We start from the raw sequence: 144,179 nt of genomic DNA, 5'->3' as shown, positions 1-144,179 counted from the left end.
TCAGCAGAGGCTTAAGATCACACGTTCTGAAATGGCTGCTGATGGCTTGTTAACCTTAGAAAGTCATTTAGAGTCACTTCTTTCCCCCTCTCTGACCCTCTTCTTCCTCCTCCCCACAGACACCCTTTAAAGGGGATATCTAGTTGACAACCTATAACTATGAAACCAGCTTGGGAGCAGGCCTAAGTTAAAACCTAAGCTGGCCAAAGGTCAAACTTCAATTCATAATATGACCTTGAATTAGACTCTCACTCCTTGAGGACCTCAGTGTCTTTGTTTCAAACATGAAGATTTGGGGGGAAAAAAATGAAGATTTGGTTTACACGGTCCCTAAAATCCCTACAGCTGCGGGTGGAGGGTATATTTTGCCTAAGTATGCCCTAATGGCTATATCTCAGGGACGTTCACAAACACTAAACCCACTCAGAAGCCATTCTGGAATCTTACCTCTTCATACACAGTGCAATTCAAGGCAGGACTGTGGTTCTTCTTCTTGGATACAGACTAGAAATTCAGAGGACCAACAACGCTTAAGTTCCAGAGAAAAGATGTCATATGCCAAAGTACAGCCAAGGCTCAGAAGCCCCTTAAGCTTTCTTCAATCAGAAAGTGAAAAGAATCTATCCCAGGAGTTAACAGTGCTGCTTATGGTCTCCAGGGAAGCACAATTGCATTCTGACCTATGATATAATGTTCCTGAGCCAAAGATGAATGTATCCCATACCCACATACCACTAAAATCCAAACACACATTCCTAATGTACACACACACACACACACACACACACACACACACACACAATCCCTCAGGCTATCTAAATGGACATATCACCTCAAACCATGTATCTCTCCAACACACCCCCAAATATAAGCAATTCGGACACATACATAAATGTCAGCCCTAGCACATGACCTGAAGGCAGTGGTTTGTGAATCATTGGACGTACTTTCGATAACATGTAGAATTTTTTTAATATTGTATAATAAGTCATGTAAACATGCTACCTGTGAACACTTATATGTCCTCATATTGCAGCATTGGAAGAAAGTGAATGGAAAGTTAGCAAACTTCCCCCAAGTTCCTTTAAACACCCAATCACAGACCTGCATACATTCCATGGTGTTATGGAATTCCAACTGCCCATCCACTCTAGACAGCTATGGCTCCATACCATGGTTCCAGCCACAGAGAATGCACTCTTCCCATCCTCTCCCACACCAGTTAAAAGGACAAGCACGAGCCTCGGGTCCCAAGTCTGCAGTGCCAGGTCCACACAAAAGCTATGAGCTGAACTTGGATCAGCATTTGAGTGGACCGTGACGGCTGCCTCTGTCCAGGAACCTCCACCTGTGGGTGACTGACCATAAAGGTCAGCCCAGTATCCTTCTAGTGTAGTCACACTAGCTCCGGGCCGCAACCCCTTACTCACCCCTGCCTCACACGCCTCTCCTGCATCATTCATCATAACCTCAGCTAGCCTACTAAGGATTAAGGGTCTGTCTGCACAAAATGCCTCTTTTCTGTCCCTATACATCACTAATCACAAAAAGTCTAACGAAGTCCTATAGTCCATTGTTCTTTGACTCTTAGAACTATTTTTTTGCTCCAGACAGAATTAGAAAGGCATTTCTCCTCATTGGCCCCTTACATGTTGTTACAGTCATTTAATAGAAGCTGCACGGCTGCTCAGGGTGGAGGACAACTCATTGGGACACACATGCACACATACTGTACACACACACACACACACACACACACATACACACACAGGCAGACCCGAGTATACACACACTAAGTACACCCCCGCATCAATAGCGCCCCCCTGCCAGAGGAAGAGACTCACCTTCCTGGAAAACTGGACTACTGAATATAATGTATTTGCAGAGTCTTGTGATGTAGAAGGAGACTAATGGAAGAGAAATAAACATATTTGAGGAACAATGACCCAGTATTTCTTAAGATTGTCATTTCCATTCTTCTGCCTCAAACCTTAGCCCAGATAGAAGCTCTGAATGTCACTAACAAGAAGCCTGGACCAGCGGGGAGGTCAGGACCAGAATGCTAGTCCAACCCTCTTGGTAATAACTGCTAGCTACTATCTGTTGAGCACTTATTTCACACATGCATTCTCCTTTAGTCCTTATATCACTCCTATAAGATAGAAATGACCAGAATGTGTCTCCTGTTATTGATGAGGTTACAAAAATGTAAAAAGCCCCAGTACGATATATTATATACGGTAGAAGCAGAATTCAAACCCAAGATTCTCCAGGGCTTCCTTAACAAATCAATGCCCCTCTTTGGTAACATGCCTTCCTTCTCTGGACCAGATGTGTCCTCCAGGGCAGGGAACGCTCTTCCTGTTAAGCTATTCTGCAGGACTGGGGGAGATGGCTCGGTGAGTAAGGCGCTCACCATGCACGATCAGAAACTTCCTCACTGTCCACCACGAGGTATTTTCCCTTGGCCGAGAACTCCTGCCTTGGTCATCAATCAAGTCACTTTAGCTGTCAATATTAGAGTATGCCTTTCCGGTTCATGGGGAAATTCCTGTATTCTCGGGATAGTAGAGGCGTGGCAGGGGAGGTAGGATGGAAATTTGGAAATCATTATGGCCTTGAGCTCATCAGACAACGTCAGCAGGTTGCCATGTAAATTCAAAGAAAATAGAGAGCTGGGCATGGTGGTGCAAGCCTTTAATCCCAGGCAGAGGTAGGAGGATTGCCATGAGTTCAAGGTCACCCTGAAGCTACATAGTGAATTCCAGGTCAGCCTAGGCTAGAATGAGACCCTACCTCGAAAAACCAAACAAAAAAAAAAAAAAAGAAGAAGAAGAAGAAAGAAAGAAACCAGACATTATTGTAAAGTCTAAATGAGATTTAAAAAAAAAGAAGAAGCCAGTACACATCTATTATTTTCATAAAAATAGTTATAATGGACAGCAGGAATAAATAGGACAAGGGCCCTGATTAAATAGAATGAGAGAGAAAACAACAAAAGTTGTAAAAAAAAATTTTAAGTGGGGGGAGGTTGGTTAAAGTCTTTTTTTGGGGGGGTTCAAAGTAGGGTCTAGCTCTAGCCCAGGCTGACCTGGAATTCACTATGGAGTCTCAGGGTGGCCTCAAACTCACGGTGATCCTCCTACCTCTGCCTCCTGAGTGCTGAGATTAAAGGCATGCGCCACCACGCCCAGCCTAAAGTCCATTTTTGAACTGGAGAAATGGCTCAGCAATTTAAGGCACTTGCTTGAAAATCCCAACAGCCCTGCTTCAATTCCCCAGTGCCCATGAAAATCCAGATGCACAAAAGGGTTCACGCATCTGGAGTTTGTTTGCAGTGACAAGAGGCCCTGGTGCACCCAAGCCCATTCTCACTCTCTCTCTCCTTGCAAATAAATTTAAAAAAAAAAAATTGCAGGATTTTTTGAGGTAGGGTCTCACTCTAACTCAGGCCAACCTGGAATTCACTATGTAGTCTCAGGGTGGCTTCAAACTCACGGTGATCCTCCTACCTCTGCCTCCCGAGTGCTGGGATTAAAGGCGTGCACCACCACACCCGGAGAATTAAAACACTTTTTAGAAAATATTGTTCTCAGCTGGAGAGATGGCTTGGCAGTTAAGGTGCTGGCCTGAAAAGCCTAAGAATGCTGGTTTGTATCTCCAGGTCCCATGTAACCAGATGCCAGTGACGCAAGTGTCCAATGTCACACATGAGCACAAGGGGACGCACATATCTGAAGTTCGTTCACAGTGGCTGAAAGGCTCTAGTGCACCCATTCTCTCTCTCTAAAAGAAAATAATAAAATACTGTTCTACAATCCGACCCACACCTTCTGGCAGGTGTGGAAGGAGGAGCTGCGAGGACACTGCAGAGACACACTCATCTTGTCAAACAACTTGAACTGAACCTGAGGCTAAGCTGTCCTTTGGCCCCATGGAGCACCAACATTTCATTCTGCTATTCCAGGATGGAAATTCGGGGTGAGACCTTTGGAAGCCCTGCACACTGGAATGAGTAGATTAGAGAGGCTACAGGGTACCTGGCACTGGATCATGGAGTAGATAGTGCTTGTCTCTCCGGGGGGTGACTGCTCCTGCGTCTGCTCCTGCGTCTGCTCCTGCGTCTACAAAAGCAGTAAAGGGACATGGTCAACCGGTGTAGACAACAGCTCTGTCTAGGCTCCCCCATGAGGAAGAAGATGGGAAGAGTGAGGAGAGCCTCATCACTGGAGAGCCAGAATGAAGAGAGATAGGAAAAAGAATAATTGACAGAGGAATAGTTAGTATCAGCAGCATGGAGCCATTCAGTGTCACAGGATCCAGACAGCCCAAGGGATTCCTTGTCCCTTCCCCTCCTTTGGTGCTTTAGAACCCCCTCTTTGCCTTTACTGGCTTTTGGAGCAAATTTGCCAGCATAGCCACTGATAATAGGCAGAGCACTAGGTAAGTTTGTGATCTGAATCTTTTTCCTCAGGGCCCTGAAATTCACAGGATCTAGACATCTTAAAGACTTAGCAATTTTAGGGCTGGAGAGATGGCTTAGCAGTTAAGCGCTTGCCTGTGAAGCCTAAGGACCTCGGTTCGAGGCTCGGTTCCCCAGGTCCCACGTTAGCCAGATGCACAAGGGGGCGCACGCGTCTGGAGTTCGTTTGCAGAGGCTGGAAGCCCTGGCGCGCCCATTCTCTCTCTCTCCCTCTATCTGTCTTTCTCTCTGTGTCTGTCGCTCTCAAATAAATAAATAAATAAAAATACTAAAAAAAAAAAAAAAAAAGACTTAGCAATTTTAAAACCCCTCCCTACTTTTTATTTACTTATTTATTTGCAAGCAGAGAGAGAGAGAATGAGAATGGGCACACCAGGGTCTGTAGCAACTGCAGATGAACTCCAGATGCATGCGCCACTTTGTGCACGTGGCTTACGTGGGTACTGGGGAATCGAACTCAGGTCATTAGGCTTTGCAGGCAAGTGCCTTAACTACTGAGCAATCTGTCCAGCTCTCAAGCCCCTCTCAAGATCTAGCCTTCATAACCAGCTTGCCCTTGGCCTCAAACCAGCTCCAGAGCGTTATCGTGCTAGGGGGAGCTCTGGGCCCAAGGCCAAGGCTAGGGAACACATGGCCCTTCCTGCCTTCCCTGCCTGCTCATGCCTGTTCCACGGGTGATTTGGGATGGCAGTACGACACGGTGCATGTCCTAGAGACCACAGGGCCAGTCAGGGCACTGATAGTGGCCAAAGAGGCCAGAGGGCTCATTAGACAAAGTGGAAGCTGAACTTCCCAGAAGCAAGAAGAAGCAGAGAAATGTTCCCCATCTTGGCAGCTGGAAGGTCTTGGACATCCACAATGAAAAAGAAGTTGTGGCTTTTCTCTTCTGTCCATATATGTGTGAATTGACTCCAAAACTGTCAGAGCTGGGTCCCAAAGTGAGACCACATGAAACTTGAGATGTAGGCATTCATCCAGAACCTGGCGACAGTGGACAGACCAGATGGCTAAGGCCAGGCAGGGAGGAACCCTAAGCTAGAAGGAGGCCAGCAACTTGAGGCCTCTTCTACATGTGCTCATTTGGAGGGGAAATGGGTATTTTTTGCAGGCATTTGGGCATCAGCGAGTATAGGTAGATGCATGTGCTTTCAAACCTGATAATAGTGAGAGACATGGTCTCCTTTTTAATTTTCTTTTTTTTTTTAATTTATTTATTTGTAAGCAGAGAGAGAGAGAAGTGGCACACCAGGGCCTCCTGCCACTGCAAAGGAACTCCAGGTGCATGTGCCACTCTGTGCATCGGGCTTTATGTGGGAACTAGGGAACTGAGCCCGGGTCTTTAGGCTTTACAAGCAAGTACCTAAAGCACTGAGCCATCTCTCCAGCCCTCCTTTTAGATTTTCGCTCCCCAGTATTTCACTGCAGAGACAAGGAAATGGGCTAGAAGAGCTCCCCTCATTTCCATGAAGGAAATAAACCTGAGGGAAGCTGTCTGTTCTGTGACCAGAGTGGAAGAGCTGCGTAGATCTTCTCCAACCAGGCCGCAGGCACAGGAGTGGAGAGGGTCCTTCCTGCCCAGTTCCACCACCCTCCCACCAGCTCTGTCTGACCCATCTGGACCTTCCCCCTGGCCCTGTCACCACATCCTGCCTTAGCCAGCAGCACAGTATAAAGGCCTCTGCAGACCCTTTGCAGTTTCTTCCTCTTCTATACCCCTGGGGGACAGGAAGAGCTGGCTCCTGTCCTGAAGAGAAGTAGGGAAAGAAGTGGCCCGAGGAAGAAAGAGCCCTCCGGCTTATTGGCTCTGTACCAGACTGATTGCCCTCTCCAGTACCTCAGCCAGACTTGGGACTCTCCTTCCCAACTGGCTATGAACGCAGATCACCAAGACAGCTCCTAAACAATTATGCTTTGGCCATTCTTGCTGTGCAGCCTGGTTAACTGATGAAGGGAGCTGCGAAGGTAAGGTCTTAGAGAGAATATGGCCAGAAGTAGTGTGCTCAGGAAGGTTCTGTTCCTCCTGGCCCTCAGCCTGCTGGTGAGACCTGACAGAAGTGGGGATGTCATGATGAGACTTTGGCAGATGCTCTCCTCGCTGCTGGTTTCTGTTGTGTTCCAACCCTCTGTACCGGTGCAGGTCAACACCAGCCCCCCCAGCACCCCCCTTTGCACTTCTCTGTTCCATTGGATTGCCCCTTCTCCTCTTGGGCCAGAACTATGAAACTGACAGGGAAAGAGATAAAAGAGGGCTGAGAATCACTTTGAGAGGACAACTGTCCAGTTCTCTTTGTCCCCCCCGTGACCTAGAATGCCCTACTTGATTCTTCCTCATTTGTATGTTCTTGACATCTTCATATACTGTCATGATTTCCTTGGGGCTGGTCTCTGTGAAAGAAAGAAAACCAAGAACAGAGCTTCAGAAACCTTCACAGGGTCTCCTGCCCAGGCTTCCACTTCACAGAACCTAGTCTACCGCAGACAGCCAAGATCCTAAACCATGACCCTAGAAAGCCAGCAGATTAGCGCTGATCCCAGGATACACAGAGAACTCAGTAAAGCAGCCACCGCTACCCGCCTCCAAGCTGGGAGATTCGCAACCAAACCCAGTGCCTGTGGGCACATCCACAGCTCGGGACCACTCTGGGACTCCCCTGCAGCCACCACAGCAGCAGAAGAAAAGACCCTGAGGTCACCGGTTGTCCTCCGCCGCCCATGCATCTATATAGCCCAGCCCTCCTCCAGTAGAGGAGCCCAGCATACTGGGCCAAGCCTCTGGTCCCGATGCCTCAGGCAACAGCACCCTTCAGGACCCTTCCACTTACGTGACCGCTTCCTCTTCCTCCACATGCAGAAGCAAGCGAGGGTGCCGAGAAACAATATGAGTAGAATTATGATGGACACGAGAAAGGGCAGAAATCTGGATTCTGAGAGATATAAAAGGGAGGAGGACTGAGCCCTTTCTTTCCCTCTTCCTGCCTCCCAGAGGCTCACTCAAGGCCCATTCTCCTTCCTAGTGGCTGATCTCACATCTTACGAATTTCCCAGTGTTGTCCCTCTGCTTAGTTAGGTCACTTTTCCTGAGTGATGCCAACATTGTAGATACTAATATCTGATAGAGATGATCCAGCTTAGAAATTCCAGAAGATCTGTGCTGCTAATTTAACTCTCTGACCCTCAATTTTCTTGCCTATAAAAAGGTACATAGGGCCGGGTGTACTGGTGCACGCCTTTAATCCCAGCACTAGGGAGGCAGAGGTCGGAGGATCACCATGAGTTCAAGGCCATCCTGAGACTCCCTAGTGAATTCCAGGTCAGCCCGGGCTAGAGTGAGACCCTACCTCGACAACAACAACAAAAGGTATATAGGTAATGTTATCTACTAATGGGGCTAATTCTATGATCTGGTATATGTAAAGCATCTTGCCCAGTAACTGTCATATCTATCTATTGCTTTTAATTCACTGGATACCTATGTGCCAGGCAAGTTTTCCATTATATCTTTGTGGTGGTTTGAATGTAACCTGCCCCCCATAGACTCATGGACTTGAATGATTAATCCCCAGTTGGTGGAGGTGTTTGGGAAATTTTTGGAACTTGTAGGAGGGGGAGCCTTGCTTGAGGAAGTATGTCACTGAGGGCAGGCCTTGAAGTGTGACAGCCCAGAACCCCTTGCTTTTGCTACTTCTTCCCTACTGATGTGACAATGGGACTGTGGCTGCCTGCTCCTGCCATACTCTCCTGGGAAACACATACACCCTGATGTATATATAATACATCAAGCAAGAGGAGGAGGAGGAACATAGTGTCACAGGCGCCAACCAACTTGCTCTTTTTGTTTGTTTGTTTGTTTGTTTGTTAGTTTTGTTTTGTTTTTCAAGGGTCTCACTCTAGCCCAGGCTGACCTGGAACGCACTACTTAGTCTCAGGGTGGCCTCAAACTCATGGTGATCCTCCTACCTCTGCCTCCCGAGTGCTGGGATTAAAGGCGTGCACCACCACGCCCGGCTCTAACTAGCTCTTTACAAACATTGCCTCACTTAATCTTAACAGCAGTCCTGTGAGGTACTTATTTTATCACTTCCATTTCAACCCCCCCCAAAAAAAAAAATGAAACTCACAAGTTAATGAATTTGCCTGAACTCCCAGAACTAGTAGGTGAATGATGAAGCCATACTTGACATAATCCAAAACCCAGTGGTCTTGTCACTACACATTGTCTCGCTCCTGTTTCCTTTCTTTTGTTTTTTTTTTTTTTCTTTTGTTTTTCCAAAAGTACTCAGTTTTGTGGCCCCAGTCTTGCTGTAAGATTCTGCAGGACAGAGCCTGCCTACACAGGCTGGGTTTGGTTTTACTGTAATTCCCATGCTGATGGCACATTAAGTCTTGTCTAATTTCACACTGATACCAACTTGACTCAGGTCACTCTCAGGATTAGGTAATACATACTGAACTTTCCTAGGTACCTTGTCATTTTCCTGATCTTCCCCCTGATCCAGGGTGTCGCTGCCTCCCAGAAAGCTCCCTGGCCTGAGGTTATAAGCTATGTCACTCAGAAAGAATCAGGTCTCCAACAGTCTCTCATCCGAAGAAAAAAATGGTCAGAGCCATTACAGAACTCACCAAAGAAGCAGGCATGCCCTATGTGGAGGAAAATCTTGCATCTCCAGTAGAAGAGTAAAATACAATTCTCCCTAGACTAAGACATGCCTGTATTTATAGATGCTCTGTGCAGAGGCCAGGCCTCTGTGGAGGAAGAGCCATGGGCACAGGGCAGGGGCAAGGGAGCCAGGTGATCTCACACCCGAGTCTCTCTTGCATGAGTCTGGTCGTGAGGTCCAGCACCACAGCCCCTGCTACAGCCCAAAGGGCTCCACTTACTCAGAGAGACACTCAGACAGGCCTGGGTGAGGCTGAGGGTGTGGCTCGCCCAGCTGACAGCGTTGCTAACATTGCAGGTGTACACGCGCAGGCCGCTGGCATCTGTCCGCCCCTCCAGGTAGGTAAAGTTCCTCTGCGTCGAGATCAACTTGCTCCCTCTGTACCAAGTGTAGGTCACATTGTCATCTCTGGTGACCAAGCAGGACAGAGACACTTCACATTTCCCTTCCTCCAGGGCCTTCCCCTGCCCATCCAGGCGGGGCTTCTCAACATGATCTGCAAGCAGAGATTCTGGTCAGAAAGGTTCAGGAAATACAAGTTCAATAGTAATCCGAGGGACAGAAGAAGCAGAGCTGGAAACTCACCAAATATAGAAACCTCGAAGTTTATAGTGCAAACTTTTCCAAAACTGTTGGTGAACTCCACGACATAGAAACCACTGTCCTGTGGTGTTGCTGCCTTGATGTGAAAAGCTAAATTGTTGGCTCTACTCAATGCCAAGGATGAATTTTTCTCACCCAAAGAATTTGAACTCAGGCATTCATAATGTGCTGGATGTGAAGACCGTCGCTTTTTCCATAGAACAGATTCGCTCCCTGTGGGTGGGTTAGTAGGCCACAGATGGAGAGGTTTTCCGGAGAGGCCAACCACGATTTCAGTGTTATCTAGGCATTCTAAGAAAGAAAACCCAGGCTGAAAGGAGCTAAGAGTGTGAGGCTGAGCAATGTGAGAGGTTGCATCTGACTTCTCTTAAGCTCATAAGATGAGAGCAAGTGTAACGAGCCCTGAGCCTATGAAAAACTTAAAGTGAACTTCCTCTGTCTACCTCGACTTCTCCCCAAGCTCTGTCCTCTTGTCTAAAGGAAACATAGACCAATAATAATAGCTAGACTACTTACTATGGAACAAACAGGTTTCAAACATGCTTGAAGTACTTAGTTTCACAAGAACCTGATGAGGGTCTTACCTTCAATTTTATAGGTAAGGAGACCCACTCAGGAGGCAGAGGTGGGAGGATAGCCATGAGTTCAAGGCTACCCTGAGACTCCATAGTGAATTCCAGGTCAGCCTGGGCTACAGTGAGACCCTACCTCTAAAAGCCCAAAAAAAAAAAATTAGAGTTTAAAATACATTTGATTTGGCTTTAGTCTCTTTCTCTCTTGCCCTCTCCATCTGTCTATCTATCTATCTTCCTTCCTTTCTTTCTCTCTCCCTCCATATCTAAGTCAAGGTTTCAGTACATTGACCAAGTAACTGGAATGATATACATGTGTCCCCATACTCAGCTTGTAGGGAATGAATTTTTAACCACATCATTATGAACACCAGGTATGATATGACTCCTTCCATCGTAGTTTAATGTGAAGTGTCCCTTGCAAAAGACTCTTGTGCTGAAGGCGTGGCCCCAGGTGGTGGCACTATTGAGAAGTAGCTGGATAATGAGGGCACTAACTTCATCAGTGGGCTATTAAGAGGTGGGGCCAACAATAAATACTTTTAAAACTATTCAACATCCATAACTATCAGGTAAGATAGCATCCTACCCCAATCAGACTGGCTATCATCAAGAAAACCCAACAAGGGGCTGGAGAAATGGCTTAGCAGTTAAGGCATTTGCCTTCAAAGCCTAAGGACCTCAGTTCGATTCCCCAGGACCCATGTAAGCCAGATGCACAGGGGGATGCACGCATTTGAAGTTTGTGTGCAGTGGCCGGAGACTCTGGCATGCTCATTTTCATTTTCTTGCTTCCTCCCCCACCCCAAATAAATTAATTACTTAAATATCTAGACTGAAAAAAAAAAAAAAGAAAGAAAGAAAACCCAACAAATTCTGGCAAGAATGTAAGAAAAGAGGAACTTTTAAAAAATATATAATGCAGGGCTGGAGAGATGGCTTAGTGGTTAAGCGCTTGCCTGTGAAGCCTATGGACCCCGGTTCGAGGCTCGGTTCCCCAGGTCCCACGTTAGCCAGATGCACAAGGGGGCGCATGCGTCTGGAGTTCGTTTGCAGAGGCTGGAAGCCCTGGCGCGCCCATTCTCTCTCTCTCCCTCTATCTGTCTTTCTCTCTGTGTCTGTCTCTCTCAAATAAATAAATAAAAAATGAACAAAAAATATTAAAAAAAGAAAAAAAAAAATATATATATATATATAATGCAGCCAGGCGTGGTGGCACATGCCTTTAATCCCAGCACTTGGGAGACAGAGGTAGGAGGATCACCGTGAGTTCGAGGCCACCCTGAGACTCCATAGTGAATTCCAGGTCATGTGAGACCCTACCTCAAAAAAAAAAAAAAAAGAGAGAAAGGAAGAAGGAAAGAAAGAGAAGGAATTCTACTGAACTCCTTATACAAAGCCAGCATCACCAAGATACCAAACCCAGACAAAGACAGAAAAAAGATAATTACAGAGAAATCTCCCTCCTGAACATAGATGCAAAAATTCTCAATAAAATATTGGCAAACAGAATACAAGAATATATCAGAAAGATTATTCACCCTGACCAAGTAGGCTTTATTCCAGAGATGCAGGGATCATTCAACATACACAAATCGATAAATGTAATACATTATATTAATGGACTGAAGTACAAAAATCACCTGAACATCTCAATAGAAGCAGAAAAGGCATGTGTGGTGGTTTGATTCAAGTGACCCCCATAAACTTAGGTATTCTGAATGCTAGGTTCCCAGTTTATGGAGATTTGGGAATTGACACCTTCTGGAGGGAGTGTATTGTTGGGGGGAGTATATTACGGGTGTTATAGCCAGCTTCCCCTTGCCAGTGTTTGGCACACTCTCCTGTTGCTATGGTCCACCTTATGTTGGCCAGGGGTTAATGTCCATATTCTGCTCATGCCATCGTTTCCCTGCCACTATGGAGCTTCCCCTCGAGTCTGTAAGCCAAAATAGATCCTCTTTTTCCCACCAAGTGCTCTTGGTTGGGTGATTTCTACCAGCAATGTGAACCTGACTGCAACAGCATTTGACAAAATCCTCATCCTTCCCTGGTAAAAGTTCTACAGAAACTGGAATAGAAGGAACATATCTCAATATAATAAAGGCTATTTATGACAAACTTACAACCAACATAATACTAAATGGGGAAAAACTTTAAGCTTTTCCACTAAATTCAGGAATAAGACAAGTGTGTCCACTGTGCCCACTTTTATTAAATATAATATTGGAAGTCTTGGCTATAGCAATAAGGCAAGAGATACTCATAAAAGGGATACAAATTGGGAATGAAGAGATCAAATTATCATTAGTTGCAGATGATATGATTCTATACATAAAGGACCCTAAAGTCTCTACCAGCAAACTGTTAGAGCTGATAATCACTTTTAGCAATGTGGCAGGATACAAAATATACACACAGAAATCAGCAGCTTTCCTATATACTAACAACAAGCAGGCAGAGGATGAAATCAGGGAATCTCTTCCATTCACAGTTGCCTCAAAAAAATAAATAAGTACCTTAGAATAAACTTAATCAAGGAAGAGAAGGATCTCTATAATGAGAACTTTAAAACACTGAAGCAAGAAATTGCAGAAGACTCAAGGAAATGGAAAGACATCCCATGTTCTTGGAATGGAAAAATGAATATTGTGAAAATGTCAATCTTACCAAAAGCAATTTATACATTTAATGCAATCCCTATTAAAATTCCAAAGGCATTTTTTCACAGAAATAGAAAAAAAAACCTAAAATTCATTTGGAAGCACAAAAAAACCTCAAATAGCCAAAACAATTTTAAGCAACAAAAATATGGCTGGTGGTATCACCATACCTGATTGTAAGCTATATTACAAAGCCATAGTAACAAAAACAGCATAGTGTGGGCACAAAGATGGACATGTAGTCAGTGGAACAGAATAGAGGACCCAGATGTTAATCCAGGCAGCTACAGCCATCTGATTTTTTTTAATATTTTATTTTTATTGATTTGACAGAAAGAAGTAGAGGAGAAGGAGAGACAGAACGGGCACACCAGAGCCTCCAGCCACTGAAAATGAACACCAGACACATATGCCCCCTTATATACCTGGTTAACATGGATCCTGGGGAATCGAACCTGGGTCCTTTGGCTTTTCAGGCAAACACCTTAACCACTAAGCCATCCCTCCAGCCCCAGCCATCTGATTTTTGACAAAACTGCCAAAACTATTCATTGGATAAAAGACAGCCTCTTCAACAAGTAATGCTGGGAAAACTGGATATCTATGTGTAGAAGGATGAAAATAGATCCTTGTCTTTGTCCATGCACAAGAATCAAGTCCAAATGGATCAGGGATCTTAATATCAGACCTGAAACTCTGAAATTGCTAAAGGAAAAAGTAAGGGAAACCCTTCAACATATTGGCATAGGCAATGACCTTCTGAATATAACCCCAATTGCTCAGGAAGTAAAACCACTTATCAACCACTGGGATCTCATGAAATTACAAAGCTTTTGTACAGCAAAGGACGCTGTGAATAGAGCAAAGAGACAACCTACAGAATGAGAGGAAATCTTTGCCAACTATACATCTGACAGGATTAATATCCAAAATACACAAAGAACTAAAAAAACAGCCTGGTGTGGTGTTGCCCGCCTTTAATCCCAGCATTCAGGAGGCAGAGGTAGGAGGATCACAGTGAGTTCGAGGCCACCCTGAGACTACATAGTTAATTCCAGATCAGCCTGGACCAGAATGAGACTCTACCTTGAAAAAAAAATGGGGGGCTATGGGACTAAGAAGAGAATTCTCAAAGGAAGAAATACAGATGGCATATAAACATCTAAAAAAGTGTTCAACATCCTTAGCTATCAGGGAAATGCAAAACTATTTTGAGATTCCATCTCCTGTCAGAATGGTTACCGTCAAGAAAATAAATGACAATAAATGTTGGTGAGGATGCAGAAAAAGGGGAACCCTTCTACACTGTTGGTGGGAATGTAATCTGGTACAGCCATTGTGAAAATCAGTGTGGAGGTTCTTGAGACAGCTAAAAATATATTTACCATATGATCCAGCTACAGAATTCCTAGGTATATATCCTAATGACTCTTCTTTGTACCTTAGAGATACTTGCACAACCATGTTTATTGCTGCTCTATTCACAATAGCTAGGAAATGGAACCAGCCTAGATGTCCCTCAACAGATGAACTGATAATAAAGATGCGGTACATTTACACAATGGAGTTCTATTCAGTGGTAAAGAAAAATGAAATTTGCAGGGAAATGGATGGATCTGAAAATGATTATACTAAGTGAAGTAACTCAGGCCCAGAAAGCCAAACATCACATGTTCTCTCTCATATGTGGATCCTAGCTATAAATGTATAGACTTGTGTGTGAGCTGGAACCAAAAACCAGTAGCAGAGGCCAGTAAGCTAGAAAAAGGCTATAAATGAGGGAGGAGAGGGAAGGGCTTAAGGGGATGGTATCGTATATATGTAAGAACAGATTACAGGGAGGGGAAAGGCCTAAGAGTAGCCGGGGGAAGAGATTTTGTTAGAAGGGTGGAGGTGAGGGTCAATCAAAATTCAAGATATTCTGAATAACACATATGAAAACCTACTTTTTTGAATAATGGCACATCCAGAAGCCATAGATTGTTACTAGAACATTTTCATTGCCAGGGATGGGATACCTTCCAGTGAGTTGTTGGCCAGGGAGGTCCCTGTTGCCTCCAAAAAATTACAGACTATTGCCAAGACCCTTGGTTTCTTTTTTTTTTAAATTTTTTGCTTATTTATTTATTTATTTATTTGAGAGCGACAGACATAGAGAGAAAGACAGATGGAGGGGGAGAGAGAGAGAATGGGCGCACCAGGGCTTCCAGCCACTGCAAATGAACTCCAGACGCGTGCACCCCCTTGTGCATCTGGCTAACGTGGGACCTGGGGAACCGAGCCTCGAACCAGGGTCCTTAGGCTTCACAGGCAAGCGCTTAACCACTAAGCCATCTCTCCAGCCCGAAGACCCTTGGTTTCTTATGAGAAACAGATGGTAAGACCCTACCACTGAAGATCTCACATGTCCCGGTGGCAAGGTCACTGAGAAATCAAGCTGGTGCTGAGCAGAAAACCTTCTCCCTGTAGACCAGCCAACTAAAAGCTAGAAAACAACTTCACAACATGTAGCCCTATGGGAGACAGACGTCATCAGCAGTGAAAACAGTGGGCACCAGAAGCCTCAAGTTTGGCCAGACAGGCCAAATGACTGAACAAGTGCAATAGTGGCATGTCTGCTCTAGGGGAAACCAACTGCTATCTAATTGGACAGGAGGCCCAGTCTATGGGAGGGAATACATGCCTGGTACTGAAAACCTAATAAAAACCCTATGGCAGGGGAGGTCATGAGCTTTATGGGTATAAAGCCTGCTCTTGTCTGGCTAAATGTATATGTTATTCTCACCAAAGTGCCCTGAAAACACTGCACTTAATGTTCACTTGGGAGGCAGAGGGAGTAGGATCACCATGAGTTCAAGATCACTCTGAGACTACCTAGTGAATTCCAGGTCAGCCTGGACTAGAGTAAAATCCTACCTTTGGGGGAATAAAAAGGAAGAGAGGGAGTGAGAAAGAGAGGGAGGGAGGAAGGGAGGGAGGGAGGGAGGGAAAGAAAAGGAGAGGAAAGTGGGGGGAGGAAAAGATATAGGCGGGAAAGGGAAAGGAGAGGAGAAGGGGGATAAAAAGGAAAAAAGGAACTAGGAAGATTTCCCAAGTATCATTTGGGTCTTCAAATGGGAGGGAGATGAGTTAAGAGTGGAAAACTAGAGCTGGCAGGAACAGAGTAATGAAAGCATCATGCCCTCTCCACGGGGCTGTTTGTGAGAGAAGACACAGTAGATTGGCACTGGCGTTAGGGAGTATGGGAAGGGTTGGAAGACTCCTGTTGTCGTCAACTCCACGTTGCTGAAATGAACATCCAAATCAGACACAGTTTATGGGAGGAAGGGATTTATTTCAAGCTTACAGATCCAGGGACAGTTCCATCAGTGGCAGAAGAGGCTGGCTCCCATTCCTAAATCTAAGCAGAGAGACACCACCAAACAGCCAGCACCACAAACCAGCACAGCTAGAGTTCAAAACCTCTCTGCACACTTTAGGCTGAAATTCAGATCCACCCCCAAACACACCTTAGGGCTGGACCCCAGGATCCACTCCCAGTTATACTTTTTCCATCCAGGTGGCTAGAAATCCAAGTTACAAGCTTTAATAAAACACCTGAGTCATGGCCTGGCTTGGTGGTGCACACCTTTAATCCCAGCAACTCAGGAGGCTAAGGTAGGAGGATCGCTGTGAGTTTGAGGCCAACCTGAGACTACATAGTGAATTCTAGGTCAGCCTGTGCTAGAGTGAGCCTTACCTAAAAAAAAAAAAAAAAAAAAAAAGCTGAGTCTATGAGAAACATACTCAATTTAAACAACCACAGCACCCTAACCCAAGCTTTCATTTTCAAAGAGAAGGAAGGCCTGGAAGACATGGTAGTAGGTCAGAGTCACTTTAGGGGGAATGAAGATGCTATGGGCCTGAAACAAGAATTCCAGAACTTTGAGAGCCCAGCTGGGCTTAGAGGCTATGAATCTTTTCCTCTCTGTTACTGGATGTTCTCTCATAGCCCCCACGCAATCCAATGAAGGAAGGAGAAAGACAATTGAGTGTACTTTCTGAATGGGCTGGAAAGGTCTAAGGTGTGGTGGACACAGTGGAGAGGCAAGAACTGTGATTGATTCAGAGAGGCCTTGGTTCTTGTCCCAGAAGTGCACATGCCAAAAGAGGAAACAAGAAATGCCAATACAAAAAGATAACAAGAGAGGGAGAGAAGAGAGAAAATAACCAAGTCCCCACACGCTTAAAGTGAGCAGTGACAAGGCAGCAGAGGAGTTGGGGTGCTCAGAGAGAGAGCCACAGCAGATTCCGGTGGTCAGAGAAGGCCACAGCCTCTGTGGCTGCTTCTGCTCAAAGCCGTGGGTGTTCTTTTCCTGTGGTTTAGAGCGGATGAGGCAGAGCAGTAAGTCTGCAGAGGAAGGGCAGGAGCCAGCTTGCGAACTCTGCCACAGCCTCAGGAAGAAGTGGACAGCAAGGACAGAGGATGGTCAAGGGGACCATCTGAGCAACACCCAGCCCGGTGCCTTCCAGAGGAGTGGCAGCCTCGCAGCCCAGAGGGGACCAGCATTTGCTCAGCTTCCTCCAACCTGGACCTACTAGTCAGAGGAAGGGAGAGGCCAGAGCCCCTATGGAGATGGGCAGGGAAGAACTGGAGGGAGAGCGTAATTTTCACCAACCGACCAAAGAAGGCTGAGGTTTCCCTGAGCTTGGGTTTGTGTTACATACCCAGCTTCGGAAAGCAAACAAGACAGGTGGTCAGTGCTGAGAACTACGGGAACAGAGCCAAGATCTGCAGAGTATCAGAGCAGGGCCAGCACTAGTCAAGACAAACTCACCATGCACGCTTTGAATCCCAGCACTTGGGAGGCTGAGGAAGGAGGATCACCATGAGTTCGAGGCCAGCCTGGGGCTACACATTCAGTTCCGTATCAGCCTGGGCTAGAGTTAGACTCCACCTTTAAAAAAATCCTTTCAACTTAGCTCCACATACTGGCCACAATAACTCCATGCCTCAGACTAGCCAATTCCTTCCCAACTATCAAAGGCTTAACCCATGCGTACTCCTCAGCTCTCTGAGTTAGCTCTCTCTAAACAACCGCTGTGTTTGCCTGCACGTCTTTGCCCAGACCTTGGGTTTTCCTTCAGGATGCATCCTCTGCCTGGGTTGCTACTTCAGCCCCAGTTGCTGATCTCTTGTCTTCAAGGCCACTTCCCTGGAGTCCCCAACCAAGGGAGCCTCCATCTTCTCAGCTCCCTTTTGCTCCCAGTGTATCTTGCCTGTCAGTGACACTGAGCCACCTTCCCTCAAAGTTACTGTGGCATTCACCTATTCACATGTCTGAAACTGACTTCCGTATTCTCGTGGAGTTGTGCCTGTGTATGTGTATGTGCGTGTGCCTGGGCAATGGCACACGTGAAGGTCAGAGGATAACGTCAAGGTGCCCGTGCCCCAACTTCTTTGAGATGGGGTCTCTTGCCACTGTAAACAAACTTCCGGACTGCAACTTAAGTGGCCGGCAAGCTTTCAGATTCGCCTGGCTCAACTGCATCCAGCTTTACATGGGTGTGAAGGAATTAAACCCTGGGCCGGCAGCCTTTGCAAGGAGGTATGCTGAACCATGACCCAAGCTCCTGTCTAAAATATTCTTTTCTAAAAAATACATTTAGCTTTTGTTATGGATGGAGGGAATGCCAAATAAATAAAAAGAAAATGAAATTATATATATGTATGTATGTATATATGTAAATAAGATATACATATAACTTACTTACTTATTTGTTTGTGTGCATAGGCATGCCAAGGTGAAGTATTCTTTTTTCTTTTTAAATATTCTTGAGGATAGAATCAGCATGCTGCCCCACAAAATCTTGCATGGTTTTCAGAACACAGTAAGGGTTGCATGACTCTGTTTAATTAATTCATTGCATAACACCTCTCACTTAGCTCTCCAAAGTGGGTCTAACGTTGGGATTTTGTACATAATATCAGAGACACCACAGAGGTGTGGATCCTTAGGTGTGACCACTCAGCTCACAGACTCCATATCACTGCAATTTCATTGCCCAGTTGAAGCCCACAGAGTAAGAAAGAAGCTTCCCTTGCTGGGCGTGGTGGCGCGTGTGTTTAATCCCAGCACGCAGGACGCAGACATAGGAGGATCGCTGTGAGTTTGAGGCTACCCTGAGACTGTGTAGTGAGTTCCAGGTCAGCCTGGAATACAGTGAGACTCTGTCTCAAGAAAGAAAGAAAGAAAGAAAGAAAGAGAGAGAGAGAGAGAGAGAGAGAGAGAGAGAGAGAGAGAGAGAAAGAAAGAAAGAAAGAAAGAAAGAAAGAAAGAAAGAAAGAAAGAAAGAAAGAAAGAAAGAGGAAAGGAAAGGAAAGGAAAGGAAAGGAAAGGAAAGGAAAGGAAAGGAAAGGAAAGGAAAGGAAAGGAAAGGAAAGGAAAGGAAAGGAAAGGAAAGGAAAGGAAAGGAAAGGAAAGGAAAGGAAAAGAAAAACAAACAGAAACCAGCTTCAATGAAGCAACATGGAACTCCCATGCATTGCTTGGCTCAACCACTTCAGAAAACAGAATCTACCCTGGAAATATACCCAATAGGTATGTAAAACAGGCTTATAGCCCATTGTCAAAATAGCAACAAAAAAGTTTGAAACAGCTCAGATGCTCATCAGTAAAATAAAAACTAAATTATGATATAGGTATGAGATAAAGTGCTGCATAGCCATAGCCATGGAAGTGATCGGTTACAGGCAGTAATATACAAACCTCATAAGATACTGAGCAAAAGAAGGCAGGAGTGCATACTATGTGATTCCACTTAGATTGAGGTGAAACTAACCTATGAGTTACAATGCTACTTATGTTTGTGGAAGAGGGAGGGGCAATGATCTGGAGTGAGCATGGGGTGCTTTCGAGGTAGTTACAATCACTCACTAAGATGAGCATTTGCAATTTGTTCACATTTCTGTACGCCTACCATGTTTCAATAAGAATTGCTTTTAGCTGGGCATGGTGGTGCATGCCTTTAATCCCAGCACTCAGGAGGCTGAGGTAGGAGGATTGTTGTGAGTTCAAGGCCACCCTAAGACTCCATAGTGAACTCCAGGTCAGCCTGGGCTAGAGCAAGACCCTACCTCACAAAACCAACAAACAAAAAAAAGTGGTGGGGTGGTTGTTCTTGTTTTTTGTTATTCTTGTTTTATTTAGGTTTGGTTTGTTTTTTGGGGGGCGGGTTGGTTGTTGTTTTGTTTTGTTTTTGGTGGTAGTAATATTTTGAAGTCGGACTTCACTTCTAGTCCAGGCTAACTTGGAATTCACTGTGTAGTCCCAGGCTGGCCATGAATTCACTGTGATCCTCTTACCTCTACCTCCTGAGTTTTGGGATTAAAGGCATGCACCATCACAGCCCTGCCCAGCTAAAAGAATTGTTTTTAAAGACAATTGCATGCCTACCTCTAGAGTGATTTCAGCAGAACTGGATTCCCTTTGGGTCCTCTGAGCCCAAATCTTGCTCCTGTGTCTAACTCCTCCTACACTCACACCCTCCTAGAGGAGATGCCATGAGGAAGAGATCAGTGAAAATGACTCCCTGAGCCTCCCTGGATCCCCACAGAGCGGTAACAACCAGACCCAGCTCCCCAAGATGCAAGAGTCGCAACACAATCCACATAAGCCACTGCAACCCTTAGAGATAATTAGTGCGACATTGCTGCGTCCTTCTGGTCCAGCAGGTCTCCCCAAACACATATGCCGTGGCTTTTTCCTCACTGATCTCAATATCTAGCCTAGTGCCTGGTACAGAGCTGCTTACCCCAGCTTCCGAGGAGGGGGGATGGAGACAGAGAGGAAGTGTTACTGTGGAAATAAATATGCCTTAAGTCCCAGAACTCAGGAGTCTGAGCTACTGAGTTCAAAGCCAGCCTAGGCTGCTGAGTGAGTTCCATCCAAATCCGACCCTGCCTTAAAAAAAAAAAATGCAGGGAGGAGGGCTGGAGAGATATGCCAACCATTAATGTATTGCTTGCAAAGCCTAAAGACCTGAGTTCAATTCCCCAGTACCCATGTGAAGCCAGGTGTACAAAGTGGTGCATACATATGGAGCTCGTTTTCACAGTGGCTGGAGGCCCTGGCGCACCCATTCTGTCTCTCATCTCTCTCTCTCCCTTTGCTTGCAAATAAATACATTTTTAATATTTTATTTATTTATTTATTTATTTGAGAGAGAGAGGAAGAATGGGCACACCAGGGCCTACAGCCACTGCAAAGGAACTCCAGACACATGCCCTATCTTTTGCATCTGGCTTACATGGATCCTGGGAAATCAAGCTGAGGTCCTTTGGCTTTGCAGGCAAGCGAATTCATTAACCACTAAGTCATCTCTCCAGCCCTAAAAACATTTTCAAGTGAATGTAGTGTGTGTGTGTGTGTGTGTGTGTGTGTGCACACGCACGCATGTGCATGTGTTGAGAGGCTACTTAAGCCAGATGTTGTTCTAGACTTGACAATACAGTAGTGAGCAAAAGATTAAAGGCCTAGTCTTAGTGGGCTAAAGAGGAGTCTAGAGTGAAAAATAAATAAACTAAAATAACTGATAAGCAATGTGATAGATAAGACTGAGATGAGGAACGTGGGGAGATTTCCAGTAGAATGAGATCAGGGTTGCAAGGTGGAGTGCCGGCCTTTTCAGTGAGGAAAGCACTGAGGAGAATGTGGGTTTGAGGGATGCCATGGACAGGTTGAAAGAGCAAGCTCAGGACCAAGGATGGAGCTGCACCTCAGGGAGGGAGAAGAGAGGCATGTTGATGCCACATCCCAGCGAACACATCATCCAGATCCGCAGAAGTCTGTCCTTTACTTACGGGGAGTCAAAGTCTCCCCCATCCCTCCTCTTGCTCCCTAGATCCTAAGTGACCATGTAGATGACCTAATCAGAGGCTCTGGGTTCTGATCTCACAGATGGGCACAACCTTGAGCCCATGCCAGTCCCCACCAGACACCAGGGCAGGGCTCCTTACCTTGTCCCCCGTGCCCCTGGAGGAGCAGGGTTGCCAGCAGGACAGCTTGCCCCAACATCCCCACAGAACAGAGGGCCGCAGTTGGGTCCCTGTCCCCTTCAGGCGCTCAAGCTGTTGACAGGCTCAGCAGTCAGTCAACAGGGACTTGGTGGGACAGAATGGGAGAAGCAAAACTGCTCTGCTGCCTGTCCAGCCACAGTTTCCTCAACCCGGGGCTGTTCACTTCTGCTGTGAGCTGATAAGAAAGCCTCAGACCCTGGGCCGGCTCTGACAGTCCCCACAAGCTAAGCCAGTCGACGACGCTGTCTCAAGCAGGCAGGCGTATGCTCAGAGTTCACAGTGACTCTCAAGGGAAAAAAAAAAAAAAGGTTAGATTTCATGAGCCCAGGGAGTGTCAGACGGCTGTGAAGCTAACATTGCCAGGATGATCTCTCCCACAGAAATAACTTCGGTCTTTTTCAATATTGAATAATGAAAGCTATTACTGCACTAATGGTAAGGCATTCCTAGGGTATATTCTGGACCAGACAATCCTTATCTACTGTTAAGGTAACTGACTAAACCTTACTGATCCAGGGCTTCAATGTGGCGCTAAGTGAGGAGCTAGCAACCCAAACTTCACCTCCCTAAAAGCAGGAACCCTAATATGTGGCCACAGAATCCAGATCCAGACAAAAAAGTCCCACATCACATAGGCTTATGCTCCCCCCCTCCCAAAGGGCTTAGAAACAACTCTCTTCCTCTACTGGGTGGTTTGCTTTCTTGCTCCAAACCCACCACTGTCTTGGCTGGTGTTACATAAAACTTGGGCCCAAGAATTTGTGTGTCTCAGTCCCCTATTGTGAACCCCAAACCTAACCAAAAAAAAAAAAAAATAGCTTCAAAATTTTATCTACCCCAGCCTAGATGTAACATTCAGAGAATAGATGCCCAAGAAACATCCAGATCCCCTCCAACCTACTAGCAATGTAGCAACACCTACAAGTGGAGTGAACAGCCATCGCCCCAAACTGCCCAGCAACAACACACACAGGGGATGAGAAAGGAAGAGGTTTGGGGAGAGTGTGGGCTGAGAAGCAAAACCTTAGATAGGTGGGTGGGTGCTAAGGTTAAAGGAAAGCAGTATATGGTAACTTGAATTTTGTGGGTGCTAGAAAAACCTAATAAGGCAGTCAATTTATTTATTTATTTATTTATTTATTTATTTATTGAGACAGGATCTAACTCTCTCTCAGGCTGACCTGGAACTCACTCTATAGCGCAGGCAGGCTTTGAACTCACTGTGATCAGCGTATCTCAGCCTTCCAAGGGCTGGTGCACCACCACACCCAGCTAGCGTATTATACTTTTTTTTGTAAGAGTGCTTTTGCTCCAAATTCCCTCCTTGCCTCTCTTCCTTCTCTTTCTTCCTTCCAGAAAGGATGAGAAGTCCCATGTGCTGCCTACTCCCGTGAACACTTGGAGTCCATCCAGGCGGTTTTGGGTCCCTTTGGAGGTGTGGGGACAATGGCATTCCACCTCCCACAACACTTGCGTTCAAGACCATACCAGAGTTCATGACTTTTTTTTTTTCTGTTTTTGCTTTAGCAACAGATACTTTCAGTTCCCTCCAAATCCACCCTTCTCTTTTTCTTCCCTCTCCCCCCCCCCTCCCCCCCCCCCCCCCCCCCCCCCCCCCCGCCAAGTAGAGAATTTACTCAAGCCAAGGCTGACCTGAATTTCACTATGTAGACTCAGAGTGGCCTTAAACTCACAGCGACCCTCCTTCCTCTGTCTGGGGTTAAAAGCATGTGCCACCATGTCCAGCCACCCTTCTTTTGTTTTTTCTGTCTTTGTGAGATTTTTTTTTTTTAATTTTTATTTATTTATTTGAGAGCGACAGACACAGAGAGAAAGACAGATAGAGGGAGAGAGAGAGAATGGGCGCGCCAGGGCTTCCAGCCTCTGCAAACGAACTCCAGACGCGTGCGCCCCCTTGTGCATCTGGCTAACGTGGGACCTGGGGAACCGAGCCTCGAACCGGGGTCCTTAGGCTTCACAGGCAAGCGCTTAACTGCTAAGCCATCTCTCCAGCCCCCTTGTGAGATTTTTAAAAAGTGCCCTGCCTCTCTTTCCTCCCTCCCCACAGCTATGACATGCAGCATCCCTTTGTGCCCAGGTCTGTGATTTCCATTAAAGAAACTGACGAACCTGCTGCCCAGGGCCTAATGAGACTTCCTCCCAACCACCACCTGCGGCCCCAGCTACAGACTGCTTTCCTTGCTTCACTTCCCCACTTAGGCTTGGGCAGCAGTGCTCAATTCCCCCTCACCTCACGTAACAGACGTCCCATCCAGAGCCCCTTCCTCACAGCTCCCACAAGCTAAACTGCTCCACTCTGTCTCAAGCAGGCGCATGCTCAGAGGTCACAGTGACTCACCGAAAAGGTTAGATTTTGCAAGTCCGGGTAGTGTCAGCCAGCTGTGAAGTTAACATTGCCAGGACGACCTCCCACAGAAATAACTTCAGTCTTTTTCAGTATTTAGTAATGAAAGCTATTACTGCACTAATGGTAAGGCATTTCTAGTGTATGTCCAGGACCTGCCTAAGCCTTACTGTCCCAAGGCTTCAATGTAGCCCTGGGTGAAAAGTGGCAACCCAAACTTCACCTCCCTAAAAGCACAGGCACTCCAGGGAACCCTAATGAGTGGCCACAAAATCCAGACTCAGAAAAGGAACTCCCACATCGCACAGGCCTGCGTCACAATCCTCCCAATGCAAGGTTGCCTGCCTCCTCCCCTGTGAGTCCTCTATTCCTGGGAAAGTTTCTAGTCAGACTGTCTGAAGCTGAGACCTCTGGCTGCAAATGGAAACAGCTCTGGTGTTCTGGACAGAGCAATGGATTTGGAGTCAATGACGGACTCAACCACCAGCTCAGCAACTTCAAACTTGTGTGATGGGCTGGAGAGTTGGCTCAGCAGCTAAAACGTTTGCCTGCAAAACCTAATGACCTGAGTGTGACTCCCCAGTGTCCAGATGCACAGTGGTGCATACATCCGGAGTTCTTTTGCAATGGCTGGAGGCCCTAGTGTGCACATGTGATCTGTCTCTCTTCTATTTAAAAAAAAAAAAAAAAAAGCCGGGCGTGGTGGCGCACGCCTTTAATCCCAGCACTCGGAAGGCAGAGGTGGGAGGATTGCTGTGAGTTCGAGGGTACCTGAGACTTCATAGTGAATTCCAGGTCAGCCTGAGCTAGAGTGAGACCCTACCTCAAAAAAAAAAAAAAAAAAACAGCCTGGCATGGTGGCGCATGCCCTTAACCCCAGCACCCGGGAGGCTGAGGTAGGAGGATCACTGTGAGTTCAAGGCCACCATGAGAAAAAAGTTGTAAGCTAGAGAAATGGCTCAACAGTTAAGGCATTTGCCTTCAAAGCCTAAGGACCTGAGTTCAATTCCCCAGTACCTACATGGATCCAGATACATAAAGTGGTACATGCATCTGGAGTCTGTTTGCAAGGGCTGTCCATTTTCCCTCTCTCTGTCTCTCTCTCTCTTTCTCTCTCTCTCTCTCTCTCTCTCCCTCCCTCCCTCCCTCTCTCTTGCTCTCGCTCTCACTCTCTCACTCTCTCGCTCTCCTTGCAAATAAACAAATATTTTTAAATGTGTCTTTAAAAAAAAACTTCTGGGGCTAGAGAGATGGTTTAGCGGTTAAGCGCTTGCCTGTGAAGCCTAAGGACCCCGGTTCGAGGCTCGGTTCCCCAGGTCCCACGTTAGCCAGATGCACAAGGGGGCGCACGCGTCTGGAGTTCGTTTGCAGAGGCTGGAAGCCCTGGCGCGCCCATTCCCTCTCTCTCCCTCTATCTGTCTTTCTCTCTGTGTCTGTCACTCTCAAATAAAAAAATAAATTAAAAAAAAAAAAAAAAAAAACTTCTGTGATGCTGAACAAATTTCCTTCTGAGTCCTCAAAATCAACCATGCTTGGCTCCCTTTCTTTGGAAGATAGTTTTCAGAGTCAAATTAGCAAGTATCCCTGAGAATATACACATAAAACCCTAGTGTGCATATGCATGAAAATGTCAATGAAACCCATTACTTTGTATGCAAATTTTAAAATTAAAAGCAATAAAAAAAACTGATGCAATAGTCTGGGCATTTATCCCACATTACTCATATCCTGAAACCTAGTCATCAATGTGATGACATGAGAAAGTGAGCTCTTGGGCTGCTTTCTCATTGAACCTGGTCCCAGCACAAGGGTGAAGGAGACAGACATGGAGAACACTCAACTCCTACCAATTCATATATCCAGAGACACAGAGTCTCCCAAGACCTCATCACTGAAATAGACCTAAAATGAACCCAACATGGCTCAGGGAAATTCACAGAACAGGGAGCAGAAAGATTGTTAGAGCCATAAGTTGGGTCATATGTACAGAGACGTTGCCTCTCCCCCATAACTGATGGTCTCCCCCACAATGCAACACCCACAATCCTCATGGGGGGATGATAGGGAGAAGGCTAATGATGGTACCATCATGGCTGTATACACACTATATACATAACTAATAAAAGAAAATTTTAAGAAAGAAAGCAAGCTCTTGGGGCTGGAGTGATGGCCTAGTGGTGAAGGCAATGCCTGTGAAACCTTAGGACCCAGGTTCCATTCTCCAGATCCCGCATAAGCCAGATACACATGGTGGCACATGCAACTGGAGTTTGTTTGCAATGGATAGAGGCCCTGGTGGGCCCATTCTCTCCCTCTCTCTCTCTCTCTCTCTCTCTCTCTCTCTCTCTCTCTCTCTCTCTTTCTCTCTCCCTCCCTCCCTCCCTCCCTCTGCCTGTCTCTAATAAATAAATACATAAAAATAAATCTTTTAAATTTTTTTTTATTAGTTATGGACATACTTAGTATGTAAACATCTGTTGGTACCATCCTTTCCCTCATCCCTGCCCCTTTTCTGAAGGAGCCCCCCTCACTGGGGATGCAGGTCATCCCCATGGGGATTGTGGGTTGTTCATTGTGGATACAGCAGTCAGTTGTTGAGGAGAAGCAATGCCTCTGGGCATGACATCCCAACTTTTGGCTCTAACAATGTTTCCACCCCCTCGTCTGCAAAATTCCCTGAGCCATGTTGGATGTGTTTAAAATCTATTTCAGTGATGGGCTCTTAGGAGTCACTGGATCTCTGGTTTGGTAAGTGTTGAGTATCCTCAGTGTCTATCTCAATCACCCTTGTGCTGATGCCAGTTCACTTAGAAAGCAGCACTCTTGTTCATCTCCCCAGTTCCTCTATGGTTGCAATCTCCTACTCTCATCTGCAAAAGAGAAGCAGACTCTCCAACAGAGAATGAAGTCAGCACAGGTTTAATAGAATAAGCGTTATTAGTATAGAGAGAATTTACTGGGTGTAGTCCCTCTTATAGCCCAAGATTAGTGGGAGCTTGATATTGGAGAGCAGAATCATGATTTTGGTATGATGCTGACTTGTTTCCCAGTTCCAGATATGGGTTATTTTCCACTGAGCCAATCCAAAAGCAGTTGGTTACCCACCATGGCTATGTGCCACTACTGCACTTGTGAAGCCCTCAAGAAGACAGTTAGTCATGGGGAAGATAGAACCTCAGAACTGGAAGACAAGACAGAAGAAACTGTTCTCAAGTCCAAAAACTTGAATAAGTTCAAAAAATTTTGTGAACAGAACATGAGGGAATTGTGGGAGACCCTTAAACAACCCAACATTCAGATCATGGGTATACTAAAAGGGGAAGAAATTCAAACCAAAGGCATGGAAAGCTTATTCAACAAAATTATCAAAAAAAAAAAACTTTCCCACCCTCTCATAAGAGAGTCCAATCAAGATACAAAAAGCTAACCGGGCATGGTGACACACGCCTTTAATCCCAGCACTCAGGAAGCAGAGGTAGTAGGATCACATGAGTTCGAGGCTACCCTGAGACTACATAGTAAATTCCAGGTCAGCCTGGACTAGAGTGAGACCCTACCTCGAAAAAAAAAAAAAAAGATACAAGAAGCTAACCAGTGGGGCTGGAGAGATGGCTTAGCGGTTAAGGCACATGCCTACAAAGTCTAAGGACCCAGGTTTGATTCTCCATGTCTCATGTAAGCCAGATGCACATAATGGCACATGCGTCTGGAGTTTGTTTGCAGTGGCTAGAGGCCCTAGTATACCTATTCTCACTCTATCCCTGTCTCTCTCTCCCTTTCTCTCTGTCTCTAATAAATAAAAATAAATCTGAAAAAAAAAATTTTAAGAAGCTAGAGGCTAGAGACATGGCTTAGCAGTTAAGGCATTTGCCTGCCAAAGGATCCCAGTTTGATTTTCCAGGGCCCAAATAAGCCAGATGCACAAGGGGGTCCATGCACCTGGAGTTTGTTTGCAGTGGTTAGAGGCCCTGGCACGCCCATTCATTCTCTCTCTCTCTCATTCATAAATAAATAAATAAATAAATAAATAAATAAAATATTTTTTAAAGGAAGAAGCCAACAGAACTCCAAACACACTGCACCAAAGGAGAAACTCTCTAAGATATTATCATTAAGACTCTAAACAACACAAAAAGAGGGAGTCCTAAAAGCAGCAAGAGAGAAACAACACATTACATATAAAGGTAACTCCATCAGAATTACCTCAAATTCCTCAATGGAATCCCAAAAAGCCAGAAGGGCAGGATGAAACACTGCAAAGTCTAAAAATAAATCTTTTAAAAAAGAAAAAGCAAGAAAGTAAGCTCCTGGGGAGATGAACAAGTTGAGGACAGAGCCTTCTTGGATAGGATCAGTGCCCTCAAAAACAGTCCTAGGAATCTTGCTCATCCCTTCTACCACATGAGGACACAAAAGAGCCTTCTCCAGAGGCTGACCATGTTATCACCCTAATCTTGTACTTTCCTCAATAAATATGATAATTTAATAATTTTTTAAAAATATTTTTAAAAAGAAGCAGCTCCAACAGATGATTGGGCTTCTGCGTGAGAATGAAAATACTTAGTAGCAGAGGCCAGTTAGTTAAAAAGGAGACATAAAGGGAAGAGAAAGGAAGGGAGGAGGATACTTAATAGGTTGATATTGTATATATGTAATTACAATGATTGTAATGGGGAGGTAATATGATGGAGAATGGAATTTCAAATGGGAAAGTGTGGGGGTGGGGAGGGAGGGAATTACCATGGGATATATTTTATAATCATGGAAAATGTTAATAAAAATTTAAACAATAATAAAATAAAATAAATATATTAAAAAAATTAAAAAACAAAAAACAAAGAAAAAAAAAAAAAGAAGCAGCTCCAAAAGTGGAGATAATTGAGGCTATCTCCCTAACACTAGCAACATGGTATTTAAAAAACTAGCCAAGCATAGTGGCACATACCCATCCTTAATCCCAGCACTTGGGAGGCCAAAGAAGAAGGATCCCAGTGAGTTCAAGGCCACTCTGAGACTATTGAATTCCAGGTCAGCCTAGGCTACAGCAAGACCCCACCTTGAAAAAAATTTTAAAAAGGAAAGAAAGGAAAAAAACTGGGATTGAGTTCTACTTATTGGAATCAGATATTTCCACACCAAAACAAAAAAAAAAAAGAATGAGGGCTAGAGAGATGGCTCAGTGGCTAAGGTGTTTGCCTGCAAAGCCTAAGGACCCAAGATTAATTCCCCAGTACCCATATAAGCCAGATGTACAAGGTGGTACATGTGTCTGGAATTTGCAATGGCTAGAGGCCCTGGTGTACCCATTCTCTTTCTCTGTTTCATTCTCTGTACCTCTCTCTCAAATAAATAAATATTAAAAAATAAAATGAATGAAGCTGGGCGTGGTGGTGCACACCTTTAATCCCAACACATGGGAGGCAGAGGTAGGAGGATTGCCATGAGTTCAAGGCCACCCTGAGATTGCATTGTGAATTCCAGGTCAGCCTGGGCTAGAGGGAGACCCTACCTCAAAAAAAAACAAAAGTAAAAAAAAAAAAAAAAACATAAGACATGAAGCCAGGAGTGGTGGTGCATGTCTTTAATCCTAGCACTAGGGAGGCAGAGGTGGGAGGATTGCCATGAGTTCAAGGACACCCTGAGAATAGAGTGAATTCCAGGTCAGCCTAGACTAGAGTGAAACCCCACCTCAAAAAGCAAAAATAAAATAAAATAAAAATAAGAGGGGCTGGAGAGATTCCTTAGTGGCTAAGATGCTTGAAAAACCAAAGCAAAACAAAATTAAAAAAAAAAAAAAAAGAATTAAAGACCTTGTCAGGCGAGGTGGCGCACACCTTTAATCCCAGCGCTGGGGAGGCAGAGGTAGGAGGATCACCATGAGTTTGGGGCCACCATAAGTCTACATAATGAATTTCAGGTCAGCCTGAGCTAGAGTGAGACCCTACCTTGAAAAAAAAATAAAATAAAAGATCTTGCCAAAATATCAAGGAAAGCATAATCAATGAAATGTGTATACAGTTTAAAGATTATTAAATATGCATTTTTCTTGTACTTTTCTGTATTCTATTATATATTATATTCTACAAGCCAGGATCTAATTTAGTAATGAATTATATTCTGATGCATTTAATAGTACATTATTTATTTATGTTAGAGAGAGAGAGTGCCAGGGGCTCAGCCACTGCAATTAAACTGCAGACACTTGCATCACCCAGTGCACATGTGCGGCCTTGTGTTTTCATCACCTTCGCGTGTCTGGCTAAGGGGGGATCTGGAAAGTGATCAAACTTGGGTCCTTAGGTTTCACAGGCAAGGTCCTTAACCATTAAGCCATCTCTCCAGCCCTCTGATGCTTTAAAAGGAAAAGAAAAAATGCCAAGTGTGGTGGAGCATGTCTTTAATCCCAGTACTCAGGAGGCAAGGTAGGAGAATCACTGTGAGTTCGAGGCCATCTTGAGACTACATAGTGATTTCCTGCTCAGCCTGAGCTAAGGTAAAACCCTACCGCAGAAAAACAATTTTTTTCTTTTATTTTTTTTGGGGGGGTTGAGGTGGGTCTTATTCTAGCCCAGGCTGACCTGGAATTCACTATGCAGTCTCAGGGTGGCCTCAGACTCACTGTGATCCTCCTACCTCTGCCTCCCTCATGCTGGGATTAAAGGCGTGTTCCACTAAAAAATATTTTTATTTATTTACTTATGTGAGAGAGATAGAGTATGGATAAACTAGTGTCTCTTGCCACTGCAAAAAAATTAAAAAAAAAAAAAACACTCCAGACACATTTGCCACTCTGTGTATCTGGCTTTACATGGGTATTGGGGAATCAAATCCAGGTGGACAATGTTTGCGAGCAATTGCCTTTAAGCACTGGACCATCTCTCCAGCCCTTATTCTAAGGCCATGATGTTTGACATATCAATATATCAACGTGTTTTACAAAAGAAAATGACTTTTGTGTGCCTTGGTACCTACTTTGCAAATTATATCTAGGTTATGGTAAGGTCTCACTCTAGCTCAGGCTGACCTGGAATTCCCTGTGTAGTCTCAGGGTGGCCTTGGACTCATGGAAATCCTCTTACCTTTGCTTCTTGAGTGCTGGGATTAAAGGCATGGGTCACCACGCCCAGCTTCAATGATAATTTGTATAAGCTAATATTCTTTTTAATTTTTCCACTGTTATTCACCAATACTCCTAGAAACAAGTATATATGACCAAACTTCAGTATCATGATCAGATGAAAAGAATCAAGTTAAGCCATCATTCTAAAGACATGGATATTCACAGTCCAAAACTTGACCATAAATGAACTTTTTTTACATGACAAAACATCATTATGGAAGATTTTATTCTCTTTCATGTTTTTGCTTGTTTTTCATGGAGAATCCACAACAGTGCTGGCAGATTCCCTGGTTCTCTGTGCTGCTAAGTGTACCTCACAGGCTGTGTCTCCACACCCCACACAAGACCACAAAAGATAAAGAGACTAGATCTGACTTCCTGATCCTCTAAGAGTTCCTCTTTCTCTTCCCCTATCCTTTCCCTTTCTTCTGCCTCCCTACATGAATAATATGAAGTGTTAAGGGCTGAGAATTAATTGAATATGTAATATATTGCTTGGTAGAAACATAATTTTTTGGAAATAAATTTAAACTTCTGATAAAGTCAAATATTCATAAATCTAATAACCCAAAAATTTGACTTCTAGTTATATACAAGAATTTTTTATTTTTTTATTTTTATTTTATTAGAGAGAATGAGAGAGATAGAGAGAAAATTGGCATGCCAGGGCCTCAGCCACTGAAATCAAACTCCAGATGTTTGCGCCACCTAGTATGCATGTGCAACCTTGCGCTTGTGTCTCCTTTGTGCATCTGGCTTACATGGGATCTGGAGAGAGACCAAAAATGGGTATCTAAGCTGGGCATGGTGGCACATGCCTTTAATCCCAGCACTCGGAAGACAGAGGTAGGAGGAGCACTGTGAGTTCAAGGCCACCCTGAGACTATATAGTGAATTCCAGGTCAGCCTAAACTGGATTGAAACCTTACCTTGAAAAAACAAAACCAAAAAAAAAAAAAAAAAAAAGGTTCTTAGGGTTGGAGAGATGGCTTAGCACTTAGGTGCTTGCCTGTGAAGCCTAAGTAATCCAGTTCAAGGTTCAACTCCCAAGTACCCATGTAAGCCAGATGTACAAAGTGGCACATGCATCTGGAGTTCGTTTGCAGTGGCTGGAAGCTCTGGTGCCCCCATTCTCTCTTTCTCTATCTTTCTCTCTGTCTCTCTCCCTTTCTCTCTCTGTCTGTCCCTCTCAAATAAATAAAATAGAAATAAACAAAAATTTCTTTTAAAACATGGGTCCTTAGCATGCTAGAAAAATTTCAGTGCCTAGGATAGGATATCTTCCAGTGAGTTGTTGACCAGGGAGGTCCTTGATGCCCTAAAAATATTACAGGCTATTGCCAAGGCTCTTGGTTTCCCACCACGAATAGATGATAAGACCCTATTGCTGAAGACTCCATATGCCTGGGCTGCAAGGTCACCAAGAAATCAAACAGGCTGAGCTGTAAACCTTCTCCTGGTAGACCAGCTGACAGAAAGCTGGGAAAAGCTGCACTGCATGCAGCCCTATGGGAAACAGAAGCTATCAGTGGTGAAAGCAATGGGCACTGCAAGCCTCAAGTTTGGCCAGGCCAAATGAGCCAACAGGTGCCATAGTGGAACATCTGCCATGGGGGAACCAACTGCTCTCTAACTGGACTGGAGACTGGCTCTATGGGAGAGAATACATGCCTAATACTGAAAACCTAATCAAAAGCCTTTGGTGGGAGAGGTCATGAGCATTAGGAGTGTAATGCTTGCTCTTGTCTAGCTAAATGCATACATTTTGCTCAACAAATTTCCTTGTAAGCACTTTACTTAATATTCAAACCCATATTTTAATGCTACTCTCATTTTTTGTTATAGGAGCTTTTCAGATGGCAGTGACCCCTGGGGTGACCCAAACTGCACTGTAGTGCTGAGAAGATGCGACAGAGGAATGTTCAGCAGTAAAACATCTCTATCACACCTTCCAAGGCTCAGAGTCCATTGTGGAAGAGGTAGCAGAAAGAATGTAAGAGCCAAAGGAAGGTAGGACTGTTTACAATGCAATTGACCAGACAGAAACTGGCCCTGATATCCATGACCTCGCAGTGCCTAGCACTAACTTCACAAGACCCTCATGATAGGAGAAAAGATGAAGACATCAAAATAAAAGAGAAACTAATGGAGAGAGGGAGGCGATATGATGAACTATAGATCTGTGAAGGGGAAAGTGGGGGAGGAGAGGTAATTATCATGGTTGATTGTCTGTAAGCATGGAAGCTGTCAATAAAAAGGAGGGAAAAGCCAGGCATGGTGGCGCACACCTTTAATCCCAGCATTTGGGAGGCAGATGTAGGAGGATTGCCATGGGTTCAAGGCCACCCTGAGACTACAGAGTGCATTCCAGGTCAGCTTGAGCTAGAGTGAGACCCTACCTCCCAAAAAAGGGAAGGAGGGAATGGATCCTTAGGCTTTGCAGCCAAGCACCTTAACCAAGAAGCAATCACTCCAGCTCATATACAAGAAATTTTAAACATATTCATACATAAAAACACATATAACAATGTTTATGGTAGCATTGTTCTTAAGTTAAAAAAAAAAAATACCAGGGCTAGAGAGATGGCTGAGTGGTTAAGACATTTGCCTACAAAGCTAAAGAACCATGATACCAGAGGCTGGAATATAGCCCAGTCAATACAGTGCTTGCCTACATTACAAGAAGCCCTAGGTTCCATGTCCAGCAACACATAAAACCTGGCTTGGTAGTACACATCTATAATGCAAGTTAAAAAAAAAGTGTGGTAATTTGAATGTGTATCCCCCACACACATAGACTCAGATGTTTTATTAATGCTTATTTCCAGAAAAGCTGACAGCAAAATAAAAGAGAGACTGACTGGAAGGGGAGGGGATATGATGGAGAGTGGAGTATCTAAGGGGAAAGTGGGGGGAGGGATTATTGACTATAATTATGGAAGTTGTCAATAAAAAATTATTTACAAAAAGTGCTTGAGCCAGGCGTGGTGGCACATGTCTTTCATCCCAGAATTTGGGGAGCGGAGGTTCACTGTGAGTTTGAGGAAAGCCTGGGACTACAGAAAGAGTTCCAGGGCAGCCTGGGCTAGAGTGAGACTCTGCCTCAAAATAAAACAAAACAAAAATAAATAATTCAACTTTAAAATTAAAATATTTTGGAGTAAATACTATCCTTGATATCCTTTTTTGAGTGTGCTATAATCCCACCACTTGGGAGGCTGAGGAGCAGAACTGCTTAAGGCTGGCCTGGGCTACATACTAGCCAGTATAGTAAGGGGGCCTGGGGTCTAAGCAGAGCCAGCAATCTTCTCTGGTGAGGTTAGTGGTAGAATTGAGGAAATTAAAGATGAAATTGAGTAACCCAAATAAAATGGCCAAATCACGGGCCCCGGGGGTGGGGAGGCATGATTAACCAGGGGTGACAGGGTCCGTGGGGGAGAAGGTACCTGGAACTAAGACCGGTGCTGCAGGTTCTAGAATGGGCAAAGCCGGAGCTGCTGGCCCTATAGCCATGGGGGAGGCCCTGCCAGGGTAGACTGTTTCTGGGTCTGAAAGAGGAAACCCCATCCCCTCCTGACGCATATAACTTTAGGCTCATATTTTTCCAGCTTCCCATCCTCTGCTAGTTTGTCCCTTTTTTGTCATTGAGATGGAGATGGGGTTTCTCTTTCCCTGTGATGTCTGGTTTTTTGCTCTACTGATCTGGATAAGATCTCAATTATTCTTTATCCAGGGGACATTGGTCTCACATCCCCACTTACAGCAAAAGAAACTTTCTGTTCCCCCACAAGTCCCATAGTCATTTCTCCCTAGGCAAACATAAAATTGCACAGTTGCAAGTTTTTGTTCCTGGAAGTCATCTCTGCAGGTTGCCATGGCATTTTGTTGGTCTGCATAGCACCGACAATTTCCACCCTTTGGACTTGGATGTCTCCATATAAAACCGGCCAGGGCACAAAGATCTAGGGGGAAGACGGGAAAAGTGGTACTCACCGGACCAGTTAACGTGAAAGTCTGCACTTCTCTCCCTAGGTCTAGTGGGGAAGTCTCAGGGCCCCAAAGTATCCATTTGTAGTAACAGCTTGGTGCGGGTGTCTGATGTGGTATGAACCCCAAGCAGGGCTATCACAAGGGTCAGGTGGATTTTTTTTTTTTTTTTTTTTTTTGTCTCTAGGGCATGCGGAAGGTGTATAAGGTAAGAGTTTTTGAATCCCCAGTTTGAGTGGGTCTTGCGGGTGGGCGAGAGCTCACCACAGTCTTGTCTCCTCTTCAGTTACAGAGTCGTCTGGGTCCACATGTGGGTCTACAGGCTTTATGTGTGAGTTATGTACCCAGGCTAGGATGCCATCTACCTTAATGACCATTGTAGTGGTCAGGATCACAGTGTAAGATCTCTTCCAGCTGGGTTCAAGAGTCTCCTTCCAATGTCTTTTGACAAGTACTAGATCTCCCAGTGTGAACCTGTGGAGTGTAAGGAGTGGTGTCTTTTCATACATGGCCTGCAGTTGAGGCCAGAGATGTTCTTGAACCTGAAATAAAGCTTGTAAGGAGGAGAGAAATCTCTCATCATCAAACTCAGTTAACATTTCTGCTTTTATATTAGGCAACAAGGGTGGGGGTCTTGTATACATGATTTCAAAAGGAGTCAGCCCCATGGTATAAGGGGGAGTTTTGAACTCAGAAAAGGACAAAGGAAAGGAGAGACACCCAGTCACCACCAGTTTCAAGGGTTAATTTAGTTAGGGTCTCCTTTAGGGTCTGATTCATTCTTTCTACCTGTCCTGAACTCTGGGGACAATACACACAATGGAGTTCCCAATTTGTCCCCACAATTTTATGTTTTCCTGGGATGACCTGTCAATTGCTGATGGTGGGGTGTTGAAGTCACCCACTACCACTGTGTTTGGTGTTATCTGTGACCTTAGTTCTAATACCATTTGTGTGATAAATCTGGGAGCCACCATGTTAGATATATGTTTAGGATTGTAATGTCCTCCTGTTGGAGTGTGTCTTTAATCAATATAAAGTGACCTTCCTTATCTTTCTTAACTAATGTTGGGCTGAAGTCTACCTTGTCAGATATTAGGATAGAAACCCCTGATTGTTTTGTAGGCCCATTTGCTTGAAACACCATTTTCCAACCTTTCACCCTAAGATAGTGTCCATCCTTTGTAGAAAGGTGGGTTTCTTGGAGGCAACAAATTGAAGGATCCTGCTTTTTAACAGTCTGCGAATCTATGTCTTTTGGTTGGGGCATTGAGACCACTGACATTAAGAAATATTATTGAGGACTTCCGGTTAAGATGGCGGCGTAGGTACCACGCCAAAACAGCCTGGGGGGGGAAGACCAAAAAAAACTCAGCAAAATACACACTTTTACTAAAAAGTGAGGTGTATAGGAAGTTGAGGCGGCAGCGGAGAAGTGGAAGAGTTATAGAGCATCCAGAGCCTGCACAGGCGGGAACAGCGGCTCCGGGCCGCTCGACTACCCGCCGCAACCGCGGAGCGGCAGAAAACCGCCGGACTCTCGGCTCGAGCCGCAGGACAAGCCAGGTGCGGGATTTTCCCCTCACACCGCGCTCTCCGCAACTCGGGAAACGTGAGGGGAGAGCGGCAGCGAGCAACGGAGGGGGGAGCAGACCGCGAGGTAAAAGCACGCGTGGAACAGCGATACAACCAGGGCAGCCGCGGCTCCCTCCCCTCACCCACCGCCTGAACCCAGCTCCAGCGAACACAGCAGCGGCCCGGGACCCGGCCACGCCAACTTGGGCTGACGGCGGGACCCAAGCAGGAGCAGAATTCGGCAGCAACTTCAGCGGCTCCAGCACCGGTACCAGTGGCCCCAGCAACAGCGGACCCAGGAGCGACTTCGGGGTGAGCAGCACCAGTGGACACGGCAACGGCAGCTTCAGCAGCGGTGGGGGCTCCGGGGGAGGCAGCTATAACAGCTGCAGAGGCGGCAGCAGCGACTCAGTTTGCCCCGTAGGAAAAGCAAGTGCCCAGCTCCAGAAATCAGAACAGCAGCCCGACGACCCAGGCAGCAACTTGACTGAGACCACAATCACCCAAGGTAACTGGGATTGCACCAGGGAAGGGTCTCACTTGGTCACAAGCTGACTTGGATACCTCAACAGACCAGAAATCTAAACCTCTTTGTTGATAGAGGATCTGGTCATTATAATAACTACTCTTGCATACATACTCGGGGCTGTTTTTGATGGAATGGGTCCAGTGTTTAGCTAAATTTTAGAATCTACCAGTATATTATTCCACTCAGCCTGCTTGAATACTCCTATAGCAGGGAAACTCAACCCCTAAGAACATCTTTGTAGATACTCTGAAAGTCTTAAGAGCCACACCTAATACCTTAAGGTCCTACCCTGAAAATATATTACACCAAATCAATTGATACAGCTAAGAATACACAGCTAGCTAGAAAATCCAAGCATTAACTTAATCCAAGATGCAAAAATATATACATTATAACACAAGAAACACTAAAAAGCAAGACGATATAAATTCACCTAAAAGTATTAATGCATCAGAAATGTCCTCCAGTGAGAAAGAGTTAGAGGAAATGCCTGAGAAAGAGTTCAAAAGAATAATTATAAATATGTTCAAAGAGGTCAAAGAACACATGAAAACAATCAAAGAAGAAATCAAAGAGGAAATCAAAGAGGAAATCAAAGGAATCAAAGAAGAGGCAGGACACCAATTTAATGAAATAAAGAAGGCAATACAAGACATAAATAGAGAAATAGAAATAATAAAGAAAAACCAGTCAGAATTACTAGCAATGAAGAACACAGTTAATGAAATAAAAAACTCTGTAGAAAATCTCACCAGTAGGATGGATGAGGGAGAAGACAGAATATCTAAGCTAGAAGATCAGGTGGCAGACCTAATGCAGTCCAACAAAGAGAAAGACAAACTTATAGAAAAGTATGAGTGGGAATTTCAAGATATTCGGGACACTATGAAAAGATCCAATATAAGAATTCAGGGCATAGTAGAAGGAGAAGAATTCCACTCCAGAGGCATAGTAGGCATCTTCAACAAAATCATAGAGGAAAATTTTCCCCAAATTGGGAAAGAGGTGCCAATACAGATACAGGAAGCCTTTAGAACCCCAGCCAGACAAAACCCAGAAAGAAACTCTCCTCGCCACATTATACTCAAACTTCCAAACACACAAACCAAAGAAAAAATATTGAAAGCAGTTAGAGAGAAAAATCAAGTTACCTACAAAAGCAAGCCCATCAGGATTACAGCAGATTATTCAACACAAACTTTTAAAGCCAGAAGGGCCTGGAGTGATATATTCCAAGTTCTGAAAGATAACAACTGTCAACCAAGGTTACTTTATCCTGCAAAGTTATCCATCCAAATAGATGGAGAAATAAAGACATTCCATGACAAAAGCAGGTTAAAGGAATATCTGAAGACAAAACCAGCTCTACAGAAAATACTTGATAGAATCCTCCATGCTGAACAAAAGGAAAAGCACACATATAAGGAACCTAGAAAAAACCAGCCATACTCAAATACCAGTTAACAGAAGAGAGCACAGGTAGAACAAGTAACACACACACACACACACAAATGGCAAACATAAATACACACCTTTCAATAATATCTCTTAATATCAACGGTCTCAATGCCCCAACGAAAAGACATAGATTTGCAGACTGGGTTAAAAAGCAGGATCCTACAATTTGTTGTCTTCAAGAAACTCACCTTTCTACAAAGGATAGACATTATCTTAGGGTGAAAGGTTGGAAGACGGTGTTTCAAGCAAAAGGGCCTAGAAAACAAGCAGGGGTTGCTATCCTAATATCAGACAGGGTGGACTTTAGTCCGAAGTTAGTCAAAAAAGATAAGGAAGGTCACTTTATATTGATTAAGGGCACACTCCAACAGGAGGACATTACAATCCTAAACATATATGCACCTAACATGGGGGCTCCCAAATTCGTCAAACAAACACTATTAGAACTAAGGTCACAGATAACACCAAACACGGTGGTGGTGGGTGACTTTAACACCCCACTCTCATCAATTGACAGGTCATCCAGGGAAAGAATAAACAGAGAGGCATCTGGACTAAATGAGGTCATAGAAGATATGGACCTAACAGATATATACAGGACATTTCATCCAAAGGCTGCAGAATATACATTCTTTTCAGCAGCACATGGAACATTCTCTAAAATAGACCATATATTAGGACACAAAGCAAATCTTAACAAATTCAGGAAAATTGAAATAATTCCTTGCATTCTATCTGACCACAATGGAATTAAACTACAAATCAGTAGCAAGAAAGGCTACAGAGCATACACAAAATCATGGAAGCTAAACAATACACTACTAAATGATGAGTGGGTCAATGAAGAAATCAAAAAGGAAATCAAAAAATTTAAAGAGTCAAATGATAATGAGAACACAACATACCAAAATCTCTGGGACACAATGAAGGCAGTTCTAAGAGGTAAATTTATAGCCTTAAGTGCCTATATTAAGAAATTAGAAAGGTCGCAAGTAAACGACCTAATGCTTCGCCTTAAAGCCTTGGAAAAAGAAGAACAAGGCAAACCAAAAAGTAGTAGACGGGAAGAAATAATAAAGATTAGGGCAGAAATTAATGAAATAGAAACAAAAAGAACAATCCAAAGAATTAATGAAACAAAGAGTTGGTTCTTTAAAAGGATAAACAAGATTGATAAACCCTTAGCAAATCTGACCAAAAGAAAGAGAGAAGAGACACAAATTAATAAAATCAGAGATGAACAAGGTAACATCACAACAGATTCCAGAGAAATTCAAAAAATTATAGGGACATACTATAAAAGCATATACTCCACAAAGTATGAAAATCTGAAAGAAATGGATGATTTCCTTGATCTATATGACCTACCTAAATTAAATCAAAATGAGATTAATCACTTAAATAGACCTATAACAAGCATGGAGATCCGAGCAGTTATCAATAATCTCCCAACTAAAAAAAGCCCAGGCCCGGATGGATTCACTGCTGAATTTTACCAGACTTTTAGGAAGAGCTAACACCATTGCTTCTTAAGCTTTTCCAGGAAATAGAAAAAGAAGGAATCCTACCAAACTCCTTCTATGAGGCCAGCATCACCCTGATACCAAAACCAGGCAAAGATAGAACAAAAAAAGAAAATTACAGACCAATCTCCCTCATGAACATAGATGCAAAAATTCTCAACAAAATATTGGCAAACAGAATACAAGAGTATATCAAAAAGATCATTCACCCTGACCAAGTAGGCTTTATCCCAGAGATGCAGGGATGGTTCAACATACGCAAATCTATAAATGTAATACATTACATAAATGGGTTGAAGGACAAAAACCACATGATCATCTCATTAGATGCAGAGAAAGCATTTGACAAAATCCAACATCCCTTCATGATAAAAGTCCTACAGAGACTGGGAATAGAAGGAACATATCTCAATATAATAAAGGCTATTTATGACAAGCCTACAGCCAACATATTACTAAATGGGGAAAAACTGGAAGCTTTTCCACTAAAATCAGAAACAAGACAAGGGTGTCCACTGTCTCCACTTCTATTTAATATAGTTTTGGAAGTCTTAGCCATAGCAATAAGGCAAGAGACACACATAAAAGGGATACAAATTGGAAAGGAAGAAATCAAGTTATCACTATTTGCAGATGACATGATTCTATACATAAAGGACCCTAAAGACTCTACTAGCAAGCTGTTAGAGCTAATCAAAACCTACAGCAATGTAGCAGGATACAAAATAAATACACAGAAATCAGTAGCCTTCGTATATGCTAACAACAAACACACAGAGGATGAAATCAGAGAATCACTCCCATTCACAATTGCATCAAAAAAAATAAAATACCTTGGAATAAACCTAACTAAGGAAGTAAAGAATCTATACAATGAGAACTTTAAGACACTCAAGCGAGAAATTGCAGAAGACACTAGAAAGTGGAGAAACATCCCTTGTTCCTGGCTTGGAAGAATCAATATCGTGAAAATGGCAATCTTACCTAAAGCAATCTACACATTTAATGCAATCCCTATCAAAATTCCAAAGGCTTTCTTCATGGAAATAGAAAAAACAATCCAAAAATTCATTTGGAATCATTAAAAAACCCCGAATATCTAAAATAATACTGAGCAACAAAAAAGAGGCTGGTGGTATCACCATACCTGATTTTAACCTATACTACAGAGCCATAGTAACAAAAACAGCATGGTACTGGCACAAAAACAGACATGTAGATCAGTGGAACAGAATAGAGGACCCAGATGTAAGCCCAAGTAGCTATAGCCACCTGATATTCGATAAAAATGCCAAAAATACTCATTGGAAAAGAGACAGCCTCTTCAGCAAATGGTGTTTTGAAAACTGGATAAATATCTGCAGAAGGATGAAAATAGATTCTTCTCTCTCGCCATGCACAAGAATTAAGTCCAAATGGATTAAAGACCTTAACATCAGACCGGAAACTTTGAAACTGCTAGAGGAAAAAGTAGGGGAAACCCTCCAACATATTGGTCTTGGCAAAGACTTTCTAAATACAACCCCAATTGCTCAGGCAATAAAACCACAGATTAACCACTGGGACCTAATGAAATTACAAAGATTTTGCACCGCAAAGGACACAGTGAAAAAAGCAAAGAGGCAACCTACAGAATGGGAAAAAATCTTCGCCAGCTATATATCTGATAAAGGATTAATATCTAGGATATACAAAGAACTCAAAAAGTTAACTAATAAGGAATCAAACAGGCCAATCAAAAAATGGGCTAAGGAGCTAAATAGAGAGTTCTCAAAGGAAGAAATACGAATGGCATATAAGCACCTAAAAAAATGTTCTACGTCACTAGTCATCAGGGAAATGCAGATTAAAACTACATTGAGATTCCATCTCACTCCTGTCAGATTGGCCACCATCATGAAAACAAATGATCATAAATGTTGGCGGGGATGTGGAAAAAAAGGAACCCTTCTGCACTGCTGGTGGGAATGCAATCTGATCCAGCCATTGTGGAAAACAGTGTGGAGGTTCCTAAAGCAGCTAGAGATTGATCTACCATATGACCCAGCTATAGCACTCCTAGGCATATATCCAAAGGACTCATCTCATTTCCTTAGAAGTACATGCTCAACCATGTTTATTGCTGCTCAATTTATAATAGCTGGGAAATGGAACCAGCCTAGATGTCCCTCAACAGATGAGTGGATAATGAAGATGTGGTACATTTATACAATGGAGTTCTACTCAGCGGTAAAGAAAAATGAAGTTATGAAATTTGCAGAAAAATGGATGGACCTGGAAAGTATTATACTAAGTCAGGTAACCCAGGCCCAGAAAGCCAAGCGCCACATGTTCTCCCTCATATGGGGATCCTAGCTACAGATGACTGGGCTTCTGTGTGAGAATGAAAATACTTAGTAGCAGAGGCCAGTAAGTTGAAAAGGAGACATAAAGGGTGGAGAAAGGAAGGGAAGAGGATACTTAATAGGTTGATATTGTATATATGTAATTACAATGATTGTAATGGGGAGGTAATATGATTGAGAATGGAATATCAAACGGGAAAGTGTGGGGGTGGGGAGGGAGGGAATTACCATGGGATATATTTTATAATCATGGAAAATGTTAATAAAAATTTAAAAAAAAAAAAAAATCCAGTGTTACCCAAAAAAAAAAAAAAAGAAATATTATTGAAAGGTGTGTGTTTATTTTTTGCCTTTTTTTTTTTTTTTTGTAGTTCTTCTGGTTTTGCCTTTTCTCTTTTGTGTTAACTAGTATTTGAGTATTGTTTTTTTTTTTTCCAGGTTCCTTATATGTATGCTTTTCTTTCTCATCAGCATGGAGGATTCTTTCAAGTATTTTCTGTAGAGCTCGTTTTGTCTTCAAACACTCCTTGAGCCTGCTTTTGCCGTAGAATGTCCTTATTTCTCTGTCTATTTGAATGGATAGCTTTGCAGGATAAAATAACCTTGGTTGACAGTTGTTATCTTTCAGAACTTGGAATACATCACTCCAAGCCCTTCTGGCTTTTAAAGTTTGTGTTGAGTAATCTGCTGTGATCCTGATGGGCTTACCTTTGTAGGTAACTTGATCTTTCTCTCTAAATGCTTTCAATATTTTTTCTTTGGTTTGTATGTTCGGTAGTTTGATTATAATATGGAGAGTAGAGGATCTTTCCAGGTTTTGTCTGGTTGGTGCTCTAAAGGCTTCCCGTATCTGCATTGGCACCTCTTTCCCAATTTGGGGGAAGTTTTCTTCTGTGATTTTGTTGAAGATGCCTACTATGCCTTTGGAGTAAAATTCTTCTCCTTCTGCTATGCCCTGAATTCTTATGTTTGATCTTTTCATAGTGTCCCCAATATCTTGAAATTCCCATTCATACTTTCCTATTAGTTTGTCTTTCTCTTTGTTGGACTGTATTAGATCTGCCACCTGATCTTCTAGTTTAGATATTCTGTCCTCTCCTTTATCCATTCTACTGGTGAGATATTTGTAGAGTTTTTTATTTCATTAACTGTGTTCTTCATTGCTAGCAATTCTGATTGGTTTTTCTTTATTATTTCTATTTCCTTATTTATGTCTTGCATTGATCTCTTTATTTCATTAAATTGGTGTCCTGGGTCTTCTTTGATTACTTTGATTTCCTCTTTCATTCCTTTGATTTCTTCTTTGACTTCTTTGAACATATTTATAATCATTCTTTTGAAATCTTTCTCAGGCATTTCCTCTAACTCATTCTCACAGGAGGTCATTTCTGATGCATCAATACTTTTTGGTGGAATTATATTGTCTTGATTTTTGGTGTTTCTTGTGTTATAATGTATATATTTTTGCATTTTGAGTTAATTTAATGCTTGGATTTTCTAATTAGCTGCAGTATTATTATATGTATCAATCAATCAATCTGATGTCATCTATCTTCAGGGCAGGAGCTTAAGGTGCCAGGTGTGGCTCTCAAGACTAATTCTTTTTTTTTTTAATTTTTTTTAATTTTTATTTATTTATTTATTTGAGAGCGACAGACACAAAGAGAAAGACAGATAGAGGGAGAGAGAGAGAATGGGCGCGCCAGGGCCTCCAGCCTCTGCAAACCAACTCCAGACGCGTGCGCCCCCTTGTGCATCTGGCTACCGTGGGACCTGGGGAACCGAACCTCGAACCGAGGTCCTTAGGCTTCACAGGCAAGCGCTTAACCACTAAGCCATCTCTCCAGCCCTCAAGACTAATTCTTATACACCTCACTTTTTAGTAAAAGTGTGCATTTTGCTGGGGATTTTTTTTTTTTGGCTTTTTTTTCCCCTAGGCTGCTTTGGTGGGGTTCTTATGCCGCCGTCTTAAGTGGAAGTCTGCCCCCACAATTTTAACTATGGTCTGGGTTACCTATGAGATGAAAGCTGGTCCATTGACCCAAAAAGAACAGGTAAACCACACCTTGGAATGTTGTCATCCAATAGTTTCTTAGCCAAAGTTGTGGCAGTCTCATTTTTGCTTGGAAAAGCCTCAGTTCATCCTGAAAAGGTGTCTATAAATACCAGTACATACTTGTATCATATAAACAAGGTTTTATCTCTGTGATGTCAAGTTCCCAATTTACTCCTGGTCAAGTTCCTCTTTCCCTGATTCTTGACCAAGAAACTCCACTTTTTGCATTTACCAGGTGGCAGGTATGGCATCAGGCTATGGTTCCTACTGCCTTTTGTCTCGACTCAAAGACTTTTAAGTGGGCTGCCTAAGTAAGTCCTCAGTCTTCTGTTGACCTAGATGAGTACCCTGGTGTACCTGTCTAATGAGCTGGCTAGCAAAGTCTGATCCTTCCGTCAGGGGTTTTGTAACATCCTTGTTCCTTATAGGCTACTGTGCAGGTTTGGATCCTCCATAGTTCTGAGTCAGTATAACTTGGTGTCTCCGATAAGGGTGGCATCATACATCGGAGGTAGTTTTGCCAACAGGGTGGTAGCAACCTAGAGGGCTGCCTCTCATGCCACCTTATCAGCCCTGTTATTCCCTTTAGAAATGGGATTCTCCCTTTTCTGGTGACCAGGGCAGTGCATGATTGCTATTTCTTTGGGGAGCCATATAGCTTGCAGGAGGTCCAAAATCTCCTGTTTATTTTTAATGGCTTTTCCCTCTGCTGTCAATAGTTCCCTCTCTTTATAAATGGCCACCATGAACATGTCCCATTGCAAAAGCATAATGGCTATCAGTATAGATATCAAGTCTCTTTCCTTGGTCTAGCTGCAAGGCCTTGGTCAGGGATATCAATTCAGCTTTCTGGGAAGATGTACCTGGAGGGCTTCTGAGCACACAGCTGTATCTTCTGTTGTCAACTGCAGCTCCTGAATAACAGACACCATCTTTAAAGAAGCTGCTACCATCTGTATACCAGGTCAGTTCTACCCCTTTAAGGGGAACATCCTTGAGATCTGGTCTGGTCCCTTGTAAACTGCTCAAGATCTCCAAGCAATCCTGTATGGGACTGTCCAGATCCCAATCAGGTAACAGCATTGCAGGATTTAGGGCCTGACTGGCAGCAAACTGGACCGGTGGGGGGCTGAAAAGAAGAGATTGGTAATGACTCAGTCTGTTATTGGTTACCCACCTGTCAAGGGGCTGTTTCAGCACTCCTTCAATAGTGTGAGGAGTGGCCACTCTCAAGGTTTGGCCCAAAGTTAGTTATCTGAATCTTTGACCAATAAGGCAGTGGCTGCCATTATTTGGAGGCATGGGGGCCATCCCATTGCGACTAGGTCTAATTTCTTTGATAGATAAGCAATCAGCCTCTTCCAAGGGCTGAGAGTTTAAGTCAGTACCCCTTCAGCTATGCCTTTGTTCTCATCAATGTAAAGATGGAAAGGTTTGTGGATGTCTGGCAAAGTTAATGCTGGGGCTTCAAGGAGGGCCTCTTTCAATCAGAGGAAGGCCTTCTCCATTTCTGGGGTCCATTCTAGGTAGCTTTCTTGTTCCCTTGTAGCTTCATAGAGAGGCTTGGCAATTTCTGTGAATCTGGGTATCCAGAGTCTACAAAACCCTACCGACCCCAAGAACTCATGTACCTGTCTCCAGATTCTGGGGTAGGGGGTGTTGAGGATTGTCTCTTTGTGGGCTTGAGACAACAGGTTTTGGCCTCCCTTGAGTATGTACCCAAGGTACGCCACTTCCCTCTGGCAGAGCTGTGCCTTTCTGGCTGAAACTCAGTATCCCATGTGGTCTAATTACCTCAGCAAGGCCTCTGTGGCTGAGTGGCAGACTTCTTCCTCTGAGGCTGCTATGTGAAGTCCTCTACATACTACAAGAGGGTTATTTGGGGATGGGCTTGACAGTACTCACCCAGATCCTCAAGGAGTGCTTCATCAAAAATGGTGGGTGAGTTCTGGAATCCTTGTGACAATCTGGTCCATGTTAATTATCCATTGAATCCACATTCTGGATCATTCCCTTCAAAGGCAAACAGGTTGGCTGGCCAGGGCCAGAAGCAGACTTAAGAATGCATCCTTAAGGTCCAGCACCATGTACACAATGGGTTCAAGTGGCAAAGTGCTTAGCAGAGTGTACAGGTTTGACACCATGGGGTGGATGTCTTCCACCCATTTATTAATTTCCCTCAAATCCTGCACAGGTCAGTAGTCATTGGAGTGAGGCTTCTTTACTGGCAGAAGGGGGGTATTCCAGGTGGACTGACAAAGAACTAATATCCTTTGTTCCCAAAGTCAGTTTATGTGAGGTGTTAAACCTAGTTTGGCCTCTCATGGCATAGGGTATTGGAGGACTTGGATTGGACTGGCATTAGCCCTCAGTTGGGCCACAATTGGAGCTCAATGGTTGGCCAGCCTGGTCTGATTTCTTTCTGCCCATACACCTGGACTCCTTTCCCATAATTCCCTCATATATGGGTTTTCAGGGGTAATTTGGGAAGGTGAGATATAGAGTTTATATTCTTCCTCCAGGGACACAGTCAAAACATGTACAGGACCATTCAGATTGAGAACCTGTACTCCCTTGGGGCTGAAATGGATTTGTGCCCCCATTTTAGTCAAGAGGTCTCACCCCAGGAGTGGATATGGGCACCCAAGGAAGACCATGAACAAATGGGTTACCTGTCCTCTAAGTCCACTTCTCTTCAGGTAGTCCATGAATATTTATTTGTCCCAGTAGCTCCCTGGAGCCATGTCCTGTTAGTGGACAGGGGTCCAATTGGTTGTTTCAGGATAGAATGCTAAGCCCTAGTATCGACCAGGAAGTCCACTGCTTTCCCCTCAAACTTTAAGGTTACTCAGGGCTCATGGAGGGGATGTGAGACCTGACACCCTCAGTCACTGAGTTCTCCTATCTCAAGGATTTTAGAATTTTTTTCCCTTTGTGGTTATGTTGTTGTTGTTGGGTTTTGTTTTTTTGTTTTTTTTGTTTGTTTGTTGTTTTTGACATTCATTTTTCCAAAGTCCCATCTCTTTGCAATAAACACATTGGTCCTTTGGGAGATGGGCTCTATATTATCCTTCCCCACTCAAGTGTAGGGCTGGCTTGCTCCTGTCTTTACCATAAACCATGGTTTTTAATTCCCTTGGGTCAGATTTTCCCGTGGCAGCCAGTAATATTTTGGCTAATCCTCTAGTCTGTTTATCTTCTGGAGTCTAATATTATAAACTTTTTTTGTTATTGCTACAAGTTCTGACATCTGCTTGCCCACAAAATCATCCAGTCATTGGAGTTTTATGCGGATGTGTGGTGCTCCTGGTTAACAAAAGCCATGTTCATGGCAGACTGGTTTTCTCTTGCTTCTGGGTCCAGGGGCATATAGGTCTGGTATGCTTCCAATAGTCTCTCTAAAAATGCCCCTGGCTTTCCATCTTACCTTGTATAACCTGTCCTACCTAAGATAAATTTGTGGGCTTCCTTGCAGCCTCTCAGAGACTACCCATCAGAATCTGTCAGTAGATTGTCAGTCTTTCCTTACCTGCAGGGATTTGGGGATCCCAATCCAGGCGGGTTAAGGGAAAGTCTGCATTCATGTCAGCCTGAACTTGTGAGCTGACCATCAGGCCAAAAACTAGCTTGTGGGCAGCGACTAAAATTCACTCTCTTTCCTCTGTAGTAAAAAGAACCTATAAGAGCTTCTGACATTCATCCCAAGTGGGCTGATGAGTTATCATTTTGGAATCTAGCAAGTCTAGGAGGGTTGAGGGCTGTCAGAAAACTTTGGGTTCTGCATCTTCCAATTATAAAAGTCACTGGTAGAAAAAGAGATATGAGTCATGAACTGTTGGCCATCCGGATCAGGGTGGGGGTGCCAGCTTCCCGTAGAGGTAGTGCAATTGTTGTGGAGTCTGCCTGTCTCATAGTCCAGGCCTGTGTATGAGGAGGACTTGTCATGTTTCCTCCTTCTTCCCCTGGACCCAGATGAGCAGCTACCACTTGCGGTACAGGTTCTGGCACAGGGGCAGGTACATAGGGAGGCAGGTAAAAGCCTTCCTCAGGGGCAGAAGGGGACAGGACCACAAGCTTATGGACCTTCAGTGGTCCTGACTCCTTGACTGACATGATTTCTGGGGCTGGTGGTAAAAAGGGGCTCAACCAAAGAGGGGGAGCTTTCCACTAGATATTGCCAGACCATGATGTATGGAAATGTATACTGGCAACCCAAATCCTCCTGGGATTTTATTACTGTAACTCGCCTAAATCAGGGTAACAAGATGCTTCTAAACATTACTTTCACCTCTCCCGGAAAGGCAGATAGGACATGGCTCAAAGGCCACACTTGGGGGGTCCGTTTTTACATAGATGGGCCAGACCCAGGTTTCCTCCTTTCCATTAAGCTCCAATTATCGACTGACATAAGTCCAATAGGCCCCAACCCAGTTCTACCAGATCAAAAACCTATCCCCCGACTCCCACTTTCCTTGGCTCCACCTCCTAAACCTACCAATGTTATAATTCCCCCTTCTAAAAGACCAACCACTCAACCCTATAAACCCCAGGGAACAGGTGATCGACTTTTTAGTCTAATACAGGGGGCTTATCTCTCTCTAAATGCCTCTAACAGTAATTATGCCCAAGACTGCTGGCTCTGTTTAACTGCTAACCCTCCTTACTATGAAGGTATAGCCTTACCAGGAAATTTTGCCAATTCCACTAACATTCCTACTTGATGTCTTGCTGTTGCGTCCCATAAATTAACTCTTGCAGAAGTAACTGGCCAGGGCTCCTGTATCGGGACCATACCCACTACTCTTCAACATTTATGCAACAAAACTACTCCTGTGTCCCCTGGATCTTACTACTTAGAATCTCCAAATGGAACCTATTGGGCCTGTGATACAGGACTGACTCCTTGCGTTTCTGCTACTGTCCTTAATTCTACTGCTGATTACTGTGTCCTAGTCCAGTTATGGCCACGCATTACCTACCATAGATCAGAATTCATTCTTCAGGTATTTGAAAATAGACCTAGGCGGGAGCCCATATCCCTTACCATCACCCTCCTTTTGGGAGCAGGAGGAATCTTAGCGGGAATAGGAACTGGAACAACTGCCCTGGTACACTCTGAGCAGACCCGAGCCCTACAAGAAGCGATAACCACAGACCTACAGGCCATAGAAAAATCTATTTCTCTCTAGAAACTTCCCTTACTTCCCTTTCAGAGGTAGTATTACAAAATAGAAGAGGCCTAGACTTGTTGTTTCTAAAAGAAGGGGGCCTCTGTGCTGCCCTTAAGGAAGAATGCTGTTTTTATGCTGACCACACGGGCATAGTCCGGGAATCTATGGAAATGCTCAGAGAAAGACTAGCCCAGAGGCAGAGATTGCTAGAGTCACGACAAGGCTGGTTCGAAGGTTGGTTTCATAAATCCCCTTGGTTCACCACCCTCCTATCCACCCTCCTGGGTCCTTTGTTCATTCTTGTACTCCTATTAACCTTTGGTCCATGTATTCTTAACAGGCTGGTACAGTTTATACGGGACAGGCTCTCAGTTATCCAGGCATTCGTCCTCACTAGTCAGTATCAGTCATTAAGCCAAAATGATATAGGATTATAAGTAAAAGATTTTACTTAGTTCCAAGAGAAATGGGAGAATGTAAAACCCATGGAAAAATACCAGGAGCCAAAAACAGCCCCCAGATGCAGACAGGCAAACAATCTTGTGACCATAGCATGACCATTGACCCCGCCTAATGTACTATAGATAACCCTGACAGGATGTTTCCGAGAAGAAAACAAAAAAAGATCCCCACCGACCCCAAGTCTATTGATAAGTAACCAGTTCTGGGACTGTAACCATGCTTCTGCTTCTGTAAACCTGCTTCTGCTCTCCCTAACCCTATAAAAAGAGACCCTTCCCCTTGCCCGGAGCGCTCAGTCTCTCGAAGGACTGGAGTGCCCGCAGGCACCTGCGTGAACAATAAAGCTGCCTCTTGCCTTTGCATCCAGTGGCTTGGTCTTGGTTCTTGGGCGTGGGTCTCCCACCACGGAAGATCCCCCCCCCCCCCCCGGGAATCTTACAATTAATTGCCATGTCCTCCCAACCTTCATGAGCCTCTAGATTGTGTCCGGACACCAGACCAGATTTACCTGTAAAACAAGGAATAGAGCAGAACAAAGACACACAGTACAGAGGGGCGCCCCAACTCACCAATCGGTGGAGAACCAATTGGTCCTGTAGAAATGCTCCACTATTGATGGGGAGGGGGGGCTCTCCAGCAATGCGAAAGGGACATGTTTGGACATGTCTCCAGGAACTGACTCAGCCCCCAGGGCACAAAATGATGGCCATCTTCCCCAGCCATATACCAGGGTCACTGTTGATTAACGGCCCACCCTTTGTTCATGGTTTCAGTGAGAGACCAGATATAACCATTTTAAGTAAAAAAAAAAAAAAAAAGGACCAGGCCTGACTTAGATAGAGAACTAGCTGGCCAGTGTACTGACCTTTTGCTTCTGTAAACTTTGCTTGCTTAATTGCTGCCTTTCCCCCTAAAGTTTCTGAGGAATCTCCACTTCAAGGACATTGCAGAAACACTCCACTGGGGGGGGGGGGTAGCCTCTGACCACCTGCCACCTGCTTAGATAAGAAACTGAGGAATCTCGTGTGGTATGGTGTTCTGTCTCTGGCTTATCTGTCGAATCAGACGACAACGTCAGCAGGATAACATAAAGATTGTTCAGGCACTTATGGCTTTGGATCAAGGAGCATCTCCACAAGTATGGCTGGCTAGCCTGCGTAATGGTTAGTTTCACCCTGTCTTATGTAAGGCCTTTGTACACCAAGTAACCTTGTTGTCATTGCACCTTGGAAGGCTTACATCCCTGCATGAGCAGCCTTTGCACCCCGAAGGGATTTTTCTCATTGCACTCGGGAAGGTGCTTAAGCAAGTTTTTGGTCTTAGGCTCTACCCTCGATCGGACTGGCCATCATGAGGGTTGGTCCTTGATCGGGTATCCTGAGGTTCAAAACAATTTTTTAAAGGGGGAACTGTGGGAAGCCATGCTGGCTTCGTCAGGCTTTGCCATGTCAGCTTGTTTACTGCTTTTGTATCCTAATTGTCTGCGCATGAGCACATGATGTTATTCTAATATTGGTTGCTCACCCATCCCGATTGGGTGATGCAAAATCATCTGATGAGACTTAAGCCAATCAGACGACGCTATACAATCACATGACCATAAGAAACTGAGGAATCTCCACTTCAAGGACAATGGAGATGACGTCATCTGCCTGGAGTGCCCCTAGCTCCTGCCCCCAACTTTGCCCGCTGAAACCCCAAGCCAATCAGAACTGTTTAAATCAACCAATCTTGTATCTATCCCCTACTTCTTTATTCGAACTCCTATATGAACCCCTTCCCCCAAAAGAAAGGGGCTCTTTCTCTCTCACTTCCGCTGTGCTGGACTGTGGGGACGGAGCCCAGGCCTAGGCTTGCAATAAAGAAACCTGTTGCTTTTACATTGTGTCTTGGCTTCTGTGGCAGTTCTCTGGGTGACTAGGGGACTTGGCTCCTGGCCAGGGGTCTTGGCACAACACCAGAAGTCTTGCCTACCTCTCCAGGAAACCAAAACTTAGGCCCTTAGGCCTAGTTAGGATGGCACTTTACTAAAGCCTGTCATGGCATCAGTTTGGTCCCTTCAGTAGGGTCTCACTCTAGCCCAGACTGACCTGGAATTCACTATGTAGTCTCAGGGTCACCTCGAACTCACAGTGATCCTCCTACCTCTGCCTCCCAAGTGCTGGGATTAAAGGCATGTACCACCACGCCCAGCTGAAAGTAAATAAATTTTTGTATGCTCTTTAATTTTGTACACAGCCCAAGCTAACTCTGAGAAAACCAGAGTTTACAACTCCATTATGCAAATAATGGGCAGAGGAAGTGAAAGGCAGGATGGAAAACTTTAAAGTAAACTTGGTAAAGAAATAGCTGGAGCCGGGTGTGGTGGCGCACGCCTTTAATCCCAGCACTCGGGAGGCAGAGGTAGGAGGATCGCTGAGAGTTCGAGCCCACCCTGAGACTACAGAGTGAATTTCAGGTCAGCCTGAGCCAGAGTGAGACCCTACCTTGAAAAACCAAAAAAAAAAAAAAAGAAATAGCTGGTTGCTACAGGTAGGGGACAGCCTGAACTGTATATTCAGGAGTAAATCAAAAATAGGCTAAAGATAGGCTGCGGGTGGCACAAGATATGGGTTGGTTGGGTCAACCTAAACTTTATATCCCGGGAAGAAGATAAACAAAAATAGAGTTTTGATAAAAACCAAAATAAGAAAATAGTTTCCCAAGACAGCCTGACCACCCTCCCCTTTCCCTTCCTTGCTAAAAACCCCATAAAAAAAAAAAAATTAAAAAAAAAAAAAAAACACCCAATAGGGCTCAGGGTCGACTCCTCTGTCTCCTGCATGAGATACGTGTCGACCCCAGAGCTCTGGTTTCCTGAATAAAACCTCATGCTTTTGCAGCAAGTTTGGTCTCCTGTGTGTCTTTGGGTGTGTGATATCTCGAGACTTGAGTGAAGGTCTCCCTCTGGGGGTCTTTCAGAAGGAACCACTTGGATGAGATTTCATAAAGGACTTGTCCACACTCCCCAGATAGTTTGCATAACAAGCTCAGGGTCTTCAGTTAGCAAACAGCTATCTGTTCCAAGCAGCTTGTGGAAGGAAGTAGAAAGCTCTTTAAAGTTTCTCCACCCTTGTGAAAGGAGATGCCATGATTCATGCTTTAAAGGGAGGAAGGAAACTGGGTGTGGTGGTGCACGCCTTTAATCCCAGCACTTGGGAGGCAGAGGTAAGAGGATCACCATGACTTTAAGGCCACCCTGAAACTACAGAGTGAGTTCTAAGTCAGCCTGGGCTAGAGTGAGACCCTACCTTACAAACCACCTCCCCCATACCACCAAAAGAGGCGGAGGAAATAAAAGTCATTGTTGGTCTGGAGGGATGGCTACAAAGCCTAAGGACCCAGGTTTGATTTTCCATGTCCCACATAAGCCAGATGCACACGGTGTTGCATGCATCTGGAGTTCATTCGCAATGACTAGAGGCACTGGAGCACCCATTCTCACTCTCTGTCTCTCTCTCCCTTTCTCCCTGTCTCTAATAAATAAAAATAAATCTAAAAGTCATTATTATGACTTTCTGCATCTTTATTTTCTTTTTTCTTTTTTGATTTTTTCGAGGTAGGGCCCCACTGTAGCCCAGGCTGACCTGGAATTCACATGCACACCTGGAATTCATATGCAGTCTCAGAGTGGCCTCGAACTCATGGCAATCCTCCTATCTCTGCCTCCCAAGTGCTGAGATTAAAGGTGTGTGCCACCACACCTGGCTCTTTTTTCATTTTTTAAAAATTTTAATGTATTTATTTGCATGTGTGTGTATGTATGTGTCCAATACCTCTTGCCACTGCAAATGAACATCAGACATGCCACTTCTTGCAGCTGGCTTACTTGGGTGCTAGGGAATTAAACCCAAGCCAGCAGGCTTTGCAAGCAAGGACCTTTAACCTCTGACTCCACTTCCAAGCCCGCTCAGTTTTATTTTTTCAATAGTTGTGACCAAATTCTGTGTTTTTATCTTTCTCCTCATAGCCAGTAAGGCATCAGTGCCATGAGGTTTGTGGTTTTTTGTTTGTTTGTTTGTTTGTTTTTCACAGAAGCAGCCATTCCTTCCCTTAGCTGCTCAATGGAGCTGAGGTAAGAAAACGGTGCAGATATTCCTATCCTGAGTCACAGTGAGTGTCTCTGAGTGGTAAACAATGTCAGCCAAGTGATATACCAAAATATACAAAAACTATTAAGAGTTAACTGTATCACTAAAAAGATTTTGAAATCCCAATCCCCTCTACTTCAGAACACAGCCCTATTTGGAAAGATAATCTTTTTTTTTTTTTTTTTTTTTTTTTTTTGGTTCTTTTGAGGTAGGGTCTCACTCTGGTCCAGGCTGACTTGGAATTAACTCTGTCATCTCAGGGTGGCCTTGAACTCATGGCAATCCTCCTACCTCTGCCTCCTGAGTGCTGGGATTAAAGGCGTGCACCACCACGCCCAGCTCATTCTTTTTTTTAATATATATTAGTTATTTATTTATTTGAAAGAGAAAGAGGCACAGAGAGGGAGAGATGGGTGTGCCAGGGCCTCCAGCCACTGCAAACAAACTCCAGACGCATGTGCCACCTTGTGCATCTGGCTTTTGTGGGTCCTGGAGAATCAAACCTGGATCCTTTGGCTTTATAGGCAAACACCTTAATCTCTAAGCCATCCCTCCAGCCTGGAAAGATAATCTTTACGATGAGTAAATTGGGATAATCTTATTAAAATGACCTCTAATCCAATATTACTAGTAGCTTTACAAAAAGGGAAAATTTGCATACCAAAACAGACATACATGTGAATATAAATGTGGAAATAAGATGCTACATCTTCAAACCAAGAAATAATGACAGATTGCCAGCAAACTGCTGAAGTTAGGAGAGGCATGGAACTGATTCTTCCCCATAACCCTGAGAAGGGCTCAATCCTGCTGACTTTGATCTCAGACTTCTAGAATTACATAAAACAGCAATGTTTTTATTTTTTAACTTTTTATTAATATTAATGTTTTTATTTACTAGAGAAAGTATGGGCTCATGAGGGCCTCTTGCCACTGCAACCAAACTACAGACACACATTCCACCGTGAGCATTCTGGATTATGTGGGTACTAGAGAATCAAACCTGGGACCTTAGGCTTCATCCATGGTTTTTTTTGTTGTGTTTTGTTTGTTTGTTTGTTTGTTTTTGAGGTAGGTAATGTCATGTGCACCACCACGCCTGTCTCAGGGTTGTATTTTAACAGACCCTATGTATTTGTTGCATCTATGCCACTGTGACCACAATATCTAACCTAAACAAAGGAGAGGATTCTTTTTGTTCACGGTTTCAGAGGGTTTTGGTCCATCATGGCAAGAAAGGCCATGATGCTCAGTTCATGGCAGTGAGAAGTGTGGCAGAGTGTGTTCACATCATAGTGGGCCAGGAAGCACAGAGTGAGACAGGAAATAGGCAAGAATAACGCACCCACTTCCAGTGACCTACTTCCATCAGCTACTGCCCACTGCCCAAGTTTCTGGAATCTTCCAAACTAGTGGCCACCAGCTGGGGGAATACCACATTCAAAGCACGAACATACTCGTTATTTTTCTCATTGCTGTGACAAAATATGTGAAAACCTTGAGAAAGAAGGGGCTGATTTTGGCTCCTAGTGTGAAGCAGCACAGACCACAGTGGTGAGGAAGGCGTGCTGGAGGTGCACAGCGGCATATCCACAGTCAGCGAGCAGGAGCACATGAACGCTGGTGCTCAGCTGCCTTCCTCTTTACTTTTTATTCAGCCTGGGACATTCATCCAGGGGACGGTGCTGCCACATCCCCTGTGGGTCACAGACACCCACTGTGGAACCTCCTAGGTGATTCCAAATCCAGGCAAGTCGAGCATGGAGATTATCCATCCCAATGAACCAGCTGGCATTTCAGATTCAAACCATAACACCCGCCAGATTAGCCTGATGTGCACTTGAGAACCACTGACGTAAGGACCGTAGAAAGTGGGAATCTGGGGCTGGATTGCTTAGTGGTTAAGACACATGCCTGTGAAGCCTAAGGACCCAGGTTTGATCCTCCAGATCCCACATAAGCCAAGTGAGCAAGGTGGAGTATGCATCTGGAGTTCATTTGCAGTGGCTGGAGCCCCTGGTGCACCCATTCTCATTCTCTCTCTCCCTTTTTCTGTCTCTAGTAAATAAATAAATAAAAATAAAATCTTTAAAAAAAAGAAAGTGAGAATCTGGAACTGTTGAATTGAGCACACCTTTATTCAGTGTTCTTTTTTAAATTTTTATTTACTTATTTATTTGAGAGAGACAGAGTACAGATGCATCAGGCCTTTTGCCACTGCAAAAAAACTCCAGACATACATGCCACTTTGTACATCTGGACTTACATGGGTGCTGGGGAATTGAACCTGGGCCAGCAGGCTTTACAAGCAAGCACCTTTAACCAGAGTCATCGCCCCAGCCCATGTTCTTTTTTTCATTGTTTTGGGTTTTTTTTGTGGGTTTTTTTGTTTGTTTGTTTGTTTGATTGATTGGTTGGTTGGTTTTTTGAGGTAGGCTCTTGCTATAGCCCAGGCTGACCTGGAATCTACTACGTAGTCTCAGGGTGGCCTCAAACTCACAGCAATCTTCCTACCTCTGCCTCCCAAGTGCTGGGATTAAAGGCATGTGCCACCATGTCCAGCTCCTGCTCTTTTTTTATTGTGTTAAAATAAACATAATATAAAATTTACCATCAGGCTGGAGAGATGGCTTAGCAGTTAAGGCATGTGCCTACAAACCCTAAGGACCCAGATTCAATTGCCCAATGCCCATGTAAGCCAGATGCACAAGGCAACACATGCATCTGGAGTGCATTTGCAGTAGCTAGAGGCCCTGGCACCCCCATTCTCTCTCTCTCTCTCTCTATCTCTCTCTGCCTCTTTCGCTCCCTCTCTCAAATAAATAGATTTTTTTTTAATCTAAAATCTTCTGTAATCTTAACACTTGGGAGGTAGAGAATGTAGCATCAGGAGTTTAAGGTCATCCTCAGCTGTATAGTGAGTTTGAGGCTAGCCTTGTTACGGGAAACTGAGGCTCACAGAACCTGCACCAGAGACTGAGAGGAAGATCAGGATGAAAGTTTATTTTCACACTAGCGTTGGCCCAGGGGGATCCCTTCCAAAGCTTAGACCGTTCTTCTTAGTGGTTTAGATACCTTACCTTGGACTAGTCTCATTATTATTAAGTTTCAGAGCCCTGAGTCCTGACGTAGTGTCAGAGACCTTAAGTATGATAGGCAAGTTTTACAGAAACAGAAAAATGGTTAGCAGACAGATCCCTGGAGCTGTGCTATGGAGATAAAAAGAAACATAAGATAATTTACAGTAGGGGAAAGATCATGGCTTTGAAACAATTTAAAAAAAAAAAAAAAAAGCCAGGTGTGGTGGTGCACACCTTTAATCCCAGCACTCAGGATGCAGAGGTAGGAGGATTGCCAAGAGTGTGAGGCCACCCTGAGACTACATAGTGAATTCCAGGCCAGCCTGAGCTAGAGTGAGACTCTACCTCAAAAAACTAAATAAATAAATTGCTGGGCATAGGGAGGCACGCCTTTAATCTCAGCACTCAGGAGGCAGAGGTAGTAGGATCACCATGAGTTTGAAGCCATCCTAAAATGACAGAGTGACAGCGGTAAAGAAAAATGAAGTTATGGAATTTGCAGAAAAATGGATGGACCTGGAAAGTATTATACTAAGTCAGGTAACCCAGACCCAGAAAGCCAAGCGCCACATGTTCTCTCTCATATGTGGATCCTAGCTACAGATGACTGGGCTTCTGCGTGAGAATGAAAATACTTAGTAGCAGAGGCCAGTAAGTTAAAAAGGAGACATAAAGGGAAGAGAAAGGAAGGGAGGAGGCTACTTAATAGGTTGATATTGTATATATGTACGTACAATGATTGTAATGGGGAGGTAATATGATGGAGAATGGAATTTCAAATGGGAAAGTGTGGGGGTGGGGAGGGAGGGAATTACCATGGGATATATTTTATAATCATGGAAAATGTTAATAAAAAAAAAAAATGACAGAGTGAATTCCAGGTTAGTCTGAGCTAGACTGAGACCTTACCTTGAAGAATCAAAAACAAAACAATAAATAATTTAAAATCTAATCTTAACCTTTTCTTTTTTTTGCTTTGTTTTTGTTTTTTGTTGTTGTTGTTGTTGTTTTTGGTTGTTGAGGTAGGGTCTCACTCTAGGCTAGACTGACTTGGAATTCACTATGTAGTGTCAGGCTGCCCTTGAACTCACAGCGATCCTCCTACCTCTGCCTCCCAAGTGCTGAGATTAAAGGTGTGCGCCACCACACCCAGTTAATTTTAACCTTTTAGAAGTGTACACCACATGGTTTTAAGGACATTTATATTGTGCAAGCATCATCTCCAGAACTGTTTTTATCTTGTAAAACTGAGACAGGAGGGGAAGTCACAAGTCACAGCTGTGCTCTTGGGGAGCTGTGCCAGAGCAAGTCCTGAACCAGATGCTGAGAAAGCAGTGCTGTTCTGGGCCTTGAGACACCCACAAGGCCAGTAAAGGAATGTAAAATAGGCTTGATTTCACAAGATTCAGAGGCACAATACAAACGGAAACATCAGACAAGCAAGAAAGCATCCATTCACATGGACAGGAACCCCCCCCCCCCCGAAAGTGAAAAACTCAAATGAGGGCTGGATTCGGGTGGTTGAAGTATATTGGAGCTTTCTCAACCCATAAATGAAAGTGTCACAGGCCGATAAATTGTCTTTTGAAAGTCTAGTGGCAACCTGCAGATCTTTTGTGCGGAGGAGGGAACAGGACAAGCTGATCACAGAAGTAGTGATTAACTGCCCTGGCTGACCACAGTGCTCTTGGATGGATGCCCAGGACCTTGGTGGATTCCTGGAGCCCCAGCCCATCCCCAGACACCAGACAGTTTCTCAGCCTTCAAGCCAGCTGTACTGCTTCAAAGTTTCTTAACTATATAATTGCCAGAAGTGGGGAGTTTCTCCCTCAAAACTAAAGCTCTGTAACCCTTAAATAAATAATAAGTCCCAGTCCCAAGCAATCATTCTGCTTCTCTGCTGTATAAATTTGACTATAGGTACTTCAGAAAGTGGAATTATACTTTTTTTTTTTTTTGTCTTTTTCAACTAGGTTATTTGGTTTAGCTTAATGTTCTCAAGATTCATCAATATTGTATCATGTCAGGATTGGCTTTGTTTTAATTTTTTTATTTATAAGCAGAGACAGAGAGCTGAGAGAATGGTACCCCAGGGCCACTAGTCACTGCAAATAAATTACAGACAGTGTGCCACTTTGTGCATCTGGCTTTACATGGCTACTGGGGAATTAAACTGGGATTGTTAGGCTTTGCAGGTAAGCACCTTAACCACTGAGCCATCTTTGCAACCCAGAATTTCCTTTTTAAAGTTAAATAATATTTCACTGTACACATATACCACATTTTGCTTACATTACAATAGTGAAAATTTATGTTGCTTGCACACTTTAGCTATTGTAAATAATACTATGAACATGAAAAAAACAAATATCTCTTCAAGACCCTGCCTTCAATTCTTTTGGTTTTTATCTAGAAGTAAAAATACTTTTGGGCTGGAGAGATGGTTTAGCGGTTAGGCGCTAGCCTGTGAAGCCTATGGACCCCGGTTCGAGGCTCGGTTCCCCAGGTCCCACGTTAGCCAGATGCACAAGGGGGCACACGCGTCTGGAGTTCGTTTGCAGAGGCTGGAAGCCCTGGCGCGCCCATTCTCTCTCTCCCTCTATCTGTTCTTTCTCTCTGTGTCTGTTGCTCTCAAATAAATAAATAAAAATTGAAGAAAAAAAAAAACATTAAAAAATATATACTTTTGTCAACAGTGTATGTTCCCTTTTATTTTCCCACTAACAATGTTAGAACCCAATTTATCCACAACCTGACCAACTATTATTATAGAACCTTTTTCCCTTCAATTTTGTCATTCTTTGCCTCATACATCTTGATTATCTATTATTGTTATAGTCTCTTGCTGTATTGAATCTTATATTTATAGTGTGCTTAATCAGTTGCAAATTTTTAATTTAGCATCTATTTTTGCCTGATATTAGAAGCCACTATTTTCTCTGGATTGCTATTTGCATAGAATATATATTTTCCATGCTTTTTCTCTTATTATTTTTGTCTTTGGATCTAAAGTAAGTCAGCATATGGTTGGATCATTTCATTTTATTCATTCTGCTAGTCTCTTTTGGTTGGAGATTTTAATCCATTTATATCTAAAATAATTACTGATAAAGACACCTGGCTCAAAATTTCTTTATTAGTGAGTAAAATTAAATTGAAATAAAAATTTTTTAACCCTCAAGATACAATATAAGCCGAGTGTGGTGGTGCACACCTTTAATCCCAGCACTCAGGAGGCAGAGGTAAGAGTGAGTTCAAGACCATTCTGAGACTACATAATGAATTCCAAGTTAGCCTGGACTAGAGTGAAACCCTACCTTGAAAAAACATATACAATATAATACTGACTGACATGTATCAAGTAGTTATTGTAAGCCAGATAGTCTGCTAAAGGTAATAGATGCTATTTCATTTAATTTTTATGAAAAACACATGTGAACATTACTATTATTAGTCGATATTTTACAAATAAGAAACTGAGATTTTGATGTATGAAAAACTTACCAAGAGTCAGATGAGGTCTGGAGAAATGGCTCGGCGCTTAAAGTGGTTGTCTACAAAGGCTAATGACCCAGATTTGATTCCCCAGTACCCACATAAAGCCACATGCACAAAGTGGTATATGCATGTGGAGTTTGATTGCAATGGCCAAGACTCTGGCATTTTCATTCTCTCTATCTCTCTTCTGTATCTCTCTGCTTGCATATAAATACATAGAAAAAAATGAGGCAAGCCCAACAGACTGGCCTTATTTTTTATATGAAAGAGCAAGAGAGGGAGAGAGAGAGATCATTGGTGAGCCGACCAAAAGACACCGGACCAAGAGCAGCTTGTGGGGAAGAAACATCTGACTGACAGACTCGAGGGGAAGCTCCACGATAGCAGGGAAAATGATGGCATGAGCAGAGGGTGGCCATCACTTCCTGGACAACATCAGGTGGACAATAGGAACTGGAGAGTGTGCCAAACACTGGCAAGAGGAAGCTGGCTATAACACCCATAAGCCCGCCCCCAACAATACACTGCCTCCAGGAGGCGTTAATTCCCATCAGCTGGGGACCTAGCATTCAGAACACCTAAGTGTACGGGGGACACCTGAATCAAACCACCACACACACCTAAATGAAAACTATCAGCTTATTCTACTGTAGGCAGAACAAGGGTTCCCTTCCTGCCCTGCCTTTGACCACAAACTAGACAGGGCAGCAGCAGTGTAATGACCCCCGTCTAGGGGACATCGGGCTGCAGCAGCGGGAGCCAAGTGCTCATACCTGCCCTGACAGTCAGTTCCCATGCTGCTGTCTAACCAAAGAAAGTACCAGTGGCAGGAAGTGGGATGGCCTAGGTGATGTCTAGCAGAAGATATGCAGGACTCTCTTAGTAACCCCTCGATAGAGTGAACGTCTGAGCCCAGGACAGGGTGGAGAAGGCATAGTTTTACTCTCAAACCTCAAGCCAAGAATGGCAAACCTCACGTCTCACAAGCAATTGCAGCCCCAAAGGCTTGCACAGGAGGTGCCTCAACACAACCCTCACCCTCACTCTGGGCAAATGAATGTTCTAGCCCAAAGTACAGTAGAAGCCTCAGCCCTCGATTTTAGTCCTCAAGGGGACAAGATGTCTATATCTAAACAGAAGCTCTGGTCCCTGAGCCCTAGCATGAGCAAGGTAAGGTCACACTCCCACACACATGTCACACTCAAAACACACTGGCTGCTTGGTGTGGTGGCGCACACCTTTAACCAGCGCTCAGGAGGCAGAAGTAGGAGGATCGCTGTGAGTTCAAGGCCACCTTGAGACTACATAGTGAATTCCAGGCCAGCCTGGGCTAGGGCAAGACCCTATCTCAAAAAGCAAAAATAAATAAATAGAGATGCCACCAAACTAAGGAAAGAGCAAGATCAAAAAGTCTAAAGTTAGCCGGGTGGGGTGGCGCACGCCTTTCATCCCAGCTCTCGGTATGCAGAGGTAGGAGGATTGCCATGAGTTCCAGGCCACCCTGAGATGACAGAGTTAATTCCAGGTCAGCCTGGACCAGAGTGAGACCCTACCTCAAAAAAAAACAAAAACAAACAAACAAAAAAAGTCTAAAGTTATGTCAGGCATGGTGGCACACATCTTTAATCCCAGCACTAGGGAGGCAGAGGTAGGAGGAGCTCCATGAGTTTTATGCCACCCTGAGACTTCATAGTGAATTCCAGGTCAGCCTGGGCTAGAGTGAGACCCTACCTCAAAACACACACACACACACACACACACACACACACACGCCAAACCAACCTTACTCATAAACCCCTTATGTGCAAAGCTTCACATGCTCAGTGTTGCATCCACTGACCCTTACTCCAGGACACAAGGCATTGGTTGCTCTCTCATTGTTAAACACTCTGAGCTGGACAAATCCTGCAATGACTTCTTCTGACAGCAAGAGGCAGACAGCAAGAGTCAATAAGTGAAGCACTTTATTCTGTTAAAAAATGCTTTCTCAGTAACTGAACTTATTTCAAAACTGCTTCCTCCAACACCATAGTTCTCATTCTCTCTCCCTCTCTCCCTCTCTCCCTCTCTCCCTTTCTCCCTCTCTCCCTCTCTCCTTCCCTCCCTCCCTCTCTCTCTCCCTCCCTCCCTCTCTCTCTCTCTCTCTCTCTCTCTCTCTCTCTCTCTCTCTCTCTTCCCCTAGGAGAACATGAAATTAGGTCCATGGAATCATGAAATTAGGTCCATGGAATCATGGCTCTTATCCAACTCCAAATCCCTGCTTGTCATTACACCCATATAAACCAGCTCCAGCCAGCACCCTTGTGTACCTGGTAGAGGCCAAAGAGATTGTGTCCCAGGTGCTAGAAGCCTCAGCAGAGAGCTGTTCCTCCAATCCTGCATGGGAGTGTGGCTGGGCACATGCCGGAGGCCCAAGTCCTGGGCCTGGATGTTGAAGTCGACAAGGTTCTGGAAAGCAGTCAACAATGAGCCTGAGCAGGCCAGGAGGTCCCACGAAGCAAAAGATGAACGAGTCCAGTTCCAGGTGGACACGTGGCCAGCATGTTAGACACCCTCACTTCTAACAGATGATGGTTCCCCATCAACACTCAGGTCCCTAAGAGTCTCACTGAGAGGAAACGGGAGTCTAAGATATGTATTTCCCTCCTGTTCTCCAGCCCTATCTCCACAGGCCACCTTCTGACCTTGCCTCCCGCAAGCTTGGGCTGTATGTAAGTCTACACCCTTCTTGGCTGGCTGCAAAGTGGCACCAACCTTGTAGTCATCACCTGCAGCTGCCTCTGCAGACCCTAAAGTATTGCAGTTGGCCCAGTTGCCATCCACCTCTACTCTGTTGCTTTGTTGACTGGACCAGCGATCGCCCACCATGCACACCCCAGGCAAGTGGTTCTCATGTACACTGGTGACCAGGGTCCAGCTGCCAACCCCAGTGGTCATGTCACAGAAGGTCAGGTAGATGACTCCATTCTTGGTGTGGAGGAAATACAAGGCATCTGTAGAAAGAACCAACCCAAAGCCTCCCTGTCTGTCAGCTCTTGGTCCATCTCAGGATCCCAGTCACAACAGCTCTAGGAAGTACAAACATGGCCTAAACTTCCTGTGTCTCAACACCATGTATCCCTGGGGATACATCCCCTGGGCTCAGAACACCATGAGACTGCAGAAGAACATGGAATGATTTGAACTTACTACAGCATTTCGCATAAAATTCAACATAGGATTACCATATGACCCAGAAATTCCACTCTTGGCATATACCCAAAAGAATTGAAAACAAGAGGGCTGGAAAGATGCCTCAACAGTTAAAAGTGCTTGCTTGAAACACCTGCTGGTGTGGGTTCAATTCCTCAGCGCCCACAAAAATCCAGATGCACTAAGTGGCACATCCTTCTGGAGTTTGTTTACAATGGCAGGAGGCCCTAGTGCACCCATTCTCTCTCTCTCTCTCTCTCTCTCTCTCTCTCTCTCTCTCTCTCAAATAAATTAATTAAACAGGAACTCAGATATTTGCACATTAATGTTCATTTTAGCTTGGTCACAGACCCAAAAAGTAAAAACAGTCCAAGCATTCCTCAACAGACAAGTATATAAACAAAGTGTTGGCTTGTATGTTAGGCAGAATAGCTATATTGCTCATATATTGTGTGTATTAATATATATGATCGATTAAAAAGGAATGAAGGCATAGAGAGATGGCTTAGCAGTTAAGGCACTTGCTGCAAAGCCAAAGAACCCAGGTTTAATTCCCCAGGACCCACATAAGCCAGATGCACAAGGTGCCACATGTGTCTCAAGTTCATTTGCAGTAGCCAAAGGCCCTGGCATGCCCAGAGTTATGAAATGGCATGAATGAGGTAATAAGGAAAACAGCAAAGCTACTAATAGTAACTGACCAAGTGCCATACAAATCAGTCTTTACTAAGAACAAGAATGGGACCCTCGGGCTGGAGAGATGGCTTAGCGGTTAAGCGCTTGCCTGTGAAGCCGAAGGACCCCAGTTCGAGGCTCGGTTCCCCAGGTCCCACGTTAGCCAGATGCACAAGGGGGCACACGTGTCTGGAGTTCGTTTGCAGTGGCTGGAAGCCCTGGCGTGCCCATTCTCTCTCTCTCCCTCCATCTGTCTTTCTCTCTATGTCTGTCGCTCTCAAATAAATAAATAAAAAATGAACAAAAAAAATATTTAAAAAAAAAAAATGGGACCCTCACTTCAGCCTACAGCCCAGCGGCAAGAGCTCAACCCCAAGCAAGTCTGGAAGCCTCAGCTGCAAATAAGGAGGCAGTGGCAGCAGCGGACCCCTCAGAAGACCACCTGATCACCTCCTTCTGTGGCCACCCATGACAACCTGCACCCATAACCAGTGTGCTTTCTTACATCATAAGCGGACCTTCCCAACGTTGCCAGAGATGTTGTCAACAAATAGTTTGGTGCAGGTGTTGTATGGCAAATTTCCTTCACATTGAAAGGTGCAAACAACTATTGCAACTTTATCAAAAGCACACAGCTCACAAGAGACTGTGCGGGTAGGGTCATCAGACCCCCACCTGGGATTTATAATTTTTTTTTGTTTCTTTTTATTCATTTACTTGACAGTGACAGACAGACAGAGAGAGAAAGAGGCAGAGACAGAGAGAGAAAGGGCGCTCCAGACCTCCAGTCACTGCAAACGAACTCCAGACGCGTGCGCCCCCTTGTGCATCTGGCTAACGTGGGTCCTGGGGAACCGAGCCTCGAACCGGGGTCCTTAGGCTTCACAGGCAAGCGCTTAACCACTAAGCCATCTCTCCAGCCCCCATCTGGGCTTTAGATGCCCCCTGTGCCAGCTGTAGACAATAACACACAAGGTCTTGTGATCGTGACCTATGGGAGATGATATAGTGAATAAAAGATCTAGGAACAAAGAACGAGCTCCACTGAGATGGTGTCTGGGATCTCCATGCTCTGTAAGTAAGCTTTCATCCCAAGGCTGAGGGAAGAGCATCCAAGGAGTAATTTTGATACAGGAATTTCCATCAGAGTGGCTGTTTTGGGGGCCCCATGTTCCTATAAGTAACCTCTCTTTATGTTCTGGAAGTGATGCCCCCCCCCCCAATAAAGTCATTGGTTCACTGAACTGGAATTGGTGTAATCATACTGCAGGATAGAAGAAAGTTAGCTTTGTTTAAAAAAAAAAAAAATTTTTTTTTTTTTTGGTTTTCCGAGGTAGGGTTTCACTCTAGCCCAGGCTGACCTGGGACATACTATATAGTCTCAGGCTGGCCTCAAACTCATGGCGATCTTCCTACCTCTGCCTCCTCCTGAGTGCTGGTGTTAAAGGCATGCACCACTACATCTGGCTCTATTTAAAATTTTTATTTATTTGAAAGAGAGGCCGAGAGAGAGAGACAGAGAGAAGAATGGGCATGCCAGGGCTTTCAGCCACTATAGTCAAACTCCAAATGCATGCACCACATTATGCATCTGGCTTACTTGGGTCCTGAGGAATTGAACCTGGGTCCTTTGGCTTCACAGGCAAATGCCTTAACCACTAAGCCATCTCTCCAGCCCAAAGCTAGATTTTTTTGATTTAGGCAGTTTCAATTAGAGATTGAGGCCCAAAGAGAACTAGGAGCTGCAACCCCACATGCCACCTCGCCCTGGCACAAGAAGCGCACTCTTGGAAGAAATAGAACTTGTGTCTGATAGAAACTGATCCACAGTGCCCCCTGCTGACTACTGTCTAGTAGTACACTGCCTAGGTAGGCTGGCCCTGGGGACCACCGGCCAAATCTAGAAACCAAGCAGGTCTTCCCCTTGAGAACGTGAATCTGATGCTATAAAGGCTATAGCCTTCTTTGTAGTCCCTCCCTCTCTTGGCACGACCTCTAGGGTGCGTGTCTCTCTGTGGGACTCTCAGGATCCTCTCTCGTCACTGCTTGGATATACATGAGCAGCTCTTCCTCTCACTCAGCCTGGCTTAGGGACTGTCAAATCAGGACAGCATTTTGGACTAAACAGTGTGACCCATGTGACCCTGCTCATGAGCCAGGCCAGCCCAGGTCTCTTTACACAGACAGTTCTTTGCATCCCTTTCTCTTTGTCTGCATGTATACATGTGTGATATGCATGCATGTACCTATATATATGTTCCTATGTTTGTGGTGAGTGTGTGTGCATGTGCACATTTATTCATGTGCATTTGAAGGCAAGAGGTTAACACTAGGTGTCTTCCTCAATCACTCTTCATCTTCTATTTTATATTTTATTTTTATTTTATTATTTTCTTTTTTATTTATTTTATTATTTTACTTTATTTTATTTTGGGTTTTCGAGGTAGGCACTCACTCTAGTCCAGGCTGACCTGGAATTCACTATGTAGTCTCAGGATGACCTTGAACTCATGGTGATCCTCCTACCTCTGCCTCCCAAGTTCTGGCATTAAAGCCGTGCGCCACCACGCCAGGCTTATTTTTTTATTTTTATATTTATTTATTTTGGTTTTTCAAGGTAGGGTTTCGCTCTAGCCCAGGCTGACCTGGAATTCACTATGTAGTCTCAGGGTGGCCTCGAATTCTCAGCAATCCTCCTACTTCTGCCTCCCGAGTGCTGGGATTAATGGCATGCGTCACCACGCCTGGCCACCATCTTGTTCTCTGAGTTTTGAGTCAGAGACTCTGCTGAACCTGGAGCTCGCAGATTGAGCTAGCTAAACCTCAGGCCCCAGGGGTCATCTTGGCTCTGCCTCACCAGTGCTGCTATCACTACACTAGGCTTTTATGTGTGTCACGGGAATCCAAAAGCAGGTCCTTATGCTTGCTGTGCCATCTACTGAGCCATCTCCCCAGCCCCTTTGGCTCCCTTTGAACTCGCCACTGAAGATGGCATTCCAGATGTAGCTAGCCACATGTAGGTGTCAATTTGCAAGAGGAACTCAAAGAAACCTGAGCCATGGATTGCTATAATGTATCTCCTCTTTGTTGGTATTCCATATTTTCTGTCTCCAAGTGTGCCTGGGGTTTCCAGTTCCAAACCATACAGTTAGCATAGCTAGATCAAGCCATGGCTGCCTCTGCTATGTCCAGCTACAGGTGGGCTGAGTGAGGAGCTCTTTGTGCACCCCAATTAAAATATGAAAAGCCCCACGGTGTCTGGGATGTCCTCTGGGGAGAAGCTTCCAAGGATATGGAGCTGGGAAACAAAACAGAAGAGATCTAAGACACTTGATATCCTTATGATATCATTGATAAACTTTACATTCATAAGGATCAAGTGAAAGAACATATGTCACATTGTCAGTGACAATGGGAACTACCACTATTGGGCTACAGTAGGATACATATTGGTGAGCACTGACCATCAGATCCCTCTGGACTTCAGACACCACAGCCACAGAAGCAAGAAGGGCTGAGAGGCTACACAGTCCCTACTCCTCACCCTGAGCCTCCTCACATCTCCTCACACACAAAGAGGCCCCCAGGGGCCTGGAGAGATGGCTTCGTGGTTAAGGTGTTTGCATGCAAAGACAAAGGACCCAGGCTCGATTCCCCAGGAGCCATGTTAGCCTGATGCACAAGGGGGCACACAGGACTAGAGTTCGTTTTGCAGTCATTCCCTCCCTCCCTCCCTCCCTCTCTCCTTCTCTCTCTCTGTCCCTCTCCCTCTCTCCCTCTTTCTCTGTCAAATAAATAAATATAAAATATCAAGCCGGGTGTGGTGGCGCACACTTTAATCCCAGCACTCGAGAGGCAGTGGGAGGAGGATTGCTGTGAGTTCAAGACCATCCCGAGACTACATAGTGAATTCCAGGTCAGCCTGAGCTAGAGTGAGACCCTACCTCGAAAAAACAAAAATAAAGTAAAATAAAACATCAAGGAGGCCCCAGTCAGACCTCAGCTTCAACCAGAATCCAGGAGGGGCAAGACGTCTGTCTTCAGCAGGCATCCCCCGCTGTCTGGGAAGCATACATTCTACACATCTCGGCAGGACCTGCCCTCTGACCCGGACTTGAGTTCCGCCTATCTCTACTCGCTCCATTGCCCCACGGGAGCTGAGGGAACTCCCGGGAGTGATTGCACCCTCTGGTGGCCACAGAGAAGAACAGCAAGAAGCGACCAGGGAAGAGAAACAGATGAACAGCTTGTTCTTCACTTCTTCTTTTCTTTACTTTTTCTTTTTTTCTTTTTTTTTTCCTTTTTTTTTTTTTTTTTTTGATTGTTTGCTTTTGTTTTTGTTTTTTCGAGGTAGGGTCTCACTCTAGCCCAGGCTGACCTGGAATTCACTAGGGAGTCTCAGGGTGGCCTCAAACTCATGGCGATCCTCCTACCTCTGCCTCCCGAGGGCTGGGATTAAAGGCGTGCACCACCACGCCCGGCTTGTTCTTCACTTCTTGACTGGGAACTTTGCGAACCTAAAAACCTAAAAATGATGGGCTTCTGGGTATTCTAGAACCGCCTGGAATAGCCCCACCCAGAAATATTCAAGAGGCCATGGATTTCCTGCCCTGAAACATTCAGTCCCTAAAACACAGACGACCTGGAGCAAAACCAAAGGATCCAGGTTCTATTCCCCAGGACCCACGTTAGCCAGATGCACAAGGGGGCGCACGCGTCTGGAGTTCGTTTGCAGAGGCTGGAGGCCCTGGCGCGCCCATTCTCATTCATCCTCTCTCTTCCCCACCCCACACCTCTTTCTTTGTCAAATGAATAAATAAAAATAAAATATTACCTGAGCTGTCACCAAAAAATAAAAGGAGCAAAAATAAAATAATACATAAACACACACATCCTTTACCTCGATTTACTTGACAACATTTTGGCCCCACTTGCTTTATCATGTTTATTTACTTTAGCATTCTCTCACTTCCTGAGTCTCTCTCTCTTCACACACACTTTTTTCCTGAATCACTTCAGAATAAATTACATATATTATAGCCCTTTCACCCTAAACTATGTGTTTTCTTCTCTTTTTAATATTTATTTCAGACAGAAAGAAAGAAGTAGATGGAGCGAAAGGGTACATAGCCTCTAGCCACTGCAAATGAACTCCAGACACATGTACCACCTGGTGCATCTGGCTTACCTGGGTACTGGGGAATCAAACCTGGGCCCTCACAGGCAAGCACCTTAACTGCTAAGCTGTCTCTCCAGCCCTGTTTTTTTTTTCTTTTTAATATATTTTATTTATTTATTTATGAAACAGAGAGAAAGAGGCAGAGAGTGAGAGAGAGAAAATGGGCATGCCAGAGGCTCCTGCCATTACGAGTGAACTTCAGACAAATGCACCACTTTGTGCATCTGGCTTCACATGGGTACTGGGGAATTGAACCCAGGCCATCAGGCTTCACAAGCAAGTGCTTTTAACTCTTGAGCCATCTCTCCAGTCATGATTTCTAATAATAGATCTTGCTCATAAATAATCATAATACAAGTATACATCATGAATTCTTAAATATAACTGATCCTTTCCTAGGGTGTGTCACCAGCCAGTGAGTCATGCAGGGTTGGCATTAATGGCACATAAATCCCTCTGGCTTTCATCTCCTCCCATTGTAAGAGTTCTGGTCCCCTTTGAAGTCCATATTCCCCAGGGGATGGCTTGTGTGTGCTAACAAGAATTCTCTATTCTACACATATGCCAGCTGTGGTGGCTAATCTTCACTGCCAACTTGAGAGGATTGGGAATCACCTGTGAGACACACCTCTGGGCATATCTGTGAGGGTGTTTCCACAGAAGTTTCACTGAGGTTACCACCCTGCATGTGGGTGACAGCATCCCATGGGCTGAAGTTTCAGTCTGCATAAAAAGGAGAAAGGATGAGCTGGAGAGATGGCTTAGCGGTTAAGCGCTTGCCTATGAAGCCTAAGGACCCCGGTTCGAGGCTCGGTTCCCCAGGTCCCACGTTAGCCAGATGCACAAGGGGGCGCACGCGTCTGGAGTTCGTTTGCAGAGGCTGGAAGCCCTGGCGTGCCCATTCTCTCTCTCCCTCTATCTGTCTTTCTATCTGTGTCTGTCACTCTCAAATAAATAAATAAATAAAATTTAAAAAAAAAAAAAAAAAAGAGGTTGAGGTAGGAGGATCACCATGAGTTTGAGGCCAGCCTGGAGCTACAGAGTGAGTTCCAGGTCAGCCTGGGCTGGAGTGAGACCTTGAAAAGAAAAAAAGAGAAAGAGAAAAAAAAGAAAAAGGAAGTGAGTGACCTGCATTCATCTCTTGCTACTTTCTGACTACAGGTACAATGCGACCAGCTGACACACCCTCCTACCACAGATACAGTGTGACCATCTAACACACCTTCCAACTACAGGTACAATGTGGCCAGCTGACACACCCTCCCACTAAGATACAATGTGAACAACTGACTAACATTCCTACCACCATGTCTTCCTCTCATGCAAGACTGTATCCTTTCTTAACCCATGAGCTAAAAAAGAAACATTTTCCTTCCTTCATTCTCTTTTGTCAGGTATTTTGTCAACAATGAGAAAAGCACTTGATATACCAACCTACCCTAATGCTTTTCAGTAGTGCCCAGGCTGAACTCATAGCAATCCTCCTACCTCAGCCCCTCCAGTTCTGGGATTAAAAGCCACCAGCAGCTTTAAATGCATTCTTTGTATTTGTATACATTTTTTCAAGGTAGGGTTTCCCCTTATCCCAGGCTGTCTTGGAATTCACTGCATAGTCTCAGGGTAGCCTTGAACTCATGGCAATCCTCCTACCTCTGCCTCCCCAGTGCTGGGATTAATGACATGCGCCACCACACTGGTTTAAGCACATTCTTTCCTTTCCTTTCCTTTCTTTTCTTTTTATCAGCAAGAGAGAGAGAATTGGTGCATCAGGGCTCGGCCACTGAAATCAAATGCCAGCACTTGCACCATCTAGTGGACATGTGTGACACTGTGCCTACCTCACCTTTGTGTGTCTGGCTTATGTGGGATCTGTAGCGAGATGGAACATGGGTCCTCAGGCTTCCACTAAGCCATCTCTCCAGCCCTTAAATATGTTCTTTTAAAACATCAATTCACCTGTTTTTGCACTGATACTATGTTGTTTGGATGAATGTTATACTTTAAGCTGGGCATGGTGGTATGGACCTATGATCTCAGCACTCAGGAGGCTGAGGCAGGACCATTGCAAGCCCAAGGTCAGCCAGAGAACATAGTAGCAGCCTGTCTCCAAAACTTTAGGTATGTAATCACCAGTAAATTACCCATGCTCTGGCAAATAATTCCCCACCCAGGCTCATGAAAGTAGTCATAATTAAACTAGTGGGTCACAAAAAGAACAAAAGGAAAAGATATCTAAGCAAATAGAGAAAGCCAGGCCTGGGGACTCACACATTTAATCCCAACACTCAAAAAACTCAAATTGCCGGGCATGGTGACGCACGCCTTTAATCCCAGCACTCGGGAGGCAGAGGTAGGAGGATCGCCATGAGTTCAAGGCCACCCTGAGACTACAGAGTTAATTCCAGGTCAACCTGGACCAGATTGAGACCCTACCTCGAAAAAAAAAAATGAAACTCAAGTAGAAGCATCACCATAAATCTGAGGCCAGCCTGGGCTGCAGCAGGAGTTCCAGGTTAATCTGGACTAGAGTAAGACCTTGCCTCCACTATATAGTGAGTTACAGGCCAGCTTGGACCACATGAGACCTTGTCTCAAAAATAATAATAATAATAATAATAATAATAATAATGACAAAAAACTTCCTTTTCATCATACCATTCAAAATTAGCTCCTGCAACTTGGGTATGGAGGCTTACACCTGATATTCCAGCACTCAAGAGGTTGGGACAGGAATTTCAGACTCCCCTAAACTATATGGTTCCAGGACAGTCTGGGCTACAGAGTAAGTTTCAGGCCAGCCAAGCCAATCATATGTATATAAATAAAGAAGGCAGGGATGTAACTTGGTAACAGAGCCTAGTATGCCCAAATTCATTCCCCAAATACTGCAAAAAAAAAAAAAAAAAAAAAAAAAATCAACAAACAGAACACATTATATCCTAGGTTTATTTACTTTGACAAAACTGTTGGGCATTGGGCTGTTACTATTCTTTTAATTTTTTTTTAATATTTTATTGATTGATTGATTGCTTGGAGACAGAAAGAGAAATAGATTGGGTGTGCCAGGGCCTCTAGTTACTGCAGGCAAACTCTAGATACATGCATCACCTTGTGCTTTACCTAGGCTTTATCTGGGTCCTGGGGAATCAAACCTGGATCCTTTTGACTTTGCCGTCAAGTGCCCCAACTACTTAGCTATCCCTCCAGCCCTAAATGTGTGTGTGTGTGTTTTCTTTTTTCAAGGAAGTTTTTCACTCTAGCCCAGGCTGCCCTGGAATTTACTATGTAGTCTCAGGGTGGCCTCGAACTCACGGCGATCCTCCTAATCCAGTGCTGAGATTAAAGGCGGGCGATCCCACGCCCACTTTTTTTTTGTTTAAGTATGTCTCACTTTGTAAATCCAGGCTAGCCTCAAATTTATAATCCTTCTGCCGCAGCCTCCTTAGTGCTAACAGGAAAGACTTTGCCACCATACCCAGCTGAACAGATCTTAGAGGGATCAAATGCATGGCTTTGCGCGTAGCAATCAAGTACTCTATCACTGAACGAAAGCCTCAGCCTGTGGACTTTTCTTTTTTTCCCAAACCTTCCTTATTTATATATATGTATTTATTTATTGGTGCTGGAGATGGAACCCAGTGCCCCATGCAGGATCGACAGGTGCTCTGCACTGAGATACTCCCCCAGTCTTTTCGCAATTTAAGAAAAAAAAAATTTTTTTTTTCGAGGTAGGGTCTCACTCTAGCCCAGACTGACCTGGAATTCACTAGGTAGTCTCAGGATGGCCTCGAACTCATGGCAATCCTCCCACCTCTGCCTCCCGAGTGCTGGGATTAAAGGCGTGCGCCACCACGCTCTGCTTTTCGAGAATTTTTTTTTTTTTACTTGAAATGTAAATTATAGCAATAAAAAAAAAAAAAATCTTGCTTTCTCTGCAACCCCTGGCGTGGCACTCCGGCCGCCCGGGGAGAAGAATGACGTCTTCCAGGTGTTTCCGGAAACCCGCGGGCTGCGGCTTCGCGTCATTTACATACCCACAATGCACTGCACGGGGATCGTAAATTAAATAGGTCAGCTCTTTTTTATCTTTTTTAATTTGTTTCTTAAAAAAATATGAGCATACTTTCACAAATATATCTGAGATAAATATAGAAGACACTGCCTATCTTGGATAAATAGTCACCATTGGTGTTCTAGGATTGACAGTCAGCAGAGAACTGTATGTGGGAACGAGCTGGCATACTCTGGTTTCTCTTCAGATCGTATAAATCTTTCGCCTTTTACTAAAGATTTCCGTGGAGAGGAACAACTCTGAGTCTAAACCCAATTTTTTGAGGCCTTGTGAAAACAAGGCTAATACCATATGTTTAAAAATAGATCTTCAGTTCGAGCATGTTTTATTTAGGGTTATCACTGCCTTTTCGTGAAAGCAAGTACTTTGGGGATAAAGTGCGCTTAGATCCGAGGGTTGGGAGCAATGTGTGCTTAGACCTATAATTACGTCCTAGACTAGACCAAGTTTGTACAATGAAGTTTCTGGGTAAGATTCTCCCAAAAAACTTCCAAGACTGCTGTAAAAATTGGTAATATCAGGAAGGTAGATATCTACTTTAAACTTCTTCCTTAAAATTAACCTGCTTTGTTTTGTTTTGTTGCTTTTTCGAGGTAGGCTCTTGCTCTAGCCCAGACTGACCTGGAAAATCACTCACAGGAATCCTACCTCTGCTGGGATTCTTTAATCCACACTTAACTTGATTATCCTTTAAAAGAAATTACATATATATATATTGTTGGGCATGGGTGCATGCCTTTAATCCCAGCACTTGGGAGACAGAGGTAAGAGGATTGCCATGAGTTCGAGGCTACCCTGAGACTAGAGTGAATTACAGGTCAGCCTCAGCTAGAGTGAGACCCCACCTCAAAAAAAAAAAAAAAAAAAAAGAGAGAGAGAGAGAAAGAGAGGCGCAGAGAGGGAGAGAACGGGCACCCAAGGGCCTCCAGCCACTACAAACGAACTCCAGAAGCATGCACCACCTTGTGCATCGGGCTTATGTGGGTCCTAGAGAACTGAACCTGGGTCCTTAGGTTTCAGGAGCAAGCACCTTAACCGCTAAGCCATTTCTCCAGCCCTAAATTGTTATAAAAATGACTTTGAGCCTGACAGTTCAGGTTCAACTCTCTAGCATCCACATGAATCCAGACACAAAGTGGCACATGTCTAGTGTTGATTTGAAGGGGCAAAAGACCCTATTGTGTACCCTACACGATACACACACTACATAAATTAAGATAAAACAAATCCCACTAGTCATGGTGGCACATGCCTTTAATGCTAGCACTTGGGGACCAGAGATAGAAGGATTGCTGTGAGTTCAAGGCCACCCTGAGACTACAGAGGGAATTCCAGGTCAGCATGAGCTAGAGTGAAACCCTACCTTGAAAAGCCAAAAAAAAAAAAAAAAAAGATATAACAAATCTGGGTTAAGGTGCTTGCTTCCTTTCTGTGAAGTAAGGATCTAAAAGGGAACTCCCCAGGCTGCGGGCAGCCCGGGGCCTTGTCTCTGGCTCCACAGCCACTAAGCTCAGGAAGTGTGGATGACTGTACATTTTTTATAGTGCAGCATAACTCAAACTGTTTCCAGAATCATTTAAATTTTTACAACAGTTAAGGTCATATTTGAGGGGCTGAGAATGCAGGTCAGTAGTTAAACACCTGTTTAGCATGTAGCAGTACCTCCATACAATGCTTAGCACCAGAAAGAAAAAAATACATATATATTGCACATTACTTGTTTGGATCCCTTTGTGTACTTCTGTAAATGTTCTTATTATCTTGGCAAAAGCCTTTAGGCATTACACTCACCCCCAAAGAGTATTTTTTTTTTTTATTGGCTACAGCAAAGAGCACCACCCCCAAAAACACCAGGCAGAGATTATTCTTTTTATATGCGCTCCATGCTACACAGCTCTGCACACACGAGTCTAGCAGGATTTGACAAAGGAGGGTATGAATTAAGTGAGACTGCTTGAATGAACTGATGAATGAAACCAAAGTACTTGTTTGACTTCTTAATAATTATGATCAGCAGCCCAAGACTGGATTTTCAAGCTGTAATGAGAGAAAACGCTTATCTTAATAGGATTGCAAAGATTAATGAGCAATGGTGTAGTGAAAGTTTAGCTATAAAGGATTACACAGATCTAATTACTATTCCTGCCACCTTTGGCATGAACAACTACACCACCATTTCCCTAACTGATCTCTCTCTCTTCAACCTCACCCCTATGTCATATAACCTGCTCTCATCAGCAAACTCTTTTTCAAACACCTTTATATTGTTTCTAAATCACACCCCAGGGCAGCCCCCCCTTTGCCAGTTTAGTCACAGAATCTTTAATCACCTGGTTGCAACTTTCCTGTTTTCTGTGACAGATCCTAGAGGAGGTCAAGTCCTACCTTGTAGGGGCACCAGCCATGAGGGAGTCTAAGGTTACAGGCCCAACCAGGTTTGAGCTGAAGTTCCCAGACAAAAGCCACACCTATATTAAAAAAAATTCTACAAGAATGCCAGGCGTTGGAGGCACATGACTTTACTCCCAGCACTCGGGAGGCAGAGATAGGAGGATTACCATGAGTTCAAGGCCACCCTGAGAATACATAGTGAATTCCAACCCAGCCTAAGCTAGAGTGAGAGAGATCCTACCAAAAAAAAATAAATAAATAAAATAGCCAGGTATGGTGGCACACGCCTTTAATCCCAGCACTCAGGAGGCAGAAGTAGGAGGATCACCATGAGTTTGAGACCACCCTGAGTCTACATAGAGAATTCCAGGTCAGCCTGAGAGCTAGAGTAAGACCCTACTTCAGAAAACTTCATTATAGGCGGGTGTGGTGGTGCACGCCTTTAATCCCAGCATTTAGGAGGCACAAGTAGGAGGATTGCTGTGAGTTCGAGGCCACCCTGAGACTACATAGTGAATTCCAGGTCAGCTTGGGCTACAGTGAGACCCTACCTTGAAAAACCAAAAAAACTTCATTATAATAGAAAATTAGAATGTTGAAGATCCAGGCCAAATTATCCTAAGGTATCTTTAGTCCTTAATACTCATTCATTGTCCATCTCTGTATCTGACCTAACATCCTTTCAATGATCAGACAAAACAACCCTTTGGGAGTTAAGGCTCTTGCGTACAAAGCTGAAGGACACAAGTTCGATTCCCCAGGACCCACCTAAGCTAGATGCACAAGGTGGTATATGTGTCTGGAGTTTTTTTGCAGCAGTTGGAGCCCCTGGAATGCCCATTCTCTCTCTCTTTCTCTATATCTTTCTACCTCTTTCTCACTCTCACACTCCCTCTCAAATAAATAAAAATTAAAAAAAAAAAACTTCTGGAATGTATTGACTTAGCTAGCTTCCATCAAATCCAAAAGCTAAGAATGTCAGCAGATAGCATCTAAAACCCAAATAGCTTTCCTCATTTTGCTGTAATCTACCTACCTGACGCTCCCACCATTGTACTTGAAAAATGCCTTGATTTATGACTTTATTTTGCTCTGTGACCATAAAAACTTCATGAACTATTAAAAAAAAACTATAAAAATGTCATGAAACCAGTTCTATGTTGAAACATGTTATTTGGGGCAACCTGAATCCATGTTCCCAGACCATGGTCACTCGTATTTGGCTCCAGAATAAACTCTCTCTTATTCCCTTTGAAGTAAAAGCTGTGATGTGCATCAATAGTATTTAAGGCCAAGTTTACGTAGAGAAGACAGCAGCATCAAGGGGCAGCTCAAATGAGGAAGGAAGCCAGAGGGAGAGTTGCAGAAGCAGTGCCAGTGTTAGGTTCAGGGCCACAGTAACAACACCAGCCACATGTTTTAATGAGAATGGACCAATTAAATCGCGCCACCTCAACAAACTGCCTAATTCCGACGACTGCACAACAGGGCTTTAATGCTTGCTGATGCAGTCCGCGGGGCAGCTCTGTGTGCCTCACTCTCTCGGGTAAGTGTCCCTGTGGAGTAGCTCGCTAAGGAGTATGTCACCATGGATTTGAATCACAGATTCTACAGATCTGGAAGACCACGCAGACCTTTCTTTGTGTTTGCTTAGAAGCGAAATACACCTATTTGTCTCACAACCCATTGTCCAAAACTACACACACACACACACACACACACACACACACACACACACACGTCCTCTTGCAATTAGACTCCAATATGGTGGCTAGAATCCAGAGATGTCACCCACAAGCTCTCCGTTCTCTTTACACACATGTACCATTAAGAAGTGGAAGCTAGGAGCTGGAGAGATGGCTTAGTGGTTAAGAGCTTGCCTGTGAAGCCTAAGGACCCTGGTTCGAGGCTCGAATCCCCAGGACCCACATTAGCCAGATGCACAAGGGGGTGCACATGTCTGGAGTTTGTTTGCAATGGCTGGAGACCCTGGAGAGCCCATTCTCTCTCTATATATATATCTATCTATCTCTATATCTATCTATCTATCTATCTATCTATCTATCTATCTATCTATCTATCTATCTATCTCTATCTGTCTATCTGCCTTGTTCTCTCTCTGTTTGTCATTTTCAAATAAATAAATAAAGTGGAATCTAAGCTGGGCATGGTGGCACATGCCTTTAATCCCAGTACTTGGGAGGCAGAGGTAAGGAGGATCGTTGTGAGTTCAAGGCCACTCTGAGACTACAAAGTGAATTCCAGGTCAGCCTGAGGTAGAGTGAGACCCTACCTCGAAAAAACAAAAAACAAACAAACAAAAAAAAAAAAGATTGAGAGCCAGTTAGTCTGATGTTCCCAAATAACAAGAGACCCCATTTCAAACAAGGTGAAAGGAGAGGATCAACAAACACCCCAGGGTTGTCCTTTTCCCTCCACACACACACACCATGACACATGCCCACCCATGTACACAAAACACTAGGCCATGGGTGACCCCAGGTGACAATGTGATGCTCAGTCAATACTCATCATGTACCTGATGGTTAGGGTGACTCTCCTGGCTCCACTGCCCTAGTGCTTCCTGAGATTACAGGATGCTTGCCACCACGCAAATTTTTAATTAATTTGTGAGCAAAGAGTGAGTGACAGAAAGAGTGCATTGACATGCCCGAGCCTCTTGCCACTACAAATGAACTACAGATACATGTACTGCTTCATGCATCAGGTTTTCATGGGCATTGGAGAACTGAACCCAGAGCAGCAGGCTTTCCAAACAAGTGCCTTTAGCCACTGAGCCATCTCCCCAGCCTTCCTGATGCTTTATTTATTTTGGGTTTTCGAGGTAGGGTTTCACTCTGGTCCAGACTGACCTGCAATTCACTACATATACATAGTCTCATGGCCTCGAACTCACGCGATCCTCCTACCTCTGCCTCCCAAGTGCTGGGATTAAAGGTGTGCACCACCACACCCAGCACATTTTCTTTCTTTCTTTCTTTTTCTTTAATATTTTTATTTATTTATTTGACAGAGAAAGAGAGAGAGAGAATGGGCACTCAGGGCCTCCAGCCACTTCAAACCAACTCCAGACATGTGCACCTAGATGGGTAATGTGAGTCCTGGGGAATTGAACCTGGGTCCTTTGGCTTTGGAGGCCTTAACCACTAAAGCATCCCTCCAGCACCCCCTCCCCCTTCTTTTTGAGGTAGGGTCTCACTCTATCCCAGGCTGACCTGGAATTCATGATGTAGTCTCAGGGTGGCCTTGAACTCATGGTGATACACCTACCTCTGCCTACTGAGTGTTGGGATTAAAGGCATGCACCACCTCACCCAGCTTCATGATGCTTTTTTAAAAAATTTTTTATTGGTCTGTCATGGTGGAAACACCTGCCCTCTAATTGGACTGGAGGCCCCCTCCATGGGAGGGAATACATCCCTGATAATGAAAACTTAAAACAGGGATAGTCATGAGGCCTAGGGTTATAACATCTGCTGCTATCTGGCTAAATGTATATACTATGCTTATCAAACTGCCCAGTAAGCACTTCTCTTAATGTTCATACCCTTATATTAATGCTCCTCTCACTTTTGGTTAGAGAAGCTTCTCTTTTCAGATGGCAGTGACCTTGGGATGACTCAGAAGGCATCATGGTGCTGGGAAGAAGTGACAGGAGTGCTCAGTACTACAGTATCTCTATCACACCTTCCAAGGCTCAGGGTCCATTGCAGAAGAGGTGGCAGAAAGAATGTAAGAGCCAGAGGAAGGGTAGGACTCCTTACAACATGCTCCTCCAGACACAAAATGGCCTGGTTACCCATGACTTCACAGTGCCTGACACTACCTACACAAGACCATCACAATAGGAGGAAAAGATCATGACATCAAAATAAAAGAGAGACTGACTGAGAGGAGGAGGGGATATGATGGAGAATGGAGTTTCAAAGGGAAAGTGGGGGGTAAGGAGGACATACCATGGGATATTGTTTATAATCCTGGAGGTTGTTAATAAATAATAATAATAAATTTAAAATTAGAAAATAAATTATTTTAAAAATTATTTATTGGCAGGTTTTTTTTTCAAGGTAGGGTCTCACTGCAGCCCAGGCTGACATGGAACTCACTCTGTAGCCAATGCTGGCACTGAACTCACAGTGATCTCCTACCTCTGTCTCCCAGGTGCTGGGATTAAAAGAGCGTGCCAACATGCTTGGCTTATTGACAGTTTTGGCAAGTATTGTATTTCTTTTCACCTTCTTCCCATAAGACTATTCTCTTGAGTTGTAAAGCAGGATTTTCTCCTTATGACAAAAATTCTTCTTAGTCTTGTCCAGGCAAGAAAAGCTGCTTCTATCTCCAGCAAAGTTTTGTTTTGTTTTGTTTTGTTTTGTTTTGTTTTGTTTTGTTTTTTGAGGTAGGGTCTCACTCTAGCCCAGGCTGACCTGGAATTCACTATGTAGTCTCAGGGTGGCCTCGAACTCACGGCGATCCTCCTACCTCTGCCTCCTGAGTGCTGGGATTAAAGGCGTGCACCACCACGCCCGGCTTCCAGCAAAGTATATTAACAACCACTGACCAGGCCATTTGTACAAAGGGGTTTCCAAGGATTAACCATGGTATTTGGCCATACTTTTTTGTGAGATTCCCATGAATATATATGTAACTAAAATTGTTTTTCTTGGCAGGAGTGGTGGCACATGCCTTTAATCCCAGCGCTCAGGAGGCAGAGGTAGGAGGATTTCGCCATGTGTTCGAAGCCACCCTGAGACTACATAGTGAATTCCAGGTCAGCCTAGGCTAGAGCAAGACCCTACTTCAAAAAACAAAACAAATAAAAAAGAAATCATTTTTGTCCTGTTAGTCTATTGCTACAGGAGTTATTGAGGGCCAGGATCTGGGCTGTAACAGCCCTAATAAACCCAGATAAGGCACCCATCATTTTTATATAGTTTTTTGTTATTTGAGAGAGTATAGGTGCACCTGAGCCTTTTGCCACTGCAAAAGAACTGCAGATGCATGCATCACCTTTACATGGGTACTGGGGAATCAAACCCAGGCCAGCAGGTTTTGCAAACAAGTCGTTTTCAACTGCTGAGCCACCTCCCCAGGCTCCACCCACCCTTAGTAAGCAATTAAACAAATAATAGTGGAAAGAAAAGAAAGGAAATATATTCAAGGTGACTATATTGGGAAGAAGGACAGAGAGATCCCGTAACCTCCAAAATCTGTCTTCCGGCTGGGCATGGTGGAGCATGACTTTAATCCTAGCACTCAGGAGGCAGAGGTAGGAGGATCACTATGAGTTTGAGGCCACCCTGAGACTACATAATTAATTCCAGGTAGGCCTGGGCCAGAGTGACATCCTACCTCAGAAAAAAAAAAAAAAAAAAAAACTCTGTCTTCTGGTTCCTGACAGGCTTGGGTTTAAGCAGAGGGCCAGAAGCACACATAGCTAAGCAGACCAGTCAAGGTGCACCCAGACCGTCTTCATCTTAGCTCCAGTCTCCTGCAGGGTGGTCAGAAAAGTAACACTGGATGAAATGTTTCCAGAAGATGAGTTCCCCCAGACTCTAGCCTTTTTCTTCCCCTAGCATGAGATCCCTGAGGGGAAATTCCATTCTCTTGGAGTCCCTTGTTTCAAGATGGGGCTCACGTGTCTCTGGAATATCTTCATGCCCGACAGGATTGTTATACTATTTTATTTATTTATTTATTTTGGGTTTGTTTTTTTTTTAAATTTTTTATTTATTTATTTGAGAGTGACAGACACAGAGAGAAAGACAGGCAGAGGGAGAGAGAGAGAATGGGCGCGCCAGGGCTTCCAGCCTCTGCAAACGAACTCCAGACGCGTGCACCCCCTTGTGCATCTGGCTAACGTGGGACCTGGGGAACCAAGCCTCGAACCGGGGTCCTTAGGCTTCACAGGCAAACGCTTAACCGCTAAGCCATCTCTCCAGCCCTATTTTGGGGTTTTTGAGGTAGGGTCTCACTCTAGCCCAGGCTGACCTGGAGTTCACTATGGAGTCTCAGGGTGGCCTTGAGCTCTCAGCAATCCTCCTACCTCTGCCTCCCAAGTACTGGGATTAAAGGTGCGCACCACCATGCCCAGCAAGTTTTCCTTTAAAAAAAATTTTTTTTGTTATTTTTATTTATTTATTTATTTGAGAGTGACAATCAGGGCAGATAGAGGGAGGGAGAAAGAATGGGTGCACCAGGGCCTCCAGTCACTGCAAACAAACTCCAGACAAATGCACCCCCCCCTTGTGCATCTGGCTAATGTCGGTTCTGGAGAATTGAGCCTGGAACCAGGGACCTTAGGCTTCACAGGCAAGTGCTTAATCGCCAAGCCATCTCTCCAGCCCAATTTTCCCTTTAATGAGACATTATCATATTCTCCCATCCTCAAGCCCCTTATCTGGCCACCTCCTCTTTCTTTCTTTCAGGACCCCCTCCCACTCTCCCAGAAGTCTTTTCCTATATTTCCTTAATAAAATTTACTATTGCCCACCCTCACCTCTCTTATCAACATTCCTTAATTTCTCTATTAAAAAAAAAAAAAAAAGGTTTTTTGGTTTTTCAAGATAGGGTATCACTCTAGTCCAAGCTGACCTGGAATTCACTAGGTGGTTTCACAGCGATCCACTTACCTCTGCCTCCCATGTGCTGGGACTAAAGGCATGTGCCACCACTCTGGACTCTATTAAAATTTTGTTATCAGGCTGGAGAGATGGCTTAGCGGTTCTGTACTTGCCTATGAAGCCTAAGGACCCCGGTTCAAGGCTCGATTCCCCAGGACCCACGTTAGCCAGATGCACAAGGAGGCGCACGCGTCTGGAGTTCGTTTGCAGTGGCTGGAGGCCCTGGCACACCTTTTCTCTCTCTCTCTCTCTCTTTCTCTCTGCCTCTTTCTCTGTCTGTCACTCTCAAATAAATAAAAATAAACAAAGAGGGCTGGAGAGATGGCTTAGCGGTTAAGCACTTTCCTGTGAAGCCTAAGGACCCCAGTTCGAGGCTCGATTCCCCAGGACCCAGATGCACAAGGGGGTGCACACATCTGGAGTTCATTTGCAGTAGCTGGAGGCCCTGGCACGCCCATTCTCCCTCTCTCTCTCTTTCCCTCTCTCCCCCTCTTTCTCTCTCTGTCGCTCTCAAATAAATAAATAAAAATATTTAATAAAAATAAACAAAAATATTTTTAATTTTTTTATTAATTTGCATGTGGTGTGCTGGATCTCTTGTTGCAGCAAATAAATGCCTGTTCAGCTTCACATAGGTGGCTTGGGCCAACCGACTTTGCAAGGAAATGCTATTAACTGCTGAGCCATCTCCCAACCCCTTCCTTAATTCCTCTTTGGTACGCAGCAGGAACTGCAGAGTAGCTCTGGTAACGTTGAATTGTCCAGCAACATAGCTACCTGAGTTAAGCCCATCTGAGCTGAGGAAGGCGCCATTACTCTTAAACTCTTCATCAGGACTACAGGCAGGCACCACCACACCTAACTTCCGTCCTCTTTTTAAATAATAGGTATATACCCAAAAATAACGAACATTTTTCATGTTTCTACATGTTCCCCACAATTATAATTTAATAGCTAAATAATATTCCATTGGTCTTGGGGCTCTAACTTAACAATTTGCTTATTGTTGAGAATTTGGCTTCTTTCCAACTTTTTTCCTCTTGGGAATCATGCTACAATGAGCATCTTTCACATATATATGCATATGACCTTTTCCTTTTGTTTAATTATTTCTTTAGGGCTTATTCCCATGAGAGGGATTACTGGACTTCAGGGTGTGAACAATTTTATGACCACTGAAACATGCTGCTCTAATGTGCTCCAAAAAGGGCCATAACCATAGTCCAATGAACTACCTATTCCCCCAAAGCCTTGGTGGTAGAGAAATTTTATTGTTTGAGTTGGGGGGGGGGGTTCTTTTCCTTTCTTTCTTTTTTTCTTTTCTTTTCTTTTTTCTTTCTTTTTTTTTTAAGGTATGTTCTTGCTCTAACCCCAGGCTGACCTCTGTGTAGTCTCAGGGTGGCCTCGAACTCAGAGATCCTCCCAGCCCTGCCTCCTAAGTGCTGGTACTGAAGGTGTGCACAAGAAAGAAAGAAAGAAAGAAAGAAAGAAAGAAAGGAGGGAGGGAGGGAGGGAGGGAGGGAGGGAGGGAGGGAGGGAGGGAGGGAGGGAGGGAGGGAGGGAGGGAGGGAGGGAGGAAGGAAGGAAGGAAGGAAGGAAGGAAGGAAGGAAGGAGGAAGAAAGAAGAAAGAAAGAAGAAAGAACGAAAGAAAGAAAGAAAGAAAGAAAGAAGAAGAAAAAAAGAAAGAAGAAAGAAAGAAAGAAAGAAAGAAAGAAAGAAAGAAAGAAAAGAAAAAATGAAAGCCGGGCGTGGTGGCGCACGCCTTTAATCCCAGCACTCAGGAGGCAGAGGTAGGAGGATCACCGTGAGCTCGAGGCCACCCTGAGACTCCATAGTGAATTCCAGGTCAGCCTGGGCTACAGTGAGACCCTACCTTGAAAGACCACCAAAAAAAAAAAAAAAAGGTGTGCATCAGCTGAGTTTGTGGGGTTTGATTTTTGTTGTTGTTGTTGTTGTTGCTTTGTTGTTTTTCTATAAATTAATAAATATAAAATGGATCCTTGGGGCTGGAGAAATGGCTTAGCGATTAAGGCACTTGCCTAAGAAGCCTAAGGACCCAGGTTCAATTCCTAATACCCAAGTTTGATTCCCCAGTACCCATGTAAAGCCAGATGCACAAGATGGCATATGAGTACAGAGTTCTTTTGCAATGGCTAGAGGCCTTGGCACGTCCATTCTCTCAAATAAGTAAATAAATAAATAAAAATTTTTCAACATTTCTTTAAAATGGATCCTCAATTTAAATGCTGCTTGTAATTCTCTGTCTGCTTTCTTTATTGACTAAATACAAATATTAGTTTTGGTGCCTCTAACCAGGATGATGCTGAACTGCCACATTTGGGAGAATTCAAAGCGCAGCTTTTTTACCAGAAGAAAAGAAGGAAGGAATACCTACACTTGTAGCGGAAAGTTTTGGGTGCCAGGAAGGATCTGACTACAAAACAGGACCCAGAGATCTAAAGAGGGACCCGAGACGGGGTGAGATGGAGCACTGGATAAGACCCTGAAGCCCCCAGTTTGATTCCCCGGCGCTCCAGATCAAAGCCAGGCCCAAGACAATCAGAGGAGAAGCTCTTTATAACTGCTTCCCAGAGGACATTGAGAGAGGTCACTCCTTCATCTCAGCGGCGTTTTCCACGACCCCCTTTCTCCCGCGTGGGCTCGGGACCTCTCCCGGAGCGCCTCCACCACCCCGCCGCACAAAGGTGCGCAAGCGGTCTGGCTGGGATCTCTCCCGGGCCGAGGAGTCACTACTGCGCCCTTGCACGCGCACGCACGCACGCACGCGCCCTCAGCCCCGTGCCCCCCTCCTCTCTCGCTCGGAGAGACGTGGAGGCGCCGGGCCCACGAGGCGCGTGCTTAACTCCCCAAGATCAGGTGCGCCACATCGAAGGAGGCAGGGAGGACCAGCGACCACTAGGTGTCCCCCTCGACCACATCCAAAACGATGCGGGGCGTGGCTAAGACCCCAGCGTTCATTCGTCGCCCTGGGCGACGCCAAGTTTTGTTGATTACAGTGGTCCCATTGACCCCGGTGGAGACTACTTAGGGGATGCAGTCTCCAACCTGAAGCCTCAGGTAGCGAGGTGAGACGAGAGCCCAGGGACACCCGAAGATGCCAACTTCAGAGACTTCACATCTGGATGCCCCATCTGGGAAAGGCCTGGGCTCAAGACCCCTGCCCGGTTCTCCCAGGTCCAAAGACACATCCCAGGAAAGGAGGGTGGGCCTCTGTTGCTCCAGACAAGCATTTGTATTTCAGTATATCGTCCACAGCCTTCTGCTGGGGGTTGTTAGGTACGGAGAAATGGAATTTAAAGGACCATGTACAGCCAGCTGCTTCCCGGGCACCAGTCGGGACGCCGCATAGCTCTGTCAGCTTCCTCTGGTACGGTGGCCGATGACATCCTTTCTGACTGTGGACAATGAGTGCCTCCCAGGTCGGTGACCCGCTTTGAGACACATAAATCCCAACGTGGTGACACCTTCTTGACACAAATTGGTTGATGCGTAGTAACATGGCTAGGTCAGTGGTTGATAACAAACAGCCTTTGATAAAGACAACTGGAGCTTCTCTTGCCCAGACAAGATGGGAGACTTCCTGTGATAAGGAAAAATCCTGTTTCACAACCTCAAGAAAACACTCTGAAGCTAGAAAGCGACACACGCCTGTAATTCCAGCACTTGGAAGGCAGAAGGCAGGAGGATCGGGAGTTCCAGGCTATCCTTAACTGTATGTTAGGTGAGACCTATTCAGCAATCTTTATTATTAGAAATCATTATTATTTATTAGAAAGAAAGAGGCAGAGAGAGAGGAAGAATATGGGCGTACCGGGGACTCTAGCTACTGCAAACAAACTCCAGATGCATGTACCACCTTGTGCATCTGGCTTACATGGGTTCTGGGGGAATTGAAGCAGGTCCCTAGGCTTCCCTGGCAAGTGCCTTAACTGCTAAGCCATCTCTCCAGTCCTTCTTATTTGAGAGAAAGAGGTGGAGTGTGTGTGAGAGAGAGAATGGGTGTGCCAGGGCCTCCAGCTGCTGCAAACTCCAGACACATGCGCCACCTGTTCATATGGCTTATGTGGGTACTGGGGAATCGAACTTGGGTCCTTTGGCTTTGCAGGCAAGCACCTTTAACCACTAAACCATCTCTCCAGCCCAAAATACTTTTCCTTTCTTAGGCTTCTTAGCTAGCTGGGCATTCCACTGCACCACTGCTGTCATCTGTGACAGCATGCAGGTGGTGGTCATCCACATTACACCCCACACACTGTGCAGTGCCCAGGATCTCTGATAGTTCCAGAAAGTTCTCTGGCCAAACACCAGTGGCACATCTGTCAGGCAATGTTGACAATCTCATCGAAAGAAATCTTGCCACTGTGTTGAATGGTTTTTGTTGCTGTTGTTGTTTCTTCCGTCTCCTGGTGGCTTCTTGAGGGTTTTGACCATCAGGGCAGAAGAAGGTACAACTTCAATCTGAGCCTGTTCTGAATGGTCAGTTGCACTGTAATCCTTAGACCCTTCCAGTCATCCGTTGCCTTGGTGATGTGGTCACTAACCTATTTTGGAGACAGACCCAGGGGACGGATCTTGGGGGCCAGGGCAGATGTGGAGCCAGCCTTCCCTCCCGTGCACTTCAGGCCCATGAACGACTTTAATCTCGTTGAGATCAGAACTTGGGCAGCATGGTGGAGGCGGCTGATGAGCCTGGATTTGGGGACACAACCGAAGAAGGTTGTGCCTTAGCCTCCCGTGAGCCAAAAGACAAAAGTAAGCCTGCCCTCCTGAGTTCACTCTAAAGAAACATCCACACACTTGGAGCAACAGGCAGACTTCCAGTGCTGAACCTGTCCACTGTCGTGACCTTGAATTTAACTTTCCTCTCTCATATCCATCTCACTCCTGGGAGCTATGGCTCTCCAGCTTGTTTGCCCTGTTTTCTCTTTCAAACTCTAATAAGATTGTCTTTAGCTTTTGTTTTTCTATGTTTTTAAATTCTTGTATCTACTGCAAAAGGAATCCTGTGTCCCTCCATGACAATTTTATCAGATTCTAGCACAAATTCTAATGTAAAAAAAAATGGCTAATGTAAAAAAAAAGTTTACTAGTTCCTGTGTACATACCAACATTTCTCGCCACTGTCAATCCCCATCCAGCTTTAATTGTTTTAAACATATTTTAGATATATGGGCATATCAGGGTCTGCAATAGAACTCCAGATGCACGTACCACTTTGTGCATCTGGCTTTACGTGGGTACTGGGGAATTAAACACAGGTCATCAGGCTTTGTAGGCAAGTGCCTCAATCACTAAGCCATCTCTCCAGTCCCAGGATTTATTATATTTATTTTATTTTACTTACAAGCAGAGAGAGAGGAGAGAGACAAAGAGAGAATGGGTGCCCCAGGGCCTCTAGTCACTACAAACAAACTCCAGATGCATGTGTCCCCTTGTATAGCTGGCTTACATAGATGCTGGAGAATCGAACCTGGGTCCTTTGGCTTCGCAGGCAAACATCTTAACTGCTAAGCCATCTCTCCAGCCCCAGCTTTATGTTTTAAATATTTTTATTTAGATTTTTTGAAGAGGCGAAGTCTGGATGGTTGTGTGTGTGTGTCTCTGGCCTGCCCAGTCTGCTTCCCGTAGAAGCCCAGAGTAGGAGATTCAGGGTCGAATCTCGTCTCTGTCACTCTGGTTACAAATCACTTGAAATATTTGTTAGTCAACTTTGCTCGAGTGAGATTTTTTTGCTCTTCAGCTACAGTAGGGTCTCACCCAGGCTGACCTTGAATTTTGTAGTCCCAAGCTGGCCTTGAACTCACTGTGATCCTCCTACCTGTACCTCCCAAGGGCTAGGATTAAAGTTTTTCAGCCTTGTGAGGAACCTTGTCTTCAAAGAAAATGGCTAACAATATTACCAACAAGACAGACCCTCACTCTATGAATTCCCGTGTATTCATTGGGAATCTCAACAGTCTTGTGGTCCAGAAGTCTGACATGGAGGCCATCTTCTCAAAGTATGGCAAAACTGTTGGCTGCTCTGTTCGTAAGGACTTTGCCTTTATCCAGTAGGTTAATGAGAGAAGTGCCCAAGCTGATGTAGCAGGAGAGGACGGGAGGATTGCTGGCCAGGTTTTTATTTTTTTAAACTTTTTTTTGGTTTGTTTTATTAATTTATTTGAGAGAAACAGTCAGAGAGAGAAAGAGGCAGAGAGAGAGAGAGAATGGGCGCGCCAGGGCCTCCAGCCACTTCAAACCAACTCCGGATGCGTGCGGCCCCTTGTGCATCTGGCTAACGTGGGACCTGGGGAACTGAGCCTTGAACCGGGGTCCTTAGGCTTCCCACGCAAGTGCTTAACCGCTAAGCCATCAGTCCAGCCCCTGGCCAGGTTTTAATATGAATCTGGCTACAGAGCCAAAAGTGAACTGAGGAAAAGCAGGTGTGAGACGATCATCTGCAGCGGAAAGTGCGGGTCAGTCCCCAACCACCCTTCTCCGTCCCCTCTACTGGGCTCCTCCTTTGACTTGGACTGTGACTTTCTACGTGATAATTATGACAGGATGTATGGCTACCAGCACGTGTTCCTCCTCCTCCTATTGCTCCTGCTGTGGTGCCCTCTAAACAACAGAGTGTGTCCGGAAACACCTCACAAAGGGGCAAAAGTGGCTTTAATTCTAAGAGTGGACAGCAGGGACCTTCTCCTACGTCTGAAAAGTTAAAAGGAGACGACCTTCAAGCCATTAAAGCAACTTACCCAGATAAAACAAAAAGTGGATTCTGTACTGGAAAGCTTGTTCAAAATAGAGAAGGAACAGATCAAACAAGCAGACTTGGCCTTATCAGCCCCAGTGGAGGTAAAGAATGAAAAGACCAAAGAGGAGCAAGCAGACTAGGCACCGCTGTGAAGATGGGACTGAAGGGAAGATGGAGTCTGAGGCAGGTGCAGACGACTCTGCTGAGGAAGGAGACCTTCTGGATGATGACAGTGATCGAGGGCAGGAGCAGCTGGAACTGATCAAAGATGATGAAACAGAGGCTGAGGAAGGAGAGGATGTCAGACAGCGCCAATAGGGAGGACGACTGAAGCACCTAGCAGGCTTTAAGAATCTTAGCGATTGTTTCTTTACCTAGGCGTTTATCCAAGATCAAAATTACAGCAGGGCCACTCCCCTAGAGTCTGCAGCACATTTTCACTGTTCTCCCTTTCCTTGTCCTACCCACGTTCATTCACTCATACTATACTGCCCAATGCCACGTTCCATTTTCACTTCCTTTGACGCTTGAAGTAGTTGTGTTAAGTCTCACCCTGTAATTTTTGCTTTTAATTTTGATACCTCTTTATGACTTAACAATAAAAAATGTATCGTTTTATCAACTGTCTCCAGAATAATCTCTTGCTATGCAGGGAGTACAGTTCTTCCATTCATACATGGTTTAAATAGTTGCTTCCCTGACTGCAAAAGCAATCTCATTAACTTGTAGCATCAGAGCATCTTTGAGTTAGAGGTACCTTCCCCATGTACTCTGGGGAAGAGTATTCAACACATATGTAACAATGTATTTTTTTGAATGGGAATTGGCATGTCAAAGGCATCCTTCAGAAAAATAGTGTAATAATCTTAATATCAGTTTTCTAAAGTTGATACTGTAGATTGTTTTGTGAACATCTTGATGTTTGGGACTTTTTTTTTTGGTTTTCCGAGGCAGGGTCTCACTCTAGCCCAGGCTGACCTGTATCCTCTGGATGGCCTCAAACTCATGGCGAACCTCCTACCTCTGCCTCCCAAGTGCTGGGATTAAAGGCGTGTGCCACCATGCCCGGCTGATATTTAGGACCTTTTTTTTTTCCTCTCAAAATAAACAGTCCTTATTAAACCAGGAAATTGGAAGAAAAAATATTTAAAAGAGATAAGAGAATATGAATATGGCTGTACCAGGGCTTCTTGCCATGCAAACAAACTCCAGACAAATGCACCACTCTGTGCATCTGGCTTTATATGGATGCTGGGGGTGGGGTGGGGGAGGGGGAAGGCTCTGTTGGGCTAGCCTAAAAAAAAAAGGAACAACTTGAGCCAGGCCACAAGTTCTGCAAACAAGTGCCTTTAACCATTGAGCCATCTCCCCAGCTCCTAAATTCTATTGCTTCACCCACCAAAAGAAAAAAAAAAATTGTTTTTTCAACTTAATTTGTATTTGGTTTCACCATTTGGTACATCTCTTTGTAATTTTGTTTTGCTTTGTTTTTCAAGGAGGAGTCTAGCCCAGGCTGACCTGGAACTCACTATGTAATCTCAGGGTGGCCTCAAACTCACTGCGATCCTCCTACCTCTGCATCCCCAGTGCTGCAATTAAAGGCGTGTGCCACCACGCCTGACTCCTCTGTAATTTGTATGTGTTTTCTATTCTCTTGCAGCCAGTTATGACACATATCTTGTTCTATCACATGAGTAAAATAAGGTCTCTAAATTGGGTTCACTTTCACAACTGCTTAAGGTTACTTTTTTTTCAGATTATCTTTTTTTTATTTTTTGTTTTTTTTTTAATTTATTTGAGAGTGACAGACAGAAAAAGAAGCAGAGAGAGAGAAAAAGAGAGAGAATGGGTGCTCCAGGGCCTCCAGCCACTGCAAACAAACTCCAGATGCATGCGCCCTCTTGTGCATCTGGCTAATGTGGGTCCTGGGGAACTGAGCCTTGAACCAGTGTCCTTAGGCTTCACAGGCAAGCGCTTAACCACTAAGCCATCTCTCCAGCCCCAGATTATCTTTTTTTGTTTGTTTCTAAAGGTAGAGTCTCACCCTAGCCAAGGTTGACCTGAAGTGATGGGATTAAAGGTGTGCACCACCATGCCCGGCCAGATTATTTTTTAACATGGTTGGAACAGCCATTCCAATATCAATCTTAACATTCAGGGCCCTCCATGTCTTATACCAATTTTGTATTTTTTTTTATAAGGAAACTCCTAGCAGCTTCTAACAAGTTAAAGCATGTCCCTGGGCTGGCCCCATTTGCTTCCTTAAGTGCCTGGCTGAAAAAGCTCAAGGCTGCCAGGAAAATTTACTGTTTGTTCCAGTCAAAACCTGGTAATAGACATAGGCCCCTAAGCAACCTCATGGAGCAATTACTTGAGAAGGCTGACAGGCAGCAATAAAAACAATTTGGGCTGGGATATGAGTCAGTAGAACACCTGTGCACAGTGTTCTGCTTTGCTCCCTGTTTTCCTTTCTTTCTTTTAGATTTCTATATTTATGTTATGTATTTATTTGAGAGAGAGAGAGGGAGAGAAAGAGACAGACGGAGATAGAGAACGGGCACGCCAGGGCTCTAGTCACTGCAATGAACAAGCTCCAGATGCGTGTACCACCTATGCATCTGGCTTTATGTAAGTAGTGATCAATGGAACCAGGGTCAGTCCCAAAAGAGATTTTATTTGGTTTTTTGCTTTGTTTTTTGTTGTTGATGTTGTTTGTTTTTTCGAGGTTGGGCTTCACACTAGCCCTGGAATTCACCATGTAGTCTCAGGGTGGCCTTGAACTCATGGCTATCCTCCAACCTCTGCCTCTATAGTACACCCAGCTTCCTGGCTTTAGTTTGTTTTGTTTGCTTCTGAGACAGGGTCTCATGCAGCCAAGGTTATAGCTGAGGGGTGTCCTAGAGCTTCTGACCTTGCCTCCACCTCCCAACTACTGGTATTACATGTATGTGCCACAGGCCTGGCATATGTGGCGCCAGGGATAGAACCCAAGGGCTTTGTGCGTGGGTAGGCAAACACCATCAACTGAGCCTCAGTCCTGCTTAGCTGGGAAGAAATGAACACAGAGGAGTGTTCAGCACTGATACATCTCTATCACACCCTCCAAGGCTCCGGGACCATTGAGGAAGAAACGACAGAAAGAATGTGTGAGTGGTCTGAAGAGATGGCTTAGCAGTTAAGGTGCTTGCCAGCAAAGCTAAATGACTCAGATTCAACTCCCCAGTACCCATGTAAAGTCAGATGCACAAGGTGGTGCATGTGTTTGGAGTTTGTTTGCAGTGGCTGAAGGCGTGCCCATTCTCTCTCTCTCTGCCTCTTTCTCTCCCCAGGACCCATGTAAGCCAGATGCTTAATGGGGTGCATGCGTCTAGAGTTCATTTGTAGTGGCTGGAGGCCCTGAACACCCATTCTCTATCTGCCTCTTTCTCTCTCTCAAAGAAATAAATAAAAATTAAAATTAAAAAATTCCATTCACAAAGAAACAAATCCACTCCCATGAGACCAAACCTGCTCCTGAAGACTAGTATTTCCTTCAGAAGCAGAGTCAAGATGCAACCACTTCCTTCTTAAAGGTTCTGTAATCCTCCAGCATCATTATAAACTTCAATGAGTTCAGCTGGGGTCAAACCACGTTAAAACATTCTAGTCTGGGGCTGGAGAGATGCCTTCGAGGTTAAGGTACTTGCCTGCAAAGCTGAAGGACCCAAGTTCGATTCCCCAGGACCCACATAAGCCAGCTGCATGAAGTGGCACATTCATCTGGATTTCATTTGCAATAGCCGAAAGCCCTAGTGCTCTCTCTATTTACCTCTTTCTCTCTCTCTCAAATAAGTAAATAAACCAGGCATGGTGGTGCATGCCTTTAATCCCAGCATCAGTAGACAAAGGTGGGAGGATTGCTGAGATTTTGAGGCCACTCTGAGACTACAGGTCAGTCTGGGCTACAGTGAGACCCTACCTTGAAAAACCAAAATAATAATAATAATAATAATAATAAAATATCAAAATGTTAACATGGGCTGGGGAGATGGCTCAGTGGTTAAACTCATTTGATAGCAAAGCCTGCCACCCTGGGTTCAATTTCCAAGCACCCACATAAAGCCAGTTGCAAAATGTGGTGCATGCATCTGAAGTTCATTTGAAGCATCAGAGACCCTGGAACACCCATATGTACATATATGTGCACTTATGCAAGTACATAAATACAGTTTTTAAATGCTAACATAGAGGCTGGGGAGATAGCTCAGCAGTTGAGTGCTTGCTGCTTATTATGAGGGCCTCTGGGCCAAGTCTGACTCCACAGAACCCATATAAAAAGCTGGGTGGAGCCGGGTATGATGGCACACCCCTTTAAGTCCAGCACTCAGGAGGCAGAGGTAGGAGGATCACTGTGGGTTTGAGGCCACCCTGAGACTATACAGTGAATTCCAGGTTATTCTGAGCTAGAGTGAGACCCTACCTCAAAAAAATATATATATAAAATAAAAAGCTGAGTGGGCTGGAGACATGGCTTACTAGTTAAGGTATTTGCTTGCAAAGCCTAAGGACCCATGTTCGACTCCCCAGATCCCATGTAAGCCAGATGCACAAGGAGACACAAGGACATGCATGCACACAAGTGCACATGCCTAGAGTTTAATTTTAGTGGCTGGATGTCCTGGCATGCCAATTCTTGCTCTCTTCCTCTCTCTCTCAAAAAAAAAAAAAAAAAAAAAAAAGCTGGATGGGCTACACACATCTGTAATGCCAGTCTGCAGGAAGGCAGGCAGACTGGAGAATTGCTGGGGCTTGCAGACAGCAGCTCTGAGAGGACGTGTGACCTTCTCCTCAGGCCTCCACATGCATGTACATGGGGTGCTCACATCTGCACACACATGCACGCCCCACACACATATTGTACAATGTCCACATGTGCAGATATGCAAAACAGTTAACATAGTTCCAAAACTCAAAATTAGACAAAAATGGGAGCTAGAGAGGTGGCTTAGCAGTTAAGGCACTTGCCTGTAAAGCCGAAGGACCCAGGTTCTATTCCTCAGGACACACACACACACACACACACACACACACAGACATACACACACACACACAGCCCACATACGTACACATGCAAAAACAAAGCTGCAATTACAAATGATGTTAAAGTCAAACAGCTTTTTGGATATGTATCTTCATGTTGTTAAAGGTTTATCTTCAGAATAAATACTTAGACATGGGGTGCCAGGTCAAATGTTGAATGAATGCACACTTTGCTAAAATATTGCCAAATTATCCTCTACCAGTTATGTTTTTTGTATTCCCTCCAAAAATATGAGAGTGCTTGTTTCCTCACACTCTTACCAACAGAGTCTATTGTCAGGCTTTTTGAATTCCTGCAAATCAGATAGGTAAGGTAATTTTAAACTCCTTATGGTTAACTATTGCCAGCCAATCCTGCAGGCAGCTAAACATGTCTAGCGCCACCTCGTGGTAGAACATCCAGCTACAGGAAAAGTACCTTTTCTTTTGTCTTTGCATTAGACCTTGTCTCCCCGCCCCCCCACCCTCCTCACACACACAGGTAAGGTCTCACTCTAGCCCAGGCTGACCTGGAATTCACTAATTTAATGTAGTATCAGGGTGGCCTCGAATTCACGGCAATCCTACCTTTGCCTCCTGAGTGCTGGGATTACAGGCATGTGCCACCATGCCCACCTGGACTGTGTGTGTGTGTGTGTGTGTGTGTGTGTGTGTGTGTGTGTGTGTGTGTGCTTTAGAAGCAGGGTCTCATTCTAGCCCAGGTTGACATGAAACTCTCATTCAGTAGCCTAGGCTGGCCTTGAACTCTCAGTGATCCTCCATTCTCAGCTGGGATTTGACATGTGCCACCACACCTGGATAGCACTGAACTTTTACTTAACTACTGAATTTTTGGCCCATTTTTCCCCAAAGGAATACCAAAAAAAAAAAAGAAGCTCTATATCATAACTTAATCTTCCCATTCTGATGAATCATGTGCTATATTCCAAACTTGATGAAATTATAAATAAAGAGACATTTTCAAATTGTACTGGAGTCCAGGGGCTGGAGATGTAGCTCAATTGTGCCTGCCTAGCATGCACACAACCCCAGGTTTGGCATGGTGGTACATGTTTGCTGTTGCAGCATCAGCAGATGGAGACTGGAAGATCAGGAGTTCAAAGTCATTTTCAGCTACATAGTAAAATTGAGGCCATCTTGGGGTAAATTTGAGGTCATTCGAGGATACGTGAACTCTGTCTCAAAAACAAAATGTAATATCATATCAGACATGAAGAAACTTTCATACCAGTGATTATAGAGATAAAGACTGAGCCAGGCATGGTGGCACAAGCCTTTAATCTCTGTACTTGGGAGGCAAAGGTAGGAGGATTGCCATGAGTTTGAGGTCACTCTGAGAATATACAGTGAATTCCAGGTCAGTCTGGGCTAGAGCGAGACCCTATCTTGAAAAAAAAAAGCTGGAGAGATGACTTAGCGGTTAAGACGTTTTCCTGCAAAAACTGAGCTGGGCATGATGGCACAAGCCTTTCATCCCACCAAAGGTAGAAGGTTCGCTGTGAGTTCAAGGCCACCATGACACTACATTGTGAATTCTAGGTCAGCCTGGGCTATAGTGAAGACCTAACTAGAAAACGAAAACAGAAAAGAAAAAAAAAAAAAAAATGTGAAACCTAAGACTGACAGAACCTGTATAGTGAGGCACACCTGTAATCCCAGGATTTGGGAAGTGGGGGCAATAGGATCAGAAGTTCAAGGCTATCCGCAGTTACATAGAAAACTGAGAGCAGGGGCTGGAGAGATGGCTTAGTGGTTAAGGTGCTTGCCTGTGAAGCCTAAGGACCCAGGTTCAATTCCCTAATACCCATGTAAAGTCAGAGGCACAAAGTAGCATATGTATCTGGAGTTCATTTGTAGTGGCTAGAAGCCCTGGCACGCCCATTCTCTCTCCCTCTCTCTCTCTGCTTGCAAATAAATATAAATAAATAAAATATTTAAAGAAAGAGAGAGAAAGAAAGAAAAAAGCAAGCAAGCAAGCTACAAGCAGCCTGGACTGGACTCTATCTCAAACAAATAACTGAAACATAAGAGTACCAAGCTCCCACAAACATTTTCAAGGGAAGAAAAAGCATTCAAGGAAAATAGGTTGGGTCTTCCTCAGGCTACCTGATGAAAGAAAAGAATACGTGGGGTTGGAGAAATGGCTTAGCAGTTAAGGTGCTTGCTTGCAAAGCCAAAGAACCTCAGTTCAATTCCCAGGACCCTCGTAAGCCAGATGCACAAGGGGGCTCACACATCTGGAGTTCGTCTGCAGTGGATGGAGGCCCTGGCGTGCCCAGTCTCGCTCTCCCTCTCTCTGCCTCTTTCTTTCTCTCTCAAATAAATAAATAAAGTTTAAAAACAACAACAAAAAGAATAGGTATTTTATCAGTTTCCTGGAGTGGTCTGAAGTCTGGTAATTGTTAATCATGAGGATGGCATTTTTTAAGAAATACCTAGCTGGGTGTGGTGGTGGCGCATGCCTGTAATCCCAGCACCCAGGAAGCTGGGAAGTTCCAGACTAGTCTTGGCTGCAGTGAGAGATCCTGCCTTGGGAGGCGGGTGGTGGGGGGGGGGGCAGTAAAAATCTCTTATTTCATAATTTAAAGAGATTTTCCCTTGAAAAATACAGGTCAGTGGTGTCCTTGCAAACATCATGACGACATCCTCCTACACTTCTGCACTTGGGTATTTTCTCCTTGTGATGATGGGATAAGGAACCAGGTACATTCCACACATTGCTGACAAGGGAGAAACTCATGGTAAGTAATGGGGGCTGAGTTTCAAATTAAGGGCACATTAACTTAGTCTCTAGTATCCATGAGCGTCGTGGTTGCTATGCCAGATCTTAATCCTTTGGCTTTGCTGGCAAGCGCTTTAAGCCTTAACCGCAAAGCCATCTCTCCAGCCCCCATCCCACTTTTTTTTGTTTGTTTGTTGTTGTTGTTGTTGTTTTTTCCAGGTCGGGTCTAGCTCTAGCCCAGGCTGACCTGGAATTCACTATATAGACATCCTCCTACCTCTGCTTCCTGAGTGCTGGGATTAAAGGAATGTGCCACCATGCCCAGCTCCACCCCACTTGTTGCTTGTGTGAGAGAACACCAGGGCCGCAGCTCCCTTGGTCTATCTGGTGGTCTAGTTTTTGGAGTGGGAGTCTCCTTTTTCTGATTCCGGAGCTTGCAGGGACTAAGCTCTCTGTTCTGCTGTGGAGCTAGGGTTTGAGGCATGGATGGTCACACTGAGCTGGTTTGTGGGATCTGAAAATTTGAACTCTGGCAGTCTCAGACCCTCATGCAAGCACAGGAAGCAACTTAGCCACTGAGCCATAGCCCCTTATATTCATGCTGCTCTCGCTTTGGGTAGAGAGTGTTCTTAGCCCTTGAGGGTCAGGAGATTTTACAGCAAAAGAAATGGAGGGCCAGGTGTGTGGAATACACTGTAATCCCAGCACTGCTGAGGCAGAGGCAGATCACTGCAAGTTCAAGGCCAGCCTACACAGGAAGTTACAAGCCTGCTAGCGTTACATAGTGAGACCCTATCTCAAAACAAATTTTTAAAAAAATGGAGAGGAGGGAGAAGAAAAAGGGAAGGAAAATGAGAAATCTAGGAATGGTGGCGCACCTATAATCCCAGTATTTAGGAGGTAGCTGGCAGTAGGAGGATCAGTTCAAGGTCATATTCAGGTAAGTGAGTCCAAGGTCAGCTCAGACTTGATTTTTTTTTTGGTGGTGTTGTTTCTGAGGTAGGTTTCTCAGGCCGACCTATGGCTTTTAAAATATATATATTTATTTGGGTGTGGGAGATCAAGAGGCAGAGAGAGGTAGAGAGAGAATGGGTATACCAGGGCATCCAGCCACTATAAATGAACTCCAGACACGTGTGCCACCTTGTGCATCTGGCTTATGTGGGTTCTGGGGAATCAAACCTGGGACCTTTGGCTTTGCAGGGAAGAGCCTTAATCGCTAAGCCATCTGTCCAGCCTGGCCTTTTTTTAAATATTTATTTACAAAGAGAGAGAGAGACAGGGAGACAGAGAGAATGGGTTTGCCAGGGCCTAGTGCCTCTACAGATAAACTCCAGAAACATACGCCACTTTGTGCATCTGGCTCTACATAGGTACTAGGAACTCAAATCAAAGCCATCTCCCTGGTACTGTGGCTTGTATTTTTAAAGACCTGGTCTCAAAGAAATAAAGCAATACATAAACAAACCAAAAATTCTAAAACAAAAAAGGAGGGGTGGGGGCTAGGCTAAAAAAAGGGGATATTCATGTTTTCTGAGAATGAGCAATTTATGCTGCTTTCTAGTCATTGCCATGACACTTATCAACTATTATGGTACTAGAGGGCATGGCACTTAACATACAGATCAAAGAATGACCTTAGATGCAGCCAGTGACTAGTGACATTCAGTTAGCCCACTAAAAGAGAAACTTCTGGTCTAGGAGACATCCTATCATCAAAGGCAAACAGGATTAGGGTGGGGAAAATCCAGTTAGTCACCTAGGCAATACTTGATGTAACAGTGTTCTTCAGAGGGCTGGAGGTATGGCTCAGTGAGAGAGCATTTGCCTAACATGGGGCCAGGGAAGGTGGAGTTTGCCACATACATTACTTGCCTTCTTAGGTAAGGACACAGAAACAGAATAGGGAAATATCCTGCTATCAGGATGGCCAAAGTACTGCTGCATTCAGCATAGGGAAATATGGCACTCGGGAGGCAGAGGCTAGGAGGATTGCTGTGAGTTCAAGGACAGCCTGGGACTACATAATGAATTCCAGGTCAACCTGGGCTGGAGTGAGACTCTACTTCAAAAAAAGGGGGCGGAGCTGGGCATGGTGGTGGATGCCTTTAGTCCCAGCACTGGGGAGACAGAGGTAAGAGGATCGTCATGAGTTTGAGGCTACCCTGAGAATACAAGAGTGAATTCCAGGTCAGCCTGCAATAGAGTGAAACCCTACCAAAAAAAGGAAGCTTATTATTAGGACCTTGGTGTGGCCTGTCCTCTGGTCCAAGATCCTGTCTGTTCATGATAGGATGAATTTAGAGAAGAATATACATGACAAGCCTGCATGGGCAATGACCAAAGGGCTCACTGTGGAGAAAAACACTTATAAAGAACAGGCAATGGCCAAGGGTTACACCAGCCTTTACTCCTTTATGAGGTGAATATTTTCTTTTTGCTTAATTTTATTTATGTATTTGAGAGCAACAGAGAGAAAGAGAGAGAGAGAGAGAATGGGCACATCAGGGCCTCCAGCCACTGCAAACGAACTCCAGAGGCATGCACCACCTTGTGCATCGGCTTACATGGGTCCTGGGGAATCAAGCCTCGAACCAGGATCCTTCACAGGCAAGCACTTAACTGCTAAGCCATGTCTCCAGCCCCCATGAATACTTTCTTCTTATATATATATATTTTTTATTTATTTATTTTATTTATTTTTTTTTGAGGTAGGGTCTCACTCTAGGTCAGACTGACCTGGAACTCACTACGTAGTTTCAGGGTGGACTTGAACTCACAGCCATCCTCCTACTCTGCCTTCTGAGTGCTGGGATAAAAGGCGTGTGCCACCATTCCTGGCTTATTGTTTTTTGAGACAAGATCTCATGTAGCCTACGGTAGAGATCCTCCTGCCTCTATCTCTCAAATGCTAGGATTACAGGCTGACGGGGTGGGCAGTACTGGAGACTGAACCTGGAGTTCTGCACTTGGCAGGCAAGTGCTCTAATGAGCTATAATTCCTGTCCTTGATACTTTTATTCAAGTAGCTAGAACTTTCCTGAGGGGAGGTTTCCTGCTCATGTGATTGGCAGGCCCAACCAGATTAACTCTTAAAGGCAGGGACAATGGTAGTCTTTGTTCTTTACCAAAGAGCCTACAGCTAGACAATAATCTTATAATCTTCCTGGTGGTTTAGAAAGTCATCTCTACCCAGGGCCAGAGACACAACTCAGTGTGAACACAGGCACGTTCCTTGGCATTTCTGTGCCTTTGAAACAGGGTTAGCAATAATGTCCAGTAACTAATGTTTACTTAGAAGAAAAATTTCACCTGACACAAGGCATGTGTCTGTAATCCCAGCACCCAGGAGGCAGAGGCAGTAGGATTCGCCTAAAATTTTTGAGGCCAGTTGGTTCTACGCAGGAAGCTTTAGGGAAGCCAGAGCTATAAAGTGAGATCCTGTATCAAAAACAGGGCTGGAGAGATGGCTTGGCGGTTAAGCGCTTGCCTGTGAAGCCTAAGGACCCCGGTTTGAGGCTCGATTCCCCAGGTCCCACGTTAGCCAGATGCACAGGGGGTGCACGCGTCTGGAGTTCGTTTGCAATGGCTGGAGGCCCTGGCGCGCCCATTCTCTCTCTCTCTGCTTCTTTCTCTGTCTGTCACGTGGAAATAAATAAATAAACATAAAACAAAAACTTTAAAAAAAAATAGGGCGGTTAAGATGGCAGCGTATGTACCACGCCAAAGCAGCCCAGGGGAGAAAAAGCTAAAAAAAAAACAACTCAGCAAAATACACACTTTTACTAAAAAGTGAGGTGTATAGGAAATTGAAATGGCAGCAGGGAAGTAGGAGAGATCCAGAGCATCCAGAGCCCGCAGAGGCCGGCAGAAGCTCTGGCAAGTCCGCCAACCGCGGCAGCGGCAGCAGCACCAGAAAGCTGTCAGGCTCGGCTTGAGCCGCAGGAAAAGCCAGGTGCGGGAGCTTCCACTCCCACTGGCGCTCTGCAAACTCGAGAAACGTGAAGGCAGAGCGGCAGTGAACAACAGAGGAGCAGATCACAAGGTAGAAGAACCGCTAGAGAACCAGAGCAGCTGCGGCTCCTCCCCTCCCCCACCGGAAGTGCCCACGTCCAGCAAAGAGAGCAGCAGTCTCCGACCGGCCAGGCCAGCTTGAACCCACAGCTGGACACTAGCAGGAGCAGAGGTAACTGGAATTACACCAGGGAAGGGGCTCACCTGGTCACAAGCTGACATGGAACCCTCAACAGATCAGAAATCGTAACCTGCTTGTTGTCAGGATTAAGGGTGTGGGTGGGGTATCACACACCCTAAGGGACAGTTAAGAGGATCTGGTTGTCATAATACCTACTTTGGATAAATACGCTGAGCTGTTTTTCCTTGAAAGTATGCATTGTTTAGTTAAATTTTAGAATCTGCCTGTATTTTGTTCCACTCAGCCTACTTGAATACTCTCATAGCAGGCAAACCCAACACCTAAGGGTCACTTTTGTAGATACTTTAAGAGTCTTGAGAGCCACACCTAATGCCAAAGCTCCTATCCTGAAGTTATGTAACATCAGATTGTCTGATACATCTAATAATACCCAGCTAACTAGAAAATTCAATCATTAAATAATCCAAGATGCAAAAATATATACATTATAACACAAGAAACACCAAAAATCAAGACAATATAAATCCACCAAAAAATCAGAAATGACCTCCAGTGAGAACGAGTTAAAGGAAATGCCTGAGAAAGATTTCAAAAGAATCATAATAAATATGTTCAAAAAAGTCAAAGAAGAAATAAAAGGAGAGGGAATTACCATGGGATTTTTTTTATAATCATGGAAAATGTTAATAAAAATTTAAAAATTAAAAAAAAAGAAGGAATCAAAGAAATCAAAGGAATCAAAGAAAACACAGGACACCAATTTAATGAAATAAAGAGTTCAATATTAGACATAAATAAGGAAATAGAAATAATAAAGAAAAATCAGTCAGAATTACTAGCAATGAAGAACACAGTAATGAAATAAAAAACTCTGTAGAAAAGCTCACCAGTAGAATGGATGAAGGAAAAGACAGAATATCTAAACTAGAAGACCAGGTGGAAGATCTAATACAGTCCAACAAAGAGAAAGACAAACTAATAGAAAAGTATGAGTGGGAATTTCAAGATATTTGGAACACTATGAAAAGATCAAGCATAATAACTCAGGACATAGTAGAAGAATTTCACTCCAAAGACATAGAAGACGTTTTCAACAAAATCATAGAAGAAAACTTTCCCCAAATTAGGAAAGAGGTGCCAATGCAGATACAGGAATCATTTAGGACACCAACCAGAAAAAACCTGGATAGAACCTCTCCTCGCCATATTATAATCAAAGTACCAAACACACAAACCAAAGAAAAAATATTGAAAGCACTCAGAGAGAAAAATCAAGTTACCTACAAAGGCAAGCCTATCAGGATTACAGCAGATTACTCAACGCAAACTTTAAAAGCCGGAAGGGCATGGAGTGATATATTCCAAGTTCTGAAAAATAACAACTGTCAACCAAGGTTACTTTATCCTGCAAAACTATCCATTCAAATAGACAGAGAAATAAGGACATTCCACAACAAAAGCAAGATAAAGGAGTATTTGAAGACAAAACCAGCTCTACAGAAAACACTTGAAAGAATCCTCCAATCTGAAGAGAAAGAAAAGCACACATATAAGGAGCCAGAAAAAAACAAACAATACTCAAATACTAGTTAACACAAGACAGCAAAATTAAAACCAGAAGAACTACAAAAAAATGGCAAAAATGAATACACACCTTTCAATATTATCTCTTAATATCAATGGTCTCAATGCCCCAACCAAAAGGCATAGGTTCGCAGAATGGGTTAAAAAGCAGGATCCTTCAATTTGTTGCCTCCAAGAAACTCACCTTTCTACAAAGGATAAACACTATCTTAGGGTGAAAGGTTGGAAAATGGTGTTTCAAGTAAATGGGCCTAGAAAACAAGCAGGGGTTGCTATTCTAATATCTGACAAGGTAGACTTCAGTCCAACATTAGTTAAGAAACATAAGGAAGGTCACTATATATTGATTAAAGGCACCCTCCAACAGGAGGACATTACAATCTTAAACATATATGCACCTAACCTGGGGGGCCCCAAATTCATCAAACAAATGCTATTAGAACTAAGGTCACAGATAACACCAAACACAGTGTTAATGGATGACTTCAACACCCCACTCATCAATTGACAGGTCATCCTGGAAAAAAATAAACAGAGAGGCATCTGAACTAAGTGAGGTCATAGAAGGAATGGACCTAACAGATATCTACAGGACATTTCATCCAAATGCTGCAGAATATATGTTCTTTTCAGCAGCACATGGAACATTCTCTAAAATAGACCATATATTAAGACACAAAGCAAATCTTAACAAATACAGGAAAATTGAAATAATTCCTTGCATTCTATCTGACCACAGTGAAATCAAACTACAAATCAATAGCAAGAAAGGCTATAGAGCATACACAAAATCATGGAAATTAAATAACACACTACTAAATGATGAATGGGTCAATGAAGAAATCAAGAAGAAAATCAAAAAATTCATAGAGTCAAATGATAATGAGAACACAACATAACAAAATCTCTGGGACACAATGAAGGCAGTCCTAAGAGATAAATTTATAGCTTTAAGTGCCTATAATAAGAAATTAGAAAGGTCTCAAGTAAACAACCTAATGGTTAACCTTAAAGCCTTGGAAAAAGAAGAACAAGGCAAAGCAAAAATCAGTAGATGGGAAGAAATAATAAAGATTAGGGCAGAAATTAATGAAATACAAACAAACAATCCAAAGAATCAATGAAACAAAGAGTTGGTTCTTTGAAAGGATAAACAAGATTGATAAACCTTTAGCAAATCTGATCAAAAGAAAGAGAGAAGAGACATAAATTGATAAAATTAGAGATGAACATGGTAACATCACAACAGATGCCAGAGAAATTCAAAAAAATCACAGGGACATACTATCAAAGTATATACTCCAAAAACTATGAAAATGTGAAAGAAATAGATGATTTCCTTGATTTATAGACCTACCTAAATTAATTCAAGATGAGATTAATCACTTAAATAGACCTATAACAAGCAGGAAGATCCAAGCAGTTATCAAAAATCTCCTAACTAAAAAAAGTCTAGGCCCTGATGGATTCACTGCTGCATTTTACAAGACCTTCAGGGAAGAACTAACACCATTGCTTCTTAAGGTTTTCTATAAAATAGAAAAAGAAGGAATCCTACCAAATTCCTTCTATGAAGCCAGCATCACCCTGATACCAAAACCAGTCAAAGATAGAACAAAAAAAAGAAAATTACAGACCAATCTCCCTCATGAACATAGATGCAAAAATTCTCAACTAAATATTGGCAAACAGAATACAAGAATATATCAGAAAGATCATTCACCCTGACCAAGTAGGCTTTATCCCTGAGATGCAGGGATGGTTCAACATACGCAAACCAATAAATGTAATACATTATATAAATGGACTGGAGGACAAAAATCATATGATCATCTCATTAGACACAGAGAAAGCGTTTGACAAAATCCAACATCTCTTCATGATAAAAGTTCTACAGAGACTGGGAATAAAAGGAACATATCTCAATATAATAAAGGCTATTTATGACAAGCCTACAGCCAACTTTATCACTAAATGGGGAAAAACTGGAACCTTTTCCACTAAAATCAGGAGCAAGACAAGGGTGTCCACTGTCCCCACTTTTACTTAATATAGTACTGGAAGTCTTAGCCATAGCAATAAGGCAAGAGACACACACAAAAGGGATATAAATTAGAAAGGAAGAAATCAAGTTATCATTATTTGCAGATGACATGATTCTATATATAAAGGACCCTAAAGACTCTACCAGCAAACTGTTAGAGCTGATAAACACCTACAGCCATGTAGCAGGATACAAAATAAATACACAGAAATCAGTAGCATTCCTATATGCTAACAACAAACATACAGAGGATGAAATCAGAGAATCACTCCTATTCACAATTGCATCAAAGAAAATAAAGTACCTTGGAATAAACCTAACCAAGGTGTTGGGCTCTTAAAGGCCCAGGTGTGAGGCTTAGTGGAACTTCCTGAGCCTAGCTAAAGTTTGCTGACCTGTCTCTGGCCAGCTAGGACTCAACAAGAGGCCTAATGGCTTCTGGCCTGCCACCTCCGCGTGGCAATTGTAATTACCATTTCAACAGTTAAAAGTTTACTATTGGCCCTTACCTCTGCCCCCATTCTAAAATCCCTGCCTTCGTCCCCAACATGATATAGGCAACTGCGCACTGCAATAAAGCGAATTATTTCTGTGAGTTCCTACATCAAAAAGACTCCCGATTCAGTGTTTTCCTCCAGTGGCCAGGAGAGGTCTGGGTCATCTGACGCTCATCATCCCCTGAACCCCTAGGGAGGAACCAGCAGGCCTGGTTCTTCCCTCAGCACTACCTACCTGCACCAAGGAAGTAAAGGATCACCACAATGAAAACTATAAAACACTCAAGCGAGACATTGCAGAAGACACTAGGAAATGGAAAGACATCCCTTGATCCTGGATTGGAAGAATCAATATTGTGAAAATAGCAGTCTTACCAAAAGCAATGTACACATTTAATGCAATCCCCATCAAAATTCCAAAGACATTCTTCACAGAAGTAGAAAAGAAAATCCAAAAATTCATTTGGAATCACAAAAACCCTCAAATATCTAAAACAATACTGAGCAACAAAAATAAGGCGGGAAGTATCACCATACCTGATTTTAACCTATACTACAGAGCCATAGTAACCAAAACAACATGGTACTGGCACAAAAGCAGGTATGTAGATCAATGGAACAGAATAGAGGACCCAGACATAAGTCCAAGTAGCTATAGCCACTGATAGTTGATAAAAATGCCAAAAATATTCACTGGAGAAAAGACAGCCTCTTCAGCAAATGGTGCTGGGAAAACTGGATATGTATCTGAAGAAGGATGAAAATAGATTCTTCTCTCTCTCCATGCACACAAATTAAATCCAAATGACCTAAAGACCTTAACATCAGACCTGAAACTCTGAAATTGCTAGAGGAAAAAGTAGGGGAAACCCTTCAACATATTGGTGTTGGCAAAGACTTTCTGAATATAGCCCCAATTGCTCAGGCAATAAAACCACAGATTAACCACTGGGACATCGTGAAATTACAAAGAATTTTGTACTGCAAAGGACACTGAATAAAGCAAAGAGGCAACCTACAGAATGGGAAAAAATCTTTGCCAGCTACATATCTGATAGATTAATTAATTGACTAATTAATTAATCTGAAGATTAATACCTAGGATATACAAAAAACTCAGAAAGTTAAACAATAAGAAGTCAAACAAGCCAATTAAAAAATGGGCTATGGAGCTAAATAGAGATTTCTCAAAAGAAGAAATACGGATGGTATATAAGCATCTAAAAAATGTTCTACATCCCTATTCATCAGGGAAATGCAGATTAAAACTACATTGAGATTCCATCTCACTCCTGTCAGATTGGCTACCATCATGAAAACAAATGATCATAAATGCTGGCAGGGATGTGGAAAATGAGGAACCCTTCTACACTGTTGGTGGGAATGCAATCTGGTCTAGCCATTGTGGAAATCAGTGTGGAGGTTCCTAAAACAGCTAAAGATTGATCTACCATATGACCCAGCTATAGCACTCCTAGGCATATATCCGAAGGACTCATCCCATTTCCTTAGAAGTACATGCTCAACCATGTTTATTGCTGCTCAATTTATAATAGCTGGGAAATGGAACCAGCCTAGAGGTCCCTCAGCTGATGAGTGGATAATGAAGATGTGGCACATTTATACAATGGAGTTCTATTCAGCAGTAAAGAAAAATGAAGTTATGAAATTTGCAGAAAAATGGATGGATCTGGAAAGGATTATACTAAGTGAGGTAACCCAGGCCCAGAAAGCCAAGCGCCACATGTTCTCCCTCATATGTGGATCCTAGCTACAGATGACTGGGCTTCTGCATGAGAAAGAAAATACTTAGTAGCAGAGGCCAGTAAGTTAAAAAGGAGATAAAAAGGCAAGAGAAAGGAAGGGAGGAGGGTATTTAATAGGTTGGCACTGTATATATGTAAGTAGAAGAATAGATTAATGGGGATGAAAAGGCCCAAAGTGAGGTCAGGGGAAGAGATTGAGTAAAGGAAAGGTAGAGGGAGGGCTCATCAAAATCTAAGTGGATACAAATAAATCATATGGAATCCTCCAGTTTGGGACAATGGAACACTCAGGAGCCATAAATCATTGTTAGAAAATTTTCAGTGCCAGGGATGGGATACCTCCAGTGAGTTGTTGGCCAGGGAGGTCCCTGATGCCCCCAAAACATTATAGGCCATTGCCGAGGCCCTTGGTTTCCCACCAGGAATAGATGGTAAGACCCTATTGCTGAAGACTCCACATATTGGGGCGCAAGGCCACTGAGAAATCCTGCTGGAACTGAGCTGATAACCTCCTCCATGTAGACCTGCTGACAGAAAGCTGGAAGAACCCATTCTGCATGTAGTTCAATGGGAGAAAGAGATACCACCAGTGAAAATACTCAACAGTGGATACTGCAAGCCTTATAATTGGCCAGCCAGGCCAAATGAGCCAATGGGTGCAATAGTGGCACATTTGTCATGGTGGAAACCAACTGCCCTTCAATTGGACTGGAGGCCCGCTCCATGGGGGAAATATATCCCTGATACTGAAAACTTAAAACAGGGGTAGTCATGAGCCCTATGAGTGTAACATCTGCTGATGTCTAGAAAAATGTATATACTATGCTTCTCACAGTGCCAAGTTAGCCCTTCTCTTAATATTTATACCCTTATATTAATGCTACTCTCACTTTGGGTAGAGAATCTTCTCTTTTCAGATGGCTGTGACCTTGGGATGACTCAGAAGGTATCATAGTGCTGGAAAGAAGTGACTGGAGTACTGAGCAACATCTCGATCACACCTTCCAAGGCTCAGGGTCTAATGTGAAAGTGGCTGAAAGAATATAAGAGCCAAAGGAAGAGTAGGACTCCTTACAACGTGCTCCCTCCAGACATAAAATGGCCTGGATAACCATGACCTCATAGTGCCTGACACTACCTACACAAGACTATCATAAGAGGAGGAAAAGATCATGTCATCAAAATAAAAGAGAGACTGATTGAGATGGGGAGGGGATATGATGAAGAATGGAATTTCAAATTGGAAAGTCAGGGGGAAGGGAGGGTATTACCATGGGATATTTTTTATAATCATGGAAAATGTTAATAAAAATTGAGGGAGGGCTGGAAAGATGGCTTAGCAGTTAAAGCGCTTGCCTGTGAAGCCTAAGGACCCTGGTTCGAGGCTCGGTTCCCCAGGTCCCATGTTAGCCAGATGCACAAGGGGGCGCACGCGTCTGGAGTTCGTTTGCAGAGGCTGGAAGCCCTGGCGCGCCCATTCTCTCTCTCTCTCCCTCTATCTGTCTTTCTCTTTGTGTCTGTCACTCTCAAATAAATAAATAAAAAATAAATAAATAACAATTAAAAAAATGCAATGGATTCATCCAACTTCAAAATTCCCCATAGTTTAAAAAAAAAAAAAAATTGAGGGAAAAAGTAGGGCTGGAGGGATGGCTTAGCAGTTAAGGCATTTCACTGAAAAAGGAAAGGACCCTGGTTTGATTCCCCAGGACCTAGTTTGCCAGATACACAAGGTGGCACATGCATCTGGAGTTCGTTTTGCAGTGGCTGGAGGCCCTGGCACGCCCATTCCCTTTCTTTCTCAAATAAATAAAAATATTAAAGCGAGAGAAAGTGAGTGAGCAGAGCATGGTAGCCCATGCTTTTCATCCTAGTACTCGGGGATTACTGAGGTAAGAGGATTGCCGTAAGTTTGAGGCCAGCCTGGAGCTAGAGTGAGGTTTAGGTCAGCCAGGGCTGGAGTGAGACTGCCTCAAAAATAAAACAAAAAAAAAAAAAGGCTGAAGAGATGGCTTAGCAGCTAAGGTATTTGCCTATAAAGCCAAAGGACCCAGGTTCAATTCCTCAGGATCCATGTAAGCCAGATGCAAAAGGTGGTGCAGGTGCCTGGAGTTCATTTTACAGTGGCTAAATGCTCTGGTGTGTCCATTCTTTCTCTCAAGTATACAAATAAAATATTTAAAAGAAATGTAGCTCTCCGATTTACAGAAAGACATCTCGTGGGCTGGAAAAATGGTACAGAAGTTAATATAGCTCTCAGACTTACAGAAAGACGCCTTGTGGGCTGGAAAATGGCTCAGAAGTTAAGGCACTTGCCTGCAAAGCCAAACAGTCCAGGTTCAATTCCCCAGTACCCATGTAAAGTGAGATGCAGAAGGTGGTGCATATGTCTGGAGTTCGTTTGCAGTGGCTGGAGGCCCTCAAGTGCCCATTCTCACTGTTTTTCTTCTACCTCTGTTTTTTTTTTGTTTGTTTGTTTGTTTTGTTTTTTGGGTGTTTTTTTTTTTTTTTTTTTTTTTGCTTTTTGAGGTAGGGTCTCACTCTGGCCCAGGCTGACCTGGAATTCATTATGTAGTTTCAGGATGGCCTCGAATTCATGGCGATCCTCCTACCTCTGCCTCCTGAGTGCTGGGATTAAAGGTGTGCACCACCACGCCCGGCTTTCTGCTTTCAAATAAATTTTTAAAAATGAAAAAGAGGGCTGGCTTATCAGTTAAGGCATTTGCCTACAAGGCCAAAGGACCCAGGTTCAACTCCCCAGGACCCATGTTAGCCAGATGCACAAGGGGGCTCATGCATCTGGAGCGTTTGCAATGGCTGGAGGCCCTGACGCGTCCATTCTCTCCCTCCGTCTCTCTCCCTCTTTCTCTGTCAAATAAATAATAATTTTTAAAAAATTTTAAAAAAGAAAGAAAGAAGAAAAGAAAAGACATCTCTTACTACCAGGAAGATTTTGAATGTCCAAGTCACTTTTGGAGTCTCTAGTCTCTTGCTACAGAACTTCGAGATTTAGACAGAATCAACGTGAATAAACATTTATTACAAAAATTAGTTCTAACATTGTAAAATGAAAGCAGACAGGGTATTTCCCAAACCCAAAGGGTTGTTATAAGCTCAACTCCAGATGCATGCACAACCTTGTGCATTTGGCTTTATATGGATACTGGGGAATCAAACCAGTGTCATTAGGTTTTGCAGACAAGCACCTTAACCACTAAGTCACCTGTCCGGCCTTTTTTTTTTTTTTTTTCTCCAAGGTAGAGTCTCACTCCAGCCCAGGCTGGCTTGGAATTCACTCTGTAGTTACTGGGTGGCCTCAAATTCATTGGCAATCCTCCTACGTAAGCCTCCCAAGTGCTGGGATTAAAGGTGTGTACCACCACACTAGACTTTGGAATGTTTTATTTTTACTGATGCATGATCATTAAGTGATTGCTTACTTTTCGGTTGCTTTTGTTTTTCCTTGACAGAAAACAGTTCTGCTAAGGGCTCCCCCCACCCCAAGGTAGGGTCTCGCTCTAGTTCAGCCTGACCTGGAATTCACTATGTAGTCTCAGGGTGGCCTTGAACTCACAGAGATCCTTCTACCTCTGCCACCCCAGTGCTGGAATTAAAAGTGTGCATCACCGCACCTGGCCTGCTAAGGGATTTTAGATAAGCAAACATAATATGGCAAAGTGGCATAGTATAACCAGAAAAAAATGTGTAAAATCAAAACTGGAGGATGCCTTTTCGCCAAGATGGCGCCGAAAGCGAAGAAGGAAGCTCCTGCCCCTCCCAAAGCTGAAGCCAAAGCAAAGGCCCTGAAAGCCAAGAAGGCCGTGCTGAAAGGCGTCCACAGCCACAAAAAGAAAAAGATCCGCACGTCACCCACCTTTCGGCGACCCAAGACATTGCGCCTCCGGAGGCAGCCTAAATACCCTCGGAAGAGCGCCCCCAGGAGAAACAAGCTTGACCACTATGCCATCATCAAGTTCCCCCTGACCACTGAGTCGGCCATGAAGAAGATAGAAGACAACAACACCCTAGTGTTCATTGTGGATGTTAAGGCTAACAAGCATCAGATCAAACAGGCTGTGAAGAAACTCTATGACATTGATGTGGCCAAAGTCAACACCCTGATCAGGCCTGATGGAGAGAAGAAGGCCTATGTTCGGCTGGCTCCCGATTATGATGCTTTGGATGTTGCCAATAAAATTGGGATCATCTAAACTGGATCCAGCTGGTTAATTCTAAATACACCTTTTTTTTCACTATAAAAAAAAAAAAAAACTGGAGGATGCTATGTTTGTCCTCTTGCTAGTGAATAGATTGGGGGGGGGGGGGGCTGTAGTAGATGGCAAAGAGAAATTTAAGGCAGAAAAATATCCAAATGTGGTGGTGCATGTCTTTAATTCCAGCACTGGGGAGGCAAAGATAGGAGGATTGCTGTGAGTTCAAGGCCACCCTGAGACTACATAGTGAATTCCCGGTCAGCCTGGGCTAGAGTGAGACCCTACCTCAAAAAGACAAAAAAGAGAGAAAGAATCCAAATGGGGAGGAAAAGAGCAATGACAAACACATCTATCCTGCTCCTGTCTCCAAGTAGCTTCTCCTGAACCTTGCTTTCTAACATCCTTCTTTTTATTATTTGAGACGGGGGTGGGTGGGTGCCAGGGCCTCTAGCCACTGCAGACAAACTCCAGACATATGTACCATCTTATGCATCTGGCTTATGCGGGTCCTAGGAAATTGAACCTGGGTCCTTAGGCTTTTCAGACAAGTGCCTTAACCACTAAGACATCTCTCCAGACCCTAGAATCCTTCATAGCACCTGTGAAATCCGTCTTAGTAGCAGCTTTTCTTTTAGCCTTAAGGAAGTTCATTAATGTACCCACAGGCAGATGGGTGGGACTTTCTCACTTGATTGACCAATCAAATAGAACAAAGTATACCACCACTTCAACCTGCCCATGAGGGACTGAAGTCTGGAAACTTTACCTTGAGTTAAGACCCAAGATCAACAAGGTAAAGTCCTGGGAAGCAGGGTGTGATGGTTTGACCTAGGTGTCCCCCATAAACTTAGATGTTCTGTATGCTAGGTTCCCAGCTGATGGCAATTGGAAATTAAAACCTCCTGGATGGGGTGCATTGTTTGGGGGGGGGGGTTAATGGGTATTATAGCCAGTTTCTCCTTGCCAGTGTTTGGCACACTCTCCTGTTGCTATGGTCCACCTTATATTGGCCAGGGGGTGATGATGTCCACCCTCTGCTCATGCCATCATTTTCCCTGCCATCATGGGGCTTCCCCTTGAGCCTGTAAGCCAAAATAAACCTCTTTCTCCCACAAGCTGCTCTTGGTTGGGTGACTTCTACCAGCAATGCGAACCTGACTGCAACACAGAGCCTTAAGGCATCTTCCAGGTTTTTGTTTTATTTTTTGGTTTTTCAGGATAGGGTCTCATTCTAGCTCAGGCTGACCTGGAATTCACTATGTCGTCTCAGGGTGGCCTCAAACTCACAGTGATCCTCCTACTTCTGCTTCCTGAGTGCTGAGATTAAAGGCATGTGCCACCACGCCTGGCCATCTTCCAGTTTTAACAAAAGAGCCCACACAGGATCCCTCAAAGACCTTACTTTCCCCTACTCTCCACAAAAAGAAGCTTTGACAAATCAAGTTTTTTATTTCCAGCAACATCTGGTGAACACAAACACACAGAAACACAATTTCACCAAGGGTAAGAAGCCCTTTAACACAACACTCACTTTCAGCATACAGCTAAGAACACACACACACACACACACACACACACACACACACGTGCATGCATACACTCACGCACGCACACACACAGCCCAGCTAAGAGCCAAGACTAACACACATTCCCCACAGTCCTGCAGACATCTTAGGGTCTGTCCAGTTGTTCCAGCCAAGGGAAGAGTGACAGACAGCTACCAGCTCTGGCTTTCTTTTCTTTTCCAGATCAGTGGTTTAAATCTTTTTCACTACAAGTCTTCTGACAGTTGACTAAACTCTCCCACCTTCCCACCACAGCCACAACGACAGTCTGCTTGTATCCAGGAGGACGAAGCAGGAGGATCCCGGGAGCACATTTCATGGGGAGAGAGAACGAGGGTGGGCTCCAGAGACTGAAGGCTGATGTCTTCACCTAACACTGCAGCCACACCTTTCTTTAGTCCCCACTCTAGGACAGCTGATAAGCGGCTTCCATCAGGGGAGACGAGAGCTGGGGAGTCAGGCTTGAAATCCTTATTCAAAAGCCACTAGAGCCAGGCAGTGGCTCTGGATTCCAGGGAGCCCTGGCATTCTTGCTGTCCACTTAGAAGAGACGTCAGCAGGCACACACGGGGCTCCTACCCGGTTCCTCGGAGCGATGGGGAGTGACAAATTTAAGCAGTCTCAGGCCCGGCAGCAGTGGTAGGAAAGAGGCAGGTGCAGTCACCGATGTTATTAAAATCACATTCTAGCTAAAAGAAAAGTGAGGGGTCCTGTGGGGTCTAGATGATCATTAAGACGTCCTGTGAAACTACAGACAACAGGGGCTGGAGCCGGATAGCACCTACGGAAGGCGGGTAAAGGCCAGGAGCTGAGCCACAACAGGTCACACCAGGAACGATGAGGTCTGTTTGAATTCCCCCTAGGAAAGAAAATATCCAGTCACCTCTAGAGTCTTCTTTTACCAGTAAACCCCTAAACACATAAACATAGGCTAGAAAATCCACCCACTGGAACTAGAAGGCCTCGCCCCCAGGCCAGGCACACTCACCTCACTTCGCGCACTGTGCTGGCTGTAAATCACTTTCTTACTCGTAGAAGTCCTGCGGACAAGCCAAAGAAAGACGTGCTCAGTCCCGCACCTGGCCAACTTTTAGGGTCAGGCCTGAGGGCTTTACATAGGCTCAAGAGTGCTCAGTAGGAAGCTGGGAGCAGAGAGGAGAAAGCCAGGGTACACAGGAGTGCAAGCCCAGTCACTCTCTCTAAGATGGTTGCTTCTATCTCCAAGGCCAACACACCCACCCCCGTTTGGGGCCCGTCTCAGCTTCAAACCACACACATCCCTGTCCGTGTCCTTGAAGAACCCTGGATCAGCACCTCACTCACCCTTTCTTTGTTCCTAAAAGAGAAAAACAAGGAGACCATGGGTACTGGCAGAACAGAACACAGCAAGGCCCAGAAGATAGAGGTCATACATGGTACTTGGCTTTGTCAAGATCCAAACATCTGTGCTCCCTGGGAGGAGTGCCAGCACATGGGCACAATACCAGGGTCTGTCTCCAGATGATACCCACAACCCTTGCCCTGGACTGGGGATAACCGAAAAGAGCACCTAACCAGGTGTGGTGGGACATGTCTGTAATGTAGCATTTGGGAAACTGAGGCAGAAGGACCACTTTAGTTCAAGGCCACCCTGGATTGCACAGTGTGACGGTCTCAGAAAATAAAACAAATAAACAAAAGCAGCAACAAAAACACACAACCACAGCCGGGCGTGGTAGCACACGCCTTGTATCCCAGCACTCAGGAGACAGAGGTAGGAGGATCGCCATGAGTTTGAGGCCACCCTGAGACTACATAGTGAATTCCAGGTCAGCTTGGGCTAGAGTGAGACCCTACCTCAAAACAACAACAGAAAAAAAAAAAAAAGCTTTCAAGGAAATACTTACTTTCAAAATATCCTCGGCTATAGGCAAACCAGATGCCAAAAATCAAGAGTCCAAGAAGAATCAGTGTTACAAGGACAGCTGCCACGATACCCCCTACGTTCGGCTCCACTGCAAGACACAGACAGAGGTCAGACACCTGGATGGTCAGTGCTGCAGACGGCGGGCCATACGGCAGACCAGCTTGAAGCTCAGGCCCCTGCCACGTGCTCACTCACCAGCCTCCATGCGGACATCATCTGACTTCATGGGTTTCCCAAACCCATTCTGTGCCTGACAAGAGTACTCGCCAGTATCAGAGGCTGTCACAGGATCAAAGATCTGAAGGGATGAAAATAAATTAGCTTTCCCCTTGAAGAAGTTAAGGAGCTATCTTTTTATATCCCCACCCCTAATTCCTAATTCCAAGTTCACCTTGGTGTTCATTTGTCCTCCCCCGCTGCTGGGGTTCTGAATAACCATGCCCACTCGCCCATCCTTCAGCCCATCCTGTTCCATACCAGTTCCCCTGACTTCTGATTGAGGGTGTAGGAAGAATTGCTGAAGGCACGGGTGTTCTTGGGATCCAAAGGCATTACTACCCCATCCTTGAACCAGGAGTATTCAGAGGGTGGGGAACCATCTTGTTCTGAGCAGACCAGCACGGCTCGGTTCCCAATGGTGGCAGAGGAGGGGACACTGATTGTAGGCTTGGATGGAGGCACTGGGGAGGGAGAGAAGGTAAACTCAAGGGCAAGGAGGGATGCAAGACTGAAGGGTAACAAACTAGGTTGTCACACCCCCCAATCAGCTCTAGGCACCCACCCTTTTGCCCATAGTTTACACCTAACCAGGGGCTTAAGGTTGGGGTACTGTGACTCTGAATGCCTCTCTCCAAAGTTCAGCAGAGGCTGTTACTGGGTTTAGAAAGGCAACGGACTGCAGTCCCACAGGAAGTCGCTGGCACATACCAAGCACAGTGAGCTGAACGTTGACCTCCCCGTAGCTGTTGCCACCCCGCTCGGAGACCATACACGTATACAGCCCAGTGTCTTTCCGGGTCACAGAACTGAAGGTGATGCCACTCGGTGAGAAGGTGACACGGTCCTCATAGGAAGCTATCAGGAGAAGGAGGCAGAGACAGTGAGCTGCAGGGCTAAGAGAGGCTGAAGGTAACCCCTGCTTTCTCCAAACAGTGGTCTGGAAAGGCCATGGAGCCTTGAACTCCAGGGTGAGCCCCACCCCTGGAACCCAGGCGCAGGGACGGGGAGGGAGGCAACGGCTCCAACCCCAGCAATCAGGAAGGAGGTGGGCCACCTCACCTGTGATCTTGTTGTCATAGCAAACGAGACTGGTGGTGCCACCGTGGACAAACTTCCACTCCACTCGGGGCGAGGAGAAGCCAGAGTAAGTACAGGACAGGGTGACAGCTGCAAACAGGATCAAAATGAGAGGGAGGGCGCTGGGATAATGGCTCAACAGTTAGAGGTGCTTGCTGGCAAGATGGGAGGGTGGGGAAGCAGCAGTAAGGAAAAGGCGAGGGATTGCCCCACACCACCGACTAGGCTACGTGTCCTCCCAGCCCCCCAGGCCAAGGGTCTCATTCAGGCACCCTGCCCACCCTGCCCACCCCACTCACGCTGGTTCTCAGGAACTCTGACTTCAGGTTCGGAAGTGTACACTGAACCTTTGCCTTGCACCAGAGAGCCTGAGGAGAAGGAGAGAGGGGCCTCGTCAGCTGGGGGGCAGTCATCATGGAGTGGGCACAGAAGACCCATTGGAAGAGGTCAAGATCCTAAGGTCGAGCTGGGCGTGGTGGTGCGCACCTTTAAAAACCTCAGCACTTAGGCTGGAGAGATAGATGGCTTAGCGGTTAAGGCGTGTGCCTGCAAAGCCAAAGGACCTTGGTTCGATTCCCCAGTGAGCCAGATGCACGAGGTGACACATGCATCTGGAGTTCGGCTACAGTGTCTGGAGGCCCATTTTCTTTCTTTCTCTGTCTCTCTCTCTTTCTACTTCTTTCCCTCTCTCGCTCTCATAAATAAAATAAAATAAATAAAATATCCCAGCACTTGGGAGGCAAAGGCAGGATGACTGCCAGGAGTTTTGAGGCCACCCTGAGATGGCATAGCGAATTCCAGGTCAGCCTGAGCTAAAGTGAGATCCTACCTCAAAAAAAAAAAAAAAAAAAGCTCCCAATAATATAATTAAATTCCTACTTGTCTAAGGGCAGCTTCCAGATGACATTTCACGGTTCAGAGAAAGCTTCTCAACAAAAGATTGCAACCAAGGGAGGGGGGCGGGCGTTAGATGGCAGCCACTTGTCCAGACAGTCCTGGAAGGAAGCCAGCAAGCTGGAGGCTAGGTAGGGAGGCGTGGCGAGGAGGATAATAATAATCCTTGACATTTGTAGAGCATTTGGTGCTTTTTAAAGTGTTTTCAGATACAATTACATTGTTTGATCCCTGAAATAAGCATGACATAGCAGCAGGACAAGTGTTATTATCCTAATTTAACACTAGGAACTGAGGCTACAAGTGGAGGAACGTGTCTAGGATCACAGAAGCAGGTTGGGAGATGGGGCGAGGCCCAGAACTGGGCTCAGATCACCTCATTAGAATCTTCTACCTACCAAATGGAGAAGAGTAAAAGGTGTGTGGGATGGAGGTGGAAGAATGGGGAGCAAGGAGGCGGATTAAATAACACAGGGGCGGAGAAAGGCCCAAACCTACCAAATTACACTACAGACAGCATCGTGACGGCGCTGTAAACCTACAGTTCCGCAAGTGCCCTCAGTCGGGTTTCCAAAGCTCAAATGCATAAGGATGTTTCTCTGTTACAGCTTGAAGTCAGAGCCCAGTCTTCTTAGATAAATGCATAAGACAAGTGCGGTGCAAACACGGCTGCTAAGCCCAAGTCCGTTTCCCTTTATACATTCTCTTGGTCCCACCCCTCATCTGAAATGTGAAGGGGCAGGTAACGCCGAGTCATTGTTTTTGCAGTGCAGGGGATTAAACCCAGAGCCCTGTTCATTCTACACTCGACCACCGAGGCACAAGTCCGTGCTACAGAGCACTTCCCCCCCTCCTCAGGCTGATCTGGAACTCACTCGATAGCCCAGGGTGGCCTCCTGCAATAACTGTGTGCCACCATACCTGGCTTGTTCTGGTTTTTGTTTTTGTTTTGTTTTACTTTTTCTTTGTTTTTGATGATCAGCTTTTTTAAAAAAAATTTTTTTTTTAATTTTTATTTATTTATTTATCTGAGAGAGACAGACACAGAAAGAAAGACAGATAGAGGGAGAGAGAGAATGGGCGCGCCAGGGCTTCCAGCCTCTGCAAACGAACTCCAGACGCGTGCGCCCCCTTGTGCATCTGGCTAACGTGAGACCTGGGGAACCGAGCCTCGAACTGGGGTCCTTAGGCTTCACAGGCAAGTGCTTAACCGCTAAGCCATCTCTCCAGCCCAGATGATCAGCTTTTTGAGACAGTTTCACTATGTAGTCTTGGTGGGCTTGGAAGTTGCTAAACAAATAGACCAGACTTGAACTAGTGACAACTGTACAGTCTCTGCTTCCCCAGTACTGACACTGATAGGTACAGCCTGCACTCTTTTTGTTTGTTGGTTTTTGTTTTTTCAAGATAGGGTCAGACTCTAGCTCAGGCTGACCTGGAATTTACTCTGTAGTCTCAGGGTGGCCTTCAACTCACACAGATCTTCTCACCTCTACCTCTGTGCTGGAATTAAAGGCTTTGTTTGTTTTAGTCTGAGACAGGATCTCACTATATAGCCCTGGCTAGCCTGGAATTCACTATGTAGACCAGAATGGCCTTAGAATTGCATCCATCCTCTTGCCTTTACCTCCCTAGCGCTGGGATTATGGGAGTACTCCTTTTTCTTAAAGTTCTCTGGAGCTGGGCATGGTGGCTCACAGCGACAGTCCCAGCATTCTGGAGGCTGAGATAGGAGGGTCAAGACAAGTTCTAGGGCAGTCTGGACCCCAGTATGTTCAAGGCCAGGCTGGGCTACACAAGACCCTGTCTCAAAAAATAAAATAAAATAAAAACAGTGCTGGAGAGATGGCTTAGCAATTTAGGCGCTTGCCTGTAAAGCCTAAGGAACCATGTTCTACTCTCCAGATCCCAGGTTAGCCAGATTCACAAAGGTGAGGCAAACGCAAGGTTGCACATGCCCACTAGGTGGTGCAGAAGTTAGATTTCAGTGGCTGAGGGCCTGGCGTTCCAATTCTCTCTCTCTCTCTCTCTAAAATTAAAAAAAAAAAAATCTGCCAGGTGTGGTGGCACATGTCTTTAATTCCAGCACCTGGGAGGGAGAGGTAGGATTTCTGTGAGTTTGAAGACACCCTGAGACTACATAGTGAATTACAGGTCACCCTGGGTTAGATTGAAATTGTACCTCAAAAAAAAAAAAAAAAAAAAAAAAAAGAAAGAAAGAAAAGAAAGAAAGGAAAAACAAAGAAAAGAGCTGGGCATGGTGGTGCACACCTGTAATCCCACCACTTGGGAGGCAGAGGTAGGAGGATCACCATGAGTTCGAGGCCACCCTAAGACTACATAGTGAATTCCAAGTCTGGGCGAGAGTGAGACCTTACCTCAAAAAACCAAAATAACTAAATAAACTCAGAGGTAGGAAGATCACTGTGAGTGCAAGGCCAGCCTGGAACTACACAGTAAGTTCCAGATCAGCCTGGGCTATAGAGTGAGAGCCTACCTTGGGGGTGGACCCATAAAATAAAAACAAAAAATACTGATAATAAAATACTTTGATTTTAAAAAAGATTTTATTTTTATTTATTTATTAGAGATGAGGGTGAGAGAAAGACAGTGCATGTGAGAGAGAGTGGGCACGCCAGCGACACTAGCCACTGCAAACAAACTCTAGATACATATGCCACCACACGCATTTAGCTTACATGAGACCTGGAGAATGCACAGGCAAATGCCTTAACCGCTAAGCCATCCCTCCAACCCCAATACTTTAATTTTTGCTTGTTTCCTTGCTTGGTTGGTTGAATCATGATTCTTCAGTTTTGCAATTGTAAGGTACACGGCGAAGCTGGAGCCAGATGTCTCCCGAGGAATGAAGGACTCCAGTTGCTGGGAATGCTGCCAAAAGACGGCTCTCAGCTACTGGTCCTCTTAGAGAACAGCCAGTACCTGCTTTCTACCAGGGATAGGGACAGCCTGAACCTACTGTTTGACCACTGAGTGAGAGGGTTGGGGGGGGGAGTGTGTGTATACGTGTGTGTGTGTGTGTGTGTGTGTGTGTGTGTGTGTGTGTGTGTATTTAAAGCCTCACAGCATTATTTCCCAATTCCCCAAAGGTAGGACATCTTGGAAGGACCATTCTTGCTCCAAAGCTCCCTATGTGGTCAGAGGAGGCCTCATTAGGACAATGGTTCAATGTGACCCCTCCCTCTCTGCTCAGTCTTGCAACCTTCCTCTCCTTTCCACAGTTGTGGATCCTAAGAGCACTCTCTAATAAATGTCTTCTGTGATAAGTGACATCTCCAAATCAGCTTCCTAAGAGCCCAAGCTGTGGCACCACCTAAATTAGGAACAACATCTAATTAAACTGAAAACTGGTTGGGCGTGGTGGCACACACCTTTAATCCCAGCACTCAGGAGGCAGAGCTTAAGAGAATCGCTCTGAGTTTGAGGACAGCCTGAGACTACAAAGTGAATTCAAGGTCAGCCCGAGCTAGAGCAAAGTTCTTCCTTATGCCCCACCCCCCCAAAAAACAGTTAGGGTTAAACAAGGTAATAGAAATAGTGTTCTGCCCATTGTCTGACCAACCGGAAGCACCAAATATGCACCCATCTTATATATTTTTTTTATTTGCAGGCAGGAAGAGATAGGGGAAAGAGAGACAATATGGACACACCAGGGCCTTTAGCCATAGCAAATGAACTCCAAATGCATGTGCCACTGTGCATCTGGTTTTATGTGGCTATTACAGAATTGAACCCAGGTTGCCGGGCTTTGCAGGCAAGTGCCTTAACCACTGAGCCATCACGCCAGCCCTGAGTGTCCATCTTATTATCACCACGTACCCATAAGCCTTTTTGAATACACTTCTCTTTCTAACTGCAACGTTATTTACAAGGCGTTTGAATAAGTGACAAGTAGTGAGTGCCCAAGGAACGCTTACACCCAGCTGATCCAACTATCCATGCTCGGTCACTGTAACTGTGACTGCCTACTACAGCCTTTCTAGATAGACCGGTAGAGTTGAGGGCTTTCCTTCATGGACAGCCACCTATACCAGAATGGGTAATGGAAGTCTCCCTGCCCATTCTCTCTATTTGGTATTTTCCCTGGCCTCATCAAAACTCCCTTCTGCACTGAATTGCATGTACACACACATACACACACACACACACACACACATGTCCTATAAGCACATGTGGCAAATCTAAACAGAAGGCTGGACATGCCTTTAATCCCAGCACCAGGGGGACAGAGATAGGAGGAGTACTGTGAGTTCAGTACTAGGCCAGCCCAAACTACAGTGAATGCCAGGTCTAGCCTGGGCTAGAGTGAGAAGAAAACAAAACAAAACAAAACAAAGATAAGAAAATGCCATACTTTCCATTGGGAAGTTTCATTCACCTTTGTTTTGGTGGGGCTAGGGTGTGTGTGGAGGGGCCACAAAGACTCACTAAGTAGCCTAAGTGGCTTTGAATTCACAATCCTCCTGTCTCTGCTTCCTAAGTGCTAGAAGCATAGGTGTGTGCCCACAATGGACTCATTTACTCAAGCTCACAATACAAAAAGTAACGAAGTAGAAGATTAGACCTGAAGCCATGTCGTCTTCTGACTATACACTCAGCTCATGACAGCTGTGAATGCAACCCCGCACAACAGAAAAACTCTCTAGATGATGAGGTGTGTGTGAGGATGTGAGTGCAGGCTACAGGACAACCCTGGCTGGTGTTCCTCAGGAATGCTGTCCGTGTGTGTGTGTGTGTGTGTGTGTTGGTGGGTGGTTTTTCGAGGTAGGGTCTTGCTCTAGCCCAGGCTGATCTGGAATTCACTATGTAGTTTCAGGGTGGTCTTGAACCCACAGTGATCCTCCTATCTCTGCCTCCCAAGTGCTGAGATTAAAGGTATGAGCTACCACGGCAGCTTAAATTCTGCTTTAATATAACATGTATATATATATGTGTATATGTATATACACACACATACATACACAATATATACATATATATACACACACATACATAATATACACACACACATATATATATACATATATGTATATGTAATTTTCATTTATGTGAAACACAGAGAGAGAGAGAGAGAGAATATGGTGAGCCACAGCCTCCAGCAGGTGCAAACAAACTCCAGATGCATGTACCACCTTGTGCATCTGGCTTATGTGGGTCCTGGAGAATAGAACCTGGGTCCTTTGGTTTGGCAGTCACTCAGCCGTCTCTCCCCATCATGTGGTTCTTGAGCATGAATATATTTGACAATGTCCTGTTGCAATGTCAAAAAGTTAAACATGTCAGTTTGGCCTATTCAAGTTGTGTGCCAATGAACACAAAAATACACTCTCCAACTCACTGTCAGATGAACCACTAATAGTTACTGAGCACTTATTATGTCAGGCACTGTTACAATACATGATACAAGCCAGGCATGGTGGTGCATGCCTTTGGGAGGCAGAGGGAGGAGGATCGCCCTGAGTTCAAGGCCACCCTGAGACTCCATAGTGAATTCCAGGTCAGCCTGGGCTAAACTGAGACCCTACCTCAAAAAATCAAAAGAAAATACATGATACAATCATTTAATAGCTACAACAATCTTCATAGGTGATCATATTAATATCAGCCCAACTTTTTTTTTTTCAAGATAGGGTCTCACTCTAGCCCAGGCTGATCTGGAATTCACTATGGAGTCTCAGGGTGGCCTCCAACTCACAGCAATCCTCCTCCCTCTGCCTCCTGAGTGCTGGGATTAAAGGCATGCGCCACCATGCCCAGCACCCAATTTTTTTTTTTTTTAAACAGGTACATATTAGTTCACATTAGTTTATGTAAGAGAGAGAGGATGAGTGCACCAGGGCCTCTAGCCACTGCAAACAAACTCCAGATGCATGCACCACCTTGTACATCTGACTGACATGGGTATTGGGGAATCGAACCTGGGTCCTTAGGCTTCATAGGCAAGCGCCTTAACCACCAAGCCATCTCTCCAGCCCATCATCCCCATTTTCTACATAGGAAGGTAGTTAAGCAACTTGCCAAAGATCAAAATGACAGAGATGACAAATCTGACCAACTGCAGAGGCTGAGCTGCATACAACAGCCTCCCCCAAATACACAGAGACAAATCTGGCATCAAGCTTCTGATGAGTGAGTCTACACTGACTATCCGGTACAAGGCAAATTTCCAGCAAGGTACGAACAATCCAGAGCTACCTGACCCTGTGAGAAACTTACCATCTTCCTCACCCACCCTGTTGCAACTTCACCTCTGGCAACACAAAACTACTTAGACATCCCGGCAAAGACCAATCTCCTGACTGCTTATTCGGTTCTCCCTCTTTATCTGGTTGGCACCTATCCATCCACGTTATTTTCCGGGAAATGACCTGCCACACCCCGATCCTCACAGAACCAGTTTAGGGTTTCTTTCCTAGGTTTTCATTATCCCATACAAAACACTGTCTAATCACTTCCCACATTAGTGACATCATGTGTTAACACTTCTGTCTCCCCTATCAGACAGTACACTCCCTGAGATCAGAGACCATGTGTTTTTTGTTGTTCTGAGTACTCAGCCCTTAGCACAATGCCTGGTACAAGCTGACAGTCAATACATGTTTGCTAATGATGCATTAACAAACTAGGTCATAGCAGACCATTTACCCTCTAGTGGCTAAGGTTTATTTACAAAGATAAGCCAAGTTTTTAAACTGGCAACAGATAAGATATGACCAAATGAAAAAAGGAAAGGCTTGGGCCGGGCATGGTGGCACAAGCCTTTAATCCCAGCACTCAGAAGGCAGAGGTAGGAGGATCACGCTGAGTTGAGGCTACCTTGAGACTACATAGTGAATTCCAGGTCAGCCTGACCTAAAGTGAGACCCTCGGGAAGATGGGGGGAAGATAGTGAGCACGCCAGAGGCCCCCTCTAACCACTGCAAACAAACTCCAGATACATGTGCGCCACCTTGTGCATCTGACTTTATATAGGTACTGGGAATCAAACCTAGGTCCTTTGGCTCTGCACGTAAGTGTCTTAACTGTTAAAGCCATCTCTCCAGCCATGTTTTAGTTTTAGTTTTTTTTTTGTTGTTGTTGTTCTTTTTTCCTCCTCCGAGGTAGGGTCTCACTGTAGCTCAGGCTGACCTGGAAATTACTATGTAAGTATCACAGTGATGCTCCTACCTCTACCTCCAAGTGCTGGGATTAAAAGTGTGTACCACCATGTCTGGCCCTGTTTTAGTTTGTTTTTGTTTTTTGAGGCAGGGTCTCACTCTAGCCCTGGCTGACCTGGAATTAACTATGGAGTCTCAGGGAGGCCTTAAACTCATGGCGATCCTCCTACCTCTGCCTCCCCAGTGCTGGGATTAAAGGTGTGCCCCATCATGCCCGGTTTCCTGATTTAGTTTTTTAAAAATTATTTTATTGATTACTTATTTGATTGAGAGAGAGAGAGAGAAAATGAACACACTAGGGCCTCTAGCCACTGCCAAAGAAATTCAGATGCATGTGCCACCTTGTGCTCTTGGCTTACGTGGGTACTGGGGCATTGAACCTGGGTAGTGGGCTTTGTAGGCAAGTGCCTTAAGCACTAAGCCATCTCTTCAGCTCGTTTTACTTTTTTTTTTTAGTTAGTGTGTTTTCTCAAGGTATGGTTTGGGTATAGCCCACGCTGCCCTGGAATTTACTATTCAGTCTCAGGGTGGCCTGGAACCCATGGTGATCCTCCTACCTCTGCCTCCCAAGTGCTGAGGTTAAAGGTGTGTGTCACCATGCCTGGCATCATTTTATTCTTTTGTGAGACAGGGTCTTACTATGTAGTCCTGGAAGGTCTAAAACTGGCTCTGTAGAACAGGGTGGCCTCAAACTTGCAGCAAACCCTTTGCTTCTTTCTACCTCTCCAGTGGGTGCTGGGGTAACATGCCTGCTACAAGCTTGCTTCTTTTTGAAACAAAATTTAAGTTCTCTGCACAAAGTGGGGCAATTCCCACTTGCTTTTTCTTTTTCTTTGGTTTTTTGAGGTAGGGTCTCACTCTGGTCCAGGCTGACCTGGAATTAACTATGTAGTCTCAGGGTGGCCTCAAACTCACAGCAATCCTCCTACCTCTGCCTTCCCAGTGCTGGGATTAAAGGCGCCACCACTGCCAGCTTTTAAATATTTTTATGTATTTATTTATTAGAGAAAGAGGGAGAGAATGGGCGTGCCAGGGCCTCCAGCCCCTGCAAACAAACTCCAGATGTGTGTGCCCCCTTGTACATCTGGCTAATGTGGGTCCTGAGGAATCGAACCTGGGTCCTTTGGCTTTACAGGCCAATGCCTTAACCACTAAGCCATCCCTCCAGCCCCCCACTTGCTACTTTATAAAGGAAACTGATTTCTACACTTAGGCTGAATATGTCTGCAGGTGTGGCCGACTCGATGGTGGAGGACTGGTTTCCTGCATGCAGGTTGGTTGTGCATATGGCTCCATGGATCCTCAAGGAAAGTGTGCAGATCCAAAAGAAAAGCCAGAAAGTCTTCCAATACTATGTCAAAACAAGCAACAAAAAGCAGGAGAGCCGAGCTTAGTGGCACACACCTTTAATCCCAACACTCAGGAGGCAGAGGTAGGAGGATGGCAGTGAGTTTGAGGCCACCCTGAGAATACACAGTGAATTCCAGGACAGTCTTGAAGAAGCCCCTGTGATTGCCAGAACCAAATCAATGGGGAAGGAGAGGGGGAAAGGGGGAAAGCTAGGAGAGAGTGTTGCAGGACCTAACCAAGGTCTCAAAAGTGAACCAGACAATGGCATGTGACCACTTAGGTAAAGCTAGTGCCAATAATAACACTTTACCATGTTCATTGAAATGTGAAAACAGAGGCTGGGTGTGAGTTCCAGGTCAGCAAAGGGCTAGAGGGAGAAACTACCTTGGATTAAAAAAAAAAAAAAAAAAAATGGCTGCAGAGATGGATAAGTGGTTAAAGCACTTGCCCGCAGAGCCTAAGGACCCATGTTCCACTCTCTAGGTACCACATAAGCCAGACACACAAGGTGATACATCTGTCTGGAGTCAACTGCAGTGGCTGATACCAAAACCAGACAAAAATAGAATAAAAAAAGAAAATTACAGACCAATCTCCCTCATGAACATAGATGCAGAAATTCTCAACAAAATATTGGCAAACAGAATACAAGAATATGTCAGAAAGGAGCAACTGATGAAGACAACTGGCCTCCACATGTGCACATTCATGTGCAAAAAAATTAATTTATAAAAAAAAAAACCTGGCAGGCATGGTGGTATATGCCTTTAATCTCAGCACTCAGGGAGCAGAGGATTGATGTGAGTTTGAGACCAGCCCGGGACTACAGTGAGTTCCAGGTCAGTCTGTGCTAAAGAGAGATCTTACCTTAAAATAAATTAAAAAAAAAAAAAAAGAATATATCAGAAAGACCATTCACCCCGACCGAGCAGGGAGATGCAGGGATGGTTCAACATATGCAACTTGATAAATGTAATACATTATATAAATGGACTGAAGGACCAAAATCACATGTTCATCTCATTAGATGCAGAAAAAGCATATGACAAAATCCAACATCCCTTCATGATAAAAGTCCTACAGATAGCTGGGCATGGCAGAGGTAGTAGGATTGAGGTGAGTTCGAGGCCACCCTACACTACACAGTGAATACCAGGTCAGCCTAAGTTAGAGTGAGATCTACCTGGGAAGGGGGGGGGTGAATCCTACAAAGGCTGGGAATAGAAGGAACATACCTCAACATAATAAAGGCTATTTATGACACACCTACAGCCAACATAATACTAAATGGAGAAAAACTGGAAGCTTTTCCACCAAATTAGGAACAAGACAAGGGTGTCCACTGTCCCCAATTTTATTTAATATAGTCATGGAAGTCTTAGCCATAGCAATAAGGCAAGACACACATAAAAAGGATACTCATTGGAAAGGAAGAGAACAAGTTATCATTATTTGCAGATGATATAATTCTATAAATAAAGGACCCTAAAGACTACCAGCAAACTATTAGAGCCGATAAGCACCTATAGCCATGTAGCAGGATACCAAATAAACACATAGAAATTAGTAGCCTTCCTATATGATAACAACAAAAACAAAGAGGATGAAATCAGAGAATTACTCCCATTCACAATTGCATCAAAAAAATAATAAAGTAGTGGCGGAAAGAATGTAAGAGCCAAAGGAAGGGTAGGACTCCTTACAACATGCTCCCCCCAGACACAAAATGGCCTGAATATCCATGACCTCACTGTGCCTGACAGTACCTACACAAGACCATCATAAGAGGAGGAAAACATGATGACATCAAAATAAAAGAGAGACTGACTGAGATGGGGAGGGGATATGATGGAGAATGGAGTTTCAAAGAGGAAAGCAGGGGGAGGGAAGGTGTTGCCATGGGATATTTTTTATAATCATGGAAGTTAATAAAAATTTGAAGAAAAAAAAGTATAGGTGAAGGGCAGGAGAACCTATGTGTCTGTTCCCCATGAGGGTCCTCATATCTATTTCAATGCTATCCTTCCTCCGACTGTGCTGTATAAGCAGACTTATCCTCTTGTAGTCATTCCTGCCTAGCATTTTATCATTTTTATTGATTTATGTTCATTTAATGTACTCACAAGTATATTTTTTCATTTGAAAAATAAATCAAATCTCTAAAAAAAAAAAAAGTACCTTGAGCCGGGCGTGGTGGCGCACGCCTTTAATCCCAGCACTCGGGAGGCAGAGGTAGGAGGATCACCGTAAATTCGAGGCTACCCTGAGACTACATAGTGAGTTCCAGGTCAGCCTGGATTAGAGTGAGACCCTACCTCGAAAACCAAAAAAAAAAAAAGTACCTTGGAAAAAAAACCTAAATAATGAAGTGACGGATCTCTACAATAAAAACTTTAAAACACTTAAGCGAGAAATTGCAGAAGAAATGGAAAGACATCCCCTGCTCTTGAATCGGAAGAATCAATACTGTGAAAATGGCAATCTCGCTGAAAACAATCTACACTTTTTGTTTGTTTGTTTGTTTTAAGAGGTAGGGTCTCACTCTAACTCAGGCTGACCTGGAATTCACTATGTAGTCTAGAGCAAGACACTGCCTCGAAAAACTAAAAAGTAAAAATAAGGCTGATTTTAACCTATATTACAGAACCATAGTAACAAAAACAGCATGGTACTGGCACTAAAACAGACTGTTGATCAGTGGAGCAGAATACAGGACCCATATGTAAGTCCAGGTAGCTACAGCCAGCTGATAACAAAAATGCCAAAACTACTCATTGGAGAAAAGACAAATGGTGCTGGGAAAACTGGGTATGTACCTGTAGAAGGATGAAAATAGATCATTATCTCTCTCAATGCACAAGAATTAAGTCCAAATGGATCAAAGACCTTAACATCAGATTTGAAACTATGAAACTGCTAGCAGAAAAAGGGGAAACCCTCCCACATATTGGTATTGGCAATGACTTTCTGAATATAACCCAATTGCTCAGGAAATGAAACCACAGATCAACCACTAGGATCTCATGAAATTACAAAGCTTTTGTATGGCAAAAGACACTGTGAATAGAGAAAAGAGGCAACCTACAGAATGGGAGAAAATCTTTGCCAGCTATACATCTGATAAGAGGATTAATATCTCAGATACACAAAGAACTCAAAAAATTAAATAATTAGAAGTTAAATGATAAATCAAACAACCCAATTAAAAATGGGCTATGCAACTAAATATGTAAGCATCTAAAAAAAATGTTCTATATCCCTGGTCATCAGGGAAATGCAGATTAAAACAGATTCCAACACACTCCTGTCAGATTTGCTACCATCAAGAAAACAAATGATTGGGCTGGGGAAATGGCTTAGTGGTTAAGGCGTTTGCCTGCGAAGCCTAAGGACCCCAGTTCAATTCCCCAGATAAGCTAGATTCACAAGGGGGCACATACTTCTGGAGTTAGTTTGCAATGGCTAAAGGCCCTGGTGTGCCCATTCTCTCTCTCTCTCTCTAATAAATTAATTAATTAATTAAATATTTTTTAAAACTACCATAAATGCTGGTGAGGATGTGGAAAAAAAAAAGAATCCTTATATACTATTGGTGGGAATGCAATCTGGTCTAGCCATTGTGGAAATCAGTGTGGAGGTTCCTGACACAGCTAAAAATAAATCTATCACATGACCCAGCTACACCATTCCTAGGCATATATCCTAAGGACTCATCTCACTACCTTAGAGATACTTGCTCAACCATGTTTATTGCCGCTCTACTCACAATAGCTGGGAAATGGAACCAGCCTAGATGTCCCTCAACTGAAGATCAGTTAACAAAGATGTGGCACATTTACACAATGAAGTTCTACTCAGCGGTGAAGAAAAATGAAGTAATGAAACTTCCAGGAAAATGGATGGATCTGCTAAGTTTTATACTTAGTGAGGTAACCCAGGCTCAGAAAGGCAATTGTCACATGTTCTCTCTCATGTGGATCCTAACTACAAATGATTGGACTTCTATGTGAGTAGATAAAACTCAGTAGTAGAAGCCAGCAAGCTAGAAAGGGGATATAAAGGGAATGGGGGGGGGGGGAACTAATAGTATGGTATTGTATATACGTAAGTAGAAGAACAGATTAATGGAGGTGAAAAAGCCTAAGTGAGGTCAGGGTAAGAGACTGAGTAAAGGAAAGGTGGAGGGAGGGCTAATCAAAATATAAGAGAACATAAATATTGTTACTAGAAAATTTTCAGTGCCAGGGATTGTTGCCCAGGGAGGTCCTTGAAATCCCAAAACATCACAGGCCATTGCCGAGGCCCTTGGCTTCCCACCAGGAATAGATGGTAAGACCCTATTGACGGAGACTTCACATACTTGGGCTGCAAGGTCACTGAGAAATACTGCTGGAGCTAAGCTGAAAACCTCCTTCATGTAGACCAGCTGACAGAAAGCTGGAAGAAGCCATTCTACATGCAGTTCAATGGGAGAGAGAGAAATCACCAGTGAAGATACTCAACAGTGGACACTGCAAGCCTTAAATTTGGCCAGCTAGGCCAAATGAGCCAATGGGTGCAATACTGGCATGTCTATTATGGGGGAAACCAACCAGCTTCTAATTTGACTGGAGGCCCACTCCATGGGAGGGGATATATCCCTGATGCTGAAAACTTACAACACAGGTAGTCAGGAGCCCTGGGGGTGTAATGTCTGCCTAAACGTATACACTATGCTCACCAAACTGCCCAGTAAGCACTTCTCTTAATGTTCATACCCATATATTAATGCTACTCTAACTTCTGGTTAGAGTACTTCTCTTTTCAGATGGTGGTGACCTTGGGATGACTCAGAAGGCACCATGGCGCTGAGAAGTGACAGAGTGTTCAGCACTGAAACATCTCTATCACATCTTCCAAGGCTAAGAGTCCATTGTGGAAGAGCTGGCGGAAAGAATGAAAGAGCCAAAGGAAGGGTAGGACTCCTTACAATGTGCTCCTCCAGACAAAATGGCCTGGATATCCATGACCTCACAGTGCCTGACACTACCTACACAAGACCATCATAATAGGAGGAAAAGATCATGACATCAAAATAAAAGAAAGGCTGATTGAGAGGGGGAGGGGATACGATGAGAGAGGAGTTTCAAAGGGAAAGTGGGAGGAGGGGGAAATTACCATGGGATAATGTTTACAAGTATGTAACTTGTCAATTAAGAAAATAATTTTTTTTAAGGATTCAAAAACAAATGAAAAATGGTGGCACAAGCTTGCTATCCCAGCCACTGGGAAGTGGAGGAAGAAGTTCAAAGCCAGCTAGACACAGCAGGGATGTGTGAATCCATTTCATACACCATCATTGTCTTCACGAGCACAAGAGCAAAACCCCTCCACATACGCACAACTCAGTTTCCTGAAGAGGAGACCTGCTGACCAGAACATTGCCTCTTTATAGAGACAACCTCCACAGTCATTTGTGGTTATTCTTCTCATGTTTAAGCCCCAACTCCCAATACTCAGAATGTGACCATATGGAGATAGAACCATTAAAAAGGTAAAGTTAAAATGAGGGTATTAACTATTAACATATGTTTTACCTGACATGTCCAACTTATGGGTTGCATTTGCCCCTGAATAGTTATAAGTCAGTCCAACCCATTTGCAATTGACAATGTCACAATGTCAAAGGCTGGACAACCCTGAGTCCACTGGTACTCTTACAAGGGAAGAAGAGGCATTGTAAACCGAGGCAATATTTCCAAGGAAACTAATCCAACCAACCATGCTTGAGGCAGGATAGGAAGACAGGAGTGGAAAAGGGGGGGGGGGGCTAGAAAGATGGCTTACCCATTAAGGCAACTGCCTACCAAGCTAAAGGACGTAGGTTTGATTCCCTAGGACCCATGTAAATCAGATGCACAAGGTGGCACCCATTTCTGGAATTCATTTGCACTGGATAGAAATCCTGGCACACCCATTGTCTTTCTCACTGCCCCCCCCCCAAATAAATGTATTTAAAAAAAAAAAAGGTGGGCTGGAGAGATGGCTTAGTGGTTAAGTGCTTGCCTGTGAAACCTAAGGACCCTGGTTCAAGGCTCAATTCCCCAGGACCCATGTTAGCCAGATGCACAAGGGGGCACACACGTCTGGAGTTCCTTTGCAGTGGCTGGAAGCCCTGGCACGCCCATTCTCTCTCTCTCTTTCTCCTTCTCTCTGTCTGTCACTCCCAAATAAATAAATCAAAATAAACAAAAAATTTAAAAAAAAAAAAAAAGGCCAGGTGTGGTGGCACCTGCCTTTAATCCCAGCACTCAGAGGCAGAGAGGTAGGAGGATTGCCATGAATTCCATGACCTCACAGTACCTGACACTACCTACACAAGACCATAATAATAGGAGGAAAAGATCATGACATCCAAAATAAAAAAGAGAGACTGATTGAGAGGGGGAGGGGATACGATGGAGAGAGGAGTTTCAAAGGGGAAAGTGGGAGGAGGGAGGGAATTACCATGGGATAATGAGACTATACAGTGACGTTCAGGTCAGCCTGGGCTAGAGCATACCCTACCTTGAAACCTTGAAAACAAACAAAGACAGGAGCCAGTTGTGGTGGTGCATGCTGGTAAGAAATAGCTGAAGAGGCAGAGGCAGGAGGACCAGGTGTTCGAGACCAGCCTGGGCTATTCATTTTGGCCAGGTGTGGTAGCTCATACACTTAATCCCAGCACTTGGTAGGTAGAAGGAGGAGGATCACTGTGAGTTCAAGGCCAGCCTGAGACTACATAGTGAATTCCAGGTCAGCCTGACTAGAGCAAGAGCCTATCTTGAAAAACCAAAAAAAGAAAAAAAAAAAATTACCAGTGACCGCAAAACTGACTTAAGAAGGCATGAAGATATTTCTGCCTAGCGAAAAAGCCAGCTTGAAGCCGGGCATGGTGGCACACGCCTTTAATCTCAGCAATCAGGAGGCAGAGGTAGGAGGATCACCGTGAGTTCGAGGCCACCCTGAGACTCCATAGTGAATTCCAGGCCAGCCTGGGCTAGAGTGAGACCCTATCTCAAAACAAACAAACAAGCACACAAACAAAGTCAGCTTACCCTATATCCAACACATCTGAATTATAAACACATTACAGAGCATGATCCAAAAACCTACTGAAAAAGGTAACAAGTAACTTTTTAAAAGAATTTTTACAGGTAATATTTTTTTCAATCTTCTTTATGTGCCAGATATTCCAAGCCCTTTAGTGGTTGAATTTATTTAATCTCAGCACTAATGCTATAAGATAGGTACTAATACTACTTCCGCTCTCCGTGAGTAAATGGGGCACAGACATTACGTAATTTGCTCTAGGTTACAAAACTAGTAGGTGGCAGAGCTGAGACTGTACCGCAAGTGACCTGGTTCCGCACATGACTCCATCGACTACCTTACCACAGCTATGTAAAGTATATACTGCCTTTATCTGTCTTTTTTGGTATTTTTGTTTTGTTTGACACAGGGTCTCACTATGTAACCTTGGCTGGCCTGGAACGCCATATGTAGACCATACTGGCCTTGAGTTTGCAATGATCTTCCTGCCTCTTCTTCCCCAGTTCTGGGATTAGATATGTGCCACCATGTTGGGCCTCCTTTTCCTTTCTTTTCTTTTCCTTTTTTTTTTTTTTTTTTTTTTGTGGTTTTACAAGATAGGGTCTCACTCTAGTCCAGGCTGACCTGGAATTCACTATGTAGTCCCAGGGTGGCCTCAAATTCATGCCAATCCTACGTCTGCCTCCCGAGTGCTAGGATTAAGGCATGCACCATCACACCCCAGCACCTTCTGTTTTTTAACTTTAAGCTGTTAAGTAGAAACAGTCTGACAAGTTTGGGGGAAGAACATCCTTTTCAAATGGTTCCTTGCACCTGTCATCTGGGGAGGTGGTCCTGAGGTGGTAAATCACACAACTGTTTGGGCACATGCCATCTATATGCACCCTCCCCCACCTTTGCCCTTGGTTTATTGTACACTTTTACTATGTTTCTACAGTTATCTTGATTTTATTTGAATGACCCATGTTAAGGGTAAAAAGATTACCTTTGAAAGAATTGAGAGGATCCAGGTGTAGCAGCTCACACCTTTAATCCCAGCACTTGGGAGGCAAAGGTAGGAGGAACACCTTGAGTTCAAGGCCACCCTGAGACTATATAGTGAAATCCAGGTCAGCCTGAGCTAGAGTGAGACCCTACCTTGAGAAAAAAAAAATGTACCTTGGGCTGGAGACATGGATCAGCAGTTAAGGCACTTGCCTACAAAGCCTAAAGACTGGAGTTCAATTCCTCTGTATCCATGTAAAGCCAGATGCACAAGATGGTACAAGCATCTGGATACATGTGCAGTGGTGGAAGGACCTAGTGAACCCATTCTCTCTACCTGCCTCTTTCTCTTCCCCTCTTTAAATAAAAATAAAATATTTAGCCAGGCGTGGTGGGGCACGCCTTTAATCCCAGCACTTGGGAGGCAGAGGTAGGAGGACTGCTGTGACTTCAAGGCCACCCCAAGACTACACCTAGTGAATTCCAGGTCAGCCTCGAGTAGACAGTGAGAGCCTACCTCAAAAAACCAAAAGTAAATAAAATAAAAAATGAAATATTAAAAAAAAATAAGGCCAGGTGTGGTGGTGCTTGTCTTTAATCCCAGCACTGGGGAGACAGAGGTAGGAGGATCACCATGAGTTTGAGGCCACCCTGAGACTACAGACTGAATTCCAGGTCAGCCTGAGCTAGAGTGAGACTCAACCTCGAAAATAAACAAAACAAAACCAAAAAAAAAAATAAAGTATTTATTTATTTATTTGCAAGCAGAGGGAGACAGAGAGGCAGACAGAATGAGTGCACCAGGGCCTCCAGCTGCTGCAAATGAACTCCAGATACATGCACCGGCTTTACATGCGTATTGGGGAACCAAACTTGTGTCATTAGGCTTTGCAGACAAATGTCTTAACTGCTGAGCCATCTCTCCAGCCCACATTTTATGCTTTGATGACAGCCCCTGACACACTGTGCTGTGTTTTCTAGCTATGGATGAGTCTATAACTCTCAGGAATAGAAAAGTCAGCTTGAAAGCTCTCCAGCTTCTAGCCCTGTGCTTAATGGAGATGGTTCCTGAAGAGCTTCTGGAATAAGAAGGTGATCACAAGAGGTTGGAGACCTCAGTCATGGAGCAGAACCCACCAACAGCCAAGCCTTGGACATGAAGGGGCCAGTCCTTAACAGAAAAGCTACTTGTACCCACAGCTTTCCTAGGAAACCTTTGTTTTCTCTATATCCTTTGTTAACTGCTAAAATTTTCCTTAAGTTATTTTTGTGCCATTAGTTTGTTTGAATTTTAAAAGGAAGGAAAAGAAGTGGAAGTCAGCCAGCCAGTCTTTGGTTTTCTCTAAGAATGCACTGACACATCCTATCTGAGCATATGAACTTCAGAGGACCCTCCACTGGAAAGAAACTAGGCCCTTCTAAGCCCAAGATATGTTGTTAACAATATCTTCAGTCCCCTCAGAGCTTTAAAAAAAAAAAAACACAAAAAACTCAGCCAGGCATGGTGACCCACACAGCACTGGGAGGCAGAGGTAGGAGGATCAGCGTGAGTTCAAGGCCAGCCTGAGACTACACAGTGAATTCCAGGTCAGCCTGGACTAGAGTGAAACCCTACCTTGATTACAAAAACAAAACAACAACAACAAAAAACTTGCTTCTCAGGCAAGTGTCTTAACGGCTAAGCCATCAGCATTTTGTTTTTTTTTTTGGCACATGTATGGTGTGCATGCATGTCTGTGTGGAAGCACAAGTACAGGCGGGTCTGGAAGCCAGATATTAGGTATCTTCCTCAACTGATCTCCACTTAGTTTTTATTTATTGAGAGAGTGAATGGGTGTACCAGGGCCTCCAGCCAGTGCAAACACACTCCAGATGCATGCGCCACCAGGTGCATCTGGCTTACGTGGGTCCTGGGGAATCGAACCTGGGTCCTTAGGCTTTGCAAACAAGCAACCACTAAGCCTTCTCTCCTGCCCCACCTTTTTTTTTTTTTTTTGAGGTAGGGTCTCACTCTGGTCCAGGCTGACCTGGAGTTCACTATGTAGTCTCAGGGTGGCCTTGAACTCATGGTGATCCTCCTACCTCTGCCTCCTTAGTGCTGGGATTAAAGGCATGCGCCACCACAACCAGCCCACCTTATTTTTAAATTCATCAATTAGGCTAAAGTAGCTGGCCAGCAAACTCCGGGAATCCTTTTGTGCCCACCTTTTCAACACTGGGGTTACATGGCCATGTCTCATGTACTGTAGATCTTAACTCGGATCCTCATGCTTGAGTGGCAAGCATGTTAGTGACTGAGGCATCTTCTTATCTGCCACACGTCCCCAAGCTTCTGGAGAGTGGGGTGTTCATGTGTTCCCCTGATCTCAAGCACAGTGCTCAGCACAGTAAACACCAATGTTTATTGGATAAACTAATGCATTTGACATTGTAACACAGTAAAAATCCAGACCTAAGGCTTCCACCCATCCCAGCTTGCTCTTTCCTCCCCATTTAACTTAAAAAAACTGAACTAACTCCTGTAAGGCTGGCCTTGGCAGAAAAGCTAAGGGACAAGATGAGATCCACAGCTGCGGGGGCTGCGGTGGAAGAGATCATGGATTCCCAGGACAAGAGGAAGGCTTCGTGAGCCCAACAACAGTCAAGGCTATGTCTAAGCCAGCCCTCTGACGATGGTCAGAAAGAGGCTCCCTCCGGCCCCCTCCGGGCTGACTTTGCAGCTCTACCTGTTCAGATGGAATAGGATGGTCATGGTCTAGAAAGATGGCTTAGCAGATCCTGGTTAGACTCTCCAGGACCCATGTAAGCAAGATGCATGTATGTGGAGTTTGTTTCCAGTGGCTGGAGGCCCTGGCATGCCCATTCTCTGTCTCTCTCTCTCTCTCAAATAAATTAATTAATGAAATATATTAAAAAGAAAAGGATGGTCACATATGCCTGCCCACGACTTCCTCCAGGGACCTGGCACCAAACTTCCTGCCAGCCAGCTGATTCCTTCTGTCCCATCCCCACACAAATAACACAAGGTGGACTTTGAACACAAATTATGCTTATCAGGGAGTCCCAAGTAGATGAACTCTGGGGTTTCAATGCCTGGAAAACCCCAATCAACAACCACTCCTTCCTCAGTTACATTTGTCTTGGTCATCCAGGTCTTTTCTGGGCCTCAGAAAAGGAAGCAGGTTTGAGTTCAGGGATCCCCAGAGTCTCCCCTCAAAGCTAACAGATGTGAAAAACAAGCCCCATTATTTCCTAACTGACCACATAAAATGTGTGGAGCATTTCAATCTGTTTTCCAGTGGGAGGTGATGTCAACCATTTCTGTGTCCCTACAACAGCCACTCCTCCCCGCCCCCAACTCCAGCTGTGTGGAAGTCGGGTGCACTCTAACAGTCAAGGCCACAACCCCTATAAAACTGGCACAAAGGACCTCCAGGACACATTAAGAAAAATAAACAAGACACAATCTACTGTACACTGTATGATTCTTCTGTGTAAGGGGAGAGAGAACAAATGCACATTTGTATCCACATGGCTACAAAGTACTAGAAGGACACGTACAAAGAAATACTAGAAGGATCCCTAAGAAACTGGAGGGGGGAGGCAAGGATAGAGTGAAAAGGTACCCACATTCTTTGATGCCATTTTGAATCTCCAACCCTGCCATACAATAAACAATTTTGGAGTCACAGCAGCTCTATGACAAACCAGGCCAGAGAGCCCACAAAGGGGCTAGAGAAAAACATGCCAGGTGAAAGCATTCTTAAGCCAAGATGAACCAGCTGGAATTCTACCATCACTCATTTCCTCCTTCCAGCTGCCACTGGTTTCTAGCTCCGAGGGGCAGTCCTTTCCTGGGAGTAGAGGGCGTAGCAGGCATGACTCACCAATCTCCAGTTTTGAGGCACGTCTGCCCCTGAACAGCAAATTGGAAGTGTTTAAAAAGGCTTCAGTCAGAAACATCAGCAGGAAACACCAGGGCTCAGAAACTGACCCATGACCCAGGGATGTGGGAACGCAACAATTCGGGTTAAGGGAGGTGTGGGGGAAGCAGGAGAAAAACTCAGCTTTCCAACTGGGGTTATCTTCTCCCCATCTGAGTGCACCAAAAGTTGACCCATCCACCGGCCGCTGCCCTAAACAGACATTTCCTCTCCAGTGCCAGGGGACAGCTGAACTTTTTGCAAGTTCAGGTTCTCTAGGGAAAGGGAGATGACATTTTGGGTCACCAGCTTCACTCTTCCCAAGGCCAAGCTCTCGCAAGTCTCGGGATTCCTTCCCGCTAAGCTCCGCCGGCTGGGGTTGGCCCTTCCCTCGGCTTGTCCATGCTATTTTGTTGCCCTTTCTTCCTCCTTCCTGATGGCAGAACAGTGAGGCCCAGCCCTAGAGTGAGAGAACCCAGGGGCCACCAGTGCCTCAGATCAAATGAGCAAGAAAGAGCCCTGACTTTTCCACTCCCTTCATTTGGAATGTCCCTGCGTCCTCTGACCTACTCTACTGGGAACAGCATTCCTCCAACCTCACAAAATCCAAAGGGGAAATGGCTTCCCCACAATAATCCCTTCATGTATGTAAGGTAATCATTACCCCTATTGATCCTCACGATAAGGGTAGGACAAATGTTATTACTCCTGTTTTATAGCTGAAAAGACTAGCCTCAGGTCACAATCCAGGCCAAGAAGGGAGGTAAAGGCAGAAGTCAGGGGGGATGGACTGGCTTCCATTTCCATCCTCATTTGCACTAACCAAATCACTCCCCTCCCCAGGTCAACTGATTTAAAACGTCGCAGGGGGCTGGGGAGACTGCTCAGCGGTTAAGGGAGCCTGCTTGCAAAATCTGCCAGCAGGGGATTGACTTCCCAGTACCCACATAAAGCCAGATGTGCAAAAATGGCACATGAGTGTGTCTGGAGTTCACTTGCAGTAGCAAGAGGTCCTAGCACAATCATTCTCTCATACTCTTGCCTCGCAAATAAATAAAAGTATTAAAAAAGGCAACAAGGTCCATTCCTCCATATCTTGGACATGTTATATCCCAAAGCTCAAAGTAATGCTATCACAACCCTTCCACTTCTTTTATTATTAAATACAGGAAATTAGAGGGAGTAGGGAAGGTGTTGGACAGAAACTCCAGGAAGCTTGTAAGCCTAACAACTACAGTCACTGACCCAGAAGCAACAATACGAGGGTTAGCAAAACAAGACTGGGAGTCATCAGCATTTGTTAGATACCAACAGAGTGAAATAAGTGAAGTGTAGGAAAAGAAAGGAAGTTGAAGAAAAAGGGAAATGGGTGACTAGAATGAAAAGCAGAGGACTGGAGAAATGGCTTAGCGGTTAAGGGGCTTGCCTGCAAAACCAAAGGACCCAGGTTTGATTTCCCAGGACCCACGTAAACCAGATACACAAGGTGGCACATGCGTCTGGGGTTTGTTTGCGCGCCCCAGGCCCTGGAACATCGATTCTCCCCCCACCAAATAAATAAATAAAATAATTTTTTATTTTTTATTTGAGAGCAACAGAGAGAGAGAGAGAGAGAGAGAGAGAGAGAGAAATGGGCGCATCAGGGCTTCCAGCTACTGCAAACGAACTCCAGATGCATGCGCCCCCATTAAGCCTCGAACCGAGAGGTACTGTGGCTTCACAGGCAAGCACTTAACCACTAAGCCATCTCTCCAGCCCTAAAATATTTTTTTAAAAAAAGCTGAAGTGAGGGTAGGAGAGATGGCTTAGTGGTTAAGGTGCTTGCCTGCAAAGCCTATGGACCCAGGTTCAATTCCCTAGTACCAGTGTAAGCCAGATACACAAGGTGGTGGTTCATGTGTCTGGAGTTCGTTTGTAGTAGCTAGAGGCCATGGTGTCCCCATTCTCCCTCTATATCTGCTTCTCTCTCACTCTGTCTCTCTCTCCCTGTCTGAAACAAATAAATAAAAATTTAAAACAAATTTAAAAACTGAAGTGAGAAAAGAAAGAATGTAATGCGGGCTGAAGAGATGGCTTAGCGGTTAAGGCGTTTCCCTACAAAACCAAAGGTCCCTGTCAATTCCTCAGGACCCACGTAAGCCAGATGCACAAGGTGGTGCAAGCATCTGGAGTTTGTTTACAGTGGCCAGAGGCTCTAGTGCGCCCATTCTACCTCTCACTCTCTCTCTCAAATAAATACAATATATTTTTTTAAAGAAAGAACACGTAATGGGAGAGAAAAATTTTAAATGATAAGACAACAGATCCTGAAGCAATAGCATGCTAAACAGTCCTCAGGCCGTGAGTGTCTGAGAAGCTAGATCCAGGAATGGAAAAAAGAAGAGTCTGGAGACTTTGGTTCCATTCCCAGGTTCCACCCTTTTGTCAACCTGCAGAAGTCATTTCCTTTCTCATTTCCTTATCTATACAATAGGGAGAAACTTGTTGTTTAGCCCACCCCCAATGGTTGATAAGGGACAATGGAGTGATCTGTTCTGCCATTCAAAACCAGAGCAAAATGAATTGCCAATACTGGTTGACTGTACTGGTTTGTTTCTTTTATGTTCTCTAAGACGTTAACCTAGAAGGGAAACAAACTCATACAAAACACATTCTGACAAATCTACCCTGAACAAGTATGTGTACACACACTTAGACAGCACACCCAAATGTTAAGTCCTACCCTCCCCCACTCCCCACACACACACACACACACAAAAAAAACATCAGACAGATAAATATACAGGTGCTGACATGGGTTGACCATGGCCAAACCAACCAACTCCACACTCGCCCCACGCAAACACACCTAGAGAGACAGGCATGCCCCAGCAAGCGAGCCTCATTGTTCCTCAGGAAAGGGAGTTTACAAAGGAAACAAAAACTCTCATACTCGGCCAGGGGAGAGGGCAGAGTTCTGGCTCCGAGAGGAGATCCAGCCTCCCCCGGGGGACAGGCAGCTCAGTCAACAACCTTTACCAAGGACTCCTCGTAGTTACTCAAGAAAGGAATTCGGAAGGCTATGCCCTGAGAAATGTTCCGACTTTCATGCCATTTCCTCTTTAGACTCTGTACCCAGGCACTTTGCCCAGGACGACCACTGGCCATCCAAAGAATCGGAGGAGTAGGAGAGACACCCCCTCTTTGGTAGGAGCCAGGAGAGGGAGGGCTCTTCCACCGCACCCACCTCCACTACACATCCTCCAGGACCCTTAAGGAGCCAAGGAGTCAGGGGGTGAGAGGCTCTAGGCTTCTCGGGGGGGGGGGGGCTCTGGAGGCTGTGGGAGGGGGGACCGGCTGGTCCTCCCAGGTGCATGTGGAGGGGGGTGTCTGGCTGGACAAATGCTGGTAGGAAGGGTCCTCGTGCCAGTGGGGAAGGCCCGGAGATGGTGGAACCAGCCCTCCCAGTTATTTCTGGAGTGCGGAAAGGGCAGCTCCCTCCCGCTGGTGAAGGGGAGGGGTCACGGCTCACCGGCGGGGGGGAGGGGAGCCACTCTCCAGGTGGGGGAGGGGAGAGCCCCGGGACCCGCCCGGGGTGCAGAAAGTGGACCGGGGAGGCGAGGCGGGCGGGCAGGCAGGTTTGTGGGCTCCTCCCTTCCAGCGCGCGAGGCGCGTGGGGTGCGCCTTCTACCACCCTCGGACCCGACCCATCGAGCCTTCCCGAAAGCCCGGGAACTTACACAGGATCACAGCGGTGAAGAGAAGCAACTGTCTCCTCCCTGCTTTCAGCTTCGTGCCCATCACGATTCCTATCCCGACGCCACCAGGCTCCTGGGAACAGACGGCTTCGCCAGCCGCGGCGCGGGGACTAAACTTCGGCCGCCAGGTTGAGCCCCGCCCCGCCTTTCTCTCCACGCCCGATTGGCCAGCGCCCCGCTCCGGAGCGCTCTGATTGGCTGAGAGAGCCGAAGCTCGACCGAGTGAGTCACCGTGGGCAGGTGTGAGCCCGCCCACTACCTCTCCTGGGTGGGATCGGTGACTCATCTTGCCTGATTGGCCCGGGAGTCTGTCGCTTAAGGAAGCGGTCCTCACCTTGGGCAGGTAAGGGCGCCCTGATTGGGCGGGAGGTCGCTCCAGGAATAGGGACTTCTGGAAGCTGGGGACTGAGTTATTTCTAAGGAGCAGGTAGGGCAGGGACTCTTGGCTGTGAAGCTAGGTGACCTGCTTGTTTGGGTTCGTTGGGTTTTTTGCTTTTTTGTTTTTCGAGGTAGGGTCTCGCTGTAGCTCAGAATTCACTATGGAATTCACTATGTTGGGACCCCTCCTCACGGAGGGATTCCAAGCCTAGGGAATCGAGCGAGACCCCAAAGACTGACACCGACGCTTCTGGATGCAAAGCAGCAAGAGGTGTTTATTGAAGTTCCGGTGCAGCGGGGCTCAACACAAGAGTCCTCACGCAGGAGGGGGTGAAGAGCCCCGAATAGCAACTTTACAGGGTCTATATAGGGAAAAACCACAAAGTTAGGGAGGGGGTCTTGCTCAAGGGACTTTCCAGATAGAGTGGATTTTGACTGGTGAAGTCCGTCTGGTGTTGCTTGCTTAGGCCAGAAGTGACCATAGGTAAGACGGTGGCTTCCTGAGTTTCAGGAAACAGACAGGGTTCGGGAACTAGGCAGTGGAGCAAGGTTCAAGATCAGAGACTGTCATCTTAAAACAGTTGTTCTTTAGTCAATTTGTGGCAAGCAAGCAAGTTACAAAAGCTAAGAAGGCAGGTTAGCATGGTAACGAGGCTTTTAATTTCTGTAACCTTACAACTATGCAGTCCCAGGCTGGCCTCGAACTTACAGTGATCCGCCTATCTCTGCCTCCCAAGTGCTGGGATTAAAGGCGTGCGCCACCATGCCGGGCTTTTTTTTTTTTTTCATTGAATGTAAATTCCTTGGTAAATGAAAAACAAAATTAACATTGGGAGGATGTAAGGAGAGGAGTGTCAAAGATAGCCTGACCCACCCTAGACTGGGCTCCTCTGTCTACCCCACCACCAGGTTTTAGGAGAGGAGATTCGTGAGAGGGAGGTATGAGAAAGTGAAGGGGAGGGGAGCGCTCAAATCCAAAGTGGAAAAAGCAGAATTACATTATCCCAAGAAGCTTAAACACATGGACAGAAAACACACTCGAGTAATAGAAACTGACAAAGCCCTACAAGCTTCCCTGGATGACTGTGGGTTTATAATAATTAAATGTATATATAATTTGTCAGCAGGGGCTTACATATCAGGACTTGGGTTTGTTTTCCGAGGCAAGTTCTCACTATGTAGATGGGGCTGGCCTCAAACTTTGCACCCTCCTATTTTAGCTGCAGCCTCCCCCACCACCCTCCACACCCCCATGCTGAGATTACTGGCAGAGTAGAAGATAAGGGTGACTTCAAAGTGTTTTGGTTTTCTGTTGTTTATTTGTGGACACTGGGGATTAAGCATAGGGCACTTAAGCACTGAGCTGTATCTCCAGCCCTCTTTTTGCTTGAGACAAACCCAGGCAAGCCTTGAACTTGTGATCTTCTTGCCTCAGCTGCCCCAGTGCTGAGTTTACAGGTATGAGTCATCACTTCTGTGACTAGCAGTTGTATACTGACTAAGCCTCTTTTCCTCAAAGGTTATTTTGATATCCAAGCTTTCTGTTAATATTTACATTGTTTTATCATTTTATTTTTAAATATATATTTTT

At 44.6% G+C, this 144,179-nt stretch overlaps 3 protein-coding genes, 1 non-coding gene and 2 pseudogenes across 5 annotated transcripts in view; 3 read left to right on the top strand and 3 right to left on the bottom strand.

Annotated features, from left to right (window-relative positions):
• The window catches only part of Cd244 (CD244 molecule), a 24,200-nt gene extending 1,906 nt beyond the window's left edge, over positions 1–22,294 (bottom strand). The window contains exons 1-8 of one of the 2 annotated variants that reach the window (XM_045139009.1): positions 21,978–22,294; positions 9,727–10,035; positions 9,362–9,637; positions 7,306–7,407; positions 6,801–6,868; positions 4,041–4,124; positions 1,845–1,907; positions 448–504 (exon numbers count right to left, since the gene is read on the bottom strand). In XM_045139009.1, the coding sequence (XP_044994944.1) occupies positions 448–504; positions 1,845–1,907; positions 4,041–4,124; positions 6,801–6,868; positions 7,306–7,407; positions 9,362–9,637; positions 9,727–10,035; positions 21,978–22,035 (1,017 nt within the window). In that variant the 5' untranslated portion in view covers positions 22,036–22,294. The remainder of the gene's footprint in view (positions 1–447; positions 505–1,844; positions 1,908–4,040; positions 4,125–6,800; positions 6,869–7,305; positions 7,408–9,361; positions 9,638–9,726; positions 10,036–21,977) is intronic. The other variant, XM_045139014.1, reaches the window with a different exon arrangement.
• Positions 22,295–63,134: 40,840 nt separating this feature from the next.
• LOC101604044 lies at positions 63,135–82,092 on the bottom strand (annotated as a pseudogene).
• LOC123458081 lies at positions 74,622–74,737 on the top strand. The gene has a single exon (XR_006635381.1). It is a non-coding gene; the product is annotated as a U5 spliceosomal RNA (small nuclear RNA).
• Positions 82,093–89,391: 7,299 nt separating the features above from the next.
• On the top strand, positions 89,392–90,575 carry LOC101611550 (annotated as a pseudogene).
• A 21,228-nt stretch (positions 90,576–111,803) lies between these two features.
• On the top strand, positions 111,804–112,364 carry LOC123454693 (60S ribosomal protein L23a). The gene has a single exon (XM_045133545.1). It carries the CDS (start codon positions 111,833–111,835, stop codon positions 112,301–112,303), a length of 471 nt encoding a protein of 156 aa, XP_044989480.1. The 5' UTR covers positions 111,804–111,832; the 3' UTR covers positions 112,304–112,364.
• Positions 112,365–113,735: 1,371 nt separating this feature from the next.
• F11r (F11 receptor) lies at positions 113,736–142,341 on the bottom strand. The gene is made up of 10 exons (XM_004671175.3): positions 142,193–142,341; positions 117,373–117,441; positions 117,056–117,163; positions 116,705–116,851; positions 116,255–116,457; positions 115,973–116,075; positions 115,758–115,865; positions 115,195–115,207; positions 114,860–114,911; positions 113,736–114,730 (listed from the first exon to the last, which is right to left on the bottom strand). The coding sequence occupies exons 1-10, from the start codon at positions 142,251–142,253 to the stop codon at positions 114,695–114,697; spliced, it is 900 nt and encodes a 299-aa protein (XP_004671232.2). The 5' UTR covers positions 142,254–142,341; the 3' UTR covers positions 113,736–114,694.
• Between the last annotated feature and the right edge of the window lie 1,838 nt (positions 142,342–144,179).

This window comes from Jaculus jaculus, chromosome 1 (genome assembly GCF_020740685.1).
Source record: "Jaculus jaculus isolate mJacJac1 chromosome 1, mJacJac1.mat.Y.cur, whole genome shotgun sequence".
NCBI classification, from domain to species: domain Eukaryota; kingdom Metazoa; phylum Chordata; class Mammalia; order Rodentia; family Dipodidae; genus Jaculus; species Jaculus jaculus.
This window is presented reverse-complemented; position numbering and strand designations above follow the sequence as displayed.

What these genes read in the sequence shown, in the direction of transcription:
- LOC123454693 (XM_045133545.1), top strand. Translation starts at nt 111,833, where the DNA reads ATGGCGCCGAAAGCGAAGAAGGAAGCTCCTGCCCCTCCCAAAGCTGAA.
- F11r (XM_004671175.3), bottom strand. Translation starts at nt 142,253, where the DNA reads ATGGGCACGAAGCTGAAAGCAGGGAGGAGACAGTTGCTTCTCTTCACC. An exon ending in ATCAGAAGTCAGGGGAACTG is followed by an intron (nt 116,076 to 116,254) that starts GTATGGAACAGG and finishes TCATCCCTTCAG; the next exon opens with ATCTTTGATCCTGTGACAGC. An exon ending in AGCACAGTGCGCGAAGTGAG is followed by an intron (nt 114,731 to 114,859) that starts GTGAGTGTGCCT and finishes TTTCTTTCCTAG; the next exon opens with GGGGAATTCAAACAGACCTC.